The sequence below is a fragment of the Acromyrmex echinatior genome, chromosome 11 (genome assembly GCF_024713525.1).
Source record: "Acromyrmex echinatior isolate Ae372 chromosome 11, ASM2471352v2, whole genome shotgun sequence".
NCBI classification, from domain to species: domain Eukaryota; kingdom Metazoa; phylum Arthropoda; class Insecta; order Hymenoptera; family Formicidae; genus Acromyrmex; species Acromyrmex echinatior.
Genome location: NC_141862.1, coordinates 10,123,118 through 10,239,074, shown reverse-complemented (window position 1 = coordinate 10,239,074; position 115,957 = coordinate 10,123,118). Strand labels below are relative to the sequence as shown.

Genomic DNA, 115,957 nt, shown 5'->3' with positions numbered 1-115,957 from the left:
ATTAGAATGAAATTATATATAGGATAATACATTATGTTTCGATTTTTTACTTAGACCACTTTTATAATTGTATATCCACACATATCTATCTTATTTTAAGTTCAAAAATTTTTGAGGACTTCAAGCGCAACGCGAACAGACCTAAGGTCTGGCTAAACAAGTGTACACTTTTGGAAACTTAAAATGAGACAGATATATATACTAGATATTTGTCAAAAGCGAGAAAGAGAGTTGTAGTGCAGAAACAAAAAACATTAAGTGTACACTAGTGTACAACGGCTTTAATTGGGTTTAATATGGACTTGTGCACCCAACCGAATTCGCTATAAATCCGCGCGGCGCCGACAGGTGGCGGCAACGGTACGCGGCGCGGAACGGGAAAAGCCGGCAGGTAGTCGATCGTTGGCCGTCACCGCGCGAGGACGGCGAGGTCGTCCTTGGTTCGACAGTCGGATTATCCGGTTGCGCGCGACGCAATTGGTCGAACGGCTCTTCCACAAGCCCCGCCTACCAGGTGGCCGTTCGAAAGTGTGTAGTCGTGTTTCCTTGCGGCGAAACGACGGGCGCTGCTTCTCATCTATTCTACCGGACTTTCGGCGTTCAGTTTGTAGAAGGAAGAAACCACGGGGATGAGTCGCGTCAGTCTAGTAATATGCGACGGTTGAGAGAGATCGGAGCAGGTGGGAAATCGCGAACGCGCACGAGGGTGGTTTGCTGTTAAAAAAAAAAAACCTCATCCACGGGGTGCTAAAGCTGCGGTATCGTGTTCGGGGTGGGGGGGATCCTCAGCGATCGCGAGTATAGTGTGTCGACAGTTGTGAGAGCGAAAGAGAAGGAGAGCAAAGAGCATACAGCAAACTGTGCGGGAGAGGAGGAGGAGGAGGAGGAGGAGGAGGAGGCGGAGGCGGCGGCGGCGGCGGCGGCGGCGGCGGCGGCGACGGCGACGACGACGACGACGGTGGTGGAGGTGATGGTGTGAGCGTGGCGAGAAGGAAAAACACGTTTCTCGAAAGAACGTCTCGTCTCGCGTCGAGAGTTCCGGCTGAAGATATCCGTCATCATCGGGTGTCGTTGTTTCGCGGTGTTACGTTCCGCGCGCCGTACGGCGCGAATATCGTGCCGCGCGAAAATTTGTGTGTTCAACGAGGGGTGGTGAGAAAAGAGGTGAGAAGAAAAGAGAGAAAGAGAGAGGGAGAGAGACAGAGAGAGAAAAAAAGGGAGGCTGGAACACAGAAACGCGCGCGAGTGCCGTGCGATAGAGGAAGAGAGAAGAAGAGAGAAGAAGAGAGAGAGAAAAAGAGAAGAAGAGAGAGAGAGAGAGAGAGAAGGCGCGTTGTCGTCGTGCGCTGCTTCACGGCGTTGCCCGAGTAGCCAGACGAGCGGAGGACGTCAGCTGTGTGGTGTGCCGAGGGGACGGCGAGTCGTGCGCGCGGGTTGGAGCGAGACGGTGCGGCGCGAGCGAGCGAGCGAGCGAGACGGTGAGAAGCCGCACACGGCGAAATGGGAGACGAAGAAATGGCGCTGGTGCCAGATGTCCAGTATGGTTTGTCGTCGCACGGCAATTTCGACGAGCACAAATCCCTGATATTTGTCAAGCTCACCGACTCGTCGCAACGTGCCATCAAGGAGTACCTCAAGATTAAGGTGAGTGCATTTTTTCCCTTGTCCGTTGATGTTTCTCGCACGTTTTAGGGAGGCTAGGATCGTCGCACTCGCGCGCGCGTGCGCGCGAGTTCGCCGCGTGCGTGTGCGTTATATATATATATATATATATATATATATAATAGTGTGTGTGTATGTGTGTGTGTCGGTACGCACACATACGTGTACGTAAGTACGTACATGTGTGCGTGCATGTCACCGCGAGAAATAGTGGCGCGTATGCGCGCGCGCGAGTGTCTGCGTACGTGTGTCGTAATATCGTGCCAAGGAGAGAGAATAAGAGTCTTGGCGAGAGACACCCGATCGTGTCGTGTTGCTTGCTCGCCATATTTCGTGCGAAATTTCGTCGCGACGATGTCTTCCCGTCGCCGACGCCTGGGAAGACGTCTTCGAGGGGCTCGATTCTCTCTCTCCCCCTGCCCCTCTCTCTGTAGCTTCCCCTCTCTTTAATTATTGCTCCGCTCCCTCCTCCATATGTCTCTCTCTCTTTCTCTCTCTCTGTCTCTCCTCGCAATCCGTTCTCCTTCAAGATCACGTTCGAGAGAGGGCCACTTGATTCTTTGCCGAACAGCTGCTCTCTCTTTCTCCTTTTCTTCCTTCCCTTTTTACGCCCGTTACAAGAAGAATTTTCTCGAAGGCCGGTAAACTCCGAAAATTCGATACGCTTCCCTCCGTCTCGGTATGTGGTCGCCCTTTTTCTCTGCGGCTTTGGAGTAACAGCGGCGCCGAGCGAGTTAAGCGAGCGAGTCGCGCGCGATGTCGACACGTCTGCTGCTTTGACAACGGCAAATTACGTAATACACGAGAGCGGGAGAACGAGCCGTACCGAATAAAAAAAATTAAGTCCACCCCATACGCGTGTAACGGGATTCGAACGCATTTTCGCGCGTACGGAGTCTCCGATGAGAACGATAAGAGAATCTTTTCCAAGTCTCCCGAATATTCCTCCGACGTAATCGCGAGGATCTTGCAAGGATCCACCACGAGAGCGTGAAAACAGATGAATCATCTCGTCGCGTAGTGTCACGTCGCAGATGGCAAGATTTCTGCAAGTTAATCTCCTGGACGCGCTCGTATGCGAATTTTCGTATTATTTTTGTATCCTCCTGTAATTCTCAATGACTGTTAAATACCGACGTGTCGGCGATTCGGGCCGACCGAATCCCCCGGGGCCTAAAAAAATTGTAACACGTGGTTTCTGTCTCGCTCTTTCTCTTTTTCTTCTCTCTCTCTCTCTCTCTCTCTCTCTCTCTCTCTTATCTTGATTATGATGTACTCGCTATTATGCTTTACCTCTTGATGCGATAATTTGTTAACTAGTCCGCATTTAGCAGAAGAGATCTTTAAATAGTTTTTCATTCCTCAAGTGTATCAACTTGCGTCTTTTGAGAGTTGAGACTCTCATATTCGTTTGCCGATATATTATTTTCTTTCCTGATTTTATTTTTTAAAAAACATACTTTTTGCGGTTACAGTCTCTCTGTTCTTATAATGTATTTTATACAATGTTTTTGACAAGCGCTGGAGGGGACTGTATCTCGGAGCGCTCAATAAATTCCAATTCGATCAATCAATTAATCGGTTTTTTTATTACAATAATATATTTTGCTATGTGTTTTCAGTCGTTTATTATTTTTTTTCTTTTTACTTTTAATTTGATTTCTATTACTCTTGCAATCAAATTTGTTTTATCAATTGTTGTTTTGTTTAGCGCTTGAGAGAATTTTCTAGACTATATTCTGGAGCGTTCGAATGAATGGCGATATCTATCTCTTTTTCTCCGTCCGCCCTTTTTATTTTTACAACTTGGTGATTTTCTGACCGCGCGCGTTTTAAACCGAGGAATATACGCGGTCTAACGAGCATGAAGCGTTGTAAAGCGATTGCGAATTCTTACATCAGCTGATTCTAACCTCCCGGACGAGATTCGAAAGTAGAGGAGCCGTTGCACGGGTGGGGCGTGACTTCGTCAAAATATCGTCGTTGAATGTACGAGTGCCTTTATATCCCCGAGACCGCGAGATAGCGAGAAATTTCGTATGCAACCTCGCCGCTTTGAGTATCGTCGATATCTCAAAGCGTCTTTTTGTTTCACTTTTATTACGTGACTTGTAATTCGCCTCTCGACGCGAATTGCGCTGTACACGTTGCGGCGACGTGCCGGTAAAGCAAGCCGGAAAACGATCTCGATGTAAAATAACAATTTCGCCATCCGGTATTTTCAAACGACACTTGACGGGAAAATCGACTTTTCGTATTACCGCGATAAATATTTATTTACGCGCTGCGAACCGATCGCGGAAAGTTCCATCGCGAATAAATTCTATGAGTTTTAGAAGCCGTGCATTTGCTCAAACTCGTTTAAGTAATGAGATTTTAATGTTTATCCCTACCAGTTCCGTTTCAGATCATTGAATCACTAACTACTTTGATAAAATAATGATAACAATTGACGTCACGTATAAAATAAAGATTAACAGATAGCAAAGTCACACTTTAACATTTCATCTGCATCTATTTATCTCGATTAGTATAAAACATCTACTTTAATTAATCTTAAGCATCTACGAGAAAGATAACCGAAAACTTGAAGTTATCATGTCGAAATGGATATCTCTTTTCGTTAATTAATAATACATCAACGACAGAGAATTATCTGTTTAAGACGTAATAAATTGTTGGTGACAAATAGATAGTATATCAAACAAAATTAAATATCTGAAGCATCTTCACGAACCGAGATTTCCCGCTCTGACATTCCGTCTACCAGTAGCGACTAAACATTTGAATGAACGATCCTACGAAGAGTTTAAAAGTACAACAAACGAGAAATCTAGACAGAGAAACAGAGAGAGAAAGAAAGAGAGAGAGAGAGAGAGAGAGAGAGAGAGAGAGAGAGAGAGAGAAAGAAAGAAGAATGAAGAAGGTCGTTTAAAAAAGCGCAACAAGGTTCGAATCCCTTATGTTCCCAAGGGCCGGTTCGGCTTGCTGCTGTGTCGGCTGTATCCCGTAAGAAAAGGGGCGTTCCCCTTCGAGAAGTACAGCTGTTCCTCGAAACTCGAATAACCCGAACCGAAAGAACCGAGCTATATAACGACCGCTTGTATGTATTTTATAAGCGAAGAGAAAATCCATCTCTCCCTTTTTACTACTTTCTTTTATTACCCATCTTGTTAATCTGAAGGCTAAACGGAGTGTCATGGCTCGAATTGTTATTTAGATTATTAAAGAGATAGAATGATAAACATTATATTGAATGTGAATGATTTGATCGATAACGTAAACGAATTCTCTTCTTACATTTATTTATTTAATTTATCTAAAAAGAATTTATGGTATGTACATCGAATTTTTATTGAGCTCTTTTATTTATGTGTGTGTGTGTGTGTGTGTATATTTTACCAAAGCCTTTGCTTGTAACTTAAATATTTTATCTTTTCTTTTTTAAAATAATCTTATACACTGAAAAAGTTATGTCAATAGTATTATTTTAATTGAAAACAATTTTGTTATTTCACACATAACACTGTTAATGAAACAAACACAAAGTTATATTCTCGTTTCAATAAAATTTTATTTGTTTTTTTATTAATACTGTTGTTAAATCAGCAAGATTATTTTTTATTAAAAATAATGCCGTTGATCCTTCTTTTTTCTAATGGTCTACAAAAAATTTTGTAGTTTGAGATTTTTAGAGACAGTTTCTCTTGAAGAAGTTTTTCATTTTTAGTAAAGTAAAGAAAATGGAAAGAAATTTCTTAGAAAACATTAATCATTCGAAATACTTTGAGAAAGCTATTTCTAAAAGAAATAGCTAAAAAGAAAAGCTGGGTTATTGTAACGATTCCCTGTCCATTGTAATGATTTTGCCTGACGTTTTTATTCTAACCCTTTTCTTCCCATCTTTCTTTACAATTTTTCTTATCCTTTTTTTTTTGTTTGTCTCCAATGTGTACGTTTCCTTTAAATGACTATTTCTGTGTATAATAATAGCGATTTAAAACGTCAACAATCTTTTTTACAAAAAGGTTTTTTATACAACTGAAAATCCTGTAAAACTTTCTTTAAAAATCTTCCAAACTATAAAACCTTTTTCGACTGTTTCTTTTTCCTCTCCTTTTGTTTATGTTCTTTCATAATTGAACGATTTTCATAACAACACGTTACGTTGTGTTTTCATCATGCATAATAAAAAAAATGACAAAATTTTATAGGCAAGAAACGCTCGAACAATCACGGTAGTAAATAGGAATCAGGAGATTATCGCGAAATTTTGAGATTAATATAGATTTGAGCGATACGTAAATTTATTATAAAATCAAATCACGATTCAAATATTCGCGCCTGCGTCAAAGTTTTTTGGGACCTTTGTTTTTTTTTTTCCTTTTTTTTCTCTCTTTCTCGCGCGCAAAAATACTCTGCAACTGCTGGGAGACATAGAACGCAGCGAATGGAAAGTCGAGTGATATTAACGCGCGAGATGCATTCCTCGTGGCATATAAAGTACACATCGGCGTCGTTAAAGTACTCTCGGTAGAAAGAGGAAAAAAAAGGAGCGTATGTCTCACCTCGTAATCGCGCTATTAAATTGGCGACTTACATACGCCAAATGCCTCCAATTTACGCTTGGTATAGAATAAATTATGCGAGGTGAAAGTGAATGCCGTCTGTGCGAAATCGTACCTAGGGGGTTTTGAACGGGAGAGAGGGAGGTATGCTTCAAAAAGCAAAGGCGATCGTTGAAAACCTTGAAAGTGTCCAACTGGTCTCGTAATCCCTGATGCTGATTAGAATTTGCTCGCTGTATAATATATATAATATATATAAAATATTTGATGTAAAAACAGATGGTTGCGTGTCTCGTAAACATTATTCGCAGGATAGATTCACGTAACGTGAAAGAGAAAAGATGTGCGATTTTAAATATCACTCGTGTTTATTTCGGGATTTTGTTATCCCATGAAAGCTTAAAATAGTAGATCAATATTTCTACGACAGTCCGTCTCGCATTTAGAAAAATTGAAAAATTCAGAGAAGATTTTCTAAAAGAAAACTCTATTTATCGCTAATCTAAATATTGATATGATAAATGTTTTTTTTTTTTTACAAAAGTTATGTTAAAAATAAAATACATTAACGGATATCAAATTGATCAATTAGCTAATCTTTACTTAATTCCTGACCCATCGACAAATCAATAGCAGTTTATTTGATCAAAAGCTACTGAACACAGCGCGAAAGAGCTTCTGTAATCACTATATAACTCTTATCGTCGTCGTATTATTTTATGATTGATAGACTTTTATCTCTCGGTAGTAAAGCGCTCAAATTACGCACGCGCTAATATAATTGCATCGGTACGTAGCAAGGTGTCACGAAAAACATGTTTGGGACTAAGGTGATAGTATTGGTTCTCTTTCAAGGTCGCGCATATCGCGTATCACATTACCTAGTGCCTAATGAATTGACAAGGAAAAGACTTGAGTGAGCGAACCGCGAACGTAATTCATTCACGTGTCAATTAGTAGTGATGATTAACGCTACTACAACTGTACGACTACAACGATTGTGTCACGTAAATGCCATTGTGCTACGCACCTTCCGAACGGAAACGCACGTACGCACTGGCGGAGTCTAACGACATATTTTAATGGCAATAAGATTACCTTGCGAACATTAATTATCAGTCAGACGCACGCGAATGAAAATTATATTAATTAATCAAGGGGAAACTAAATATTTGCTCGCGATCTTACAACGTTGGAAAATTTCGATTAAATTTAATTTTACATGTTTTGCATGTCCCAAACGGTTCAATCAAATTTATGTATTAGTTAACGCAAAATAAGTATGAGAGAAGATAACACAAATATTGTTGAAGAAGATAAATATAAAAAAGTAATACCGATTTGTGGAACCAGCTTGTGGAAGCATATTTTTTTTGATAAAATTAATATTTATCAATATATTAAAATAATGCATATTTTATTCATATCTTAAAATTTACATTTTAAAATATGTTAATTTTATTTTATTTGTTTAATTACTCAACGACATAAATTATGTCGTTTCGGCACTGTACAGATATTGAATATGAATAACACGAACTGTAATAACGTAATCACATTGATAGTTAAATATACTAAGAAATAAAATACGAAACAAGGACTTGAGCGAATCGTTTCCAACACAAATACGAAATGTTTTTACTATGTGCATAAGCGAAATTGTTTTTTTTTCTTTTTCGTGTCATACTGATAATACTCTATCGTATTGGATAATAAGCCAAGTAACGACGGTATCGTTTTGTTCGGCCAGATTTATCTCGATCTCGTAATATATAAGTTGCTCTTTCGAGAAAAATGCGTGCGGTTTCTGGTTAATTCTCTAACGGTTTTACGATCTCGACACGGTAATGTTATCCGAATGCCGAATGGATACACCTCCCGGAAACGTTCCCGATCGAGAGCGTGGTTGCGCTTTCGACCCGAAGTGATCGAGTATACCCGGGGTATCCTTTTCACCGGCAACGAATTTCGATGAGAATGGTGAAATCGACGGTCGTATTGCCGTCACGAGAGCGAAATTCGTGCTGCTTGAAGCAACTCGTTATTGGATGATGCGAATGATCAATTCGGAACGATCGATGATGAGTCCGCCTCATAAAACCGTCAGTGCGAGCGTGAATTGATTTGTAGAGTTTCCCGGAGAACCGTCATTACGAATTCATGTATCGAGTATAGACTTCGCCGGGAGTCATGGTAACGCGGAATTATCCCAGCAACATTACGGCACTAGGTTTACGCGTAAACCGTCGTAGTATTGTATTGTGTCAGTCCGAGACTTCCAAACGATAAAACTGCGTAAAAGCATCGTAAAAAGATGCAACCGTTACGACAATGGCTCTTACGAGCTTAAAGATGTAGTTTGTAGTGAACTTTACTCCCGAAGAGAAAATCTTAACGTTTCGATCCTTCGTGGACGTAAAGCTCCTCATAAATATAAATACAAAGCCGAAGATTATCCCTTATTCCCTTTCGACAGAAAACTGACTAATGACTGTATTATGATTAACGAACTTCCAAAATTAGTCATGGTGTGATTGTTATTTGCTAATTCAAATTTTAAGATTTATTACATTTATTTTGATGGAAAGACGTGAACTCACGATATTATATTAAAAGGAATTTTTTAATTCCGGGGAAAAATAAGTAGAAGTTATTCCGTGTATTTCTCGCTATTAGATTAAAGTTTGGAAATTCCTGGCAGTGTTTATGATGCGATAATCATTCTCGAGATAAGAAGAGCTCTTATATGGAAAGAATGATTTTACTGAAATACTAAAAATTTAACTCCAAATCGGAAAATAATTTTATCAGACTCTTAAAATTATTAGAGCCTTCGAGTATAATGAACAATTAATACTGGAAAAAGTTTTGACATGTTAGCAATACTGAAAAAAAAAATTTACTGTATCTTAATACATATTTCTCTAATTGATTTAAATAATACAAAGTGAACTTACAATAAATATTTATTCAATAAAAAGAGTACAGTTAAATCACAAATTAATAGTTTTTATATCAAATAAATAAATGTTTACATTTAGATCATAAATAGATGTTTAAATAATACTTAGAACTATTAAAACAAATATTTATTAAAATTTTTTTAAGTTTTTTTTTTTAACGTAGCTAATTTCCAATCTTCGGATACTTCAGCAAAACCGTTCTTTCCGTACTAATTACTTATGCTTCTTCGCATCGAACCGAGGAATTTCTTCGCACACATAATTCACGGGGCAGGAGTGTCGGGAATCTAGACTTTTACGGTCGTGATAGAGCTATCTTTTTCACCCCCATTCACCCGCTATTATACCCGACTCTTCGACTTCTTTCAAACGTCCGCCTCATCGTCGGGATCGTCGACTACCTCTTCCGCTTTTCCTTTTCGCGCTATACACGACGCAACGCACGAAAGCGACGCGGCGACGATTCCAAGTCAATAATTATCGTGCACGCTCGGGTGGTCTCCGCGGCTCTCGACGATCCCGCGGATATGACACATGAAAGCGACCGATCGTGCCCCTGTATAACGTAGACCACCCTCGCGTCGCCGGTCTATCCCTTTCATCATCAAGTACGTACTACACGTGCTTTGTAGAGGCACGTATAATCTCTCGCCGCAACATATTTCAAGTGAAATCCAAAGTCCGCTGCACAAATTACGCGACTTCGCCAAGACGAGGTACTGGTTCGGTGCAGAGAGATTCTAGCGTGTGTTAAAAAGAAAAAAAGATGCCGAGGAGGGTTTTCATTTTCTGATTAACTTGTCGCTTAGACTTAATAACCTTACTCACCTGATGTTAATATAAAAATTTTTATATTATTTTAGTTGTAATTAAATCACTGATAGTTTTGCAGTGATAAAAGTTATTCGTTGTTAGGTAAATTATGTTCAGTGATTAATCATAGAACAATGTTTTTGCATTATCATCAGGTTAAGTCTAACTACAAGTTAACTAGACACAGAGAAAAAAACCAGACCTGAGAATTTTCGAATTTCGCGAATATTGAAAATTATTATTTATTCATTTGAGGAAAATACTCTATAAAGAGACAGAGAATATTACAATTTAAAACGCAAAGCATTAAATTTTTAAATGTTTTGAAGATAAACATTTTTTTAAACGGGATAAATCTCTGGCGGCTTCTTTCCTTCTTTTTTTCTCTTTCTCTCCGTTACTTCATCTCTTGTACAAGCGGGGGTTCATCTGTTGAGAATTGATGAGAAAGTAATGCAATTGAAACTCCATCGACCCACTGCCTCTGCGCGTATAAAAAGATTTTCGCCCGAGTATTTCCTCCGAGCTTGCTTTGTAGTATATCAGAAGATTACTGTTTAACACTTACGAAATTGATAGACGAATTTTGCGACTTAGATCAGATGTCGCTTCACGTTCAATTTATTAGCATATCACTTAAATGAATTCGCTTCGAATTTTAAGTGGTCATAAAATACTGGGGGATTTTATACATATATATATATGCGCGAGTGTAGGTTTGCCGTGCGAGATGGAGATCGGTGTCGGATCGGATAGAACGGATTGGAAAAGGTTAATATCGTACAGAGTAGAAAACGCGACGCGCGCGAATGCCAGAGTTGGTTGCCGGCCGCGAGTTCTCTGGCGAAGTCTCGAGATTGCGATAAAAAGATCGGTGAAGGGAGAGTGATGTGATTCCTATGTTGGTGTGCGGTGTTCCGTACGGTTATCTAGTGGGCAAAGGCTTTCTCCGAGGAAGGCCTTTGAGAGACGTCCTTTCTCTCTAAGGACGTCGGGGGGATGCTGGAAGAGTTCGTCTCAAGGCCGTTGCTCCTGTATACGAGAAATTAATGTTACATGCTCCTTCTTTTTCGAACTGGAAAATCGGATCGCGCTATTGCGCGTTGTTTCGAGCTTTTACGAAATAATCGCGACTCCAGGTTGAGATATAATCTAATAAGAAAACTCTTTCGGTTCAATCTGGTCGCGTTGGATGATCGTTATTAAAATCTCCTTAAGCGCGGTACCGGATGTTGCTGTGTAATTACCGCGGGAAGTCTTTCTGACGCTGATATTTAAGCAGCAAAAAATGGCATCGCGCAGATTAACGCTCGGGTAAATAAATGTACCATTATTTGTGTGCTGTGCTTTTAATATGAAGTGTACAAATATTCTATTTCTTCTATACAATTTATCGTACGTTCTTTGCATATTTTTTCGTGCAGTTTTGTAACGTTGTAAGCGCTAATAATACGAAAGAAAAAGATTATTAGAAAGAAAGCTATTAAGTATATATTGAACAAAAGTGTAACACGATATCGCTGTTCGATTAAACACTCTTCTAATTACCGATAATTACGTATCCGCCCTAACTGGCACAGGCGCAAAAGTTTTTATATTTTGTCGCCTCAAAGCATATCGCGCTGACAACGCGGGTTTAAAAAAGGGACTCTCGGCTAATCGTTCACGGGGATTTCCTGACGTTTTACCATAATACTATATAGGGGCTTCCCCTGTTTGAGAGTGCGCTGAAAAATTCTCGCCTCTTCACCTCGCGGCTCGTTTCATCGAGGTAATTTACATTGTCCGACCCTCCATATATGCTCGCAATTAAAATGTCCTTCTAAAGGGATATATTTTGAAACGTTTCAACGAGCCGCAATGAAAGACAACGCAAAGCAACGTTACGCCCGGTGTAGTTACGAGCACAAAATATCTCTCTCTCACGGAAATACTTTCCGGGACAAAGAAAACGGCTTGTTAGATCCTTATGTAAATGCATTTCTAAATAAGATGTGATCTTTCTCAAACGCTCGCTCGTCAAAACCGCGTGCGTTTTTGTCGCGCATTGTCGCCTAAAATTCGCAGAAATATTAATGCCACCGGCGATGCAACAATGGCGGAATCGTAGAAATTAATCATGAAAGTATTCCGGCAGGCGGGATACACCTAGCGAGCGATCTGACGCGGAACATAACACAGCTGCTATTGATACGCGCTTCCGGCTTTCATTAAAAACAGGTCGAACAGTTACTCTGAGAAATTTCTTCAGGATGATTTGCTCGTTACGCATGTGGCTACATTGAGAGAAAAGTTCATTGCCGGATTCACCGTGATTTCATACTTGCCGCATTTGCGCACAATTGGGATGTAAGCATATTCTGCAGTCGAGAATATGAAATTATGTCTCTAGCGCGATAAGAATCTCGTATTGAATCTCCAGACTAGGCGTATCCTATTGTCATTGTCAGTTTAAAAAATTTTCCGTTAAAATTATCAAGACCCAAATTCCCATGATCTTAATATTTTTTCAAGTTATGAATCACTGATTAGGTCTGTATCTGATTTTTTGAGAATGATCTGATTTTTTGAGAATATAAAACTCTTGCAACGCTCTGTGGTAATATCATTTATGTGGTAATATTATTTGTATTGTAAGCAAAGAATTGAATAGTAGATATCAATCAGGAGACACGATAATGTCTCGACGCTAAGACTATTAACAATACATTGAACGCTATTCACAGCACATGAACATGATACTATCTTGCCATTGGGCCTTTTCTGATATCGTACACACGATTACAATGTTTTTTTCATGGCATTATCTCTCCGATAACGTCAGATAATGCGGCGGGCACAACGAAGAAATGAATGCGTATCTAATGTTATATTAAACATTCTACGGGATTTAGATAAGTTTGTTTCCGTTAAAAATCTTAATATATTCAATAAATAATACATTATTTCCAAATCAATTTAATCATGAAACAAACACACACACACACACACATCCGAGGATATGTAATGTTCATTATAATATGATATTTATAATCCTGACAGAAAAGATGTTAGATGATAATGCCACTAATGCATAAAACTATACATTAATGCAAAAACATATGCTCTTATTGTGTTTCGAATAGTTTCTGAACTTTCTCTTTTTTCTTTTCTTTAATAATTATCCGGTTTCGGGTTTTTCTAAAACTGCAAAACAAGTATTTATGAGCACACTAAAAATATCCTAGTAGTTATTGTAGTGATTGTGTTTGAACATTGGACATGAGTTTTTTATAAAATGACTACTTTTATGATATTATTATTACTTTTATTGAGAATAATTCACAAAGAACCATAACTATAATATATGTTTCTTCTTCCCAGTTTTAATAAGCTTTGAACATAAAATACCGACAAAAATAGGATGTGTATTTTTAAGTGCTTTCTTTGTACATTAAGGGGATAAGATCCTTCTTTTACAAAAATTGATTTTTTTTCTGCATGGAAAGAACGGTTTTAAAGTTACAGTAAATAGCTACAAATTTAGTTAGATACAGAGTCGAAAATAATTTAGTTGGATCATCAAAATAATTATGCAGACTGCAAAAGTTTTAACATTTTAACAATAGATTTGAGCGTTCTATACATAATTATTTTAATGATTTAACAATTATTTTCATATCTATATCTTTTTAGATACCTAGTTCAGTAAAATAAATCGTTCTTTTCGTGCAGAAATTGAATGAGTGAATTTTGTGTAAACCGTCAAAAATATAAAAAATGCAATAAATAAAAATTAAAAAAAAAAATAGTTTTACGACTATTTTATAGCAATGGGATTTTTTTAAAATTTATATTTAAATAAATAATTTACTAAAAATTTTTAATAAAAAATTTTGTATCAAACATTTTTTATTATTGTAAAATACTCTTGAATATTGAATTTTATTTAAACCATTTTTTTTCATATTTTGGACGGTTTAAACGCTATTTACGGAAAAAACAGATTTTTTGTAGAAAGTATTTTTTCTCTTCTTTAATATGCAAGAAAAAAGTTACAAATATATATACATGTCTCTTATCTATATTTCATTCAAAACTTATTAAAATTAAAAGGCAATACTTGATTGTTTGTTCTCTTGTTTCAATAATTCTGTGTAAAAGATTCAATTTACTGTGTTAATCGCGAAGAATGCAAATTCGCGATATAGAAGTATTATGTGCATTCATTGTCGTTCGATTTCGTCTCGAATTCCAGCATCAACTCGCAAGAACAATCGAGTTTGCAGTGTCGAGGGTGCGGGTATTAAAATTTCCGGAATTACAAGAATTTCTACGCTCGCTGCGTTCTCTTTTCAAACTGTTTATAACAACAGTGTTAGATTTTTATTTCTCGCATACTCGTCGCCATTCGAAAACGCGCTGCAGGAACAATCATCGGTCTTGCGATCGTCATCGCAAATTAATTTCATCCTTGGTACCGCCATCAAATTAAGTCGCGGCTGATTGTAATGTATTCAGCGGACGCAATTGTGATTTTATCTCGGTATATAAAGCTGTTGTAAATGTTCGAAACGAGTATTCGCCTTTTGCAATATGTGCTCGGTGAAGGAAAGTTGGCGATAAAAAAATTAATTAAAACACTCGAACACAGAAAGACTATATTATAAAATTATATTAAAGCATATATATAAAAATATATATTAATCTTTGTTAGACTGCCTTTTAGATTGCCTTTTTTTTTAACAATACACACACGGAAAAAATAATTTTGCTGAAGTATCTGAAAAGTATCTGGAACGGTCATGTTTTTCTCATATTAAGAGACTGTCGTACTAACCTTACGCACAGATCCATTTTATCAAACTATTAATATAATTATAGAGAACGCTTGAATTGATTGCTATACGTCAAAACTTTTTGCAGCATCATGCTTGAGATTCCTGCGTAATTATTTTGATGGTGCAAAATTACTTTCAGATCTGCGTCTAACTAAATTTTTACTTACTTCAGCGAAACAGTACGTACTTTTGTGCGCAGTGAAATTAATTTAATTCATTCGTTAAATCAACTCGATTTTGAGCGGTTTTGCCAACAATCCGCTGCCTAATAAATAGAACATTTGCGAACATTTTCTCGACGGAATGACGATCGCCAATAGTGCCAATTTAATTTCTCGATGCCAAGGCATTCGTACGATTTTGTCGAAATTATCCGATTCTAACCTCCTAACCCCGATTCTTCTGGTCTCTCCGATGGTACGAAATGGCTCGGCGGCCTCAAGCCCGCGGCATCGCGTACTTCGCAGAATGCGCCGTTTAGACGAACGTCGTAATGTTAATGAATTCGTGATGGTGGACGGCAGCGGACAATGATGAATGCGACGACGCGTGCGGTCGCGCAAGATTCTATCTGCATCTTCTCAGATCCATACGTAGGAGGCTGCATACATACTAAAGTTAATAATGCGTCCGCCGGGATCTCGTATATTGCGAGCGACAAACTTATAAGCTTGAGATTTCAGAATTTCTCTTCGCGACGACACTTTTCATTAATTCCCACTACATAAATCGAATGGCTGAAATATAATGGATCAATTATAAGTACATGATATAGTCGCGCCACTCTCATTGGAGGCTCTCTAGATCAGCTGATTCGCACAAGGTGTAATCATCGTGCGTGCATTTGTAAGATTGCAAATGGCTCTTGATAAATATATCAGAGCCATAAATATGTTATAAATATATCGCGTATCATTGATTTTTAGAACGTCGACTTTCCTCACGAACTTTCTTTTCAAAACTAGCCTTGATTTCGCGAGAACGTAACATCTGATGTCTCTCGCATATTTTCATCGCCTCAAATATTTCAATTCTATTTATTTCGTTTTCGTACGAAAAGGCGAATCTCTGTGTTGAAAACTTAGCCGATTCCTGCGACTCAACCCAGACAACACAAGGTCTAAATTTAAGGCGTAAGAAGTCTTTAAGACATCTTTCTTTCTTTAGACGCCAAAGGCGCCTTACGTTTCAATTTTGGATACTTTGTGTCGTTTGGGAAGTTGAACGCAAGATTTTTTTCATCGGTGCTGATCCCGTTTAATAGTATTAATTGCCTGCAGGCCTCTTTATAAAATTATTACAGAGCTCCGAAGCTGGAATTCTAATCAGAATTCTCGAGTTGATTCTCAACTAAAAGTCGAGGTGCTAACTTTACACGTCTTCGAGTCGAGGAACAAACTTAGCGAATTTCAGATTTGACGAAAAAATTCCTTGTCGTTCCTTGTCTCTCCGTCTAATTTACGGCGCTCCTTTCACTCTGTCCTCCTGAGACGCCGATCGCGATCACCCGTGCGTGCACGCACAACACGCACACCAGGCCAACGTACGATGCGAATCGTTTTGGTGTTACGTACCCGGCGCCGTCGTCGTACACAGTTGTGAAACGCCACCGTGGCGTGACGAATTATAAGGTGCCGGTTGCGAGGTGACATTTTCTATCCGCCTACGAGTTTCTGGCGCGAGCACTCGATTTCGATACAATTCGCGTCATCGATCGGTCACAATACGGTCGAGTGTCGCATAAATCGTGGCTTAATTCGTGCGGGGAAACAGAGCATATCTATTTTCCTTTATAGCTATTGCGGACGAGTGGGCAGTAAATAGAAAATACTTTTTCTATTTACTTTTCAATTAAAGGCTGCTATTTATAGTTTGTTCTTATTTTGGGACGTCTTAAGTTTCGATACAAATACGCGATTAACTTATTCACGTCTCGAAAATGTACTTAAGACCGTCTTGTAAATATTGAGAACTGACTGTAAATATTGGCCAAAGACGTACGCTTTATAAAGGAAAAGTTATATTATTTATTACACAACTCTTCTATTATTATTATATTTCATTATTATATCGATATATTTAAAACTCTCGAATAATGATATCTTTAACTAACGATATGGAGTATTTAAAGGTATCATCGATGTTTTGAATTCTGGTAAATAAATTTAAATCTGTAAAGATATCTAATTGTAAGTGAAATATAATCTGACTTATGATAATAAAAATAATTTTCTTCAAGATTTTGATTGTTTATACATTAGTATGTACATCAGATCTCGGATGATATCGATAGAATTAAATAATTTCATATATTATCTTCAAATTTTGATGTGTACATTATAATATACGCAGAATCTGAAGGAGTTATAAAATTCCACGTTATCAGCAGAGGATTAATTCCTTGGTATGAAATATGTAGACGAGTAAATCTCTTAACGGCATATACCACAATGTAAGATGTTCGAAGAGAAAATTTTTATATTTTAATTATGTAACAATTGGAAAAATAAACGTTTCGACCTTAAATTAGGTCATCTTCATTATTACAAAATTACAAATTCGGAATAACGCATATAATACAGAATAATATACAAAGTTTAAAATGCCGAGTTATAAATTGTAAGAAAAATTTTTTTCAAAATGATAATGTTCACAAGTTATCTTTGCTGACTTAAATTTTCAAAGAGAAGATAGTCGGACATTATGTCGTGTATAATCTTGTTAAATTGTCTATTGTTAAAATTCAGTCAATTAGTCCAATCGCTAGTCCTCTTTGGTTATTCACGTATAATTTCCAAATTCGATGTGCAATAATTTTTACGAGTCCTATCAGGATGTGGTGAACTTGCGTTAACAAATAGAATATCAGAGACTGTATGCGTTATTCCGAATTTGTAATTTTGTAATACTGAAGATGATGACTCAATTTAAACGTTTATTTTTCCAAATGTTACATAATTAAAATATAAAAATTTTCTCTTCGAACATCTTGCGTTGTGGTACATGCCGTTAAGAGATTTACTCGTTTTAATATTTGACCACGTATTGACTTTTATTGAAATATGTAGAATACGATTTTGCTCTACACATCTATTTACCATAAAGCGAATATCTATGCTATTCACCCTCCCTAAGAGTATTCTCTTATATGGGAATCCATTGTCTCTTAGCGTCATCCTACAAAGTTCTCGTGCTATCCACTTGTGTTCTCAGATTTAAACGGCAACCTCTAACTTTTACCCCGCTGCGTGTTTTGGCTTTGTAAGAAGATACCGTTCTCATTCACTCAGCCGCGTACGGTGGTTACTCGACGCGAGAAGGATAGCGTGCATCCGGCGCCGTCTCTCACTCGACGGTGTGTAAACACGATTTGCATGTATGAATCGCGATGAATAGCAGCGGCCGTACACCATGCGTACGAGAGGAGGAGAGGCTTCTTTCCTGCATCGAACTACCGCTCCGCCGACCGTCACCGAAGCTCTCTGTCAATATCGACGTAGCTTCCGGGCCGTAACCGCCAGTACGCTGCGATTCTATTCGAAGTCCTCGAGTCACTTGACAACGTGTCCGGTTACTATCAGAAGTGACAAGTCTTTCTTGTCTCTCTTACCGATCTATCGAAACTACCAAGTCTTCGAAACTGTCGAGTTTCTACGAATTGATAACGCCTTCTTCTCTCCCGACGTCTGTCATTTTTGTTAAAAATTTTGATTAAACTAAATAGACTTGCTACTAAATAGAATAGTTTAGAACAATTCTTCAAAAAATGTGTAATTGCACATTAGTATTTTAATATAATTTTATTAGTCTTAGGTTAGTGGTAGAATTTCTTTAATTTTTTTAAATTTTTTGTTACATTAATTATTCTCTTATGAGAAAGAGGAATATAAAAATAATGAGAACTTGTAAGAGTTCTGGGGAATACTTTTTATTTTTCTTTTAGAATAAGGTTTTAAAGGGTAACATTTTTTTTTAAATCATCATCGATATTTTGATTATGAATTTTAAATCTGTAAAAAATAAATGAAATACAATCCGATTTCTATGATGAAACTTGTTATATTTTTGACTAAATATATTACATATTATATTCGTTAAATATATTATATTTAAACTACATCTGGATTGACAACTCCACGTAACTATTTAAAAGGTTGGAGCTAGTGGCATAGAACAACGTAAGCAATAAACGGAACAACATTTTTTATTTATTGCTGCTTACGTTATTGCCTTGCATTCTTGACTGTGACTGACTGATTAGCTTATCGCTTACGTCTTACTGCTATTTTTTTCTATTGTTACTAGCTTTAATCTTTAAGTGGATAGGTGAGGAAACCACACCTTAGATTTAATTTTCTTTAAAAGAAAAATAACCGTATTTTCCACCAGATGTTTAGAAGTCTTAAAATTTATTATTACATTCCTTTATCTCGTAAAGATATAATTAATGTAAATTTAACTACAACGTAATATATTAAATAAAAAATATAACTATCAAATTAAAATTTTCTTGAAATATTCTGAGCGTTTCATCTGTTCAACTTGCGTATCTTTCAATCCTATCTATTTAACTTTTCATCGACATGAATTTTTATTTTTCTACCAACAATGTAATTCTTTAAGAAACAGAATAAATTTTTTATTTCAGTTTATATAAAAATCTGAAAGAATTCTAGTATATTTGTCGAAAATATAACAAATTTTTATCATCATAGAAATCGGGATTGTATTTCATTTATTTTTTACAGATTTAAAATTCATAATCAAAATATCGACGATGGTTTTTAAAAAAATGTTACACTTTTAACGTCGTGGGTTCACTGGACTCTTATTTTTCAAAGATTGATAAAATAAAATTCATTAATCCTGAAAAACCATTTTTATTATATTTTTATTACTTTTTTTTTATATTTTGGATCCTTTTTTACATATTTTTAATTAAAACTAATAACAGGAACTAATAATCAGTCTCGCATTGAACCTTATTTAAAATACAGTTAATAAACTTTCTATAAAAAAATTTGATACGAGTTCAATGGGATCGTGATGAGATTAGTTGAAATTAGATTAAAGATCCTATTTATCGGTGGAAGGTTAATGAATTAACATACGGATCCCTTTTTCGTGAAAAGTAGATCTACGTGACGGTCTGGAAAGTTTACTAAAATCGGGGGCACGTGGGACACCGCGAGAGTTTGTATGCGGAATAAAAGAATTTATTTCGTTTCGAGGCAAAACTAGTTCCGTGCGGTGAGTTGACAGTGAATTAATTAGGCCGCCAATGTGTGTTGTTCGAAACGGATAAAATATCACGATGTGCGAATTGTCCGGTGGGAATATCGCGAGTCTGGTCATATAACTGTTATGTGTTCAAAATATGATAAACGACGAAAAACAAACCACAACTTCGCGAGGCGGCGTCCAACATGCTCGCTCACGTTCCACAAACGACGACACATCCAGGACGCGTTGAGCTTAATGACATTATCGTTTTATTTTCCATGCATCATTACTCGGCTACTATTTAAGCGTGTTCTCTCTCAAAATAAACGTTCAAGAATGAGCAATTATCGTGGACGCGCGATGTTTTCCGATTTCCGTGGCAACTGGAAAGTTCTGTGGTTACGTACACCGTAAGCTGCGGATATTTAATCTCAGAACTTCTAAATTAAAATACTTTTGGTCAACAACGGTCAACATCTGTCTATCTGTCACGCGATAAATACTTTGTTGTTTTATTCTCTCGGCTACAGTACGATTAGCAGTATCTTTAACCAAGTGACATTTTCTATTTTTATCACAAAATAATGTCGTTATCGACGCCACGAGTCTTCGGGTAGTTGAGAATGCTTCTCTCGTTGCATCAGGATATAACCCGAGGTTGAGGAACCCTTTGCGTGTGACGTTTGTAGAGAGGTTTCCGAGTGCGACGGCACCCCATGTGAATCGCCAGGTTCAATGCGGCATAATATACGTCCCTATAGGGCAGGTGGTACTTGGCGTGGCATAAACACGAGTATACAGACGCGCAAGGTAGACATAGGTCGATGTGACATAGCCGGTTGACAGTGTTGGTGATGCTCTCTCGCGAAGGGCCCCGGTGTCTGGTTTACGATTTAACAGTCGACGAGAATTCCCCGCGAAACGATTCAGAATCCTCGACTCGGAAAAATGGAGAGACGTCAGTCGGTTCTTCTCGCTGTAGCACCCGGTTTTCCCGGTCCCGCTCTCTTCAGTCTCTTCCGTTCCCCACCCACATGTCGTCCATCTGCCTTTAAGAAGGTAACGCACGAATAATGGTTCCCGCTTGTCCGGTCCTTTCGTATTGCTTCTCTCGTTTTTCCCTCCGTGAACCCGCACGCGTCTCCCATCCACCTACGCGTCTTTGTCCTCCGCCCCATTCTCGGTTCTACGAGATGCTTTTTCGCCGACTGCGAAAAAAAAAAAACGAATGAAATAGGGCGTCGTCCCGAGTGCGGCGGCCAGAGGTCCATTGTATCCCGGGCTAACTGAGTTTGGTCTTGTTGATAATTTGATTGTCGTAGCCGCGCGACTGGTAATTTAAATCTGCCCATTCGCCGAATGTACGACGGGGCGAAATCCTACTGTGTCTCTTGATAGCGAATTATGCCGTATTGTGTGCCCCTCGGAGATATTCGCGGGGAAACGATCGCGTAAAGTACATGCGAATTACACGATTATACGATTTATTTATCGTATTGCACCGCGTACAGGCGATAAATCTATTTTATCTCCAACTTTGCTCATGTTTTGCGACGATTTAAAGCACCAAAAAATCTGCTAGCGCGTGCACCTTTTTTTTATAAGGAGTCTTAAAATCACTCTCTGCTTGCCTTATTTTTTTATTAAGTATCTTATTTTCGAAATTAATCCTTAGTACGCAAGATGAGTCATTCGTGTTTTGCATATTTTTTTTTAATTAGTTTCAAGTAAGTTATGTATTAACATTTACATAATTTTTTTTTAAATACACAATCTCAAGCATACTTTCTAAAATGTCTGCGTAAAAAATCACTTAATGATTTTTTTCATATTTTTTAAAACGATGAAAGCTTTGAATGACGTCACCTAGTAAAGAACCGGAAAATCGTGTTTAAGAATTAATAATAAAGTCTAGGATTTCTTTAAAATGCAATTTAATAAGAATATGGATATTATTAATTTATAATATTAAATACATCTTCACACATGTCATTAAATCTTGTCTTAAGATATTAAGTTAAATCAAAATAAAGAGAAGTTTAAGAGATTTTATATGATTTACTTTTGCATAAATAAAAAAATTTATAAATGTATTTGGTTTTGATCGATCGAGAAAACCACAAGGAAATGAGCTTCGTTAATTTCTGTTGTGAGATTGTGTCGTCACTGAGTTTTTTCAGGATCGATGCCTACTCCGTTTCCCTTTCTCGTTTTTCTCATCCCCGATAAATCTTCGTCTCTACTATACTGAAGAACAAACGGGAAACTTCATTGTAGTTCGGCGTCGATGAGAAATAAAAATAATGTATATGCATGAATAATGGAATAAAGATAAAAGTTCACGGGAAAGATGCTCTTTTACGAAGTTTCTTTTACTAAATGAGGCATTAATAACACAGCTTGAATACTGGTTTTCCGCAACTTGATGATGTATGGACTTTTAGCTGTTCGCGTTTCTCGCAAGATAATACGATTTTTACGCGCGAAGAAAGTTAAAACAAATCTCACGATGGTCTTTTCGTCATCTCTCGCTTATTTGATCTCAGCAATAGATTGGTAACGATTGACCAAGCAGAGAGTTTAATTTCTTCTTCTTTTCTTAAAGGTGGTGTGCAAAACTCGTTTGACATTTGCAGATATATGTAGTCGTCTCGATCTCGGTTGATTATTGTAAGATTATTGAGCCGACGACGATGACGTTTCGACTACGACGCCGTCGTGGAAATATTAATTCCCGGCGTAACGCATGATTTATTGAGTATAGTACTGACGCAAGACCATTCCTCTAACACCCCATAATTATGACCGATAGCCTTCACGTGCTTACCATTTTGCCTCGTGACGTTTGCGTAACTGAGCACTGTATGTACTGAGGCTTCCGGTATCTTCACTCGCGCAATGTCGTTGTGTGTTACATGACTTTACAGAGACCGTAATTTTCTTAATCTTCGACTATAATAATTAAATTTGAGTAACGTGGTTGTAGAATTCTCTCGTACCTCCTTCGATCCTAATTGTATTTCATTACATTTTATACGGCAAGTTTCTGAAAAATGATTAACGTGAAAGTTATCCCTCCTGCCCCGTATAATGTTTGACGAGTAAATGCTTGACGAGTGCCATCGTAAAATACATGTAATTGTTTTCTGCGGTCTGACAGACGCGAGGGAAAATAACGGCAGATATCGATGATGCAGACAGATCGGGAATAGAAGCTACGAGAAAGTAGCAGCTTATGCGAATGCATTTCGAAAGGCATACCGTTCGAAAGTGACGACAGGCTGTCGGCAGGCCTAGAAACAATGTAGGTACGGTACACCTTTAAACGGACGACGAACGAACAGGCGGTACTGCACGCGCTTATCGCGGCCACACCTAATCGCTCTGATTACGACGATCTTGCGCCCGGATCTTTAAAACCCGGTTCGCCACTACCGTCGCCACTACTCGTCTGTGCACACTGCGCGAAATCCCGTGTAACGCTTATTAACGAGAGTGCATTCGCAGATTGATAGTAATCGCGGTCGAGCGGGTCTCTTGATCGCGGCAACCGAAGGAATCTCCGATCTAGCCTCTTAATCCCAATAGGAACTAATGCGTAATGCTGATTACGCAATGACGCAACATACTTGGATTAAATTATTATCCGTAAATCCAGTTATATTCGGCAAGAAAATTTCTTTACGTAATACTCGTGTATACTCGGGGTGCGTGCTTCAAAAAATATTGTTATCTTTTGCAAATATGTCTTAAATGGAGCTGTTTTTCTAAGTGCTGGTTAATGTCTAAATTTGAAAAAATATTCATAATAATAGGCACACATAGTCATTTTTAAAAGCTACACAGAAAAAATGATTTTGCTGAAAAATCTAAAATATTGTTGGGTACAGATCTAAAAATAATTTTGTTGGAGATTCGAAAAATTAAATTGAGTTTTAGATTATTAAAATTTTTTACTCATCATTTTTTTAGTTTCCAACGTAATTATTTTTTGATAATTCGATAAAAAATTATTTTCAGATACGTGTATTCGGCAGAACTTTAGATCTTTCTGCAAAATCATCTCTTTTCGTGTAAACAGAAACATTATTCAACAAATAATTGGACATTTCGTACACCGAGAAAAAAATATTCTAAATTTTAATAAACATTTATTTAATTATTATCAATTAAATATTTATTGAATAAAAAAAGTGATATTTAAATAAAAAAAATAATTTTGTACCAAATAAATATTATCTTCATATTTAATAAATATTCAGTTGATACTGTTTAAACAAATGATTTTTACAATTTTTTTCAGTGTAGAATATTATTGGTGTGCACTGTGCCGGGGTTAAGGCATCTAAGTATCGAGCCTGAAACAGCCGGATCTACGATCGGTCCGGCACGATCCCAGTGTCTGCGAAGTCTCTGTTTCAAAGTCGATCGGTACGCATGCGCACACGCGTGTGCACGTACGTACACGCGTATGGATGTGTTATCCTCGTGCACCGATCATATACGTACGTATACGTACGGGAGGTAGAATGAACAGCCTGGAGTTCGCCGCCCGAGAGAAAGTGAACCAGTTGGCGGTGTTGGCGAATTTCTCGTCGTGGTGAAGCGAACAAGCGCACGATGTGTGCCTGCCTGCTTACCTGTTGCGAACCGGCAACCGTGCCTCGTCGCACGTCGATTAATTGAGAGCCGACCAGAGCGAACGATTTTTGGGGAACCGCCTTCCTTTTCCGCGCCGGCGAGCACCAAGCCGGACGCGACCCACCGTTCTTATTAAACGCGGAAAGCGAACGTCTGGTTATGAACGACGGCGGCCTGCTATTCCGCTGATCGTGTACTACTTCTCTTAGTTCTACTTACCTGCATAAGCATGAACTATAGTCTTCCCCAATTGGACGTTTTGGGGAAATCGGTACAAAGCTAAAGACATGATCTAAAGCCTAAGATCCACGATGAGAAATCGTTTTGAGATCTCGGACGGAGAAGGAATTAATCAATCGCGTTTGAACAATTCCATGACATGATCAATGCGATTAGTCAATTCTTTCTCCGTCCGAGATGTCGAATTAATTTTTAGTATCTTGTAGACACAACGCTTAAGACACACACGTCATCCTATAGACCGATATGTATTTTTTTTCTATCGGTACCGATCCGCGGATCTTTGGTGAAATCAGCTGTGATATAATTGCAGTATTCAATGATCGTAATTGGCATTTGTATCTGACAGATCTTAGGCATGCCACGTGATCTGACAATAAATAATTCAATTGATCCGATAATAAATAGTTAATCAAAGTTCACGCAGCCACGAATGTGGTTTATATGTGTAAGCATATCGCGCGGCGCATACAATTCCGTTTAGTTACTTAATTAGATAATTTTTTGCTGCGATTAACGCTGCCGCAATGATATTATTATATGTACCAGCCGCGCGAATTAGAACCACCATGGCGCGTGTCGGCTGGTAGGTCGGCAACGACAGCGGTAGCAGTAACAGCAGCTGGTTTGTTACATGCATTCAGGGTTAACGAACCGATATAATATGTTCCTATTTTCCTGCATCGCGATTGCAAAATGATTGCAAAACAACGCGCCCCAGTGCGCCCGCACTCGCGGAATCGCGCGCGGTATCTGCCTCCAAAAATTGGATCAGAAATTAAAGTGGAACACACGCTTTCGCCTTTATTTGCCGAAGTAAACGGAGGAAAACATGAATAAAGATACTGAATGCTGAAAATTGAAGCGTACCCTTTGTAAAGCGTTCTGCAACGATCGTTACAAACGCCTGTGAATGGGAGGAAAAATATTTTATTTATACACCGTTGGAAAATTTGTGTTAAATTTAACATTTCACGTGTCCCAAATGGTCCACTCAAATTTATATGTTAATTTAGTACAAGATGAATACACAGTTAGAAGATGACACATTAAGTATTATTTAAAAAGATTATTATTATTTAACACAAAAAAGAGAGAGTAAAACTGACACTTTGTAAACAAATCGTAGAAGCATATTTCTTTTCAGTAAAATTAACATTTATTATGTGTTAACATAATTTTATTATATTTTTTCTTTTATCTTAGAATTTACATTTTAAAATACATGTTTATATTATTTGTTTATTTATAACTCATAAATTCTGTTATTTTGACACTAAAAAATGTTGGATATCAATTTAATACAAACTATTTAAATAACCTAATCACATTAAATTATTACAACACTCGAATATGTTAAAAAATTTAATATAAAATTTTAACAAGGACCGTTTCTAAAACAAGTACGTGTTTTTTTTATTCTGTACGATAATAATTTTATCGAGTGCAATAAATAAACCAAATACTGCGATAAATACAAGCAGTAATAATTGAGGAATGCTATCGTAACTCTCGACTGCTTTTATTTACGAATAAACATTTACTACAAATAAACATTTTGCTACAAAATTTACATTCATGTTTATTCATATTGTAAAATGCACATAATAATTCTCTTCTTTTACTGATGCGTTATATTTTTAGCAATTTAGTATGCACATTTGTTATTCAATAATGATAATTGCCACGAAATTGCAATATTTATATGAGACTGGATTTAAGAACGGAATATATTCAAATGTTAACTGAGAAAAGTGTTTCTCTCGCTATTTTCAATTCGATGGGAGGATATTTTCAGATATCTTCGAAATATCGTAGAATAGCCGTCTTATAGCGGTGTAATATCAGGCCGCGATATAAAATGCATGTAAAATGTGTATATACTTGCGTAATCGCATGCACGCACAATTACAGTGCGCAACACGAATTTCTTGCTTTTTCATTCGTTCTCGATCGCGTGCGAGACAAAGTGTTTCTAAACAGAGACATCCATTTTTCCTATTTGGAAGAACACGTGTCGGAATATCGTTTCTGTTTCTCATAATCAAGTTGTTAGCGTCACGTTGGTGATGATTCACTTGTTGTTAGAAAGTAATCAACGTCCCTATCGAGAAGTCGATGGAATTATAGCACTATATAACGATAAAAGATCGATAACACGGTGGCTTGACGAGTCGGGGAAAAACGCGCGTTGCTGCATGATTATGATAAGAAGAAATTTCACGTAAACACATAGCATGTGTTCGCCTATGATTAATTAGTAATCAAAATGTATCAGCAGTTAGCGAAGTCGATAGTCGCGCGAGATGGACGAGAGAAGAAATAATTAATCGCGGATAACTCGCGTAGACTGAGAACTAAGATGTACGGCGTGCTATTGTTAACGATAGGCTCAGAAATCGAATTTTGGTAGAGAGCGGGATAAAGGGTCGCTGCCGCCGCCGCCGCCACCGACGCCGCCATCGGGGGTGAGAATGCGATGCGTAAGAGACGAGGGGAATCAGGGGTTGTACTCAGGACGTAGAGTTATTGACCTGCCGACGAGGAGGTTCTCTTGTTCGGGAGGAATGGCTGGCAAGAACTTTCTCGAGGTCGTTTGCGTGGCGCACGAGACGTCTCGTTGTCGAGGTAGAACGTAGAAAAAAATCAGCCATTCGCTCTTTAATCGATAAAGCTATACACAAAGACTTTATATTCATTTATGTTTTGAATTTTTTGTATCTTACAACGATATGAGTTGCATTGTACAATTATATTACGTTTGTATTCTTATTTTTCCCTGATGTTAATTTTTAATGATAGTCGGATGATCACAGCACACCTCAGGTATAGTTTTTCTTTAAAACTATACTTTGTTCTGAAAAAAGAAAAAAGTATTGCCCAGATGCTTAGAAGATTTGAAGTTTATTATCTTTATATTCCTGTATCTTGTAAGGGAATAATTAATGTAAATTTAACTGCACTGAGAAAAATTTCTGAAAATTTCTCATTTTTTGAAAATGGACGAAAATTCTAATCATATCAATGAAATCTCTTTGATTATTTCAACTAGAATTATAATAAAGTTAACCAAAAAATTTTGATTGATTTGTCCATGTTAAAAGATTCCTTAATAGCAGATTCTTTTTCAAATGCATAACATAATACATTAGTAAAAAGTGTAACTATTACTAAATTAAATTTTTTAATGATTTTTTTAAGCATCCCATCTATTAACTTGTGCATCATTAAATCATCTACCTAATTAAAGATCGTGTGTTAGGATTGCAAATTTAAAATATCATCTCCCAAGTCTAATACCGTCATTCATTACGTTTCATAAATATTCTCATAAATAAATTTGATCGCAGATCAGTTAAAATCTTTTTTTCTCTGAAATCGTCTTTTTATCCTTTCTACCTCTCGTATTTCCTACTAATGAGATTAATAACCCGCACTTGATATAATGGTAATAAATGACGATGAAACTTCAGTTCGATGCGAGGGAGAAAGATTCTCTCTTAAAAGGAAATACTTTGTTCTATTAACATTATGTGACAATATACGTACGTTGACGATTTTTGTTAATTCTGAGAGTGTCTTTCAAAGGTTCTCTGCTGCGCGTGTCTTATATCTCCTATCGAACCGTCTGCCGAACAGTCTTTGCCTCAAAAATATTTTCTCGCAGGCTCATATTTAGGAGACTCATGTTTTTAAATAGATCCGCTATGCTATTCCGTTCTTTGCACAGAGCGGAAATGTTGAGAATGACGATGCGATTTGATAATTTGATATGTACTTTCGAATAACAGACTGAGGCAGTTATTAGAATAATTAAAACTGTAATGGATCCCTTTATTGAGTGAAAGCGACCGAGCGGGACGGCGCTTGATTATTTCGTCGCGTTTATGTAACACGCCATGGAAATATAATTGCCCGCCGCATTACGCCTGGGTACCCCTGTCTCCTACACACTCACACACGTAGAAGATCTGCAACGACACTCTGTTTGTCATGCAAGCGTGATCGTAATGGACTTCTCGACCACCGTCTAATACCATCGTGGCTTTTTCTGCCAGCCAAAGTGTAACCAATGTAACCGCGAGCCATCGTCAGTCCAAGTTCCTCGACGATGAGGAATTATCGTCGAATCAGTGAAAGCATATCACTCCACATTGACACAGATAGAACGTAAGAGAGAGAGAGAGAGAGAGAGAGAGAGAGAGAGAAAATTAAACATGACAATTGTAGAGTTCATTTTAGATATGCGATCTTTTCCGTAATTTGCACCATTTTGTACAATTTTAGACTCTGCGAGTCTTCGCGAGAGCTTTCGCTTTTAAGTCATTCGCATTAAATTAGTTGGAAATGTTTTTTTTCGCAAATTAACGTGGGCGTTCAAGATTTCCCGAGCCTTCCTTTGAAGAAAATCACAGAAAAGTTTACACACTGGTTATTAAAGTGTTTTACACGTTAAAGGATTGGAAAGGAAAGTACGTGAAATCACACAGGACGATATTCCTTGCGCGATCGCCGCGGGAAAGAAGGAAATCATTTTTCACCTGTGAGCTCCGACACTCTCATAGCGCGCCGTTATACTCGGAGGTCAATCTTGGTCGACCCAGCGCGCTCGAGTAAACGCGATCTTCCGCGACGCGATTAATTTTCTCGTGTGCGCGTGTAGGTATACAGATATACATGTTTCCTCTGACAAGCTTTGAACCGACGATGAGCTGAAACTGCGTAAAATATTTATATTACTTCGTACAAATATCGTATTGCATCGTTGTACAGGCGATAGCATTAGCAAATCATAAAGTCTAATGTGAGTCTAATGAGAATCGATGGATATGGCGGGATATGTAAAAGCGAGATGCTTCTTCTCTGATTGGTAATATGAACAGATCGTTAGAGATAAGATGTATTGGTGTATCGACACTCTCTTCTTGTGAAAGACAGACTGTCTTTAAATTCGAGACCGACTCTAAAATCGATCTGCAATAAATGCGAGAGAGTTATCATTCTTTCGGATTCTTTTCTGTGTTTCTGTGTAGAAAGAACAGCTTTGCTGAAAGACAAACAACTTTACTGAATATAGATTTAAAAGTAGTTTGACGTTAAATCGTCAAAATAATCATATTGGAAAAAATTATGAAGTGCTGCAAAAATTTTTGACATAACAACTGATTTGAATTTCGAAATAATAAAATTATTTTCAGATCTTGCTAGACGAACGAGCAAAATTTTTGCTATTTTAGCAACCGTTTTGAATTTCCAACAAAATTATTATTATTTTTTTTTTTCAGAGTTTGCTGAAAAATCTAAAATTTAGATATGAAAATACAGATATGAAAATGGTCTTGTTAGACCATCAAAATAATTGTATTGGAAATTTGCAACGTCGCAAAAAATTTTGGTATTTTAACAATCGATTTGAGTTTCTAATAAAATTATTTCGATGGTCTAACAAAATTCTTTTCAGATATGTATCCAGCGACATTTCTTTTAACAAAATCCGTTCTTTCCGCGTGTGGCCTTCAACGATGAGAAGCAGTGCGTTTAGGAGCTCTTACCGACGATACTTTCCCTTTCCAAGCTATCACCAAGAGACAGAGGCGCGTATGTAAAAGTTACACGCAAAAATCACCGCCCGCCTATCCGCGCGATATAATGCAACTCGCCGCGCGATTACGAGATCATGCACCGCAATTTCACGCGGTCGCAAAACATCGCATTTTACGCTCGTCTCTATGCGGGTACGATCGCACGCGCTCGCTTCGCCAATTACCAGTCGCTCGTTGCTTGTATGACTTGTAAGTTGGACGAGCGATAGGTAATTACGCTAATCGATCCCACGTTCGTATTGACTGTTGTAACACTTTGCACGATAAACGTTCGCGACCGGAATTCTACGACATGACTTCGTTCTTTAGTCCTCATCCGCGTATTTTATCAACCTGAGATTTATTCACATGGCAAAACATCTAATATTCTTTCGCAACGTGTCATAATTTTTTGCATTTCTAAAAATATTTTTTTGCGTAACACAAAAAATTTAAGTGTGTGTATGTGTGTATGTGTGTATATATAACAGAATTTAATTTAATAAAAGAATGTTTTTGGATCTTGGCTTAATAATATTCATAGATTTACATATACATTTTTCGGTTCCATAAACTGCGCGTTGATTTAATTTGTCGGATTTCAAAATGCAATCGTAAACTGAATGTGGAAGTAACATCACCAATTACATCATCCAATTAATAATGATCTCAAAACATTATAAAGAATTTATTGCAAATAATATTATTCAATAATATTACTTCAGTCAGGAGATATTTATAAATATATGTTTTTTGTAAATCTACATGCATATATTATTAAAACAAGATTCGATTGAAAACAGAATTTTTTTCTCTTATTTTATTTATTCTTATCGATCTAATTTTTATTTATGATTAACAACTGTTTTATTTATTATTCTTTAATTGCTGGGGCTTTGCTTTGCATTCCATCTATTTATGAAGAAAATAATTAACCTTGATTTTTTTTCTGTTTCAGCATAAGATTGGCGAAAAACCTAATATACAGTTCCTAGGAAATGATGGGGTGAGTAAAAGCAAATTTTTTTCTGTTCCCCAAAAATCATATGTCCAACATATAAAGGAATTACGACATTGAGAATCCGTCGGTTGGTCGATAATGCGCGAGCACGGAAAGATAACAAAAGATTAGAGATAATCGACGTCCGTGAATCGCAAACATGCAAAATTTTTAATTTTTCACTAAAAAAAAAAGAAAATGTTTTCCATCTTGTTTGTTAAAAAAATAGCATATGTATAGAACATTTCTCAAAACTATTACACTTAAATCATCGTGTTTCTTTAAATTGCTGTAACATTAGTACACTGAAAAAAAGAAATATTTATAAAAATAAAAATGTTAATAAATATTTATTTAAATAGTACTAACTAAATATTTACTAAATGTAATATTTATTTGATATTATATATTGACATTTTGATTATTATATATTGACAAGAATCATTAATTTGATTTAAATATCATTCTTTTATTAAATAAATATTTATTTACTATACTAACTAAATATTTAGTTAATATTATTTAAATAAAAATATTCATTAAAATTTAGTAAATTTTTTATCAATATACATGATAAATCATTAATGATTTTTTCTTGACTTACTCATAATCACAAGACGGAGATACGAGATAAGAGTTCAATGATGAATGTGAACTTGGGATTCCCACTTTTGAAAAAATTAACTTTCTACAGTTCATCGTTTTGATTGTTCATCGTTTGCACATTTATAGTGAAAAAATTATTAAAAAAACAATTTAAGGAGGGCTAAGGATAGACTTACTACACAATATTATTTTCATTATAAATGGCCTCTTAATCGTATACACTCATATTTTTATGAATCAACCTGTACATTCGTCCTAAAAATTTCTGCGGTCAGAATAGATCGTGGGGTAAAAAAACTGGATTTCGCTGATTACTTAAAATATATTCTATAGAATGTAGGAATGGAGGGAGTTATAAAGCGAAGGAGAGAAGAACGGTGAAATTTTCTTTCGGCGAAAAAAAAAGTGAGAGTGAGAGGTGTGCGAGTGCTTCGATCGTCGATTCACGTCGGCATTTTTCTTCTCTTAATTTACTGACACGAACAGCCATTAAATTATTTAGCAATATTTTATTTCATGTTATTTTACCTTTATAACTGCAAACCGAAGAAATCTACGTTTTTCGTAGATTTTGTAGCTTGCTGTATATCTGAATTACAAATTTTTACTCGTCTATTTGAATATCTACGCGTGACCATCGTGACGATGATCGGACGTATCACGCAAAAAAAATCTCACGACGGTAGCACGATTCCGTGCAACCGACGTTAAGAGCTTGATCTCCCAGCCGGCCGAGTGGTCGCAAGATCACGTGTGTGTGTGCGTGTTTTTTGTGTGTGTTGTGCGTGTGTGTGTGTGTGTACATGTGTCGTCACGGTTCCACACATCGGAGGTTTCCTGAAGGCGATCGAGGTCGTCCGAGCAAGGTTATACACCATTTTCTCTCGCTGCCGCCACCGATCAGTCTCTTAAACCTTCCTAAACTCTGTTAATCGATACTTTTGCAATGTATAATAGAAAGATATAAACAAACTGATTTTGTGCCATTTCAGGTTAATTTGTATCTATTAAATCTTAAATGTAATTACAGCATCTTAACTGTAACATTTTTTTAAATTTAGTTGGATCAAATATAATATGAGGGATCAAAACTTCAGGCATGTAATTAGTATAAGTTATCGAGCTGATAGTAACGTTTTTTTTTTAAATTATCATTGAATATGTAAATATTCTATCTTCAATCTAAAATCGTAAATTTGTGTAATTTATCAGCTGTGTACAGTTAGATATTATTATTTAACTAAGACTGCAGTTAATCGAAGTTGATGAAATCATCTTTTTTTATCCGTTTGATAAAAATTTATCCATCGGCGCACGACTCTGTTGAATTGTTTCGAAAAAACGCCCTTCGGATTGGACGATACTTAAAAAGAATGCTGCATAATTGTCACAAGTTGGCGTTCCTTAACGACAGCAGCGGCTGATTGTCGATATGAAATCTCTCTCAGTGATCTGGAGGTAATTGACCTGCTCTCCTCGTCCTTCATCGACTTCCCCTTGTTCTCGGGTGTGGTCGTTGTTCGCCTGCATTACAACGGATCGTACCAAGTCAAATTCTACAAGATGATTCTGTCATCAATTCCAAGACCAAGACCAAGAAAATAGATTCCATCGATCGAAAAGAAAAGAAATTAAAGAAGCAGATCGTTCATACATTTCTTCATCTTAGATTTGTTAAACTGAAACTTCGAATTGATTTCTTATGACGTATCACTTACGTGATTAATCTCGAATTGCAATATCGTAATTAATCCTTGAGACTTGCGTCGATAGAAAATGAGTCTGACTCGTTACTGAATCTAGAATAATTACTGGGAAAATACACACACACACACAGAGGCATAGAATGAATCCTGCAATTTTAAAATTTCTTAGAAATCTTTGATTTGTATTCATTCTTCTCTTCACTTCTCCATTCATACCATTGAGATGTTAACACTTGTTTTATGCTGACCTTTGACAATATTCCACCGTTAAAAATCTTGAAGATCAATGCGTCACCGTTGACCTTTGCACAAGTAGCTGGGACTAGATAATGCCTTAGGGCCACCTGCATTCGACATCGTTGTCTGGAAATTTATCTCTTAAGGACGACTTGTCACGAGCGTCATTTCGCGAATCCCCGGAGAATACAGCAGAATACATCTCTATAATTTTCCAATAGCACATATAAATATCTCAGTTATACACAGTCACTATGAATTAATACTTATATTTACTTATATTCGATTATTTCTTACAACGTCTCAATTCTCAACGATCGGATGAATTCATTTTTTTTTCTTGGAAAAGAAAAGATGCAATTTTTTTTAAATAAACCTAGGTTGTCCTTTTACTTATTACTATTCAAAAAAAAAATGTGTTAAGATTTAGTATCGTATATTTTTTCGGTGTACTCATATTCACGTGTATATTTTACTGAATAATAAAGGAACAAAGGAAAACCCGTTCGGTATTACCCCTAAATTATCGATCGCGACACTTGGATAATCTTTTCCATCTTTCTTTATTTTCCGTTCCGGGGCCACGGGTGCTAAGAACGCGGAGCGATTATTCCAGTATAATTCGCTGTTTAGCGGACGTCCTTGTCGCGACTGACGCACTCAGGGAGAACCGATCTCCGCTCAGGCCTTCTCTCTATACAGCATATCCGTCTGAATCGTGGCAGCAGGCAGGGCAGGCGCAGCGCAATGTGCATCTGTATTGTCCGTGTGTATGTGCATACACAATGCGATTTCATGTGTAGCAGCAATGCACGGCACGATCGAGCACGATACGTGCGCGACAATCATCGATGGGGCCTCCCCGATACATAGAAACATACGACTTTGACACGTATATATCATGCCACGTCGTATCCTCCTTCTCCTCCTATCCTCTCTTTCTCTCTTTCGTTCGTGTGGATCTCATCACTTGCCTTCTCGCGTAATTTTATCATGAACGCGAAGAGTCTCTGTATTTATATGAGACACGGTTTCGCGATAGTGTGGTGGTCGTTTTTTTTTCTTTTTTTTTTTCTTCTTCCATAGATTCGTGTGTGTCGATAGTTGCGCACGTGCTCGATCGTGTATTTATGTGTACGTGTGTACGTGCGAACGCTCGCCTTCGCATTGTTGCCTTTCACTCGGTTTCTTAGAGCACCCGCTGCATATACATACATATATATATATATATACATATATATATATGTGCATATATATATAGATGTAGGTTTTACCTGGGAATAGCGCATTATTACCAGCATTACCTCGAAGCTGAATCTTCGGAGAGTACGGAAGAGCACATTCCGCGAATTCGTCAGTCATGCGGATATGTTTCCGATGAAGAGACCCGGAAAATTATCAGGAAAATGTTCCTCTCCCGATAACTCCGCGATGTACGAAAAAAAAAGCGTTACCGCGAATACTCCGGTTTTCTTCGAAGCACTCTGGCATTCAATGAGACATTCAAATTCAATTATTCGGCATATAAAATCCAAGAGCTTACGTGTTATTCGATGTTTAGTGTATGATTTCAGTACTTAAGCAAAAGGTTATCATCCGATAATGAAATTATCTATTTTAAATTGTTACTTGAAGTTTCGAGAAATTTCTGTCGTTCACGATGTCGATTGATCAGACATTCGATCCAATCATGGGTGATTTTGTAAACTTTGTTTTCACCGATTGCACAAGTACGCAAGGCAATGGCGTGAGTCAACTCTCATTACGTTATACGTGGCGAAAAAAAACTTTTACAATGTAGAATGCGGTTGTTTCTTTCCTGCAATACTTAATATTGTTCGGGCGAATGGAATTGAATCGGATTAAAGCTGAAAATCAGCATCTCTAGAAAGGTAGACACGTTTGAGCATTGAAATAATGATCGCGTTTAAATGTGTATAGCGAGCAAAATGCCGGTTCACACGCAGTGTTTCAGTGGTCGACTCGATGATCGAGGGACCGTTTCGCAATCCTTTAACTGGTGTCAAAAAAAATTAAGGACAAGTGACGTTTGTCTTCGGGGACGAAAATTACGAGGCGGAAGTTTCCTTTCGCGTTATTGTCTCGGGACGTTTCTTTCTTGAATCTTCGTTATGTATATATATATATATATATATATATATATACATATGTCCATGCGCATGTGTAACACGCACATGTAATACGTAAATGTATGTAAATACGGTTTTCCGGCTTAAGGTGGTATTGCATCGCGCCGTGATCAGTCGCGACTGACACGAAATGTCGCTGCCGCAACAGTTACTTTTACGTGTGACCCACTTGCCATTCTAGTAGTCGAATCTGAGTATCATAATGAGAAGTGGGACGTCCTGAAATCATCAGCACCGCGAAGTAACCCTAAAACGAAGGTCGGTCGCGGCATTCAGAAGGTCGAATGTGATCTCGCACAAGTAACGCGTAGAAATCACTCTTTTATACGAGTCACGTATAGATGAAGCGATATCTTAGAAGAATAGATCATAATATGGCTTTAATTAACCTGTAATGACTTAATATTATTCAGATAGGTACTTTATTCAGATAACTACCGTATGTTATATATTTACAATTATTTTTATAAGCGCGTTGTAAACTTAAAAATGGTTTTGCCTCTTCGCGATTAATTTATATTCAACGGGGAATGTCGGCGGTATTCGTGAAGTTGGCGCGATTGTAGAGTTGTTCGATAGTATCGTATTAAAAATCTTTGGATCTAAGCATCGAGCCTTGAGATGTGGCGATTATCCTGGCGTTATACCGAATGCGCGAGTATCGACGTTGATACTGAAGTATCGAGTCGAGGACGCACAATTACCTTCGAGGATGACCTTTACTCGTCGATAATCGGAGCTTCTGCTCTGCCAACATACGAGTATATATGTCACAGCGCATACAATATGGTGGATCGATTATTAATTTTGAGATTTGTTGAGATCAAGTATACGTTGACAACTCTGCGGATCTTATACGATCAATAATACTGATCGGTAATATTGAATCAATAATACTAATAACACACATCAATATTTTCACAATCTTATATAATCATATTATTGACAATATTTCGGTTTTTTATGTACAGTACAGACTTTACACAGTCAATAATCGAAGAATAATATGGTCTATAATATTGTTTGCGCACACAGAAAAATATATACTGTGTGCAAATAAATAATAATTTCAAGACGGAAAAATATCGGTTTGCAGAATTGAATGTAAATTCATTGTTATGTATATAACGCATGTAATATTCGCACCGAAATATTTAAGCATTATTTGAGATCCGCTTTGACCAAAAATATTGTTTCTCTTCCTTAAATTAGATTAATAATTACTTATTTTAAGTAATTATTACTTATTTATCTCAAAATCTCTTGTGTATCCACACATCTATCATGAGTTTATCACAAATATCAAATTTATTTCAAAATAATCAAAATATATTCTGTGAATCCTAGTAACTCCAATCAAAATTATTAAAGCAAAAAATCTCTTCTTCAATCATTTTTATAATATTCTTCAAAAGAAAATAAATTCTTATTTTGAGTGCTTAATAATAAAAGTTTTTCTAAAATTCATAATGAGTAAGCATTCTCAAGAAAATATTTTTGTTAAAGATAACCGTTATTCAAAAAGAAGAAAGTAAACTGAATACTTTTTTCAGCTGTAGAAAGATATTTTTTTGTGTATCAATAAATATTAACATATTATTGATTGAGATATTGGTTTAAGAATGAAGAAATTCGGATCACAGTCAATATTCTATCAATCCATCAATATTAATCATGCACGGTCAATAATATTATCAGTATTGGTTGACAGTACTGATTGTATAATATTATATTATCGACCAAATAAGATTCCTTATTTGGCTATAACATTCGAGACGCAACGAAACGAGAAAAAAAAAGAAAGAGACCTTGTCACTTTTTAGATTTTTCATTTTGATTGCGTTTGTTCGAAATGGAATGTTAAAGAAATCAGAGATTACATTTGAATAGAATATGTTAAACGCATCACAATGTCACAAGACGGATGTAAAAAGAACATAATAATGAAGATATGATAATGATGCAGTATACTAGTTATATTAAATCAATGAATACATTTATTATATTTATATGTTTTGGTGTTGTATCATATTTCACATTCTGAATATAATTATCGTCATATAAATGTCACGAGAATCGATTGATTTCATATTCGCGTTTATTAAGTATTGCAGAAATAATAATCTCGTATTTTAACAATTAAAATACGGGAGGTGGGATAATTTACACGAGAGATAATTTATCGCTCTATATATATATATATATATATATATATATATCGTGATTCCAATTCCACTTTCACAACCGTTATTACACAAACGTTAAGGTGCTATTGCATGAAAAGCAGCGTCAGTGTGAACACGTGATCTCAGTTAGACGCTTAGCGTCTGACGTTGGAAGTTGGATAAATTCAGTTAGGTCATTCAGTTCAAAATTGAATGCTACATACATGACGTTACATCCTTTTCATGTGTTTTCACTATTTAGCGTCAATTTCGCTCATATAATCTATTTTGACGATGAAAATGAGTGTCGAGCATCAGCATGAAAAGGCACCTTTAATGTTTGACTTGATGTGAATAGGATATATGTGTGAAATCGAATGCGGGACGAATCTATTAGGATGACCAGTCTAATTCTTTTTGAAATTTTATTACGAAATTTTATTTGGCACGAGAGATTTAGGAATCTTAGTCGAGAGAAAATTGACACGATATTAACGCGCAAAACATTCCTCCGAATGAAAGAAACGGAACGATAATTCTAGGACACGGTGTACATAGGTGCGTCTTTATCGTCGCGGCCTTGCGCGTATGTAGGCGACCGTAAGCTGTGATATGCGGGTGTTACGCTCTTCAACATTTTTTTTTTATTTTCCCCTCATTTACGCCTTTCATTCACGTGGCTTGTTACGTCCGTGACCATATCGCGTAATGCGCATTTACGCGCATTTGCCTACTTGCCTGGTATACGATTGCTCCAGAAAGACAAGAGCGGTTTGTTATTCGACTTATGCGAACGCGGCAACTCTCGCGAGAGGATTGAACTGATTATGCTCTTGTCGCGACGAATAAAGACGGCTCGTTATCGCTGCCCCCACATCACGGCGCGAGATAAGCGGCAACGGATAACGCGCAGCAATTAATTGTTACGCATTACCGATATTTGTTGCAAGTAGCATATTATCGACGGCATTTATCTCTGTTACCATGCTCAAATAAATTACGATGGGAGACATCCATGGGCGATGCGACGCGGGAGATGGTTGAATTGATCAATCGTCAAATTTTTCAGCTCAGGCACATCCTGCAAGGTGTCCAGCAAAACTGGTTCTAAAGATCTTTTTGATCCTGACTTGGCTTCCTCCTTGCCTCGTCTTATTTCGCAGTCGATTACTGGACGACGTGAAATGTGTCTCGCAGCTTTTCGTTTCGAAGAAAAGAAAATCGAGTTTAAAAATTCTATTCAGTGATAAATGACGATCCACCGCTCTCCGGATTAGCCGAGTTTAGGCCGATACGTCCACATTCAAATCTCGAGGTAAACTGACCGTAATTTCGAAAAACAAAGTGCTAACATATTTTAGGTTTATAGAATTTCTACCTTTCTACGAAAGATTACGAAGTGTTACCATACCTGAATCATGAAAAAGAGTACCTATATATGTACATTTTTTTAAACAAAGATAATCCGGGAAACAAGTGGTATAATTTTTTTATACGTTAAATGTATTTTTTTTTAATAAAATTTCTAAAACATAAGTTTTATTAAAAATTCTTATTAATATAATTTCATAAATATAAAATTCAAATTAACGACTAGAAGTTTTACGACTTCGAAAAGAGTTACACAGAAAAATATCATTCTATTGCTAAGATGAGTGATTTCTCAATTTACTTTTTTTTCTTTTAAGTAACGGTTATCTTTAAAGAATATTTTTGTAATAATAATCTTAAAATGTACTTATAAATTTTAGAAAACTTATTAATATGTTTTCAAATCAAGAATTTATTTTCTTTTGAAAAATATTATAAAATTGATTGAAGAAGATTATGTAATAAGATTATGTAAAATTGAATTTATTTTAATTTAATAATCTTGATCGAAGTCTATAAAATTTATACTACTAAGATTCAGAATATATTTTGAATAAATTTACTTGTGGATGAACTTATTAAGATTTATGAATTTGCTTGTGATGAACTTATCAAGATTTGTGAATTTTTAAAATATTTGAAAAAAAAAACTTATTTTATTTGCATACAATATTTTCCTGTGTTCTCTTAAAAACTTAGTAATCTTAATTGCGAGGTTAGAAAAGCGATAACCAATATATTGTAATAAATGTAAAAGAAAAATACAAATATTTAGATAAAAGAATATTTTTCCTCTTATATGCACAGATAAAAAAATAATAGACTTCTTATAATAAATTCTGTCTAGACGATAGATGTTTGTGCGAACGTCTTACATTGGGATTTATAGTATTGATATTCGTAAATTTTTTTTTTAAGTAACACACGTCTTTAAATTCGTCGCCTCTGTCTCGCACAATATTTATATATAGGATTCCAGCCGCGTGTACAAACGCGACGCGAAACCGAAGGATCTGAAACCTGCAAAACTGGATTCCCCTTCGTCCGTGTGATGTATATACATCGAAAATTACCGACTCGCTTCTCGCATCGCGGTGGAGATATCATCGCAAGCTATGGCGCGCGAATTCATGCGTTACTCGCTGCCACACGATTTCACTTCCACTTGTTCCTCTCGACCGATTGATCATTATTTCTTTGTTGTCTACCGTGTTAGTTAAAAATTCGTCGATCACGATTTAATTACGATTTCATATATCAGCGCGAAAAATCTTATCGATTCGGCTTCGAAGAAAATTAAAATTAATGTCGCACGAATGTACACAGATTTATATCTCACTTTATATCAGACAGGAAATATTAATGTGAATAAATTTAAATGTCTATATTGCTTCAAAATAATAATGTGAATTAATATCTTGAGTTATTTTTACAATTAGTTTCAAATTTCTATTCTAATGCAAGTGTTTATATGTATATACAGAGATATAATACGAAACAAGACAGCTCAGCAATGGCAGTTTATATAAATTAAAGGCAACTAAAGCCTCGTATCACCTTAAGGAACTAATCCTGCATCAAACTGACAATTATATAGGTACTGTAATTAGATTTATACCCTGCATTTGATAGTTTATGTAGAAAATTGTGCGTCTCGCCTTGGAAAAGGAATGGCCACGACGTTAACTGTATAACGGTACATTCTTATTCCGATCTTAAAAATTGGTCTGCACTGCTCAACGTCACAACGGTAATACATTTCAAATCCCATAATGCAATGTCCATAACGGATTAAAGAGCGAGTTCTAGGATTAAATATGTCGAATGCAGGCGACAAACGTTATTTTGTGAAAGTAGCAGGTATCGAATATTGCCAATAGTAATTGACCAAAAAGAGAAATGTTTAAGTAAAAATATTGATACACCAATTTTTCGCAAATTTTATTCCGAATTTGGATTTTACTCTTTTTTGAACTTAACTGTTGGATACCAAAAGAGCAATTCAGTCTCTTGTGTTAAATAACTTTTGATATTTTTATTTGTTAAAAATGTGTATTAAAATCGATGGATTTCTGTAATTAGTTTCAAAGTAAACAATATCCATAGTAACGTATGCACTTAGCAATTTGAGTCAAAAATTTCTCGAGTTAAATTGTTAATTTGTTCCAATTAAATGAACGACATATTCAGTAAGATCGATATTAGCGATTTATGGAAATAGTTAAAAGTAACTGAAATTGGGTATAATTTGATGAATTTAACATAGTAGATTTCCCAATTTGCAACGTTGATGATTATCAATTTATGCTATTTTCACAATGGCAGGTTAAACTGATTATATATGTGCAATTGTAAATGGTACATCTACTATATGTTCCATTATTATTATTTATTCCGCGATTTGCGATAAAGCGACGTTTCATCAAAGAGGAACACCCGCAGTGGGTCTTTGTCATGAGGACGATTTCTCATGAAATATGCACCTGGCTCGGTATCTCCGTCATGTATTTTCACCCCCCCCCCCACCCCCTCCCTGTGTAACTTCCCGTCTTTGTTTCCTATCTACCGCTTTTCATCCCCCGATTAGAACCTCGTGGAGAAGGTTCTCCACCTGAACGCACGAGGGGATGAATACTTTACCTCTCCAGCGTCTTTCGCGTCCCTCTTCGTATCTACGAATACACACCCGCTCGTTACACAGTTATTCCAAATTCATGGATAATATTCATAGAGAGAGAATTCAAATAATTCGAGTATCTCCCAAATCGATGAAAAACACTTGGCGAATGTCGAGAAATGCATATATATTTACAGCTGTACTCGGAATTATTTCTCTGTTAGCCGTAAAATTTGCGACGCATTAATGTTCAATAATAATAGCAGTTATCGACGATAGAACGATAAAGTCAGATTTATGTAGCTTGTGTAGCGAGTGAAGGTTCGTTATCGGTGAATGCGGACGGTAACGAGCAGCCGAAAATATAAAATTGCTTCATAAAATTTCAAACTTTGTCGAGCGGTACGTGTACTCTTGATTAATTAATTAATGCTATCCGCTCTACGAGTATTCTGCGGATGTGCGAAATTTTAAGACCGGCTGCGTTACGCCAGCCGATACCGTTGAACAAATTTTCGGCTAATTAGTAGGTGCTGGTGCCGTTAGAATTAAATGTTTGAAAATGTAGCGGTACCTATCAACAAATTATTATTTTCGGTTCTAACATCTCGATATTCAAGTTTGAATTGAAAACTCCACACACACATATATATATATATACACAATCAAATGTGCACTGAGAAAAGAGGATTCGGTATTTGTCATTATAATTGTACAGTAAAATCATTATAGTTAAAAATTCCATTTTTATAGTTATTACTATTATTATTTATAATTATGACTATACATTACAATGTTAATAATAATTATTATATTTATGATTAATTATTACATTTACGGTTCTCCCAAAAAAATATATAGCTAGCATCGAAAATGGCTATAAATTCCAGCAAAAATTCCAACAAAATCCAACAAAAATGTGACCGTTACGTGCATTCTTTCCTTCTAACAGTGTATATGTAATACATCTTGGCGTACGTTTTTGTACGCGTAAATTTACGGTATCCGACGTGTCTAACGAGGAAAGATATCGATACTCCATTAAGTTCTAAGCCATCTCGGTCCAGCAATTAAGCGCCGCTAAACCAATAACGTAGATTGCACGCGTTGTTCGCTGGCGAGCGAGACAAAATCATTAATCACGAGCTGGTGTAATTAATTATACGGGACTGCTCTCTTGCTTACTCTCGCAGCGTTGCGGCAAACTCGGAAGGCGCCGCCCTCTCAAAAAAACATGAGCATCCGTGGCATCGCAACGGCCGCTCTCGCCACAGTAAACCGTGCTCACTACGGGGCTGCGGACATCGCGTAGCAGTTAATTATCGGGGACACGGGGACGTAAAAGGAGAATAAATTACGCTTATCGATCGCGCTTCTCCATGCGAGACTCGGACACTCGTGTATATATACGGGAGAGATCGTGTTGCACATTTGCCTTTTTCTCCACGTTCCTTCTCTCCGTTCGTCACACGATTATCACCTAAATAATTTCGCAAAAATCTCTTGTATCAGTATAAACGTATAACTGTCATGCAAAAATTTGCCTTTGCTTTGCCTACGATATTTCTCCTCTTTTTTTTTCTCTCTTTCGACAAATAATGATATATTGCATTGATAATTTGTGAAGTTATATACTTTATAGATAAAAGTAAATTACTGCCTCTACTTCAATATATTTACATTTTATGTTTCTTTAAGTGTACAATTTTTCAGGCACAATATCCATTCATCATTGTCATAATAGTAATAAATTTTAATTTTTTATTTGACAGGTGTGTATATATATATATATATATATATATATATATATATATATATATGTTACAAGTATTTTCAAAGATTTGCGCTGAAAATTTAATGCGGTAAGCTTGAAACACTTTGTAGCAGACCTCTCGTATTTTTTATTCAAGTCGATCGCGGTTTACGCGGATCGCTGAGCCGCAATCGTTAGGTTATCGCTCGCTTCCACTCGTGAAACCGATAGAGCCGCGTGTAACACATCCAGGTGTTCGACGTAAGTCGTGCACGCGAAGCTCAACACAAACGGGTTTTAAGGGGAATGTAAGGATCGTGTAAAGGCCGGAAGTAATATCACCGTGTGGTTTTGGATTCTCCGCTTCCTGCATGGTGGCTGGACGTTCCTTCGTACCGTAGCCGCTGGCTGAATAGAAAAAGACACACTGTAGTACACAGACATCAGACGTACACGCGAAGGCGAAATATATTATCTACCGGTTTCGAGCAAGCTTCTGTCTTAAAAACTATACGTCCACGCGTTTCTCCGCCTTTCGCGATACTTACGCGAACTTTTTCTCATGCCAGCTATACGCTACGCGCGAACAATGGGAAACAAACAGTTTCCTCATTTCAATGTCTTATTGTCACGCAAGGGCATACATATTCCAGATAAGTTTGCGAATTAATGAAAATTAATTGATAAAATTTGAATAAAAGAGAAATACTGATAGAGATCTGAATGTTAATTCGGTTTAATTCGAGATAAAAATTCTAAATCAGAATCTTTTTTTTCAAAAGAGCGATTTTATCAAAATATAAGAGAGAAGGATATATAAAGTCTTTCTGTATATATATATATATATTATTCATTTTAACTTATACTATGTTTTCTTCATTAATATTTAATTAACCTTTTATAGCTACTTTAGATTTTTTTCGACCCAAATTTTACATAAATTTCAATTTTTATTAAATAAAAGTTTTAACATTTAAGTTATATAACTATTATAGTTATACAACAGTATACAGTTTGGTAACAGAGATGTTACCAAATGATGATTGAAAAATAATCCTGAATTTTTTTGATTTTTTTTTTGAAAGTTTAGAACACAATGAAAAAATTTGGCTGGACAAAAAAGATCAGAGTGCCTGTGAAGTAAATAAAAATATGTGTGCCCACAAAGAGCTAAAATAAAGAATGAAACATAAGTCAGAGTGAAATGGTGTATATACAAGTGTATATAAATTACGTCTATTTATTTCTCATAGGATTTTGACAAAATTGCTTATGATACACACTCTAATTCCAAATGAAAATTACTGTTTCCTGTTAAAAAATTGATAATCAAACGAAACAAGATTATACATAGATAAATGTTGAGAAGAAGTTATAAGAATTATCAATAAAATATCGAAATAGTTTCGATATTATAGTTTATCATGATTTCAGTTTATCATGTTGGCGCACCTAGATATAGCTTTAGCAAACTGTATGATGAAGGCGTGGAAAAAATACACATAGAAGTTGAAGACATACAGTTTATTTCGGTCTCGGACGTTCCCGTAAGTTCCGTTACTTTAATTAAATCAGAAGATATGTAGTCCTCGATCGAAGCCGCGATCTATTTGCTAGGCTCACAGAGAATCTCGTTACTTCCTGTCGCGATCATCGAGCTTTGGAATCTCCATCGCACACGCATATTCATACATAAATATACGTGTCGACATGTATATTTATGATTTTAAAAATTAGTTTTCCAACTAAACCTAGATTAAACATCCGCCTCTTGTATCGATTATGTTTTCATCGAGCATCAATTCTTGTTTCATTAACCGCTTCATAATTGTTTATTTACTTGCACATAGTCGTTTTTGTAAGACATTCCAAGTAATTTGAAAGACAGTAATACCTCGAAGCATCTAATTATGTCACAAATTTGTAAACAGAAGTTATACCGTATATTTTCTAATTGTAGGTAGCATCACGCGATCGCAGAAACATTTTTTACAAGTTCCGCGCGATGAAATGCACATCTTTTTTTCTTCTTAAGGATGACGGCGGAATCGCGTCTCGCTTTCGAAGTCGTCGAGTGAAATCCGTGCAAGGTCGCGGCGGTGTGAACGATTTAGGACGGAATTTCCGGACTTGCGAATGCAGCAACGGACTGCGATCATTCGCACGCGCGTGCCTCTACCTTCTCCTATTCTATTTCTCTTTTTCTCTTGCACGTCAACGCCTCTCTTTCTCCCATTCTCTCTCGTGCTATCCTACACAGTGAAAAACATTTTGTATTTGTGTTAGTAAACGGTTCCCTCAAGCCTTTGTTAAAATTTTTATGAATTTTTAACATATTCGAGTTATGTTAATTTAACATAATGTGATTACGTTACTTAAATATTTTATCTTATATTAATATCCATCGTTTCTTAGTGTTAAAATAACACACTTTATGAGTAAGTGAACAAATAACAAAAATATGGTGTTGTTGTAAATTTTAATGAATTATGAATGAATAAAATACGTGTTAATTGAACATATTATAGTGTTATTTTACTGACAAAATATATTTTTACAGTTTGCGTACAAATGTTAAATTTTCGTGTTGATATATTTTTGACAATACTTATTTGCGTTTACCTTCTATCTGCACACTCATCTTGCGTTAAATTAACACAAAAAATTAAGTGGAGCATTTGGGACACGTGAAGTGCATTAAATTTAACAGAAATTTTCCAACTGTATATTCCATCCGTTCTCCGCGCGTTGCCCTCTTTCTTCATCGATACGTGCTCAGATCGCGATGTCGGTGTACTTACTGAAATTACGAATTCATTAGTGACGAATAACTTTCACTCCGCCACTGTAACTGTCGGGAATTATTTCGCACGGACTATAGTCAGATGATTACTACAGTTCGAATACTCTCTGCGATATCTATCGATGTGTTTATTTATTGAAGAACATGAATATTACAATTGTAAAACTGATATGAAATTAATAACTGGACACGGCATTCAGCATATTGAATTAATTTACATCGATGCAAGAGCAATCTCGTATACAGATCGCCACATTGACTTTATGCTGTTATAATTAATCAATTAATTAAACAATTAACCACTTAATTGAACCAATTAAATGACGTTTCGGTCGGTCAAAGGGTGCGACGACCTCGAAATATTAGATACACGATGCGTAGGTCAAGTACCGGATGGCCAGATTTTTTTTACTTTACCGAAGATCGTGTTATCACCCGGAAAATAAAATAAAATAATCTTCATCCTTTGGTCAGGCTTATCTTATCGCTCTGATGAGGAATATAGGAGGGGATTTGTTTTGCATATTAATACGAAGAAACGATGTCGCGATCTTATCCGTTTCAACCAAAAATAACAACCCAGTCTCCTTTCCCTAAATACTCGGAGTTTCTCTATTTATGACGTAAGTGAGAATTGACGAAATTTTGCGCAGATACCGAAATATCAAATCGCGCGTTTAAAAGTAGAGAGTTTTCACTGACAAATACGATCTCAATAATTTCATTCGTTCGATATCAAATATAGAAATATTAACGCTCGTTCTCTTTAACGTATTAAACGTTTATAATTCTTGATGTAATAAATAACGATTAAAAAGTACATCGAACGAAATCAGTGATATTTCATACATATCTATTTATTTGGAACGACTCTACTCGAGTTACGAGTAGACAAACGTAACTTTGTTTCATCGTCAAAGGTTATTCATTTCCGTGTGATGATTCCCCTGACGAGGAAAATTAGCGCATGTGCCATTTAATTTGCACAATGTTTGCGAAAACATGCGTAACCGTGTGCACAAACTGCAAATTGAGATATTACAATTGCTTTATTTGCAACAACCATGTTATCGAGCTTTGCAATCGGGAACGCGCTACATAGGATTTGGAAAATAAACGATCAGTAAGTTACAGCGTTTCATTAGAATTTATTTACTTGAATTCAAAGGAGGATGTTAAAAATGTAGTGATTTCTGCTCAAAAAGGAGTGAATAAAAGGAACAGTTTTTTTTTGTTTTGCAGGTTTTGACCTGATTACGGTAAAGTTATTAAAAAGTTCGTGACGTTTGGGGAATTCTTCAGAAATTAAACAAAAAACTTTGAAATTTGGATAAATATACCATGTTCGTACTTAATTTTCGATGTGTTTCCCAAACGCTACGAATTTCTTAATAATTTTTCTACATAACTTGCAATATGATAATTGGTGCTGCAACCTGTTGTATGATGTACCTCCACAAGATGAAAGAACACGTTTATTCATATTTATATTTTTGACGGCTGAATTTAATGTCAGATTTATGTAAATTCTGTGTTTTACTAATATTTGTTAATTTATTGAAGATGGCCAGATTGTGGCCAAAACGTCTAAAGATTTTTTATTAATGTAATGATTTATTAAATTTCACAAACAATATCTATCTGCTATAGTTTTATGCTCCTCTTTTTACATGCTTTAATAATTTTTATCCAGGAGAAAAAAATCTATCTACTGTTTTTTTTTATTCGATACTATTCCACTTTGAGCAGAAATCGGTGCCTTTTTATCATCCTTTTTTCAAAATTTTCAAATTATTGCGTTTTACTTGTATTGTTTTTAAAGAACTTGCAAGTAATTGTTTCCTACGTCGGAAATTTAAGTTTTTTATCATTTGGTATTTCATCGTCGCAAGTTTTTAATTTTTACGAAAACTAAGAGTGTTGCTGTTTTATTTATTGAATGCGTATCATACGTTTTGCACATATTTATTACGCAACGAGTGCTGACGCGGCGATGTACGTGCCGTGAGCAACAACAATCGTCGGTGGTGAAGCATTAACGTCAAACAGTCGCGCGATTGCGCAAAATTAAACCCAGTACTTCCATCATTTCGTGCGATATGGTGTCAATGTCACTTTCAAAAATATTGTATTTATGTATCACAATTGTTAAATTTTACGAGATTTATCGATGAGCCCATAAAACGTCGGTGAATCACGACCTGCCGAAGTAATCCTGACAAAGTGCGAGCGAATGGCTCTTGCCGTGATCAGATTGAATAATTGCAGTGGAACAGTAAGAGAACGATTGGCGCGTATTCGAGATAATTAAAGAGGAACGAAGTCGGCGCAATGCCGACAGATAATAGTTAATTAAACGCGTGCCAATCGCTCTTGAAGGTTATAATATTCACGATTTACTTGAGACCGCGAAACAGTGTATCGTCTTTTGTATACGTCTCATGATAATTCAATTTTTTATCATGCATTCGATTGCACTTACGTATCGTTATTTATAAAATATCGCGAAGATGATTTAAAATTATCACCATAATACAGACCACCACAATGTAGAGAACGACGACAAGTCGATATTTTGCCGAATATTTATCGATATTCCGAATTATAATTGATATTGTGCAAAATCCAGGGTAAATTTTGGAAATCATCGTAATTTCAAATATGTTCAATTATTATTATCAGATGACCTTTGCCATTGGCTACCGCAAACCGAAACGGTAACCGAAAAAGTTAATTTTTCCTCTGGCAGTGGACAGCAGACATGGCTTTCGTTTCGTGCCAGGGAATTCGTCTCACCTCGACCGTATTAACGCTGGCTAGACTCGATCCGCCATCACCGCCGTCGTTGTCACCTTTTTCTTTTAACCGAGCCTGACGTACTTCCTTACCAGTGCCTACAAGGTGCCCGACTTTTTACCGACCGCTGTGCTCCAGATAGACAGAGAGATTAACGTCGAGACCTCGTAGGAAAAGCATCGATAGAAATAACCAGCTAACACAATTTTTAGTATTTTAAAAATAGGATTTTTTTAAATAAAAATTGATGCAGATGTATATTTGAGCAAGGTCGTCACAAAACTCAGGAAATCAGGGAATCGTTAGAGAAATTGAAAATAGTCTCAAGGAAATCAGGGAATTTTGCAAAATTTTCTGAAAAATTAAAATTCTTCGCTTAAAGAAGTTTAATATATCACACCTACATACGTAATTTTGAAATACGAAATACGAACTTATAATTAAAAATGCAGTGTTAAAAATGCAGTCGGCAACATTAATAATAATTTACATTACTGTGTTGAATTGATCTCTGAACAAAATATTTAATGATTTCCAAATCAGAATGAAAATACAAAAAAAATTCAAAATATTACTGAAAGTCAAGGAAAATTATGAAATTTTGTCAGAAAATTAGAGAATAGAATTTTAGATGAGGAATTTGTAATAATATAGAACCCTGATAAGGAAATTATACGAAGGTTTTTCTTTTTGGTCGATAGTATCTTACCAAGTATTGAAGATAAAGCTAAATATAGAGAATGATAATTTGATACTCTCATAGAACTGTACGTCTTAACGTATCGTGTAGTCTTGATTAAGATAGCTCCTTTGTTTGCGGAATGATAGTAGCTGTTCACATAATCGGATATCGGGTTATTTGCAATGGCGAATACGAGAATGTTATCACTCTATTTCAGGAGTTGTGAAGATGAGCTGCTCTTATTTTCTTAAAAGAGAGTCATACACCTCCCTCGATAAAAAAGTCTTCCAGAATTGAAACACATTCGGTGTTTATCACCGTCGGGTGCAATCGATTCCTCATATTCATCGGCATCAACGGGGAGAAGTTTCGTTTACTAACCTTGCCGAGCAGTCATTAAGATAATTTAATAATGAGCCGCTCTGGATTTTTTTCGCTTGCGCTCCGAAGTGGCTCGATGAAGGGCGAAATCGGAAATCGCAAATAGATCGATTAAATCGATCGCTGAAAAGGGACATCCAATTTTTTTTCACGTGAGAAAAGAGCGACAGCACAGGTGTTACCGCCGCCGGGCAACGCGCGATGTTGAAACACACCGAAGAGATTTCTCGTTCCCATCACGATCGAGACGAGATCGCGCGGTTCGTCCGAGATACTCGGATATTTCAGCAACGAGTCTGGAAAAGTATTTAATTACATGCTCGTCTCTCTCTCGCGTCGTCGAGAACGTTCGTAAAGTCACCTTTCGTCGTTCTCAATTCTCTTTCTCGGTGAAATTTATTTGTTGGTACAATAGATAACTTTAAATTCTGTATGAATTAATTTTATACGATATTTAATTTAAAGTGATCTTTTTCTCTCTTAAGTTCTTGATTGTTTTACTTCACGTATCAGATCGTGTTCTGAATTTTTTTTTTTTTTTTTGACGGATTAAAACGAGACACGACGGAAAATCTACGAGGACAACCAGGCAGGATTATTATAAACAGGGAAAAACGAGAGTCTCGTATCAAGCTCCTTTATGTAAACCTTGAAGGCGTAGATCCGGATTCTTCAGGAGCCATAGGAGGGATAGAGAAGCAGAGGCAAGAGGAACGAGTGCAGGAGAGAGAGAGAGAGAGAGAGACATGATAGAAGGGGCACAACTGCGTTCGGCTTCTCTCAGGTGTCGCCTCCTCGGGAAGAAAACGGAGGGGAATCTCCACGCACTTTTAGATCGGCAGGAGGTAAAAGCAAGCACGTCGGCGAAAGTGTTCTTGTATAATGCGCTCGCTGGCGGTCCTCCGTCCGTCAGAAACGAACGAATTTAACGATTGCCATTATAGAAAAAAAAAACAATCTTGTGGCCAGTGTTCATCCCGAACGAATTGGTCTGTAACGATATCTTTATTCAAGAGTTTCGCCGGGTAAATAATTTCTCTCGATATTATCTCTTTTTTCCAAAAGGTTTCTTACAATTTGAGCTCATTTGATGAAAAAGTAATATAAAATTGAAACGTCAATTTGTTAATAAAAGCGAGTTGCTGGATTATATATTATTCGATGTTTACACACAGAAAATACATATCGCACGAAAGTAATAATAACTTGTTTCAAATATATCCGCAAATCTATCATAGATTTATCACAATTTATCCAAAATATATTCTAAATCCTAACAAGTTTAATGTATTCCAATAAAGGTTATTAAATTAAAACAAATTAATTTGCTTATTACCAAGTCGCTTTTTCGATCAATTTTATAATATAATTTTTCAAAAGAAAATAAATTCTTCCTTTGAATACGCAATAACAAGATTTTTCTAGTAATAAGTATATTTTAAAGTTATTATAAAAAAAAATATTTTTGTTAAAGATAACTTCAAAAGGAAGAAAGTAAATTGATAGATATTTTTCTATTGCACATTATTTTGATATCTCGATGTTACCAGGAATTCCCTCTTATTTTTTATATTATCAATTGTATATATATATATACTTCTTACGTAGATATATCAGAAGCATAGACTGTGTTGGAATACAGATGGTTATTCGTCCCACAGGAAGCAGTGGTTTCGATTCGCGGAATACAGTCGCGCCAGACTACTAGCGAAGTAGCGAGTAGAAGCGGAGGAACAGAATTGCGTTTCTATCTTCTATCCAACGACGATCTCGTCTCTCTTCCTCTCGTCTCTTGCCTGCGGCTTTTCTCTTTCTCTTTCTCTTTCTCGTTCTCTTTGTCGATCCACCGCGACGTCTCGTTCTGCCTTGCTACCTCCTTCTCCTACTTCATATCGAAGGTATGTAGGCTGTGCCACATCCTTGCCCGGAAACCGTTACCTCGCTTGGCTTTACACTGAATGGAGCTCGCTATACCGTTGTTCCCCATACACGAATTTCCTTCGGCTTCTCCTCCTTGTCGCCTCCATCGCCACCGCTCTGTCTCGTCGCTATCGAACGTGGCTTCTCACGGAATCACTCCTCCCTGTTCCCCTCTTCCCCTTTTCCCCTTTTCGCATATTAACAGGCGACGCTAATCTACCATCGATTGGACGACAAGTCGCTCGGATAACGATTGAATTCCGTACGTGTACGTCGGTTTTATACATCCGTCGTGGCTCGACGCCACAAGTGAAATTTATTTACGGCGATCCCGGATCGGAAAAATGAGCTGCGCTTACGCGGTACGCATGCGAATGCGTAAGGCGAGAGTGCAATACTCTCGCGTTATCCTCTTCTTCACGTACCTCTTCTTTCACATACATTACACCCTATATGTACAATACAATCGCTACTATTGCTTCTTCTACTTGATTAAGTAGGAGAAGCTCTTTCCTTTTAATGAATAAGCAGGTTGCAAAACTTATAGAAATCGGGAAAATCGATTGTTTGGAAAATTCTCTGGAAAATTGAAATTCTTGGCTTTCAAACAAATTCAACATACGTACATCATACCTACGTACTTTTGAAAAATACTACTAACTTGGTAACTAAAAATGCAAACAGTGTCAAATATTAATAGTAATTTACATTGTTATGTTAAATTGATCTCTCAACAAAATTTAACGGTTTTCATCAATCAGGACGAAAATACATAACATTTCAAAATATTATTGTAAGCCAGGGACAATCGTGAAATTTTTGTTTGGACATTGGGAAAAAGAATTATGGAATTTTAGATGAGAAATTTATGACAACATTGATAAGCGAGAATTTTTCCTTTGTCAGCCTTTGTCATTGACAATAAAGGAATGTTAAAGCACAATTCCACTCTATCCGCCATCCTTGCTCGCCTCTTTCCACGTTGCTGATTCTTCGTCGTTTGACATCGAGGTTCCGAGATGGTCGACTTTTATCATAGCCGACTTTCTTTCCGATTACTTCAGCCTTCGCCACGAGGAATGTCAGAAAGACTTCAGCGTGATGCAAACGCGCTCCTTTATATAATAAATCGCAATTTAACGTCACGTTATCGCTTCTCTATCATATATCGAAAAGCCGATAGTCGATTGACAGATTAACCGCGAGAAACCGCGAATAGCAACGGGATTGAGAATATGCGAAGGGAAAACCCGGAATATTCACAATGGCGAATCTTGGGAAAACGGCGATGTATACGATCGATCGCGGCGAAAGCAGGTTTACAGTTATTCTTCACGTAAACGAACGCAGAAATGATAATATATGTTGGGCGATTGACGTAATGTCGATGAAATACAACATGTGTTCTATACTGTCGTAATTAACTGTCGATGGAAGCCTTTCTCTCTCCCTTTCTCTTATTTTTTTTCTCTATTTCTTATTTTTTCATTATTACTTATTATTTCTTTAGTATTTATTTTTGTTATATATTGTTATATATTGTTTTTTTTCTTTTCATGCTTTTTGTAATCATTGCTGTTTTTATTTGTTTGTTTTTTCATTTTTATATATTTTTTTCTGCTTTTATTTATTAGTGTTTTTTCTTTTCTCGTATGTTCTTAAAGGTTCGTCCTAGAAGGTTAATGCTTTGCTGTACATAGTGCCAAATTATACCCAATTTGAATTATTTTTAATCATTTCTGTAGGTCGCTATTCTCTCTTACCCGATTATCGTTAATTTGAAAATACCATGAAGTAAACAATTTAATTCAATAATGTATTAAATTTGACTCAAATTCAGTTGATTATTTACTAAATGCATACGTTAATATGGGCGATGTTTATTTTGAAACTAATGGATTAATTTACATTTCTTTTTATTAATGAATTATAATTTACATTTTGACACGCATACACTGAGAAAAATTGTCTGATTGGATTAAATATAATAAATCTGTTAGAAAATGGATTTAACCAGAATATTTTTTAGTTAAATCTACTAAAATTCTAGTTGAGATAATTAGAATTCTGATTGATATAATTATTCTGGTAAAAATAAAAGATTTCTAGTAGAGATTTTACCAGAAATATTGTATCGACCAGAATTCTGGTTATCTCAATCAGAATTCTAATAAATTTAACCAGAAAATTCTGATTCGTCTATGCATTTTCAGTCAGAAATTTTTTCAGTGTAGAAGTTAAAAATATTATTTAACTTAAGGGATCGAGTTACCATTGCTCTTTTCATATTTAACAGTTTGTCTATCTATATGTTTTACCTTTCAGTTGTCTTCTCTTCCACTCATATAATGATTGCATTCTTCCGCAAAATACATTCTCGTTAACGATCAAAGGTACACCGCCGATAACTTAATCGCGGCGACTTCGTGCCGATCGACGATTTCACGAGCGATCGCAACCGAGAGCGACCGCTCGAGGAGGGAAAATTATTGGCGGGGAAGAGAGATATCTCACGGGTTTCGGATCGGATCGTGCTTTGTCGTCTCTCGAGACGAAGTTTCGGTATAACCGAACGAAATGAGAATCGAAGTTTATCCGTGCTGCATACGAATTAACGGTGCGTGTCCGTTGTAGCCATGCCAATTACGAATTCGGTACAATCTTCGGAGAGGGGTGCGTTTTCTCTGTCTCATTCTCTCTTCCGTATGTTTTTCGCAAGGGAGGGAAAGAAGCGGAGAGAACGCAATTACTCTCGTGTATCCATTATTCCGTAAAGGGAAATTCTCTGGAGTAAACGCTCCACGACCGAGCTCCGACGGAGCATTAAATAACACTCTCTCTCTCTCTCTCTCTCTCTCTCTCTCTCTCTCTGCTCCTCCTCTTTCTCATTCTTTACCTTCTTTTTTTTTTCTTTTTGAGACACGCCGACTCGACAACGATGATCACGATAACGACAATATCGACGACGACAATCAGCTTCGCTAGCAGCGTACTTTGCGGGTTGCACCGTGTAGAAGTGGGCCGAAAATTATTTATACATCGGTCGACACAGCTGATCGTCGGCGGCATCCTCCTACCTTTTCTCACTCAACCGTATTTTTGTGCGTCGAATGAGTGCGGTAGAAAGACAGAGAGCGTCGTTCTTTGGTCCCGACGCACCGGAACGAAAAAGCATATTCGATCTGGCGCTGGTCTGAAATAGCGGCGTGGCCGACGGAAATAAACGCTGGTGGCGGGACCGACTATGTCGACAAAGCTTACTTTTCAATCTATCACCACTCTGACACTTTTATTGCGATTTTCCCTCATTGTCAATTATCAATCCTAACAAAACTCTCTGTGTCTCTTATATACCGAATCGTTACTTGACGTAATTTCATCACAACAGTTGGAATGATTTATATTGTCTTAATTGTAATTTATTGGAGCTATTAGCTAAACATTGTTACGAAATTCTGTCGAAGTCAGGCTCTCTTATATAAGCTTCTTTGCAATTTTAGAAATCGTATGTCCGAAATTTTCGTCGTGCAGCTTTCTCAAAAAGGTAGAGAAAGCTGCCAGTTGTAACGTTATGTCGCCGCCTTCAATTATTATCCTGCCTCACGTCCGATTTGATCGACTGATTACGAATTTCTCGCGTAACGACGCGTTGAAAAATTGTTGTTGTTTTTTTTTTTTTTTTTATAAGACAGGAGCGTCATGCTTCTTCCTTAGAAGAGTTGCCTGATGACGTCACGGATCATCTGATGAACGTAATACACACAATGCTCTTGCAGCTTTCAACGCCGAACACCCACGCGTTATTTTCTTGATGGCTTCTTGACGCGAATCAATGGATTCTTTCCGCTGAACTCGGCTAAATTATTTTCCCTCGTTGAAGTTGTTTATTATTATATGATAGCCGAAGTTGATGTTATGACTCGTTATAAATCCGACGACGAGGAGTTTATCGCTTTAACCCTAAACTTGACAGTGTACTTTGTAATATACGTCTCTATAAATAGAAACGAAAGATGACAGTAAGTCGCGAGTGACGAGGATATAATTCGGATTATTCGTTCTCTCAAGTTTATTTATCGATTTATGTACGAAGAAATTTGATGTTATTCGAATTGAATTATTCCCAGCAGTTTATTTTCATTTTAATATAGTTGGAAGAGTACCTATGCCCATTTCCATCGTCTTTTTCTAATTCTAAAAATTAGAAAAAGATAAAGAGTAAGTTGAATCGAAATTAAAGTTAATCTACGTTGGTGGAAATGGGCATTAATCCGATGCAACACTTAAACGAATATCACCACGTTGAAGGGCAAAATTGTTGAGAGACTTGTCGGTTGTCATCACACTCATCACATTCGGAGTTGTTTAAATCTGATACTTTTAGAGCTCAGCATTTAAACGCAACAGTGAGAGCGAAAAAAAAATAATAAATCGTGTTTATCGAATGGTTAGACATGATTAGATGGATGAGATTAGAAATAAAGCGAAAGGGGTGAACGAAGACATAATTCTGAACTGATCTTCTGTGAAAAAGTGCTTATCTTGATTTTTTTATAACTACAATTATTTATAGTTAATCGATAAGATAGATGGCTACTGTCTCTCGATATAAACAGATTTTTGACAAAGTGATTAAAGAGCGTTACTTTCATTATCAATATTGCACGTTCTCCTTTCCCGTTATCTCTCTAAATATTATAGAAAATAATAAAATAAAGCGTACTTAAGGAAATGATGGTATTTATTTAAACTTCGGCCGTCCCCGTTGATTAAATCAAAGTCTCTTTTAATTCTCCGTCGCCAACATGAATTTTAAAGGGTCCTTTACTTAGAAGTCGTAGACGGTCGTGGAGGCTTAAGTCGAAGGAAACCAACCAATCACAATCAAATATAAGGAGAATACTCGATTAGAATTGATCAATTTCCTACGACTTAAGACTCCACGACCGTTTACGACTTTTATGTAGAGGATCCTTAACTCTTCCATTAGCAAAATAGTTCTACAAGAAACAGAGCACATTTTTTCTTGTTTCGAGTTATATAAGAATCTGAAAAATTCTGATATACTTGTCGAAGCTTTAACGAGTTTTTACTATATCTTTATCACAGAAATTGTATTTTATTTATCTTTCACACAATGAAAAGCATTTCGTATTTGTGTTAGAAAGGTCTATTCAAGTCCTTGTTAAAATTGTTTTAAAACATAATTTCTAAAATAAATAAACAAAATGTGTCATTTTAACATATTATAAACGTTAAATTTAATGGAGAAATATGCTTACAAATTTTGTTGTACAAATATTACGTTACTTTTTTACACGTTTTTATATTAATTTTTTTACATAATAATTTTTGTATTACTTTTTTACATATTCATCTTGTCTTAATAAAATTTTAAGTGGACCGTTTGGGATCGTTTGAAATGTGTTAAATTTAACACAAATTTTTTGAATGTGTATATATATTTATTTAGTAAAATTCGCAGTCAAAATAATGATGGTGGTGTCTTTAAAGATCCTAGTTGCCGACGAAGAATTTAAAAGCCTTAACATAGAATATTCCCAAGGTTCTCTTTAGTATCTTAGAGTTTAAAGCCTGAGATACAATTAAAAAACAAACAATAGGAACAATAGGAGAAATAACAGATTTCAGCCCATGAGAAATCATGTGTACAAGAATACACGGTTTCTAATAAATTGAAATTCTGTTATTCTTTGTTCCTACATTATTAGATATCAAAGGAACAAAAATAATCCAATCTCTTGAGTTAAATAACATTTTGTTAGTTTAACTTTATGTGTGTCAAAACAAATCAATTTATAACAACAATTTACATTAACATATGATAGCAAATAATGTATTAAATTAGAATGAAATTTAATATATTTCCTCGAATTATATAAATTGTTTAACTCCATTGTTTTAATTAAATTAACGACAAGTTGAGTAGAAGCAGTGGCGACTTATAGAAATGATTAAACATAATTCAAATTGGATATAATTTGATATTATGAATTTGACAATGTATTGTCTGTTCTTTTCAATTGTGCATTAGATTTTACGCACATTCTAATGAAACATAAAGATAACTATATATATATAGAGCGAGCACGTGGCTGTATTGTTAGGCGCGTAGTAGCAGCATGTCAAGCACATCGAGAGCGACGACGACACTTTTCTCATGAGCTATATTATGCCTGTTATGAAAACGCGACTATCACATTGCGCGTCGCAATAGGAAGAGAGCGAATCCTACGTTCCTACGGCGTAATCGCCGGCTATGGCGCACCGTCGTTTTATAACGCATAATGACGCGTTTCAAGACCAGTAGGTCGCGTCCACGGTAGTCGAGAAACGCCCGCTTCTCCTCCTGGCCATGGTTCATCGAGCACGAGCGATGGTATAATCGTGTGAAGAGGGACGAGTGATGGCGGGGAGAGGAAGAGGAGGTGGAGGAGGAGGAGAAGGCACCTCGGTCACGTATGGTCTATGAAGATCCATTCGCGTATATATTCATAACAGTAACTCCACCGCTGTAGAGCTCTAGCCGTTCGTCCTCTCGTCCCATGACTTATAGTCCTCTCATTCTCGTCCTCGTCTTCTTTGCCCCTTGTCGTCTTTTCTCGCAAACAAGTCTAAGCAAGCTCTCGATGAGACCCTGCTGCTGTCCACCGCCACCACCGTCATCGCTATGTAGGTTACTATCGCAACGGTCCGCGCCTCCTCGACCCGTCTTTAAGAAGGTCGTTTACGGAGTAACCCGAACCCACTTCACGGCTCGTCTCAACGGCGAGCATGCCTTTCGGCTCTCTTTCTCTTTTCTTCTCTTCGCCTCCTCTTTTAACCCTTTAAACCCGTGGTAGCCGCCAGCCGACGTTAATCGCAACTTCATCGCATCGCTCATTGATACCTATTATTATCTTGATTACAGATTAACAGCATGTTGTAACGAATGATCCTTTGTTACGACATTGATACTTGAATACTTTTGTAAGACTATATATACAATTAATCTTCTTATGGTATAGAAAACATATATATAGAAGGGAAAAAGTCATAAGTCACTTATATGATTTCGAAAAACAAAAGATTTTTTTCAACGTGTTCAATAGATCTGCACTCACAATAGATCTCATCTTCAATAGATTGCACCAATAATTTCAAATCGATCAAAGTTTAAAAAAGTAATTTACACCACTGTTGCACTGTTAGATATGAAAGCGATGACCCAATCTTTTAAGTTAAATAACACTTGGTTAGTTTTATTTATCATATTGTTAAAATGTAAATTAATCCATTTCTACGGTTAGTTTTAAAATAAACATCCAATTTGAGTTAAATTTAATATACTTTCTAGAATTGAATTATTCCATTGTTTTAGTCAAATTAACGATACATTGAGTGAGGAACCTACAGAAGTGGCGACCTACAGAAATAATTAAAAATAATTGAAATTGATATATTTCGACATTACTGTTTTAACGATGTGCTTTCACCTCTCCATATGTGTGACGATAATCTCTTGTATCTTTAATAATAGAAACATCTTGAGGAAGAATGTTGGGGTATTGGTGGGAATTCAGCAGGAATTTGCGCGCGCTCCAAAAATGGTTACACGGCCAGTGGTTGGGAAGGAGCGGAGATTTCTTGGTGGGGATGGCATAACGAGAATGATACTTCGCGTCAATCGAAATTTCACTTGAACATACATATATATATATATATATATATATATATATATATATATATATACAGCACGAAACGTAGCCGATTCTACGATTCGAAAGTAGAAGAAGAAACGCAAAATTCGCTCTTATTCTTTTATCTCCGAGGTACAGCGATTTGACGTTGGTCATTTTTCTCATCGCGAGCTACAGCTTTCGTCCTCTAGCCCACAATCATTACATCTTTCTTACCGGTGGTAGTATCGCGTGTCCACATCACTTTCGCGAATCACCGCGATTTACGAGGGCTTGAAGAGATACGCGACATCGCATTGTTCCTACGTATTGCGCTTCTCCAGCACGGCTGCCGATGTGTATGAATGCTCGCGTTGCGCGTGTATGTATACATGTATACATGTACGTGAGCGCAAGCGCTCTTTAACTGCGACAAGGCGACTTCTCTGTCCTCTTTGAGAGACCTATACGTGTACGATGACACAGCTACCGCTACGCGTTGAGCCTCTCGAGAGCGGTCGAGAAGCATGTATGTATACATGTGTGTGGTAACGTGAGGGGGGCCAGTGGGAACGCAGGATACAGGCCACGTGACCGAGTCTCACAGATATATAAGGTGGAGGCGAGGTGCTACAATCAGCCACTCGACGACTGGCTCCGGAGCGCGATGCGCTTCGCGCTCTTCTCGCCCGCTTTAGGGACATTGAGAAAGAGAGAGAGAGACATAGAGAAGGAGGAGGAGGAGGAGGAGGAGGATGTATTATTACGCTAGCGATGTGAAATACAAAGAGAGAGAACAAATGGTCTCAAAGTGAAAGAGAGAGACAAAAGAGTAGAGGACGCGCATTGACCGCGCGCCAGGTCAGGTGCACGTGGAAAGAGAAGGAGAAAGCTTTCATGCTACGTGTACGCGTGGCTAATGACTTTGGAAAAGTCGTCTCGTACCCCTAAGTTGTCCTAGGTTAACGGAATTCGGCTAAGAAATGACGTAGTTCTCAGTGATAGACATCACCATTGTCGTCATCATCATTATCGCTACTGTCAGACGTCATTCTTCTTTATCTTCTCCTTCTTTTCCTCCTCCTTCACGAAGAGCGACATGCAAGTTTCGGGACGTTGTCCTCTCAAGAGACAAGAATGGAAAAGCACGTGCCTACGTATACGGATCATCTGATTTGCGCAACGACGACTTGGGAATTTGCGCGTGTACAGCCTCCATATGGCGATAAATGAATCGTAGGATTGCAAGGTCTTTTCTCGCATAGCTCGCGGGGATGCCCGAAAGAGGCGACAGAGCCTCGCGAAACATATGCGCAATATATATATATATATATCTCCGCAAACGGCAAGATCCACGGCACGTGGTCTCATCCTACGCCCGCAGATGCACACGAGTATGCGTCACACTACCACACGTTTGGTCGTCTCAAGGTCTCTCTCCCGAGTTATGGCTGTTGTATCTTCGATATCGACTTTTTTTTTTATCATCAGGCGACACGAGGAAGAAATCTTTTTCGATCCAACAACGCATCACGGAAAACTCGTGTTGACAACACCGCACAAATTCAAAGTGTGTAAAAAAGTGATTTCGATATATTGTGATTAGTTTCCCGTGTAAAAATAACACACTATACTGCATACAGATATGGATTTACGCATTTAAACGTGTAGTACAGTGTTATTTTTACGCGAGAAACGAAATGGCACACATCTATTGAAGTCACACTTTATACATTTGGATCTGCAGTAAACTCAGTGACCCGCGAATCTGAAATTCCAACGAATCGGATATAACGATCGTCACGTAGCTCGTCTATAATATCGCAAATTATTAGCTCGTTAATGAGCCCAGATGGAAGAGACTAGACATTCTCACACGTGTTTGCGTCGCACGCCAAGATCGTCGCCATTGCCAATAAACAAATAATAATTCGGGTATATTTCGAGGAGCTCGCGCGCGACCGTATTTCCTGGATCATCACTGACGTAAAGCGACTAGTAGGAAACTAAGTAATCGGAAACGTAGACGTCATACGTCATGTTTGCGTTATGCAATACTACGTATGCGTATGTCTGAGAACTATCAATAACGTTTTGTCCAAGATGACGCAAAGATGACACGTTATTCCAGTCGCTAATTAGCGCCATCGACATCAGTGGCAATTGAGAATTTTTTCTTCCAAGTAAATGTTAGGAAAGGTAATGTCTCATAATTGAAAAAAATAGATTGTCTCAACGATAAACCATGTTAATAATATTAGAGTTGCTACGAAACTGGAAATCAGGATAAAGTCAGGGAATTTTTTTTTTTGACAAAATTTTTTGGGTTGAAATTAAAATTCTTTAAAGAAGTTTAATATACACACCTATCATCACATTAAACACAGTTTTGGAATACTACCAACTTAATTAAAAATACAAGCAGTGTCAGGAACATTTAAGTTAGTTTAGTAATTTACATTGCTAAGTTAACTGTTAAGTTGAATTTTCAACAAAATATTTAACGATTTCCAATTCAACGAACGAAAATACAAGAAATTTAAAAATATTATTGAAAGTCGGGGAAAATCTTGAGATTTTACCTGGAAATTAGGGAAAAGTTGGGTTTATTAATTTTAAGATGAGGAATTTGTGATAATCCTGTTAAAATTCTTTCAAATGATTTATTATCTTCTTGATGACAAAAGCGGTTATTTCTGCACGCGTGAGTGCATGCGCACACGCACAAGCGATACGATACAGTCGAAAACAACCGTTTAAGCGAGCAAACGATCGAGCGATTTCGCGATCGTCCCGATGTGTAGTCTGCTAATAAAAGACGTTGCGCAACCGTTGTTGCGCGGTGGATAATAATAAGAACGAACACCGAACGGAGTCGTCCGGGAGAAAGGGAGGAGGAAGGGGGGATGGAAAAATGCGGGATACGCGGAGAGTATCTGGGAATCGAAGGCAGGGTTGCGTATCGTCAACGTACGCGGGCAATAAGTACGCGGACGTAATAATTCGCCGCGCATGAATTACCGCGCGAGTCGCATTCGCATTGCGTCGCGGCGGCATGGATGCGCATTGGTGCAATGATGGAAATCGCGGAGGAGAAACTTGGATCGAATAAAACAAATCTCACCGTCTCGCTTTACCCGCAATCGCGACCTTACCTTCGTCGGGGAGGAGAGGTCAAGGATTCAAGGGATAATGAAATCGGTAGCCTGTGTAAATGTTCTCCAATGTACAAATCGGAAATTAATTGATCATTGCGCTGATCCCAATTAATAATTTATTCGCCTGATTTTCAAGGTCCAAAAGAAAGTTACGATCTACGTGCAAGTCAGCCTAGGTGTTCTAGAATTAGAAGAGTCACTACGAAATTAGAAATTAGAGAAAAGTCAGGAAATTTTCTGGCAAAAATTAAAATTCTTAGTTATAAAGAAATTTAATATATCACGTAGCTTTGGCATATCAACTTAATTATTAAAAATGCAAGCAGTATCGGTAATTTACATTGCTGCGTTAAATTGATCTCTCAAGAAAACATTTGGGTTTCCAAATCGGGATGGAAACATAAAAAAATGTTTAAATATTAAAAATTAAGAAATATTACGAAAAATTTTGTCTGGAAATCAGGGAAAAGTTTAAAATTTCTGAATTAGAGATTTTAAACTTTTCCCTGATAATTTTAACTTGGAATCTCTCGCGGACGATAGAAACTTGAGCGGCATCTTTTATCGATGTGCGGGAATAGACGATGTCGTCGTCGTCCTCTCAACGAAGAAGAGGCGGCTGCATAAAGGATTCGAGATCCCATAGCGGTATATCGGTGATGGATCGGCTTCTGCCGGTGGTCGTTAGCCGTGATAGATGGCAACCTGTATCCACCGTCGGGGCTCTCCGCATTCGCCAATGAGAAATCCGATCGTAACTACTTCCGGCTCTCGGGCCGATGCCTTCCGTGGAACGCCGTGAAAACGGAAATTCACTTTCTTTACCTTGGCAGCGTATCGCGCGTGCGCCTCCTCCGCCTCTTTCCTTTTTTTTTTCTCTTTCCTGAACATCTTTCCCTCTCTGCCTCCCTCTATGCACATTCACGTGTTTCCCCGTGACGCATCAACTCGTTTCGTAAAGCCATCCTCGTGGTCCGACCTCTCTTTTTTCTCTCTTTCTCTCTCTCTCACTCATTCACTCGCTCACTCACTCACTCACTCACTCACTCACTCACTCACTCACTCACTCACTCACTCACTCACTCACTCACTCACTCACTCACTCACTCACTCACTCACTCACTCACTCACTCACTCACTCCTACAAACACGCGCACACGACATATCACGTACGAGATACCTGCGTCTCTTTTGGATTTTCAAAAGCGGCCATGGTCACTTAATCATGTCCGTGTTCATTGTTACCATCGCACAAATTATCAAGCTGTGGGCTGTCGCGATATCTCGCAATCGAACTTTTGTTGAAGATACAAATAACATTCTTTTACAATCGTCACGTACGCTTCGGCACGCGTTCACTTTTGTCGCTACAAAATGCGCTGATACATATTTCGTGTTATCTTCGTTGCGCGTATAAACATTTTATTGTTGCAGTTGACTCGTAAACTTCCTTAATGCGCAGTCATTTACATTTACATCTACTTGTACACAAATACGAATACGTTTTTCCGTTGAATTCAAAATTGTAGAAAAATATTCAGACCATCCCCGAATGATTAATGAATTCTTGTAACGAGTTGCAGCGCAAAGTGCGCATACAGGCTTTCTGCCTTTCCTTCGTGCATTTACTTCTTCCCTGTCAACGTCGCGCTCGGTTTGGCAAACGTTAGCGACAGGCAGGGGCCTCCGAAGGACGCGTACACACTCGCGCTAATATATACGGTCGATTTGCACTCACACGTTCTCAAAAATGCCGTCGAACGTGCGTATAAAGGCTTCGCCGAGAGTACGATGGAGTACGGTAACACACGATTCGATTCCGACTTATCCTCGAGCGAATTTCATCGTGTTTGTTCTAATTAATGTACTTGTATTCTTTAATGTACATCGCAGTTGTTGTTTTCGTTGCTGTTTTTTTTTTTCAGACATCAGACGAGTCTTCAATAAATCATACATCATCAATTTTATTTCACGTTATTATTACCAACGGTAAACGTCGAAATCTAATTCTTTCGACGTGAATATTATGTTCTCAGTGACAGCGCGAAGTGACACTCAAACTGCCACGTTCAGCATTAAATGCGTAATAAGAATATGCGAGGATAGCTTAATGGCATCGAGAGAGTGGGGCTCGGTTTCTGGTTTGTGACATTTAAAAACATTTTGTTTTTATGTCGCTTTTATTCGAGACGCATAACGTATATAGCCTTGAGTTCTAAATCCGGTTCCAATTTTTCGACATCTCTTATTCGCGCCCTGAATATACCTATTATAAAAGTATGCAGTGACAAATTTTTAAATCCGGTTTACCGCCGCTGTGCGGACAAAACTGATAATGTCCAATTTAGAGAGGTTTATCGATTTCCTTCGGTTATCCCATTACAAGCATTTATTTGAAACGATCCAAAAGTTTCCGACAGCTCGCGAGTTGAAGTGGAAAGTCGATTCCGTTCGGAACGCGGCTGCGAAGATCTTCACGCTGTAATTGGAAAGGACTCGCTAACCGTTTATCGAATAGAATTCCGAGGCGTCCCCGTCGCCTTGGAAAAAAAGTTTCGTGAAAAGTGGAAAGGAGCCTCGATGCGACTTTGAAACAATGGGATTCCGACGAATCCCGGATAACTTCCCTCGCAGGCCTTCTCGAGGACAGCAGTCCGGAAAATACGGTTGTGCTAAACTTAGTCCCAAAGGAAAATATTTTGTTGGGAAAATATGCGTACAACGCCGAGAATATGCGCACATTGCCGAGGCGAGTAAGCCGAGAACAAGGTGCTCGAGAAGCCACGTTGATTTAGAAATGTTCACGAGAACGAAAAGTGCCGACACGCCTCTGCTATACGAACCCGATATTTTTCACGGTCTCATCAAGAGACTCATTTAACCGGCCAAGAATCACGTTCGTAACGCGTTTGATTTGGCGAGATTGCAAATGCAGTTAAATTACGCATGCAGAAGTAATCGTAGATTTTTCGTGGTTAGCAATTATATCTGTGCGCGAAACTTATACTCTCTTTTTAATTCTTCTATTATAATACATGGATATCCGGGTACCGAATTTAAAATATGTTTATGTTTTTGTGTGAATTTTGTTATATGCCTCAAATACTTCACTTTTCGAACAATAAATAACAGTTGGTTTATATACAAACTTTTGGCCGGTATTCATAGAATCTTATATTTAAGACCGTCTCAAAAGTCTTAAAATGTCATAAATCATCACAGATATTCATAGTTCGTTTTTATGGCAAAACCATCTAGTAATGTCTTATTAATACCGCCCTCTGATTGCTTCGCGATATCTTAAAACTATACTTGAAATGGTCTTAAATATAAGGTACAATTATGAATACCGGTCTTTATTTTTTTTTTATTTTTACATTATTTGGAAATCTTGTGAAACACGGTAAAAATGAACAAATTATTAGGTGTTGGAATTAATTCGTAGCGTTTTTTAATGAAAGAATGTTATTTATTTCACATGAGCATTAAAAAATACATTAATGAAAGTACTTCCCATCACTTGTAAAACGCTACGAATTAATTCCAACACCTAATATTATTGATGAGAAAAGTTATTTGAGGAATTGCAATTTTTTAGCATATATTTAGAATATTACATTATATTACTGTTAAAATATAATCGTCTATTTAACAAGGGAGTCTTTTTTTTATGAGTTCTCTTATTACGTGACGATCCATCGAGGAATGTACATTGGATGAAAAATTGGGAAGCCCCAACGATGGTTATCAACTGTGATAATAATAATAATATATGGGACCTCCCCAGTGATCAGCATTCGTTGGCATTTCGTTGCAATGGCCTGATGCAAATGTGAACGGCGTTGAATATTATCGCCGGCAAAACCGAGACAGAAAGCGTGAGATAGCTCGACGATTGGCGATGGCGGGTGAGTTTTACTATCGTTCTTCGCACAAAAATAAGTGTATATTTGGCCAAGATTTCGATAAGAGGAAACTTCTCGCTCTATGTACGCACAACCCGCTCACGTGCGTAAGTCCGGCGATACGAATTGCGTTATCGCCTGCTGGCGCAACTTCCTTGGCAGGAAAGTTCCTTGTGAGTTCAGGAAAAGAATGATTTTGCAGAAATATTAAAAAATTTAGCTGGATACAGATGTGAAGATAATTTGTTAGATCATTGAAATAATTATGCAGGAAGCTCGAGCATAATAAACGATGTTGCACAAAATTTTGATATTCTAGCAACCAACTTGAGTGCCCTTCATAATTATTTTGGTAGTTCAAAATTACCTTCAGATCTTTACGTAGCTAAATTTTTAGATATTTCAGAAATATCAAATAAATTAGATATAGGAGGGGAGAGGGTCTTTCAGCCTCTTAATGATGTAATTAAATTATTCCTTTAGCAAAACTGTTCTTTCCGTATTATTAATTTACGTGTACGATCACGATGGAAGTGACATGCACACGAATCTGAGCAATATATCTCTCAAGTCGAGTAACACACAGACACCCACACACACACACACACACAGATTTATCTGACGTTTTCACGCACACGATTTAAAATAATACACATAAGCAGCATATGCACACATATATGTACACACATACACATACGGTATTGCCAGCTTGAATCGATAAGCCTGAAATGGAAACAGTGTTTGATGTTACAACTTACAGCTCGGTCGGAAGTAATTTAATCTCAGACTCAGACTAAACATATTGTTCATTATGTCGCCGCTGTTGTCAGATTGTAACAGGTGCATCGGCCTTTCGTAAATAGAAAGAACGTATTTTCTTTTTCAACTTTGTCGCACTTCGTTTCTCTCTGCTTGGTCCTGCCTCCCGATTTAAAAATCTCATATTGTGTTGGTTAATTTTATTTACGTGATCACAATTATTTATCGCGGTTGCAAAGGTTATCTTGTATTTTTATACTTTGTTCAGTACACTCTTGCAACACGAACGTATTTTTTTTATCTTCCGATGCCTTATCGTGACATTTGAAGCTTTACTTTCACGGGTATTTCTGACGGGTATTTTCTCATTATTGCTTTTTACTCGCCAGTTTATGCTATTAATAGCTTGTTATTATTATAAATCCCGGATTTTTCTGAACTGGTCAGTAGTTAGCTGGTCAGCTAGCTGGTTATCTTCGAGCTGTTCGTTTTTCCATGAAAGATTCCTGGCGTCAAAGGAGGAAAACGGATGCATGCATCGTGTTGCAAGGCCGACAAAATAACATAAGGCTCAGCGGGATCGACATGAATTGAATTGCAAAGTGCCTTTCCTTCGACTGACGCGTCGAATCCTCTTAACCTCTCGAAAGTTCATCGATGTATGTGTGTATATATATATATATATATATATATATACACATATTTTTCTATTATTACTTTTGCTTTGCATTATCATGTGACCGCATCGCAATTTATATCGATATTCGTAGGAGTGGAAAAAGAAGAAAAAAAAGGGGACACTTACCGCGCTAGTTTCACCTCATAATTAAGTAACCGTGCGTTTCTTTTTCACGTAACCGGCTTGTTTTATATCGTTACGTTGTATATTTCATTACAACTTAGACTTTAAGTTAAGCGAATAAAATAGGTGATCAAATCTCTTCTCTCACGATTCACATGCGTTTAACGAATGTCTGTCGGTTATGTTTGTCAGTGTATCAATGATTTCGTTTTGTACTTTTATTATTATCATTTGAATTCGAATATTCTCTCCGTATAACGAGCGAGTATCGTAGGTATGCTTGATATAACGAAAGGTTTCCGTGTCTCTCAACACGTCTCGAAGAGACAAAGAAAAAATAGTCTGAGATAAGATAGCTACGCCGAAACAATTTCAAGCAATATTTCCGGCTGTTTGTTTAAACGTCGCTGACCTTATCAACTCTTCAGCGCATTTCGATGTTATCTTGAATACCACTGAATACCATTGGGTTGATTTTTATTTCACGTTGCTTTTATATAAAATGTATATATAAAACTTTATATATACATTTTTATATTATACATACATATATAGATATTCATATGACGAGATTACTGAATCTTATCGATAAACGATCAAGCTCACTCGAGCGATCGATAAGACTTTTTCATTTTGAATAAATATGCATAAAAAAGAATAGCGTCATGGCATTATACAGAAATGTTTTGAATAATTTACTATAGAGTGACGGAATTGTTCGACCACAATATTTTGTGTTAATCATGAATAACGTATATTTACAAAAAAACAAACTGAGCTGTCAGTTAGTATCTTATTAAATATCAAAAATAATAATTGATATTCAAAATAATTAACATTTAAACTAGCCTCCTTTAGCTTTGATACAAACTTTGATGCGCTTCGTGAATGGCGTCAACAAGAGATCCTATAACATAATATAATGCCTCATACTATGATCTTAATTAAAGTTATAGAGTGAAACAGTATAAATTACAATGAGATCATATATATATATGTACATTATACATATGATCTTATTTTAACTTATTATGTATATTTTATATATATATATATATATATATATATATAATATACATGAATATTATATATATATTTACCTCTCTTGTGGGATTTTAACAAAATCACTCCAACTAAACTCTATTATAGAATTTCTATCATCACTGATAGCCGCATCTTTCAAATAAATTCCAATGAATAGAACGGTCAACTGTTGGAAATCTGGTCTTTTTAATACTTAATAAGATGTGACTAATATTCTTTAGTATTTATTTTTTTAAATATATTACTATCCATTTTGATGTTAAAATAACGATAAATAACGCCAGCTATTAGCTGGATAATGATTTGATAAACATACAAAGCTTTGTCATACAAACTCTTTTGTATCCTGTACACGACAAATAAAGAACCGTACCTTCAACGGACGATAATCTTAAAATTTTTTACGCATTGTATGACAATTATATACATTTCGAGTTCTTTTATTCGGTATGTAATGACAAATAAAAGTATTTGTAATATCCAGTTTAGTTTAAGTAGCCTGACGTCTGAAAGAATTTGGTAACGGGGAGATAATGAAAGTAACTCTCTCTTTCTGCTATTCGCATCAACATGAGCGATAAAAGTATTGTCGGCTTTCATTATTTCCGCCTAAGTGAACAATAATCCTGACATTTACATTTTGTTTTTCGCGGCAATGTCTGTGGGATCCCGGAGTCGACGGCTCTTTTAATTCAAGTGAGTCACGTAACCGTGGTAGTTCTTTGACATACATTGTCCCCATTAACATATTTGCGCGCTTTTTCGTTTTATTCTTATCGTGACTTTAATTTAAATGGGCTACGACAGATAACACGCGTTGTTCACGTGTACACGACGTTCAATCACCTTTTTAACTGAACGATATAGGAATAACTACCGTGAATTTCACTAAAAATCTCGCTTCTTCAAACAAATCGGAAAACCTCACGAAATGTATGAAAAATTGTTACATATCTACATGATTTATTCGTTGAAATATTACCAGCGCAATATTCTTAATTGATATTATTAACGTATCTAAAAATATTTAAACTTGTGATATTTTTTTTTAGAAATTTACTATTTTTTTAAAGAATATTCTTTAAAAAAAAACTGATCAAAGATGCATTAAAAATTAGTTTAACTCAAATAATTCGAGACTAACGTTAGATAATATATGGAACGTTTTTCTTTAGAGATCTACCTCTTTTTTTTTATTAAACATCGTGAATAAAATACAGATTTTGAACACCTCGTGCGCGATTGGAATCGGCAACCTATTGACACACTAATTAATGGCAGTATCGTCATCGTCACGAGCTGGTTGTCGCGTGAGCAATAAATAATTAGACCGATACGTAACGTTAGGTGATTATGCACCTAAATAAATATACACGAATGAAAATTATACAGACAATTATATTTGCCGAAAGAGATAAATTTACGCGCGAGAGACCGAGACGATCAGCAATCATTTCGTTGCGAATCGCGTTATCCACAATTAACCACATTACTCTGGGGTCAACGAGGTGGAGGAGGAAAAGACGAAAACGGGTACGACATGGATGCGCGGCGAGATTTCGCGTAACGACGCGATGCGTGATTCACCCCGCCTCTTCGCGGAGTAATACGAAGAAGTACGCCTATAAATATAATGCATTTCTGAGTCATCGGCTCGCGCGAGGTGCCACCGGTGGTTGACTCAATGGCATTTGAAATCGCTGATCGTCGACGTGTTTTTCGCGGCGCACCCGCGCCAAAAGGACGCGGATTTCAACAAGCTTGGAAACCAGCAGCTCCTCTGGCATTATAATCCGTTCCGTGTGAACGCACCGGAATCTACGCGATTTCGAGTCGAGCGATCGACCGATCGTCGGTGCTCGTATCTTGAGTTTCTCTTTCAAACCAACTGAACCCCCCGTCGATCGAGATCGCGTCTGCTTTTCCTCCGGACCACGCTGCCTTCCGTCGCGAATGACATACGAGTTCAAAGAACTGGAAAGTACAGCGAGAGACGGAGAAGTTCAATGTAACGAGTAATTTAATCCACTTTCCTTTCAAAAGGCTTGGAAATAATCTGAAGTTCGAAGTATTGAAATTTAAAAGAATCTAAAAACTCGACAATTAATCGTCTACGTGTCTCATTTCTTTATGAATTAAAAATTGATTAATAAAAATTTAACCCGCGCGATAAAGCAGCAGTTTTTCTTTTAGATGCGGTTGCGCTGGAATTCATTAATGTCGTTAGATATTAATAGATACGACATTGCGCGGGCGTGCTAATTGTAAAAAGAAAGATCACGTGTCTTGGATTTTCCGCGAGATAATTTGCGAGAATGCCTCCGCGAGAGCGAGTTTAGATAACAATTATCTTCGTGCGTGTGCGATAAGGTGCAAATATGTGTGCTCTAATACGTGCAAATTAAACGGTTCTTTACGTCGCTTTCTGCGAATCAGTCGGTAATCACGCCTGCTATTGCTTATATTAGCGTTGTAATTATCAAGATCGCTCGTTTCGTTCGCACACTTTATGATCGGCGACGTGCCAGGAACATCGAACGTGGACGACAAGCATATCCGATTAATTAGCACCCGGTATTACGACGAATCGCTCGTCCGTATGTCGCGTGTGTACTTAACTGCATGTAACTCCGTAGTTATAATACAAGTGAAATTCAGACTGATAAATAAATCAAATAAGAGAGTCCTTTATTTTTAGCCGGATTGAAGCGGATCTTGGTACTTGATAACGAAAAATTTTTCATACAGAAAAATGCATACTATACGCAAGTAATAATTACTTTCAAAAACAGTATTTCAACAATTTTTATATTTAATAAAAATTATCTAAAATCTATCATAAGTTTACTGCAAGCATCAAATTTGTTCAAAATATATTTTCTAAATCCTAGTTAGTTTAATACTTCAAACAAGATTATTAAATTAAAACAAATTCAATTTGTTTATTATATAAAGTCGTTTCTTCGATCTATTTTACAATATTCTTCAAAAGAAAATAAATTCTTGTTTTGAATATAAATAATGAGTTTTTTTTTAAATTTACAATAAGTATATTTTGAGATTATCAAGAAAATTTTCTTTGTTAGAGATAACTTAAAAGAAAGAAAGTAAATTAAGTCACGTTTCTTAACAATAAAAGATTTTCTTGTGTTTATATATAATACATTTACAAATAAAATTTTTCAATTCTACAAACTGCGCGTTGATCGATTTGTCGGATTTGAAATACAATCATAGTCTGACGGTGGAAATATCATCATAAATTACATTGATGGCCAATTTAATAATGATGCACATTAGCATCTTAAAACACTTGACCAAAAATAGATTATTTTCTTGTTATTTAATTAACTCTGTAATGATTTATCGATCTTCAGCATCTTGATATTTTTTTTTTTTACCTTACAATATTTTAATATTAAAAAAATAACTAAAATATTGCTTAACATTTGTTAATATTACAATTTATGAATTTTAATAATTCTTTCGCTTTGAAGTGTAAAGCTTGTACATAAATCTAAAAGAAGTTTTTCGAGAATTTTAAGTTTAGAAAGCAATGAAGAAAGATACGCGAACGACTCACGAGCGCTGTTAAATATTTTTGACGCGCAATTTTTGCGCGACGTAATCAATCAACGTTTTCACTCGAAACAGAGACGGAGATCGACTGAAGGCTGCGAGGAACTTTCTAACCCAATTCCGCGAATTATTTGTGACGCTGTATTAGGCAATTGCCGTCTGACTAGGTCTAGGTCTTTCTCGGGTGAAGAATACTAATTGTAAATCGCCTCTTGTTAATCATTGCTTGCAACAATTCGCTATTCACCATTTTGAAAAATACGAAACAAAACAATAGTAGAAATTCAGAATTTTTTAGCAAAAGCTAAAAAAAACAACGTTTTTTTAAATTTAGGATATTCATAAATATTCTAAAAAATACTACACTATAATGTGTGTCCTCTAATCTTCTCTGAAGAGCTATTTTTATTTCTTCTTTGTAAAATAAAATCACGCAAGAAACGTTCTAATTTATTGCTTATGAAGAGCACAATCTTTATCCATCTTTTGAGAGAGTATATAATAACGGTTATTTATAAATACTTGAAAACATGGAGGTCGGTTTCGCTAAAGGATCCAAAAATTTAGTTAGATACAAATCTGAAAATAATTTATTAGACAATGTAGAACGCTTAAACTGGTTACTAGAATGTCAAAACTTTTCGTGGCCTTATTCAAGGTTTCTATATAATTATTTTGAAGATTCAACAAAATTATTTTCTGATCTGTATTTATCTAAATTTCTAGATCCTTTAGCAAAATCGTTCTTTCTGTAAATAATATAGTTAAAATTATTTTTAATAAATATTTATACACAAAAGTGAATTTTATTTTAAAATTTTATTTGATTTACAAACAATTCATAACGCATTACATAAAAATTCAGAAAAATCATAAAAATTTAAAGCTTTCTTTTACATCAAGATGCCTTCATTGATGCACTCCGGCAAGATGCACTCATTACTTTTCATCCTTTTAGAAGTAGTGGCACCGATTAACTTTTAGCGATGTCAATTTCATAATCGTTAGTAAGTGTTCCTCCATTTGCAAACGAGCGAGTCTCGAAGTTTACGTAATCGACTATAAAGAGATGCGCAAAAAAAAAACCAGCTGAGAGACTATTAGCTATTTATCGGCTTTTTATTAATCTGCAATTAGAAAATTCTAAATAACGCTGCACGAAGGAGGGGAAAGCTCCTTTCGACTATTTCACAATACAATTAAATATGTTGCGTCGCAACGAGACGAATCTTCTCTCACGAATCGCTATAATTTCACGCACTACACTAGCATAACGACGATCATCGACGCGTAACAAACAATTCTCCGCGAAGGCCCGCTGAATAAATTGGTGTCGCAAAGTTGAAGAACTTGGGGCTGCGGCTTTAATTATGTAATTTTTCCGATGTTTGAGTGAAGCTTCTAAGTGAATTATCAATCATCATTGAGTATCAATCCAGACATACTCATTAGTCTTTCCACGAGTACGAGTACATATCAAAGAAATCTATTATTCTCCTTTTTTTTCCACAAGATATCTTACAATCGTCTTACAATCGTCACAGATATCTAGTGGTCAATATAAAGTATATAAAGTATATCCGAACTATATTTGCAACGTACTTTTGCAAACGGAAAAGATTCGATTATCAGGAGTATTTTTAGACAAGGTTATATTCTGTGTAGTTGTTCTGTGTTTTCATTGCAAGTTCCAAACGTAGAATGTCCTCGACTCGAGTCTTATACGTTCGCAACAGGCAATATACGGCACGTGTGGCGGATATTGCCGTCGTTTCGGAAAATCATGGCGGTTGTAAAATCTCTCCAGGAGAGACGTCGTCGGCGTTGAATAATTAAAGAGGCTAACGAGCCGTCTAACCCTGGCGGAAGAGGCTTTGGTAATATCAACGAGTGGGAATCAGGCGGAATTGTAACGCTTAACGATATGTCCCCTGGATTTGTCTCCGGAAGCCCCACCAGGAATGGTTTTGTTCTATCGTTTACACGAACGTTGAAAGGCGTAACATCTGTATACGCGCGACGACAACTGCAAACGGATTATTTGTTGTGTTGGAATCGAAAGCACCCTTTCTATGGGTGCACTAAAATTGACAATGGAAAATAACTTCGTGATCTGATATTTGTTTTACATATCGATACAATTCAATTTATAATGTAACGTTAGATTCTTGTCGACATACATTGTTTACATTCACTGTATCATAAAAAATAAAGTTGTTCGCAAAAAATGAGTATAAAATTATAATAATTTGAATTATTTATGGTAATTTCGACTATTTTTATGCTCATAATAACTGTAATTATAGTCATTTTAAATTTATACATTTATTGCTAGAATTATACATATGATTATTATTAATATATTAACTAATATTATACCAATTACTACAATCTTAATTATAATATGTAATTATAGTTACAAATACCAAACATTTTTTTCTCATTATCAGTGTAGGATGGCGACCTATAGAAATGGTTAAAATTAATTCAAAATTGTGTACAATTTAACAATATGAATTTATAACAGGGTACATACACGGAAAAAAAAACAGATTTTTGGCTAAAAATTTAACTAGATACAAATCTGAAAATAATTTTGTTGGTCTATCAAAATAATTATGTAAGACGCTCAAATTGGTCGTTAATATGTCAAAACATTTTGCAACATTGAAATTCCTACATATTATTAATTATTTTGATGGCCCAACAAATTATTTTCAGATTTGTATCTAGCTAAATTTTTAATTAGATACTCAGCAAAATTGTTCTTTTATTGTATAAAACATTTTGTGAGTCGATATATTTTTCCTTCAGCCGATAAAAGCTATAAGCCGATCTACTACATACGATATTTACGACCCATCTTGAAAATCCATATCTTCATAAAGGTTCGCGAAAGTATTCAGTAAAGCACTTTGTTATCTTTCGCGATCCATTGTTTGATATCTTTTTCGCAATTGGAGGAAGAAATTTATTCGTATTTATTTAATACGAAACAAAGGCGTGTATGTAAGCGCATTTCGTAAATACGGATTAAGCAGTAGTATTAATTGACGTAACAATATGATTTTTTGCGGTAAAAAAAAACGGTAACTTCGTTAAAGTCTATCTAGTCTTCACAACGAATTTTTTGCACGCTACCGGGTTTCGCAATCCTGCGCGGCTTTCACTTAACACAGCTTTAATTCGTGAACTTTCGAAGCACTATCACCCGCCAACAGTAGAATTTATCGCGCGTAATCACCGTCTTAAAAATGAGGTAATTATCGGATTCACAGAACAGAAGTATGAATAAACGGATATGATATTTCGCATGTTCACATAATTCGGAAAGGAAACAGGTTTTCACTTCCTTTAGCATTATTTCAACGTCCACCCTTTTTACAACTCTGGGAATGGACATAGCTCGTAAAAATGTCCAAAAGCCGACGAACAAAAGAAACTTGGTACCTGAAATAAATTCCTATAATATACTATTGTACATTCTCATTTCTCATACTTTTGTGAGGATCGTACGTTCGAAGAATTTACGTTTATTTTACTTGAAAGATTTGTTCCAGATTCCTGGATCTCTCTCGATTATTTCAGAAATACGTTGACATTTCGAGTTTCATCCGATTGTACGCGACGCGAAATCGACGATTCGTCGACGCGAAACCGGCGCAATGTTACTTTCACTTAGCGCGATTTATTTTCTGCGCCGTCGATGCGCGTGCGAATCGAACGTGCTTACCGTTCGCGGTCGGCGGAGTTAGTTAATTAACGTCACTTATATGTATATGGCTCGTGTGTGTGTGTGTGTGTGTGTGTGTGTGTGTGTGTGTGTGTGTGTGTGTGTGTGTGTGTGTGTGTGTGTGTGTGTGTGTGTGTGTGTGTGTGTGTGTGTGTGTGTGTGTGTGTGTGTGATGTGTGTGTGTGATGTGTGTGTATGTATAGGTGTGCGTATGTATGCGTGTTCGGAAGAACGGCAGAGCAAGGTGGCGGCGCAAAGAGGAGGGATTCGAGAGAGAAAGGAGAAACAAAAATACGATGGTGAGGTCACCGATTGGTTCGGTTGTACCGAAGCGCATAGTGTACGCGCATATTTTTTTTTTTTTTTTTAATTCTTATTTCCCACAGACGAAAGGGGCACCGATACGATGACGTTGATGACCTTGTGCCAGATGGAGCTGCATCCTGAGCCAGGGACAGTCGGTTTCTCGGATACATCGCTTATCTTTCGTCTCATTTCTGTTTCACCATTGAACACGTAGAGATACGGCTGCGAAAAAGCATCGGTGTATTTTCCCACCTGAGGCAACAACGAATTGTCTCAGGTTCTTGAAACATTTCAACCTGATGGAATCGATTTGTTGAAATTATTCTCCTCGTTTAAAGGAAAACAAATGAATGACATTTCGTCCGTTCTCTTTCCTAATAATAGAACGTGTTCAGTTTTTCTAAATAAATAAATGAAAATGCGCGTGATAAAAATTAATTGGATAAAATAAAAATGATTGAATGAGAGAAATCAACGACGGAGACCAGCTACACGAAAAGAACGATTTTGCTGAAATATCAAAAAATTTAACTAGATAACAGATCTGAAAATAATTTAGTTGGACCATCAAAATAATTACGTAGGAGACTTAAGCAATGCTGCAAAAAGTTCCGATATTCTAGAAACCAGCTCGAGTAAGAGGTAAACCGCTGATCAAAATTACGCACATCAATGCCTGCTAATGTCCAGTAATGTCCAAGTAGTGCCCAATTTTTTTGTACCCATTAATGCCCTAGTAATGCGTAACCTCGTACCGCTTATTATAGTATACCTGTAATTTTCTTAAGTGATGCCCCAAATCTGTACATCGCAATGCCTTCAGCGATTTACCTCTTGAGATTGAGCTAATTATTTTGATAATTCAACAAAATTAGGTATTTTGAAATTTTTATCTAGTTAAGTTCTTAATGAATGCTTAGGTAAAAGCCATTCTTTTCGTTTTAGGAGCTACAGATTGCCGAGAAATTTCAATCGCTAGACAGTAAGCACCGAGATTAGAGTAGAAATACTTAATATCCCTGCAAGTACGGACACGCGATACATTTGAATTATTTAAAATCATGCACCTGGCAATCCCACACACCCCGTACCTATGCACGAGCGTTGCTCGTGCGTTTCCAAGGTACGTGTTTAAGGTCATCATGTGTTCGCCATGATAAGCGATATCGTAGGTCGGCTCGCACCGGCTTCATGCTCATGCTTTTCTAATTCGTTATGAATTTATGCGTGTGCATCCACATTTGCTTCAACACATGTACAGCTGCATGCACGTTTCTCACCCACATACACGGTTCTTTTTTTTTTTCTGTGATACCCGGTTGACACCGGTTACCCAGTGAAAGTTGCCCTCTCGCATCCGATCGAGGATCGATTACGCCGCGGGGCCGTTGCAGTTGACCGGTTGTTCTCCGTTCGGAACCAATCCGACGCTTAAGAATATTCCAACGAAAAGACTTTAAAGCCTGATCTACAATGTATCCTTTCCTCCTTCCTATTTCTTACCTTTTTCCCCTCTTTGCGATTGTTTCATTGACAACATCGTGTTTCTTGTCACGTATTTCTTGTCTCGTCCAAAGTTCGTCAACTTTAATCTCTGCTAGACGAAATAGAAAACACAGGATAAGAAGCAAAAAGGCAAGAAATAAAGAGCAAGAGACAGGAAGCTAAAAGCACATTGTACATCAGATTTATGGCGGAAGAAAAAAAAACAAATATTGAGGGAATTAATAAAAATGTTTGACGAAAATCTCTGTAAACAGACATAAACGATTGGGAAATATACTGAACGAATAATTTAATCTTCTCTTAAAGCATTCATTATGTGAAATAAAATTTTATTTTTTAATACTACGTAAAGGGAGAACACTTTTTATTTAATTCTTCTATCAATGCATGATTTTTCAGCTTTTCACTACTACGTGTTTCCCAAAGTTCTTGCTAAAAATCTAAAAGAAAACAAGATAAAGTCTGTACAAAACTTCTTTGTTGTTCGAAAAGTTAGGTTTTTAAGATTTTATAACGAAATTCATATATATATATTATATAATATATTGAAATTGTTCTCATGCTGATTTAGAATGAGAAGTTAGAAGGTTTACTATTATTATTATTAAATTATTGTCATATTTGATTTGATTATATTGAGAATTTAATAAATTCATATACACATGTACATCCTGTACTGACTCGTATTGGTACATATTTGAAATTTGTACAAAAATATAAATATTCTTCTTGTTTAAAATTCGATATGGATCCATGTATTGATAGAAGAATTAATGAAAAAAGATTTTCGGTATTTTTCGTTTTAAACGCGTCGCAACACGTCTTCGAGGAAATCCTCTCGAAGTTGTCTCTCAATGTCGATCGCATTTTTCAAATAAAAACGCGTCATTTTATCTTTTTCCAATGACGTATGCCAGATTATTATTTACACACGTGTCAGTCGTCGACTCCATGATGCGTATGACGTGCGCACTTATTTATCCGATTCTTCAAAGAACTGGACGGCATATATCAACATTCCAGACATAACGTTCAACATAAAGAAATAAATAAGTCTATTATTAATATCCATCTTTTTGCGACGGTTGTTCCCTTGAAAGCGATACTCTGTACTTCTCTTTATCGCAAACACATGCGACACATATTTAAAAATCTGTAAATAAGCCGTTGGAGCCAAGCAAAAATATATTTTTCTGCTTTGGATGTTCTTCATAAATCATTGATTACACGATTTTAATCACGAACGACGAATATAACGCGGCGAAATTACGACGAATTTAATAATAATAATAATAATAATAAATCAAGATTAGAATATTTCGCTCGGCGGCATGTAAATTGAAAAGATAAGTCTTATTAGTAAATTCATCGTATTTCGCGTCAGCGGCTGAGTGACGACTGTAATTGCTCATAATTTTTAACATAATGCGTCTATTGTCTCTTTTTCTCTTATCGTTTTTTATTCGAAATCTCATAAGCATTAAGCGAGATCAAGGCTGTGAGTTTGCGTAAATATTTTATATACATTATTTGGATATTCTTATTTATAAACGATGATATTTATGCAATTACACATGATTTGCGAACTCACAGACATTTCATGCCAGATGAAGCTCTCTGATTCTCCGGAATTTTGCTTACGGTAGTCAACGTCACGTGGCGCATTCTTCGTATATTCTTATTCATAAACGATACATTGAAAAAATGTATTATATTAAATTTTAATAATTTGTTCGAATAGTACTAACTAAATGTTTGCTAGGTAAATATAAAGATATATTTACACTGAAAAAAAATCTTAATTTTAAAGAAATATCTTTTTTTTTCATATTCCAAAAAATTATTTCTTTGGATCAATAAAAATTTCTTTGAAAATAAGATACCGTACTTTCAAAGAAATAAGATATTGTATTTTCAAAGAAATTTTCAATGATGAAAGAAATAATTTTTTTTTAATGCACAGAGATATTTCATGAAATTAAGATTTTTTTTCAGTGTAAATAGTACTACTGTGTTTTGTACTTGATACAAAAACCATTAATTTGACTTAACTATCATTTTATTATTGAGTAAGTATAAATTGATTATAATGAAAATAATGTTTAATTAGCATATTAATTAGTAAATATAGATTTACTGAAAGTAATGTTTATTTAGTCAAATAAATATTTATTAAAATTTTCACACATTTTTTTCTCAGTATTTACGTGAAACTTACGCATTAATATTATAAATCGAACAATAATCGTGCAAGATTTGTTAAAAGGAACAACAAAACGATGAATAAAGTACTAGATAATCTCCAAAAGTATTAAGTAATCTCCAAATATTTTCTGATTAAATAGATAAAATTTTAATGTATTAACAGATATTACGATTCTTTGGTGAACTTAAATGTATTGATATTTTTTCATTCATTTATATTTAATTTCATGATTCGCTGCTCGCAAGTATAATAATCCGACACAACGGTAGGCGATGAGATGTGACTCGTCGGCGGCGACTCATGACACGCAAGAATGTTACAAATGCAACGAGCGGCAGTTACCGTTCGTTCGTTGCTCGTTCAGCTGCGGCCTTAAGAACCGAAATAATCCCAACCTGGCAACGCGAGTAGGTGGGCGATCTACTACTATCTGTACCATTCGTGGAAAGCCGCACTGAAATAAATCGTCGGTGATTGAAATTATTCCTCTATTGGCATTACTTGAATTGCGAAAAATGCAATTCAATATCGAGAGAGAGAGAGAGAGAGAGAGAGAGAGAGAGAGAGAATTTAAATAAGAGGTAGAAGCAGAGGTGTTTGCACATTGTTTGATTCGTCACATCTTGTATATGCGCGGCACAAATGATCAATAGAGTATGATTGTTTCTCAATGCTCAATGACGTTATACGTAATAATACCAAGAAACCTGATAAACTTTGATCCGTGGATTCTCTGATTAATTTGTAATCCAGGTTTTTCCTTAATACAAGGTTGATGACGTGTCTTGTTCTTTTTTTTTTTGTTATTGTTTAAAATTATATGGAAAAGATGATTTGGCTCTCTGAAGTGTTTAAAATGTTATCTATATACAGATCTGAAAATAATTTGAACTATCAAAATAATTGTGTTGGAATCTCGAGCATGATAAGCAACACTGCAACAAGTTTTGACATTCTAGCAATCAGTTTGAGTATCCTACATAATTATTTTAATGTCCCAAACTAAATTATTTTTAGATCTGTATATTTATTAGGTGTTGGAATTAATTCGTAGCGTTTTTTAATGAAAGAATGTTATTTATTTCACATGAGCATTAAAAAATACATTAATGAAAGTACTTCCCATCACTTGTAAAACGCTACGAATTAATTCCAACACCTAATAGCTAAATTTTTAGATAGTTATTTGTAGATAGCAAAATTCTTTCCATGTAGATTTGCTAACAGAATTCTTCATTAAAATGCCATTAAAACAGGCTACTGGAATATGAGATAAAAACAGAATTGTATGATATTACAGCTATGCATTAAACTTTTCGATACGAATATTACGAACTTAAACTGCTATAGTAATTAGAAAAATCGAACAGGCTTATGAATAATGAAAGAAGTTCTCTCGAGTTCCGAAGAAGATTGAGGGATTGCTGTCCCCACCGAGGTTCGTCTAAGGATGATAATCTCCGAGTAACCCCCTTTAATCGAGAGATCTTCATGCGATCTCGAGTCTCCCATGTATTTGAACGACGGCGTGAGAATTCAAACCGGTTGGCCTATGGTGATACTTGTACTACGACTCGCACAATGGGATCTCGCGCGAATCTCATCTTGGACGATATAGCTATGACGAGACAGGTCCAGCCAGGCAAACAAACCAGACAGATAAACCGGCCGTCCTTCCTTCCGTGCGCGCAGTGAAATTTAAATAAGCGCTCCCGGTTACACCCCGTCGCGCTGTTCCCTTCACAAAACTTTCATATCGCATTCTCGTGCGATTCGACCTTTCGTTTAAGAGACGGCAACAACGACAGCGGTATATATCCATCCTATCGGAGTAAAAGGGAGGGAGATAGCTCGCAGAGCCCCTATGGCCTCGATACGCGAATGCCCGTGAGAGAGAAGTGTTTGCCTTCCCTTCTTCGCTGCTTCTCAAGTAGTATTACGTACGCTAGCATTATGTGTGTTGTCTCGTCATCGTCATCACCATCATTATCATCATCTACATTTCGCCTACGCATGTCGGCCTTCTCGCCACGTGACTAGAACATCCTTATCGATTCGTCCTGTCTTGTCATTTCGCTGCCGTTTCTCAAACTCATGATGAAAAAATATCAGGTGTACAACAATACGATTATTCAAATTTTTGTAACTAATCAGAAATTAGTCAAATTAATTCAGTCGTTATTATGCGCAATGTTATATACACCCTTGTATTCTTACATCTAAATTGGAGGTTGATTCTCCTTCTTCTTTCTATTCTTTTTTCTTCTCGTAGATTTCAAACTCAGTTGAGTCTCAGTATGATGTAATAAACTTGAGCGAGTAGACTTCAAAGGGGATCCAGTTTGTGTTTTGTTGCATAATAGTACAGAAGTCCTTTCTTAAAAGGGAGCCTCAGTAATGCCACATCCAGCCCAATAAAACCTCTCAACTAGAAATTCTATCAGATTAGAATCACATCAGAGAATGTCGTTTATTTTCGAGAAAGGAAAAGGTATGTGTTATATTGTTCCGATTAATGCAAATGCTAAAAAATGGTAGACCAATCAAAATCACTCTGATGTCCAATCACTGTTAATGTTCTCTAATCCAAATTATGGATTACAGTGACATTATGTACCCGCAATTGTTGCGTTACTTCGTTCGTAAAAATTATGCAAGAAAAAAAGGAAAAGATATTTCGTATGTGTAATACGCGGAGAAAGGGAGGAGAGTAGAACAACGCAGGGCGAGGGAGGAATGAGAAACGAGAGTCGGAGGGGTGGTATACGCAAAGGTTGCGAAACGATCAGTTGCGCTTGATCGAGTTCGATGAAATTGATTTGCGAAAAAAGGTCACGCAGATCTCGCTTGCGTCAATCGCGGCCAATTCTACAGCAATCGTTGAGGTTTATTCAAATTTACTTCTAATTATTTTGGTAATCAATATCGTTGACTTTAGGAGGAGCACTTTCAGGATGGTACATTTTATATATATATATATATATATATATATATATATATATATAAATTTGAAATACTTGAAACAAATAATTATTATAATATTTGCATATAGTATATATATTATATTTTTCTGTGTGTACAACTTACTATATTATATTACTCTCATTATACTCCCAGGCTTTTAAAAACACGTATTTTTACTTCACTCGCTATACTGTCTGTTAATGCAAGATAATATTGCATTAACTCGTTTATTAAGGAAAGAATTATTTAAAGGCCATTGCACATATATATATATATATATATATATATATATATATATATATATAGTACATGCTGTTATAAATATGAGAAACGCATGTATATATATTTTTTTATTGTTATTTAAATACATTTGCATTTGCTCTCGATATATAAAATATCGAACGTTGGCAATGGCAAAATTTTTTCTCTTTTTCCTCTTTATAAAGATAATATATACTTTGTTGCGTATATACAAAATTGATTTGTAGATAAATTGGATTAATTGGAGAGCATAAATAAAAACATATGTTTGTAAAAAATAAAACAGCAGCAAAACTGCATTTACATTTTTTTTATACTTACTTTTATATGTTGCAATAAAAACAAGACAATTACGGCACAAGGTAAAATAAATCATACAGCAAAAACACGGAACAGATCAAAAATAGAAAGAAAAACTAACCGCAAAATAGAACGTGAATCAAATGGAACATAAACAGACTTTTAATGACAGTATGTGTACTAAGGAACGGTTTCATTGAAATATCTAACAATTGAATTAGATATAAATTTGAAAATAATTTTGTTGGACCGTTAAAATAATTATGTGAGATGTTCAAAACTGCTTGCTAGAATGAATAGAAATAGAATGAAACTTTTTACAGCATTGCTCTTCATGCTTGAGATATCTAACATAATTATTTTGATGATCCAATAAAATTATCTTCGGATCTAGCTTTTTTTCGATATTTTAGCAAAATTATTCTTTTCGTGTATGGTTGAGTCTACAAAAATAATATAAAAATAATAATATTTTAGGTACATTATTTTAAATACGAAGCGCCATTATAATCTGAATGTTAAGATGTTGAACTATTATATATATTCATTTAAATGAATAATTTTAGAAATTATAATTGCGTGCCGATATTGTTGTCGAAATTTCACAATTAATCTGAAATATTAACAATGCTTTCAAATTTCCCAAATTTAATCTTAAAAAATCTAATAAACTTATTGCGAAAAATATTACTTCGGCCGGGAATCCCGGAATCGAATCCGAATCTCTTACATTCCGTGCGAGCGTCCTAAGCCTACGAGATCATTATTTCCAATCTTACTATTATTAATAATATTTTATTATCTCTTTGGAACAGTATAATAGCGTTTCAAAGGGAAGATTAAACCACAGTTGAATTTACTCTCCCGTCACCGTCACGAAATCTGGCCTGAAAGTTATACTCGCTGCCCTTTGCACTTAGCGCTTAACGCGGCTACATCGATCCGAGATCGCTCGAATTCCTTTATAATCTGACGGCGTCATCGAAATGCCACCGTCGTGCTACCGGCGACAATCCGATTAGGATCTGTTTACTTCTAGACGCGCGCTCCGCTCGCCGGTATTATCTTCTCCTCGGTCTAATTCAACGTCGGACGATAATCGGTAGTCGTCGGGGACAGCTATCCGCGATTGCGCGAATTACGCGCTAATTCCGCAAACGACGACACGCTTTGCGCTCCCATCGCCGCAACGTTCTCGTTTCGCAACGTCGATCGGGGATCGATTTCGTGCCCAATGCACATGCAGCGAGCGAGAGAGGAGCGCAAACGAGCCGAGACTTGTCGCTCGATATAAATGACGTTATCGCGAATATATTATACTTCGACGGTGTTCGGTCCATATAATTTAATATAAAACGCATAAATGTCATCGGTTCACTTATGCGGCAATAAACAAATCGCACCCTTGTCATTTTACTATCTGCTCACGTTAATATTTGACGACGTTTGCACCAGTTTTATTTATTTAACTGGAACACGTGGATGGATAAACATCCTGGTGATCCTGGAACTTTTCCTAATTTTTAGCAACGATTTGAAGTAATTTTGCATTTCACAATTTTATTTTTTACAATTTTAAATTTGAAAAATTAAAAAAAATAAAACCAACAACACAAAAGCTTTAGTAAGTTCCAAGAACCCATATATTCCTTAACGTCAGAAAATATATGTTTTTATTACGAATTAAATCTATATTAGCGTTTAAGTATTGCGACATTATGTACTTTATTGATTTGAATATATGCTGAAATTAGAGAAAATGCCCATATGAATATTTTATTTAGTTAAAAGTTAGTTTGAGTGGAATTAAATTTAAAAGCACACGTTGAAAACATTATTGTTTCGTAAAACTTTCTAGTTTATGTAAGAAATAAAGAGAGAAATAAGTGAAATTGACGAACAGTGGAACAGACATTAAATAGATAACTGAACAGATACATAGGTGAACTTCATGTATTATATATGGCGGGTATATATCTGCAGCTATAAGAGAAAAAAAAGAGATATATATACAGCAGATCCGTGCAGAGACGTTATACGCACAGAGACGTTATACACCGCCGCATAGATCGTCGTTTTGTAATTTAATGTGATCTTATTAAGAGGACGACGACTAACACGCACGCTCTGCCTTCTGATTTCAGCATCTCAGCATTCCATCCATCAACGGAGTGGCCAGATTCACCTTTAGCGTCTCCAGCAGCCAGGACATGGAGGGTTCCCAGGGTGGTTTCGAGCTTGCTCAACAGACCGGCCCTAAGTACGTATTGATTATTACGGTATAACGAGAGCTTGCGAGATATTTTATGTATTACATTCGTACGTTCAGCATATCGATATGAAAATATCCGAATACAAGAGAAACTCGAAGCTAAGAATCGCGAGATAAATCGCTTTACGTCTATTATTTGTTAACATTTGATGGTCTAATTCCTCGATGTTATTATATTTTGTAGCGTTCGTAGGAAAGCTAGATAGATAGACAATTTTCTTTTATGTACGTCACAGTGGCTATCAGATTCGCTATAACATATACAGAGAAATAATGTCTCGGTGAATGGACTCGGTACTCGATACGGTAATTTCGAGTAATCTTCCATCGTAAGCGTCGTAACGTAATCCGCAATCTAAATCGAGCGACGTAAAAACTTTGGAGCATCCTTGAACAGGTGGTTTTATCGCGGCAACTTGACACACTAAAGCGCTGTTAGTGAGCTAGCAGGTGTCGACTACTACTGGTGACTACACTCGTGGACGGTTATGCTTGCGTCAGCAGAACCGATTCAGTAATACTGGCTACTATGATCCGGTGATTTGACGAATTGATGTTAAAAACGTAACATGGCGAATGATAAATTGAGCTTCGATTTGCTCGTTGATTCATTTCTGATTACTTTACTTTATTTTCCGAGTAACAATAAACCGATATATCATATACGTGTTTGCGTATAAATATATGACATAATGTATCGTATAAAGGCATACATATAAATTATATAATACAACGTATCATCAATAAATACAATAACGATAATAGTAATAAAAAACCAGTAATAGATATTAGTAATAACCTACTAATAATACTTTGGCAAAATCAAGAGTCGCGTCTCTTCTGTTTATATATTTTTATATCTTATATATACTGAAAGAACAATTTTGCTGACATAGTAAAAATTTTGTTAGATACAGATTTCAAAATAATTTTGTTGGACCATCGAAATAATTTGTCGGAAGCTCAAACTAGTTGCTATAGAATATCAAACCTTATTGCAGCACTGCTCATCATACTTAAGTTTTATAATTTTATTTTCAGTCTGTATATTTAGCTAAAAGATACTTTAAAAATCGATCTTTTTCCGTGTACTCTTGTTCATTAATTTATTAAAAGATGCGGGTTGAAGCTTAAAGAATTGCCTCTTATCCTGATCCTTGTCATTTTCTTATTATTTTTTTCTTTTTATCTTCTCATTATCTTCTTGCTCTTCTTTCTTATAGAAGCCTCGAGAGCCTCGGCGCTATACCATACAAGATGCGGATACAGGCAAACGATGACGTTTACGAGACCACCAGGCACAGAATGGCGGTCGTTGAGGAGAATAACAAGAACAAATGGTAAGGATATTCCCTTGAGGAGTGGAACATACAGCCGTCGGCGACCGTTCGATCCTCCGGGCGAAGGATCTCTCTTCTTTTTGGAAAGACGCGACCGCTTTCCTTTCTTTCCATTTTCAGGACTTTCCTCCGCGAAGCGCCGCGGAATCGTAAATAATCCTTGCTTCGTGGTTTTTTACTCTTACAAACTTTCGCCTGTAGATACGGTCTCCTAACGGACGTTCGTGCGATTCACGAAGGAATTTACGAGGTAGCCTCGTGCGCGCATACGTCCCTGCAATATCGTGAGAATTTGTAGAATATTGCCCGAGGATGTACTTTTTAGTTGACGGACATACCTTGAATAATAGCACATGGGTGGGGTTTACGTTATCTACAAATATTCTGGGATTTTTTAAATATATTCAGAGACACGTATAGAAGATACATCATAGAAGTGAGTTGTTTGCATCCATTGACAGAATAAATGGTTATTAAAAGAAATCGCTTATTAAAAAAAATATCGTTTATTAAAATTATCAAAACTTTTATTGTCAGAAAATACGGATGTTTTTTTATCCAAATTTTTGCAAATGGATTTTTAAGATTCGATAATGTAATAAATAATAAAGCTTCGCGCATTTTCATTTGAAATCTCTGCATCATCGACTAATAAGAAGTTTCCTATTTCGTGGAATGTTTCCTCTTCTTCAGGTGATGCTATATTTAGCGACATACAATCACAACAATGCTGTCTGTTGCTTGGTACTACCAGACTCATTCATTCAATTTCGGAGCAGTCACCTTTTATCCTTCGCTACATAAATACATCAATACAAGACAATATCCGTAATTTTGTCTAATTCGTGTTGCCCGTCCGTTCGACTTAGCCTATTCTGGGACTCCTATTATTCCATTTCTAAACCGCCTACAGCTAATTTGTTTAATCGTCACGGCCAAGGCTAAGAGCGCCTCACAAGTGCGATTTCATCACGTCTGAACCCTTTTCCGCCTCTCTTCATCGTTACAGTGCCTCTATCATGGCGTGCGCTTACGCACCGTTTACGTCAAAGAAAATTGCATAATCAGACAATCGATCGGACCCCTATGTCAGTGATGTTGCAAATTGTATTAATTGTATGAATAAAAGTGTAGCTCGTCGCACGAAGACCGTTTCGTACATGAATACATGGAAAATGAGAGATTCGCCGCTACGAATATGCCATCCTTGCCGAATGACATGACGAAATAAATTATGCTATTATATTTCCTCTAAATAAATATATTAGAAATATATAGGTTTTTTTATACCAATATTTTTAGATAAGTCAAAATAAGAACATACTTTTTATCTTCTTTTTTTAATTGTTTTTTTTTTCTAATTTTTTCCAATTCTTTAACTTTACTTAATTAAATAATGCATTAAAATATCATACATTTTCATAGGGTTTGGAAGTTATTTTATAAGTTATTTCTAAGTTAATTTTTAGATTACCTTATCTGTTTGTTATTGAAATCGAATAATACAAAAAGTAATACAAAATTGAAGCAAATGATGAAATATAACATAAAAAATAAAATAGCCGAACTATAATAATTGTACCTAATTTCCATAATAAAAAGTAAATTACAAGTGACTTGTAAAGCAACTTTCCTAACCCTGCATTTTCATTTATTTCTATGGAAATTATGTTGCTCTAGCACGAGGGTGATTAAGGCGAACGGTCCAGATATCGGACGCAAGGTGAAAGTGAAAGGAACCGGAAGAACAATACCTCCTCCGTCATCGTATGCAAGGCATCGGGAATCTACGATGAGCATTCCAACTTCCGGCAATAGTCAGCCCAAAGCCTCAACCAACAAGCCGATCGCTAATAGTAGTAATAATAATAGTAGCCATCTATCGGCGGCTCACAATCAAGAGAAAAAACCAGTTTCTGACATTATGCGCAGGCCACTTAAGTAAGTGTTTCGATATAAGAGCATGAGAATAAGTCATGCTCCGATAAAAGATAAACAAAGACAGAGAAAGCTAAACATAGCTATAATCTTTCGCAAATTAAGCTATAATATAAATTGAGCTATAATTTTCTGTAGATTAATGAGACGAAAGCTAGTCAAATTGGATGCTCAATGCACAAATTAGTAGGAAAATTTATTAAAGTTGATATCTCTTAGAAAAAGATTTTAATGCGATTTGAATTTTTTTTCTGTGCAATAGGGAAAGACTTATCCATGTTCTTGCTTTGAGGCCCTATAAAAAGCCCGAGCTTTACGAGCGCATCAAAAAAGGTAAAATAAGATTTCAAGATTTCCAGATTTTTTTCAATTTCTCGGAATAGTCGACAATATTTATATATATATATCGACAAATTCCAGAGGGTTTGAGAGAACGAGAGCGACCCGTCATGCAGACGCTTCTAAAGCAAGTAGCTTACATGCGTGACAACACGTATCACTTGTATAGGCACATCTGGAACGATGTGCAGGAGGATTGGCCTTTCTATACCGAGCAGGAAAGGACAATGTTGAGGAGGCGGAAACCTCAAAACCTTACTCCACCCGGCTCGAGCGACGGCGGTTCCAGCGGTACGTGTACTAGTCACTAACACATTATTTGCATATATAAATATGAAGCTTTATTTTAAATAACACATCTTTTGTATATGTTTACACTCTTAGGCAGTGGTCAGTCGCCCAATTCCATTCATGCGGGCTCACCGCCGGCTATCACGGCACCTCCGCCCAATTTGGTTAGTAACAAGAGACCAGGATACTATCAGGGTAACGACGGACTACCAACGAAGAAGCCGCGGATATCGCACTATAAGAGACCCGAGCCTATCTCCTTCATCCCTGCTGGCGAAAGGCTATCAGGCAGCGGCAGTTATAGTAATAATAACAGTGGTGTTAGTGCAACCGCTGGTGGCGACCGTATCGTCGATCGTACCACCAGCGTTAATAGTGGTTGTGGTAACAGCAATAGTGGTGATGGTAATAATAGTAACAACGGCGGTAGCGGTTTCGACGGTTGGGAATCGAGGCAGCAATTGCAACGCAGCAGCATCAACCGCATCGAATACCGGGCCGAAAGGACAGCAAATAGTGACGTACTGCGGGGTACTGGGAACGTCTATAGTGAAGTCTCCGCTATCACCGCAGTTCCAAACGACTCCAATCGATCATTGTGCTTGACACCGTTGTCGCCTGATGATAGTGAAAGGGGCAACCACCATCCGAATGGGGATAGACACGACGGCGGTGTCATTATGGCCAATGAAATTGCGAGCAACATGATTGACCACATCGACAGGAGAGACAGGAGCGATAGGAGTCGAGGCGCGAGAGAAGAGAGAAACAGAGAGAGGGAATTCAGGAATAGAAGTAGTATCACTAGTTATGCAGGTATCTACGGTGAAACCTCTAGCGCTCCTATTTATACCGATAATGCCATTGGTACCACTGCGATCTTGCTGCCGACTGATGGATTCGAAAGGTTGGGAAGTACCGGGCAATACGTCGACTATCGCACGTGAGTATATTAGCTACATTATCGATTACTACTAATTTGCGGAAGTAATTTTAAACGACAACGAAAAACGGTGTTCTTTTCATAGATTGTTACAAGTTAATTTAATGTAATTTGTTGATTGATACAATATTTATGTAAAATCATTTGTCCAGGGAATATACAACAATAAGCAACCCGGAACAGAAAAGGCGTTACAAAGAAGAGTTCAACGCGAACTATGATGAATATCGTAGGTTACACTCCCAAGTACTCGTAACTGCAAATCGCTTCACGCATTTGTATACACTATTGCAAGATCAAAAGAAATCGGGCAACATGATCGAGAGTGAGGTATATATCGCAGTTTTCCATTATAAATGATCCGATTGCATTTATCGAGCAAGCAGACGAGATCATATGGTGGCGTTTTTTCTGATTTCAGGAAACTAAAGAACAGATATATCGCGAGTACAAAGAGACTAAACAGAATCCAGTATACCAGCAGATGAAGGAACGATTTGACTATCTGCACAATAAGCTGAGCCATATAAAACGACTGATCTTAGAGTACGACAGTGAGAACGCCGCCGGCAGAATGTCGATTCCGAATACCATTGATAACGGTATAATTAGTAACTCCATGAACATCGGCAGCAACAACATCGGGGGTATCGATCATCGGCATTACTGACATAAACTGAAAAGACCGCCTCTTATTCCTCCCCTCTTCCTCGATTCTGTCAACGTTGCCGTAGAATCTGCATTTTCTCGGCATGTTCTAAGGCTGATCTTTCACGGTCCATATGGTTCCTGTGTTCTATCACCGGAAAGTCAAGTGACTCGAAATGGCTCGATGCAAGATCTCGTGTACAATATTTGTCATAAAGCATCTTGCAATGATGAATATACATCGTACGCGAAATACTCTTCCTGCAAATCTTCCCCACGTCTCCGTTGCAAGAGTCGTCGATTGCGACAATTTCCACGACGGCGACGGTCTCGCCGACTCTCGTCATCACGGTAAGGCTCGCGCATCAACTTCGATCAATACTAAATACTGCATGAAGGCTATTGACAATCGAGTACATTCAAGAGATAGATACCCATTCGGAATATAGAAAAATGAAAATAAGGGCATTCTGATGATCAGCGAACATAAAATTGTGCGGGGACGTATGGAGATTTAAAGCTGGTCCTGTAACGACTGAGGAAGACATTGTAGAAAATCGAAGAGAGAAGAGGCGCAACGGGAAAGACGTAGTTAAACTCTATAATAAGTTACTTACCGTGCGCACGTCCAAGTGTCGTCCACTTTAAGAGTACGTAAATAAAAAAAAGAAAAAAAAATGATATGATTGTGAGAAGAGGGTCCAAGAGATAATAAGGCTTACCGCGTGCCACGTCCGGGTTTCTTTTTGTCCGCCGGAAGGAGAAAAGAAAACTGGCTCGCAAAACACTTATAACATATACATGCATACTCTTTATCCATGAGCTGGTACGAATCTCGCTCGCGATTCGTGCGTTGCTCATCGCAACTTGAGAAAGGGCTTGAAAAAAAAAAAGAAAATCGGGTTACCTTCCTGTATGTGAGAGAGAGATCATAGTACTTCGTGAATTTAAGATTCTTTGTTACTTCTTCGTTCTTTTTTGCCTTCGCTGATATGTTCTATGATAATGTATTGATTATCTGATAGGTATGGTCGGTTGACAAGAAAAAAAAACGAGACGATAAACAGCCTTAAGGGAAAAGAAAATAAAAGCAAAAGAAATTTAATGATCGCGTAAATTAGCAACTCAAGCAAGTAAAAATGTATATAATTTTAACTATTTTTTAAGTTACGTAAACTAGTGAATTTTTTAGAGGCCAAATCACTTTGATTTTATAACGGTTTTGATTATAAAAAGATATGGTATATACAATATGTAAGTTTATCCATGATTTTAAATTTTAATTATTGATGAGGAATGAAGAAAGAAGCGTAGTGTTTTTCTGTAAAAAAATTTTTTTAGAAGACTTAATACGAAACGTATAGTTTTTATAATAATTATCAATCATCATTAATAATTACTAAACAACAATATCATATGTTGTGTACAGTATTTACAATAATTAATGTAAAAAAATACTTCTGTTTAATTATTATTATTAACAATTATATTGTAACTATTAATATTATTCATAATTATTGCTCTATTGTTGTTATATTATTCAAATGAAAAAGATGATATCGAGTACATTGGAATAGGATTTCCGAATCAATCTTTTCGATTGGTTTTGCATGGAAATTCACGGTGCCAAATTTTTTAATATTTTCTTTGCCTAATCTGTTATACTTGGGAGGATCTATTATCATTAAATTGTTCACACAAATATTGTGCAAATAGATTACATATCCAATACATTATCTAATGAATTTATTAATTTTTGTTATATTTTACATGTAGATGTGTATCACAACAAACAAAAATTCCAAAATTTTTGTAATATACATTAGTATTCTTTCGAAATTTAGTGTTTTACTATTTTTTTTATTTACATGCTCTATAAAAGTTAGTTGAAACGCCTGACAGTTTTTAGCGATTGAACGACTTAACGTTACGTTTTAAATGATAAACTCGCGACTTTCTCCGCACAATCCTAGTCTTTTTATTGCTCATTCACACATTGTTTTACGACTACGAATAATTTGCTCGAAGTCATCTATCGAGCCATGAATATAGAGAAAAGAGGGACACGTCAGATGTATAAAATGCTCTTGCGAAAAGTTTTAGATATAAAAATGATCTGCTGAATATTTTAATGAATTAATTATATTATGTTTTTTCTTCGCAGAAATTTTATATTCGCATTTGTGATCTTTTTTTCCTCGTATTATGTTCCTGAGCACACACTCTAGAATTATTGGATATGACGTTATTAAATTTAAATAACTTACAATCAGCAACAGAACAGTTTAAAATTCGTCGTTTAACAAGTTACGTTTCTTTCTCTCTCTCTCTCTCTCTCTCTCTCTCTCTCTCTCTCTCTCTCTCTCTCTTTCTCTCTCTGATACATATAGTATATTGTTCAGTGAAACATGCAATAATTACATTATTATCTAATGTTGTTAGTTGAATTCACGAGAGAACTGCTTGAATATTAGACAATTCCGGGTTGTTTATCGATTTCTCTTTGTTTTATAACATCTAGTTATTTATAATGGATTAATATATATATATATATATATACACACATATATATACATATAATGAAAATGTTAAAAAATTCATTGTTATTGAATGAACTTTTTATTACAAAACAGCGATATTATAGAATTTCTCTTATAGTTGTGCAATACGATGCATTGCGAAAGTCATTGTAGATATAAATAATCTCATGTAATGTTACAATGTGCATTGCACCACGCGAACTCTTTTTAAGAACGCGTAATGTATGAGAAATAATATTTCTGTTAGAGTCTTACGCAAAATGTTAGAAAAATGTTATATTTGAAGAAGAGAGGAAACTTTGCCCTAATTGAACGTATGGCACAGCGTTGAGCAAGTAAACTGCTCTGATAAAACATTTCCAATTATTTATATGTACGTATATTGCAGACATTTGAGCGTAAATTTGAATGTTATTAAAATTTTTATTGGCTTTATTTAAAAACGAAGTCAGTTAAATCATTATATTCGTGATTATAAATATTTTTATTCTTTTGCTCAAGTCCTTTGTATTAATTACGATTAAAAAAATATAATAAAATACTGATATTTGCATTTTTTTTAATGCTCTCTATTCTTGTGAGGAATACAACTAACATATTTATCAGCTCAAATTTCAATGCTTCTCTCTAATAACGCTGTATCATACAGAAGTTCGATTAGTGCATAAAAATGCCTCAGTAAAGACTCGCGATCGAGTATTGAGCGTTTTTTTTTTTCAGGTCTGTAGTTACCACGTTATACCAGTCAGTGCCCTTTGTAAATTATACTATACTTGTAAATAATGTTCGCTACGATTACGTTGTAAATCAGTAGGCGGTGTTCTTCGTTAGCTATGAGTTATTACATGAGCTTCAGCAAGCACGTTCGATTAAACACTCTCGTCCTCCGTCGACCGACCAATCGATCGTCTTAACAACCCGGCCGAGAAAGAATGTAAAACAGTGCCAAAGAAACTGAACCGAAACGATGTTCAAATAGTAAGAAATACGGTAATATCAATCGCGATATGCGTAACACACGCGACTTAATTTAAACGTAACAGCCCGATTTTTTTCGCGATCGTCGCCGCCCTTAAACTCGAAACGACACAGTGTTGCCCAAGTAAATGCATTCTTATGAAAGTAAGTGCTCTTAATGCCGCGCTTAGCGTTTAATGTTTGCTTAATTATCGTTCTGTTATCGTTTCGCGAGAAAAGACGTTACTTAGTAGTGATCACTGTTTCCTAAAGCCAGTATTCATAGTCGATTCTTATCTAAAACCTCGTCTTTAGTACAATCTTAAGATATCATAAGCATATCAATTATAGAACTTTATTAGAATTGCCATAAAACTGGAAATCAGATAAATATCATGGAAATGTTCAAAAAAGCTTTGTCATGGAAGTTGAAAACAACTAAGGAAATCAGAGAAAAGTCAGGGAATTTTGCAAAATTTTCTGGGAAATTAAAATTCTTAGCTTTAAAGAAATGTAATGTGCATACATTACACAGTTTAGGAATGCTACCAATTTAACAATTAAACGAAAGAAATATCAACAACATCAATAGGAATTTACATTGCTTAAATTACTTATAATAAAATGTTTGACGGTTTCTAAATCGGAACAAAAAATCATTTAATGAAATTTTGATTGAAAATCAGAGAGAAATTATGGAATTTTAAAATGAGGAATTTATGCCAACTCTGCTTATTAGTATCTTAAGACGCTACTATTAAGACGATCTTAAAATAAGAATGAGCTATAAATACCAACTTAAATGAATGAAAAGGCATTATTCTCTCTCGATTGTTTCGATAGAGCGAGCAAAATCGCGTGATACGTTCGCAGTTTACGGAGTGTATAAACACACATTTCATACAGAAGTGTCTCGCACAAAACGAAAGAATATATGCTTGCTCCGCGGAAGAGAATCAAAACTTAACTAGGAAATAGTCTCCTTCCCGTTAATTACGGGGGAGCAAAGGGAAATTATTTGATTCTGTTGGAGGAGAAACTTTCCTCGAGTAGCCAACCTTGGTAGCATTATTCCTCTTTGATAATTTAGATTGAAGTTTCACTTCGTAAGATATAACGTCCACGATGTTTGTTCAACAGATAGGAAGTCGGTGCGCGACGCTTCGAGCGAAAGACCAGTGCCCTTATTTCTAAACGCGTGTCGTCGTTACACGCTCGATACTGCCTCCAGAATCATCCTAGATATCATCGAGTCGTGTTCCGTCCGTGTTCGAATGAACGATGCTCCGCGGACGCGTATATTCATGCTCAAAGGTCCAAACGACGCTCGAACTTCGTTTCTCTCTCTCTCTCTCTCTCTCTCTCTCTCTCTCTCTCTCTCTTTCTCTCACACTTCTTTCTCATATTTTCTCAATTTGTCGGAAACTCCAAGTGCCAATATTAGTGAAGCGTGAATACTGTATATACATACACACACACAAACACACACACACACACACACATACACACAACACACACACATTAGTAGCATAATTTTACGTGCATTATCTCTTAGTGGTATGTGCAAAGCTGATAGAAAATATTTGTATACAAATTTCGGCTTCGAGAACGGTTTTCTTCTTAACAATGCAGTAATGGAATTGCCGAAATTATCCGGGACTCGAGTCGAAGATAAGTGTAATAAGTGCCGGAATCTAAGGATTCGTAGAGATTAAAAGTTATGTACGGTTTCAGACGACTCGGTTTTTGTCTCTCCGTTTCTCGTATATTTCGCCCGTCTGTTTTTCCCTCAATCGAGAAACCAACTCAATCTCGCAAAATTCTCGAGCAAGTAATCTCCACATTCATAGAACTTTCCTGGAGGTAACGTGAACTCGGGGGAAATATCTTTCCAGGATGATTGAGTTCTATTTAATTGAATTCCCCAGCGAGTCGCTGTCAAAATTTCTTCATGATCTTTCCTCTGTCGCATTCCTTCGCAGGTATTTTCGGGTCATTCTCCCCGCGTTTCTTCATGAGCCGCACAACAGAAAGGCTAATTGCACTCTCAGAAAAGCACTCGTCCTCGTCGAAAATATCGGTGTCGAAATAATACTTGGTAAATTTACAATTTTTGCGAGGAGCGACAATCACAAAAGGCCAATTTTTTTAGTTAAACTTTTTGCACGATTTATCTCTTTTTTTTTTTCTTTAACGTGCGCACAGAAAAATGTTCTATTGTTAAAAAAAGTAATTACTCAATTTAGCGTTTCTTCTTTTCAAATAACAGTTGTCTTTATAGGAATATTTTCTTGATAATCTTAAAATATATTTATTACAACAAATTTTAGAAAAACTTGTTATTATATACTCAAACCAAGAATTTATTTTTTTTTAAAGAACACTGTTAGAAATGCTTCCTTTACATGTAAATGAAGCTGGTTATGAACGAAATTAAAAATAATGAATGATTTAATTGAAAATTAAGTTGTAGTAGTTACTTAAATGTAATAAGCGTGTATATTAAATTTTATAAATTTTCATGAAAAATACATTAAATTTCCCCAATTTAATGTACCCAAATATACTTTTCAGTTATAAATACATCAAATTCGATATAATGTTATGAATTAAGTCCAAATTATGTAACTTAAAAGTATATTAAATTTCATGAAATTTTTAATAGTGAATATTATAAAATTGATTAAAGAAGCGATTTTATGTAATGAGCAAATCTAATTTATTTTAATTTAATACTCTTAATTAAAGTATTAAACTTATTAGAATTTACAAAATATATTTTGAATAAATTTAATGCTTGTGATGAATTTATTATAGATTTGAATATATATGAACTTTTGTATTTTGAAACTTTTTAAAACAAGTAATTATTATTTACATATAATACGCTTTTTTTGTATGAAAAGAAAAGGAGGAAAGAGATGAACCGTACAAAAAGCTAAAAGGAAGACAGACAGACCCTAACATATGATCGAAAAATGTCGCAGGATTTTATCGAAGAAGCAAATTAACAATTAATTGATTTGCAGCATCATTCATAACAATGCATATCTCAATCTCGAAATCATTCACCCGCGGATGCAATTCAGTCGCTGGGAGACTCGACCGCGGAGTCGTGACATATCATTTTAAGTATCCATTTTTTTTTACGGGAGGCATATCACGTACGCTATTTTTCTTGATCCGCCGTTGATCCAACCGTATCCTTGTGCAGATATCGTCGAATGAAACATCTCCCACATAGAAGAGAATCGAGTTAAGAGAACTGGAAACTCGCTTTCTGCATTTCGACGATAAGGGAAAAATCTTTCACCTGACCTTGCTCGTTCGAGAAAATCGCCGAGAAAACGTGCAGCTATAATTACAGGTCTTTCATCGCAATATCGCCCCGATACAGGCGATTCGGTCTATTTCTCGATGCGGAATCGTCGTTTCTTCCTCCTCCTCTTCTTATCTCAGACGAAGATTCCAATAATGTCGCACAATCGCGCTACACCTCTATGGACGCTTTTCATTTGGTGACACAAGTCGACACAAACGTCATTCTATCTTTCTTTGTATTTCACAACTAGACAAAGACAGAACGATACCTGCATGTCGATCTGTGTCACGAAATGGAAAGCACTCTATCTTGTTTGCGTTCTGCTGTAAATTTAGCGAGTTAGCGGTTTCGCGAAAGCTAACTCGCAACAACTTGTGGTGCAGCTGTAAAGGAGCGTTACGAACAACGAAACTCACTCTTCGTTGCTTCTGAATATTTACCGTATTCGCAGAAACCCGCCGCTTTCACGACGATAGTTTTCCTCCTTGTTTTTTTCCGTGCTTGACTGAGTCACCGCGTAACGGAATGAGATTCCGTTCGTCATGTAGCGATATGCTTTTTGACTGTGATGTGTTTGCTAGGAAACTTTGTAATAATATAATTCGCCAAGATGATGCGCGCGACGACGCGCGTTAAGTTTTTCTCTTGAAGAAAAAGACGTTAACCCTTTGTCTACGGTCCTTTGGATTCCTGCGGTTAGACAATCGCCAAAGCTATTATATGATTCTCAGACAACACAAAGTATCCAAAAGAGACACGTAAGACGTTTTAAAGCCGTCTTATGTCTCAATGTATTGTCTGGGGTCCATTTGAAGAAATTAAAAGGAATTAAAAACGGACAATTTTATGATGTCTTATATACATGTATTTATACGTGTATGAGCAGTTTGACGAGTCAGTGATTTTTTTCAAAGGAGATTATGTTAAAAAATAGGTTAGATTTGAGTAAAAAAAGAAGTTAAAAAAGTCACTGGTTAATCGAACTGCTCTTGTGTGAAATATTTTATCGTTCGATTATGTATGGGGAGATGTAGAGGCAGATAGATTTTTTTTGATGGATCCAGATAGAGCACCCCGTGGATGAAGGGTTGACGCGGCATTAAATATGAAGAAATCGAGGGCCCAAGTAATGGAGGCCCGTAGACTTGCGTGTTGACTGAAAGACACTTTAGAGATTAAAGAATTGCGAAGGAGAGAACGAAGAAGAACGAAGAGACACGCGACGAGTGGGCAAATACGATCGTAAATCTCAATGGTATGATGATCGATCGTAGCGGATGCTCGCATTCCCCCTCCCCCCTCCCGTTGTGAATCCATATCAAAATAAGTAGTCCACAGCACGCTGGTGAACGATCTCGTTAAGTCTAAAGCCCATACTCGGCCGAGATGAACGCATTTGTCCTCCGATAAAAAAAAAAAAATCTTCCCGGCTTAATAGGCCAAAATATTTTAGAATGACCTTCAGTCGCAAGAGTTGTAAAAAAAAAATAAGGAAACCTGTCATCGAGGAAAAAATGATTCGAGAAGAGGTCAATTCGGTGGATGCGCAAACTTGCGATCTCGACGCGGAAGATCAACGGAAGCGAGCCGGAGCCTCTTCCGCGCGATCGATCGTTGCCGGACGGCAGAACAAAGAGAGATCGATCGCCGCGTGCCGAGTTGAGGAGCGAAGGGATATTTTGTAAGTGCTTAAAAAAATAATAATAGAAACGCGCGGAAGGAAACTTAAGCTGCGTTCCGGATGACTGACAATTGTGACTTAAGGACCGCGAGGAGGTAGTCTTACGTTTTTCAGTACCGATCATATGCGAGAGCATAAGCGGATGGAGCGGCGAGAGAAAAAAAAGAATGGACTTACAATACGTATTCATGTATGCGTGTGCGTATCACGCGCGTATACATATGAAGAGTGCGAGAGTGTGAGAGAGAAAGAAAACAGAGCGAGAGAGAGAGTGAGAGAGAGAGAGAAAGAGAGAGAGAGAGAGAGATGATGATGAGGATGATGATGATGATGATCATTACGATGACGACCGGGCGACTCTCGATATTTGCATGTATAGATATATATACAATGTACCCCGTGACTTTTATTGACGACGACTGCATTGCTCCCCCTGACAAAGGCTCGTATATTCATTACATAGTTGTATTTGCAATTATTACCTATACATATATATAAATATATATATTATATTCACTAATTAAAGTATACAAAGCGAAAATGCGAATAAAGAGGAATTATATTGTTAGCAAGGAAAAAGATTTGCAGGCCCGCTTTCGGGGTTTCGCTCGTGCGAAACGCGCTGTGCCCCTCCCTCCTTTTTATGCCCCGGGGAAATCGCGCGGATCGGTTTTTTGGAACCGTGGATTATTTTTTTTTTTTTCCTTTCATCGACTCTCCGATGCACTTCGAGTTTTCGTCGACAAAAATTTGTTCGCGTCACTCGTTACTCCTCGTCGCGTGTTATGACTCGACGAGATTAGGTTTTGAATTGAGACCATGATGTAGGAATACCAGGAGTAACGTAATCCCCGTGAATGTTTAATCGTTCAGAGTAACGACTAAAATTTGCGACCAACGTAAAGCCGCTATTAGAAATTTACCACCAATCAGAAATCGGCCTCAGATTGTATTCAGCCGCGCAGTAGGTCTGTTCGTGTTGTTTGCACTTTTTGCTCTTAGTATCTTTGTTTTTTTTTCCTTCAACGACTAAATATATATTTATCTTATTTTAAGTGCAAACATTTGTGGAGATCTCAAGCAACGCGGGAGCAAAGTTATACCTAATATTCTTACATCATGATTAAAAGCCTGTTTTTTTTTTCATACTTGTAAGGACTGAATTTCATGTACGGTTCGTTTTTTTTCTTTTCACTTTAGAGAGGAAAAGACAATAATATAAACATTGCAAAAAGTTCAGCCCTGGGATGTGGCAAAAGAACAGGCCTTAAGATTAGGCTGTGGCCATCCCATACGCTATTCAGCGCAACAGCAATCTAATTATGTAATTAGCTTCTTTTAATTGTAGGTATAATTTATGGAGATAAAAATCGGAGAGTTAATCCAGTCGCGACCTTTTTCTCCATCTCCCTCTTCTTCGTGCCTTCCTTACACGACATTATTGTCGGCCTTCTCAATTATGTCTTCAATTTTGTGCAATCATCGCGCTCGCGAGATAACTTCCGGACGCGACTTTCCTATTTTGTTACGATGTTCCTGTCTTCTCAATAATTAATTGTAGTAATCCTAAGAGTTCTGATCGAAATCCAGTCTTGTTTCCCAATCCTTTCCGCCCTAAAAGCTTTCTGTCTCTTTTTGCATGTTATAACGAAAATTGTGCTACAAGTTCTATTTGAGCGGGATTATAAAAGTTTTTGTTTCTAGTAAAAACTTCGTGACTGATATTGTCGATTTTTCAAATCTAGAACATTCACTCAATCGCGTTGTCAATTTTTTACTGTTGGTTTCAAACGGAAGCGATTCGGAAAAAAAAAGTCAATGTCGATGGCCAGTGAAACGTAAAACATATAACGGGTCGCAAAAAATTTAACTCTTAGCTGCTCACACGTATGGTTATCATAGCTGAATCACAAGAAAAGAGTATCTATATATATATATTTATATAAAATGTATAATTTATATAAATGTATACATACACTTTCTAAAAAAAGATGATCTGGGACGGAAAGAGGGAATATAATTTTTTTATACATTAGATATAAGTATATTTATAAAATGAAATTTCTAAAATATAATTTTTATTGACAATTCTTATTAATACAATTTATAAATATAAAATATTAATTAGTGGCCAGAGTTTTACCTCAAAAAGAGTTCATATAGAAAAATATCATTTTGTTACTAAGAAAAGAATTAATTACTAAAGAATTTATTTTCTATCTATTAAATAACAGTTTATTTTTCTAACAAAGAACATTTTCTTGATAATACTCTTCAAATACACTTATTACTTTCACAAAAATTCGTTATTACATACTTAAAAGAATTAATTTTCTTTTGAATAATTGTAATATAAAATTGATCGCACGAAGAAGACTTTATATATAATAAGTCAAATTTGTTTTAATTTAATAATATGATTGAAATATTACGCTTAGAATTCAGAATATATTTTGAATGAATTTAATATTTGTAATGAATTTGTAATAGATTTGCAGGTATACGAACTTCAGAAATATTTGAAATATGTAATTATTATTTTACGTACAGTATGTATTTTTCTGTGTGTACATGTACTCTCAAAAAAGTACAGCTGGTAACCCTACGCGGCACATGATAGAGGAAGGAGAGATCTCAGCTCATGATATTTATTTTATTGCCTCGCGAAAGGTTCCTTATTTCCACACTCTTATTTTTTCGCCTCAATCCACCTTTCGAACCCACCATAAACTTTCCGAAATATATCGTCGTCTAAGCGCACCGCGAACTCTCCGGCCAGTTTTTGAGACCAATCGCGTCCGTTCAAACTATTTCTACCCCTCGCGACGAATTATTGATGTCCTTCCTCGCTCATTGATGCGATCCGTTTCGCGATTTCCCCAGAATAAACGTACTTTCGTCGTGTTCCACGCGAGCCTCCACGTCCCCGAATCTGGGCCATGCTCGTGCTTCTGTTTACTCGAGATTTGTGCATGAGAGAAAAAGCGCGGGGAAAAAAGCCACGCGACAAAAAAAAAAAGAATGAGTGACGATAACAATGACAAGACGGAAGGGTAAGACAAGGGTGGGAGAGAAAAAGCGAGTCGACACGATACGGCGATAATTCGCGATAAGTCGACGAAATCGACGGTGAACTGCGATGCGTTGAGTGCGTTAAGTAGCGATGTGTCTCGTGGATGTATGTGTGTTTGGCAGACGGATCGTCCGTCCGTTCGTCCGTCTGCCTGTAGGTAGTTTCGCAGTGATCACGCGTGCCGATGTATCAATAATGTGGATTTGCGCGCAAGATGTGTATATATACATATATTGAGACCGCGCGGATTCGAGCGCGGAGAATCGGCGGGTTTTCTTCCCGTCTCCGGCGTTTCTCTGTGTTTTTCCTTCCTCTTTTTTTTTTTGTTACACTAATTTAATTTGTACATAATTTACTCCCTTTTTTTCTGTAACGAATCTAAACCTTCGTTAATTGTTAATCTTCCAGTTGCGTTGAATTTCGAATTGGATGTCGCGCGAGTGAGAGGAACAAGGCTTTCTATTCGTTATTGTTGTGTGCGTGTGTACGTTGCCTTTTGTTATCCGCGCGGGGAACTTTTGTTTGTAACGTAGATCAAAGGGCAGGTCTGTTATAAAATGATTCGCGAGAAAATTCGCCACGGCTGTGCCGGGTTCGAGGGCTCGAGAGAGCCGAAACGAACCACGTATCTGCCTCGCCGAATTTATTCAATTTTGTATTATTAGCGAGTTGTATTAACTGATTCGAATCGAGTTCCTGCTAAGTACACTGAGAAAAATTTCTGGTTGAAAATGAACGAATAAATTCTAATCGCATCAAGTAGAATTCTTATCATCGTGATTGGACATCTCGGTTACCTCGATTAGAATTATAATAGATTTAATTATACATAATTCTGATTTGTCCATTTTTTCCCTGGAATTCCAATTAATGCAACCAGACTTTTCCCAGTGTAGCAACACGCGGAATGATTAGGGCAGCGAGCTCTCCCATGAACGAGTCGAGGATGTTAAGGACGCATCCGGTGATTTCCGTCCCGCGTAAGCGTGACACAAATCCATGGCGAGGCTTTTGTTTCCTTGCCGTCTGTGTCCTCCGCGAGTGTCCCAACAACAATCTCTGTCCATTTCTCGCGAGAATTGCATCTCGACGAAGTACGCGATATACAGGGTGTCCGAGGCGACCATCGAAAGAGAAAATAATCGAATTGTTCGAGAGAAACGAATTTTTCATCCTTAACTCTCAACTACGGCAATGAAAACAAAATAGAACGCAAGTAAATCTTCACCTTATGGCCTATTGATAGAGGAAGATTCAAAGTTTTTTTATCTACAATTTAGAACCTCACAGTGCCAATCCTAGACGACATGCAACATGTAGAAGATGTCTTTATGATGTTTTTTTAAATTATCTTTTACACACATTCTACATACAATAAGTAATTACTTAAGCTTTTAAATCTTAAGCCGCAAGAAATTGACTAGTCACAGAAAATATGAGAAGAATAATCGACTATGATTGGTCGACTTCTTGCGGCTTGAGATTTAAAACTTAAGTAATGGCTTATTGTAGAAAATTTATTATCTATTATATGTTCGAAAAGACCTTTATGATGTCTTTATGACGTTTTTTAAACATCGATGTTGTCTGAGAGATTATATAACCGTCTAAAAAATTTTCACTTCGGATTCAAATGATGCTGTGGTCGAGGGTTAACTTTAATACTAATATCGTCATCCGCGGAAATAACATGTTCAGATTCCGTCAAGGAGATATTTAGAAATTTTCCTATTATTTGTCGTGTAAAATCCGAAGGATTGACGATTTCTGGGACACCCTGCAATAAGTGAATGATTTAGGCATCGAAGGAATACCCCTGGCACATCGACTCGTTCGTGATAGAGCCTCGTCCGCAATGCGAACGTGGCGTGTATCTCGTCGAACGTCCAAGAGATATTCCTCTCTCTGGATTTGTGAACTTTCGAAAAAGGCAAAATCGCGAGAAACGCGAAAGGCAGACTCAAAATGCCGATTCTCCGATTCCGAGGGAGCACTCCGAAACGCAAAAGATCGGCGCCGCGGCGCCGGGTAATCGCGGGAAATTAATTAAAAAAAAAAATAATTATTATATTTATTCGAACGACTTGCCAAGTTTTGTTGCATAGTGTACGCGAGATAAATTTTAGATGGCAGTAAAAAAATCATACAAAAAAAAAGAAGGTAATAAGTCGGTTAACGATATGAATGATCTGGCGGGATTTAACGGACATAAGTTGCATAGCTATTGTGAGCAGTTTTCACGAAATATTGATGTATATATCTTAAGTTTGTATTATAACTCTCCCCACACTTAATTTGTATGAAATGAAGAATTTCGAACATTAAAATCATGAACGAAAGAATCGTCTTTACTTTCTCCGCCTCCAGCTTGGATTTTCTCCTCTTTCCACTATATATATATATACACTAAGAAAAATATTACCTCGATCAAATTTTGATTAACATTTTGATTAATCGACAAGTAATTCAATGGACAGAATTACAGCCAAATATCAAATTTTATTTGTCGTCATTAATCTAATCTTTCCATGCATGTTAAATAATAAAACAAAATAATTCTATTCATATTAACAAAACAGATATTGTGGTCGACAAGTTTATCGAATTGGTTATCTCATCCATAGGCGTGGAATCTAGAATGTTTGTGTTTAATATTAAAAAAAGGAAAAAGATAAACGCAATCAGAAAAACAACTTGTATGTAAAATACAGGTGTAGATTAAAGATAAGATTTCACAATTAGTTTCATCAGCGATTAACTCATTAAATAGTACTTGCTTTATTTCTTAATATAAATAAAAATATTAAACTATAAAAGATATTCAAAAAGTATTAATTTTCTACTGTTTAATGCATGGAAAGGAGCAACATATTATATAATTTGCTTTAAATAATTCTTTCAGTTCTCTTGAGTTAGACTGTTTTTCTTTTACAAAGATACATATCCATTACATTTCCATTAATGTATATAGATTAACTTCAATCTCAGTTCGACTTGCTCTCCATCTTTTTCTAGTTCCAAGAATTGAAGAAAGATGAAGAGCAAGTTAAATCAAGGTTGAAGTTATTTTACATTGATAAAAACGGGCGTTGTTATCAACACGTGTCATTCTCTCTTTGTTATTCATTGAATAAGCCAAGAAGGATAGAACATTGTGTTGACAGTCTCTTAAAAGGAGAGCGACCTTAATCACCGATTAAGCTAATCCAAATTTGGCCATAGTCGTTGGAAAAATATTGCTTATTTTCAGTGGCGTTGATACACATCAATCGATATTGCCAAATACAATCGGATGTGCTTTCGTTAACCGAGTGCTTTCGTTATGACGCAGAAATGCGTGCGCAATTCATGTAAGATTCACGCACACACATTTATTTTTACATCGGTGCGCATGCACCCACCATCGGGTTGGTGAACATGGCAGGTGCTCATCTGCTCCACGACGATTACGTTCATTCGAGAAAAGACTCCGACGACGAAGCCTTTAATTTGAAAATAATTAATCGACTTGTCAACACTTTATCACGAGAATTATCTCTCGAGTCTTACTGGAAAATCAGGAACACTGTGAATGAAAGCATGAGTACGCAGGAGGCAGAGGTGAGCCTTATCAAAGCTTTTGCAATCATGTTTATCAATATTGTATATAAACTAGATAACAATTCCGAGAGAAATCGTACGCTTTTACGATGCGTTTCAATTATACAACAAGAGACGCTAGTCTCCTCTTATTAACCTCCAAATGTAAAACGCGTCATACGATATACACACACATATATATATATATATATATATATATATATATATCATGCATAACACTATGTGTATATATACATATACGTGTGTGTGTGTGCGCGCGCGTGCGTGCGTGTATGTGTGTAGGTTAAACCAAAAATATTAGGCATCTTATTAACCATTAAAGTTTAAAAATTTATTTACAGCATTTGCTATAAATTATCTTTTGTTTCAAAAAACCCTTTAAATTTATACATATAATGAATAAATTGATCGATAACTAATAGGTAACAATGCAAGTAAAAAAATCCAAATAAAAAAATATATAAGTATCTAATATTATAATTTTGACTTAGGCTTTATATTTTTTTGTATACAAATATGTGTAATTATGTTATTACATAATATTATGATTATATGTATTATATATATACATATATATATATATATAATATATATAATATATATTGTATATAAATACATATAAATCAATAATGTATTTTTCTTTTTAGGTGGAGAACCTTAAACAGCAAGGAAATGCATGTGTCAGGGAGAAAAAATATCAGAAGGCAATGATTCATTATTCACAAGCAATTAAGCTGGATCCAAAAAATTATTCTCTCTACAGCAACAGATCCTTTACTTTTTTAATGTTGGAACGATATCGTGACGCCTTGAACGATGCTCTGATAACCATTCGATTAAAGCCTGACTGGTCAAAAGTATGTAAAAGGATATATACTTCCTGTAGATCTTGATTTTAAAAAGGAATAAATTTCTCAATATGTTTATCTGTTTCAGGGTTACTTTAGGAAGGGCGAGGTTGAACTGAAACTATCCTCTTACAATGAAGCGCTTGAGTCTTATAACAAAGCTCTAACCTTGCAACCAAACGAGCCTAAGATTTTAGAAGCGATGAACAAAGCGTCGAAATCATTGATTAAAGACAGAAGAGGTACATGGTGCACAGAGTTATCTTGGAACTATGAAAATTGGAACGTAATAAAATAATGTTTCACAGCTGATCAACAGATCCCATGGCTTGGAGCTGGCGTTGGTATTATATTAGGAGTCACAGTTGTGATTGCCGACTATGTTTTTACAAACAAGCCCACTTTAACGGTATTGATTCGTACTTTATACTTTTAAATTATTATTAAAATGGTAATCGTGTAATTATATTTTTTTGCCATTGCTGTAATATGCGCAATATAATTCTTTCATATTCTGCTACAGCATCCTCTACTGATGGCGTTATTAACGATGACTATAGCTATGATTGGCTTTGGCATCGCAAAAGGACTTCGTTATTTCTTAAAACACCAAAGAAAGTCAGTCCTAATAGGAGGAGACTTTCCTCACTGCTTGCTAGAATCCAATGAATTGAATGATATCTATGTAAAAGAAAGTATCGATACAAAGAAAAAAGAACGGTAAAGTACAAATGGGGCAATAATTCTGCAAAGAAAAATGATAATTTTTTTATTGATAAATTATTTTAATGTATTTTCAATATTTTTAATTAAGAAATGCAGTAACAGTTTTTACTATTAATATATAAAAGTAATGTTATAGACGGATAAAACTAATTTGGTTTTATCCGTCTATAAAACTAATTTGGTACTTTATCCGGTTTGACTATGACTATCACTGATGTTTATCATTGAACGCTGTTATTTTTTATTGAAAAAATTGGAATATATTTTATATATTATTATTTTATATTATTTTTAATTTTATAAAACAATGTAAAGCGAATATTTATATCAAAAATAGTTGATTTGTTTACGAGTTTACTAGTCTCTTTCTTCACACAGTACACGAATAATTTATGCAGTCCGCAAAAAAGATAACTGCGATAAGAAATTAATTAATAATTAATTATATACATACTATCATTACATCTGATTAGCATATAACTCATAATGAAGTATAAATGCATTCTCTTGAAAATAGTATTTATTCGAAACGCTGAAGAACATTATATTTGCATCACATTTGCATTTCTTACGACTTAAAAACTTGATAAGGAACATTGTCTCTTGCTATTGATTCTTACAATGAACAACGAAGTATATAAGTATATTAAAATAATATACCTGTGTGTGTGTGTGTGTGTGTGTGTGTGTGTGTGTGTGTGCGCGCGCTTATGTGTATGTATGTGTGTATTTACATCGCATGTCTTCTTACTCTTTCTGCACTTTACAGCATATCAAGAGTGAATGTATATGTATATCTCTTGAAAGATCTTAATTGAAATTGTATTATTATTATTATTTAAATATATATATGAATATTTTCGGCTGGAAACATCATCCAGTTGAGCTCGAAAAGACTAAAGATTTATAACTTTATATATATAGGGTATTTTTAAATAAATGTAAAAACTTTCACATAATTTTTTGTCGAAAATGAAGAATTTTTCATATAAACACTCTTATATTCCTCCCTGAAAAGTTACGCCTTCAAAAGGGGAAATAAAAATAAAAATTTTTTTTTCAAATTATGGACATTAGAAAAATGAATTTTAACTTTTTACTGTAAAAAAACATTTATTAATATTTAAAAAAATAATAACTTAATGTTTACCTCCTCTTTAAAGGAGTGTAACTCCAATTCCTCAGGGAGGGTATAAAAATACATTTATATAAAAAACTTTCCTCAATTTTCAACAAAGAATCAACTTCTATTCACACTTATTTAGAAACACCCTGTATACCTACTAAATATATCTATAAGCATATACACTAAGTACTTCAACCGTACTTATAGTATATCTACTTGTAGTTCATAAGTCATCAACGATTGTCCACGATTCAAGTGCATCAATGTCACATACATACAACTTGTGAACTATGAACTGCATTATGCATTCGTTTACGATATCGTGTGGTTATTCAATAAAGATGAAATTAAAAGCATTACTGATTGATATCACGATCTTTTGATTCCTGAAATACCGTCCTTCGAAACTTGTTTCATGTTCCACTCGCATGCAACCGAATTACGCAATACGGGAAAGTAACAAACGGCAAAAATATGCGCGATGCGCCGGGGCGAGAAGTAAAAGGAGATTCACCAAGCGATTTTAGGTCGGACATTTGGTTCATTTGCGAAGTATATCACAAAGTATCAGCAGGGAAGAGACGCAAAGATAAAATGAGAATGAGCTAATAGTGCTAATAAAGTAAATACTAACACCTAAAGAAATTAATAAAAGGAATAATATTATTAAATGACATAAAGAGAAGAATAACTTCAAGAAAAATCTGTGCAGCATTAAACAGACTAAAAATCAATAACATTCTCCTATATAGTTACTATAGTAGAATATGTGTAAACAGTTTAGATTAGAATAATCGATATCGGTTAGAAGTAACAACAAACAGGGAATTGGCGAAAACAAGGAAATGTCGAAGAACAATAAAAAATCTTTTTTTTATTTGATTTATACAATTATGCTGAAATAATTCAGTTTTCTATGCGCCGAGAAATTATGTACGTTTCCGAACAAGTTTGTTACTTCGCAGGATTTGTGCTTTCATTTTTAAGTCTAGTGCTATCCTTTTTCTCCTCTTTCTCTTTCTATTTATCTATCTCATTTGCTATTCTGGCATGCGATTATTCTCTCACGCGTGCATATTATTGCAGTTTGCAGCATAGATAGAAGAAATAATTGGACCGCAACTCGTGTAGGGCGTAGCAAACAAGGAGGGAACAATGTCGTTAACAAATAACGCGCACGATTTAACATTGCAATAAACGTCATTTATAAAACTATAGAACCATTTGGATCACACATTGTATGTTCACATTCAATGGGAATATTTTTCAACATTTCGCTATAAAAAACTGTTCTCATGTGATCAACTTGTATTCAGCTTCCACGAATCCGTGCTAGTCGAAAACATACAGCGCTTCGTTTCAGAAACCACGTGGCGCAAATAATCGAGTTCCATCTGATTATATCTTTCCCGCTTTGCCTGAATAGACACAACCTTCTTCTTCCATATCAAGTTCCCCTGACATTGGTTATCGCATTGTAGAAAGAGTTGTCCGACTATGTAACTTACCAAAAGGCTAGGTAGATCTAGTCATTTTTTTTTTTACGTTCATACTCGATCGAGTCTAATTCAAAGTAACGGTTAAAAGAGAATGTCTGTCGAAAACGTCATTAAATCGTGATGACACAATAATAGGATTAACGATAAGATAAGCGACTGATAAATCCAATCAGCTGTGTATTAATGATAAAATTACACAAGTCCTAAAATTCCAATATCCGTGACCTCAAATCCCTACTCCGACAAACTGATCACAAAAGCTTGTATTTTGGAAAATCGGTAGAACACAAATCGACGCTACGAACATTCCATAAGATTTATTATTACAATAAATATTGTTGCAATAAATTTATTATCATAAATGACCTTTAAGACCTATAAGGGATTGAGAGAGGTATTTATTATTGCTGCTGATTTCTCAGACTCTTACAAACAATCGTCGTGCAACTTGCTCGAGGCGCAACAATGCGTGGACGAGTTACATTTACGAAAAAGAATATACGATCGAATTATACTTATAAAGGCAATAGATAAATCGGCGATCAGCTGTGAAGTTTGTTTTTCACGGGAGAGATAAGGCGCGCGCTCCCTCCGAACGTTTCTCCCTCACGAACAATTTCGCAAAGCAACAAAGAGCTCTCCCACCGTTTTAGGATCCGCTTTCCTCGATAGTTTCATGTACTCGGTGCGTTCACCTTGATTATTAAAATCTTAACTGTTTCCCGTACGTACAAAATGGCAAAATGGCGTGTCCCAGTAATCCCCCCACCCCCTCCCTATTTTTCTCTACGCAGCGCATATACGGCTCGCAGGCCGGTCCAGTACTCCAGTTATATATCTCACATACGTGGTTCGTCGTGAACGTGACTACGGATTGAAGTTGGCATGGCTAACTTCACTCCGAACTACGCGCGCGCGCGCTCGCGCGGGCGCGTCACTCATCGCGCGCCTGAAGATCCTTTATTGCGAGCGATGATGCGAGAATCGCCAATGATAATGCAATCCACAGAAATAGACGCGCAAATATTTCGCGGAGATACAATTTACAATTCGGAGAACACGAAGTTATCGAGACGACAGACGGCACCGACGATCGCAGGTGTCGAACCTCGTGCGAATTCACGAGTTCCATTTTTTTTTTTTTCGACGCAATATTATTGGAGGTCTGTTCGAGTTTGCACTTTTTGCACTTGGATTTCTCTCTTTTCAACGTCCGACTACGTATTTATTTTTGGAGATTTCAGGCAACGCGAACGAACCTCGAGTCTTCAGATCGATTCTTTTCAGTTGAACTTCTTGCACGATTCGTCATTTCTCTTTTTTTTCCTTCAGCTTGAACGTAAAAAAGGAAAAACGACCCGTGCAAGAAGTTCAGTTGAAAAGAATAGGCCTTTCGTTCTCACGAAGTAGGACGAATTGGAAAACATTTTTGTTCGGCGTACGCGAAGTTCGTATTCTTCTCGACTCGCAACGCAAATCCTGCGAACCCGGATCTCGTTTCCGGGAAAAAGAGAGAAGGTAACGAGCGCGGAAAAACGGAATCATGTTTTTCACGCTCGCCGTCCCGAAACCGTTGACGTCACTGCACGAAGTATTCTCTCACGCCCGTATTTCGCGCACGCGATACAACGGGCGACGCAATACGGCGATTTCATCGGAAGCGAATTGCGTAGGAAGATGAACGCCACGACGACCGATCAACGTGGCCGTTGGGCGGAAAACAGAAGGCACGCCACGGTGAGTCGTCGCGTCTCGTGACACTCGCTTCGCGTGAAAAATGGCGACGAAACCTCGAGGCGTCTCGAGGACACCTCGGGACGAGAAAAGAAGTCCCTCATGGAAGGCTCCAAGGGGTTAGGGTGTCGGCGGATGCGGAGGCGTGTCGCGCGTCACACCGCACACGTCGTCGTCGCGAGCCGTCCCGGAGCGCCGCTTCCGCACCGGAAATGGAACGCCGAGACAGGATGGCGAACTCGAGGAAACCAAAGAGTCCCTCACCGAAAAGAAGCAGCGACGAAGGGCGTTCCGCGAGGATGCTCGAAACGAAAGAAGCATAGCCGGGACGCTCAGCACGATTGCCTGGTGCTCCGCAAGTCACTTGTCGAGAACGCGCATGCGCGAACGCATGCGCGATGCCTCCTCACGGCACACACGGCTCTACAGCCGACAAAACGGGATGTTTTGTCACCTCCGAATCTAGCGATTTTCTCAACATTCTTGTTTTTTTGGATTTTTTTTATTTTCAATCGGATAAAATACATTGTATGAAAAAACGTAACGTGCATTTTCAATAATGGACATATTATTGACTTTCAATAAAGTTATTGTATATAATGATAATAATTTACAATAAAATTATTATTGATATGTTATTGATTTTTAATATTATTATTATTTTATTTGTAATAAGCGATTTCTGGAAGTCAAGGTGAAAATTACAAAACGAATTAGTGAATTCATTAAAATATTTATAATTTCATTGGTTAACTTGTGTAGTAAATTTGTTCACTTTTGTAATTTTTATCTTGTTTCGAGATAATCAACCTCCGCAAAAACGGTGCTTTAAAAAAGATCTGAATACTCTCACAGTTGCAAACTTCAAAGGATTAAAAAGTTATGGGGACGAGGGAGCTTTGTTATAACGCGATTTATTTTTTGATTTTTTCGTTATAACAGGAATCATTTTATTGCTATAGGAAAAAGTTATATTCAATAAACGCGATCAGCCTCGTGAATTCCGAGTCTTTCGTCGCAGTTTCCCGAACAGAGAAGTCTCTGAAAAAGCTGACTAGATGTATTAACGCGCGCATCTTCTTCGCGCGGCTTTCCGAACTTTTCGCGACGATGATCCGCGAGTTCCGGTATCGTAACAACTTACCGTCTCTTCGTTCGCCACGGTGATTGTCGGAACCGCGAAAGTTTCCGTTCGCGCCTCATTACAATGTACTCTCTGATGTGCTTATTAATAACGCGTGACGAACGAAGGACGAAGTTCACGACTTGCCCAGCAGTAATCGCACAAAGCCCTCGCGCCACGAGGCGCAAAGAGGCAAAACGTAATCCACCATGAAGACGTTTTCCGTTACTCGCTCCGCTGTCCGTCGGGTGATTAACCGGTAAAAAATATTCCTAGGGCGAAAAAGTCGCACGGAACGACCGAGGACCTCTCGCAGGTTCAAACGTTAGGAGCAGAAGTACCGATTTTTGTATAAATATCCCGAAATACTGTACAGTAAGCCTTACCCCAAATACAATAGATGTAGTAGGAAGTTTCAAGCCTTAAGAAATTGATCAATCACAGTCGAATGTGAGAAAAATAATCGACTATGATTGGTCAATTTCTTGAGGCTTAAGAAGGTTGCACTTATTATGTTTGCGGAGCTAAGCAGATATTGACCAATTACAGTTGGATATGAAAAGAATAATCAACTATAAATAGTCAATTTACGGCTTAAGACCTAAAGCTTAGGTAATGACTTATTGTAGGAACCCCCCTCCTCCTCATTACTACATCTAATTGTGTTTTGGGACACATAACGTATAAAAAAATCAATCCTGAGTCTTTCATGGAAAGGAAGGAAATGAAGAACTTGATTAATTCATTTTTTTATGCATTATGCAAGACTCTCTGTGCTCCCATCCTAAGCCACTGCCTAAGTCTTAAGCCTCCAAGAAACTGATCAATTATAGTTGATTGCTCTTCTCACATTCGACTGTGACTGGTCAATTCCTTAAGGCTTAAGGTTTACTACACCAACTATGTGTCTTGGGTCTTAAGAGAAATATCAATCTCTCGACGTTCCGCGAGTCTCTGTTCCTCCAGTTTGTCCGTTTTATCGTCTTATACGCGACGATCAACTGCGTAGCGAGTTTGATTTTAAATTATAAAACAGCTTCCATCCAATGCAGCGAA

At 36.4% G+C, this 115,957-nt stretch overlaps 2 protein-coding genes across 3 annotated transcripts; both read left to right on the top strand.

Moving 5' to 3' along the window:
• The first annotated feature begins 371 nt into the window (after nucleotides 1–371).
• On the top strand, nucleotides 372–106,587 carry Su(Tpl) (Suppressor of Triplolethal). The gene is made up of 10 exons (XM_087411445.1): nucleotides 372–1,644; nucleotides 31,471–31,518; nucleotides 87,046–87,161; nucleotides 88,397–88,513; nucleotides 90,194–90,454; nucleotides 90,714–90,784; nucleotides 90,872–91,081; nucleotides 91,175–92,024; nucleotides 92,177–92,354; nucleotides 92,446–106,587. Exons 1-10 carry the CDS (start codon nucleotides 1,501–1,503, stop codon nucleotides 92,692–92,694), a joined length of 2,244 nt encoding a protein of 747 aa, XP_087267571.1. The 5' UTR covers nucleotides 372–1,500; the 3' UTR covers nucleotides 92,695–106,587.
• A 927-nt stretch (nucleotides 106,588–107,514) lies between these two features.
• On the top strand, nucleotides 107,515–110,901 carry LOC105148458 (uncharacterized). 2 transcript variants are annotated; one of them, XM_011060202.2, is made up of 5 exons: nucleotides 107,515–107,845; nucleotides 108,493–108,702; nucleotides 108,782–108,935; nucleotides 109,013–109,102; nucleotides 109,217–110,901. In XM_011060202.2, exons 1-5 carry the CDS (start codon nucleotides 107,663–107,665, stop codon nucleotides 109,360–109,362), a joined length of 783 nt encoding a protein of 260 aa, XP_011058504.1. In that variant the 5' UTR covers nucleotides 107,515–107,662; the 3' UTR covers nucleotides 109,363–110,901. The 2 variants fall into 2 exon arrangements, with proteins under 2 accessions (XP_011058504.1, XP_011058503.1); XM_011060201.2 differs by having other exon boundaries at nucleotides 107,589–107,845; nucleotides 109,002–109,102.
• Nucleotides 110,902–115,957: the final 5,056 nt, after the last annotated feature.

Coding starts and splice junctions, on each gene's coding strand:
- LOC105148458 (XM_011060201.2), top strand. CDS start 107,663: ATGGCAGGTGCTCATCTGCTCCACGACGATTACGTTCATTCGAGAAAA. Junction 108,936..109,001: donor ATTGATTAAAGACAGAAGAG/GTACATGGTGCA, acceptor AATGTTTCACAG/CTGATCAACAGATCCCATGG. Junction 109,103..109,216: donor CAAACAAGCCCACTTTAACG/GTATTGATTCGT, acceptor ATTCTGCTACAG/CATCCTCTACTGATGGCGTT.